This window comes from Salvelinus fontinalis, chromosome 21 (genome assembly GCF_029448725.1).
Source record: "Salvelinus fontinalis isolate EN_2023a chromosome 21, ASM2944872v1, whole genome shotgun sequence".
Taxonomy (NCBI): Eukaryota; Metazoa; Chordata; class Actinopteri; order Salmoniformes; family Salmonidae; genus Salvelinus; species Salvelinus fontinalis.
The window spans coordinates 24,998,857-25,138,770 of record NC_074685.1 but is presented as its reverse complement, the minus strand read 5'-3'; the positions used below and the strand labels follow the sequence as shown (position 1 = coordinate 25,138,770).

The 139,914-nt window shown below is 42.5% G+C and overlaps 3 protein-coding genes across 11 annotated transcripts; 1 reads left to right on the top strand and 2 right to left on the bottom strand.

The window, feature by feature from the left end:
- Positions 1-8,273: 8,273 nt before the first annotated feature.
- LOC129818478 (inactive phospholipid phosphatase 7-like) lies at positions 8,274-16,509 on the bottom strand. Its single transcript, XM_055874404.1, has 2 exons — positions 16,032-16,509; positions 8,274-11,933 (listed from the first exon to the last, which is right to left on the bottom strand). Exons 1-2 carry the CDS (start codon positions 16,507-16,509, stop codon positions 11,545-11,547), a joined length of 867 nt encoding a protein of 288 aa, XP_055730379.1. The 3' UTR covers positions 8,274-11,544.
- Positions 16,510-17,375: 866 nt separating this feature from the next.
- Positions 17,376-37,722, top strand: fam78ab (family with sequence similarity 78 member Ab). 4 transcript variants are annotated; one of them, XM_055874409.1, is made up of 3 exons: positions 17,376-18,082; positions 19,662-19,965; positions 33,422-37,722. In XM_055874409.1, the coding sequence occupies exons 2-3, from the start codon at positions 19,703-19,705 to the stop codon at positions 33,939-33,941; spliced, it is 783 nt and encodes a 260-aa protein (XP_055730384.1). In that variant the 5' UTR covers positions 17,376-18,082; positions 19,662-19,702; the 3' UTR covers positions 33,942-37,722. The 4 variants fall into 4 exon arrangements, with proteins under 4 accessions (XP_055730384.1, XP_055730383.1, XP_055730381.1 ...); XM_055874408.1 differs by having other exon boundaries at positions 17,376-18,259; XM_055874406.1 differs by having other exon boundaries at positions 17,376-18,264.
- Positions 37,723-51,825: 14,103 nt separating this feature from the next.
- Positions 51,826-130,385, bottom strand: nup214 (nucleoporin 214). Of its 6 annotated transcripts, none has more exons than XR_008753948.1 (37): positions 130,208-130,385; positions 125,534-125,729; positions 125,255-125,409; positions 124,864-125,062; positions 124,688-124,758; positions 120,709-120,772; positions 120,474-120,577; positions 120,163-120,269; positions 119,891-119,957; positions 119,501-119,627; positions 113,360-113,518; positions 112,698-113,181; positions 106,378-106,517; positions 104,606-104,694; positions 104,392-104,475; positions 99,311-99,460; positions 98,887-99,045; positions 98,607-98,710; positions 98,311-98,511; positions 98,025-98,110; positions 97,848-97,931; positions 97,460-97,741; positions 97,061-97,228; positions 96,282-96,390; positions 91,283-91,361; positions 90,363-90,435; positions 90,004-90,103; positions 89,823-89,872; positions 88,119-89,648; positions 79,993-80,060; positions 79,569-79,746; positions 68,352-68,519; positions 66,533-66,704; positions 59,666-59,820; positions 58,843-58,876; positions 52,105-56,069; positions 51,826-52,008 (listed from the first exon to the last, which is right to left on the bottom strand). XR_008753948.1 is itself a non-coding variant. In XM_055874402.1 (37 exons), exons 1-36 carry the CDS (start codon positions 130,247-130,249, stop codon positions 52,142-52,144), a joined length of 6,042 nt encoding a protein of 2,013 aa, XP_055730377.1. In that variant the 5' UTR covers positions 130,250-130,385; the 3' UTR covers positions 51,826-52,008; positions 52,105-52,141. The 6 variants fall into 6 exon arrangements, 4 of the variants coding, with proteins under 4 accessions (XP_055730377.1, XP_055730378.1, XP_055730375.1 ...); XM_055874402.1 differs by having other exon boundaries at positions 52,105-52,145; XR_008753949.1 differs by having other exon boundaries at positions 51,993-52,008; positions 52,105-52,145; positions 58,820-58,876.
- Positions 130,386-139,914: the final 9,529 nt, after the last annotated feature.

Sequence of the window (139,914 nt, the reverse complement as noted above, 5' to 3'; positions counted from 1 at the left end):
TATAGCAATTCTCATCTTCTTGCTCGTCATGAATGTTTTAGACACTGCACACTCTAGGCAAAATGTTCTCTTAAATGTGACTGAACAGAAGGATACACAAACACGAAACAAACACGCAACACTAGATTTCCTACCCGCATATAAGTCATGATTAATGAATGAGCTAATTTTAAAACTGTACTGTAGTAGGCCCTTAGAGTACCCCAGGAAGAGTAGCTGGTGCCTTAGCAACAGCTAATGGGGATCCATAAATACAAATACAGTTGAAGTCGGAAGTTTACATACACCTTAGCCAAATATATTTAAACTCAGTTTTTCACAATTCAATTTTTGTTTCATCAGACCAGAGAACATTTCTCCAAAAAGTATGATCTTGGTCCCCATGTGCAGTTGCAAACCTTTAGTCTGGCTTTTTTATGGCGGTTATGGAGCAGTGGCTTCTTCCTTGCTGAGCGGCCTTTCAAGATATGTCGATATAGGACTCGTTTTACTGTGGATATAGATACTTTTGTACCTGTTTCCTCCAGCATCTTCACAATGTCCTTTGCTGTTGTTCTGGGATTGATTTGCACTTTTTGTGCCAAAGTACGTTCATCTCAAGGAAAGAGAACATGTCTCCTTCCTGAGCGGTATGACGGCTGCGTGGTCCCATGGTGTTTATACTTGATTACTATTGTTTGTACAGATGAACGTGGTACCTTCAGGCGTTTGTAAATTGCTCCCAAGGATGAACCAGACTTGTGGAGGTCTACAATTTTTTTTCTGAGGTCTTGGCTGATTTCTTTTGATTTTCCCATGATGCCAAGCAGAGGCACTGAGTTTGAAGGTAGGCCTTGAAACACATCCGCAGGTACACCTCCAATTGACTCAAATGATGTCAATTAGCCTATCAGAAGCTTCTAAAGCCATGACATCATTTTCTGGAATTTTCCAAGCTGTTTAAAGGCACAGTCAACTTAGTGTATGTAAACTTCTCCCTGAACTACCCACTGAAATTGTGATACAGTGAATTCTAAGTGAAATAATCTGTCTGTAAACAATTGTTGGAAAAATCACAAAGTAGATGTCCTAACCGACTTGCCAAAACTATAGTTCGTTAACAAGAAATTTGTGGAGTGGTTGAAAAATGAGTTTTAATGACTCCAACCTAAGTGTATGTAAACTTCTGACTTCAACTGTATCTGTTTTTCTTCTCCCAAGGCAAGGGAATAACAGTCTGCACATACCTTGTAGTGTATGAATGTCTGCTATCTCCCGATTTTCAAGTCTCTCAGGAGACTTTTTAGCTCTCCCCTCCTCCCCTTTCCTCTCCTCCCCGCCCCACAAAACTATAATAACCTTGTTGCACACATGTTGTTACACATCATTAAATATATTGATGCACAAATTACAGGCTACAATTAGCAACATTATTTGAACATGAAATGTGTATCACATAATTGAAATATATAGGTCTATGTAAGCTTGATTACGAGTTGATTATTTGAATCAGCTGTGTAGTTGTGCTAGGGCAAAACACCAAAATGTCCACTCCTTGGGGTCCACAGGACCGTGTTTGGGAAACGATGCTATTGGTCCTTGGCCGAGTCAGCTGTTCAATCAAACAACTCAGGAAGAACCTGAAAGAAACGGTAGCTGGACAAGTGGGGAGTTGCAGTAGGGTCTAAAAGCAGTTGGTCAGTGGTAGAACAGGACAAGTGGGTTCATGGTTCTAGGTTGACTCAGAATGGACAGCTCTGTGGGAACAGTAGGAATATAATACAAATATGGAGTTATATGTCAACTGGGCAGCACACACCATTAGTTACACAGAAAGCCAAGCCAATAGCACATGGTTGCTGTTCCTGATGACTCGCTAACTTCTTCCCTGTGTATGAATAGATTGACAGGGTGTGTCAATGTGTGTGAATCAGTGAATGTATTGTTTGGGCACTTCAATATGCCATCATTATGTTGTTTTACATATTCATAAGCATGATCAAGTTGTCTCAGATTAACTTTTAATTAGTAATTTCATACTTCACATTTTCTTTTCATAACAATTATAAGATTATCTTGACCATCATCATAACAACTGTGCATTTTTACACAATTAAAAAATGTCAGACGTTTTACGTGCCCCCAGCTAAATGTGTTTTATTGTTCACTTATTTGCGTTGTTTGTAACTTATTTTTTAACTTATTTTTGTACATTACTTATTTTTGTACATAATGCCGCTACCGTCTCTTATGACCGAAAATAACTTATAGACATCAGGACTGCAATTACTCACCATGGACTAGCAGAATCCTCTTTTTCCTTTCACGACTGACAATCCCGACGCGAAGGATACGCTGATTCCTCAGGAACAGGCCCCAATCCCCGTGATATGAGTGAAGAGGAGGCGGAGAAAGAGGGGCCGAAGGTCCGGCTGCCTTCTGAGAATTCGCAGGCGATCGAATAAACCCCCACTTTTCTCCATTCTGCTAGCAAACATGCAATCTTTGGATAATAAAATCGACAAGTTACACGGAAGATTAAACTACCAACGGGACATTAAAAACTGCCACATCTTATGTTTCACAGACTCGACAACATCAACAGCTGGCTGGTTATACGATGTACCGGCAGGATAGAACTGCAGCGTCTGGTAAGACAAGGGGCGGTGGTCTATGTATTTTTGTAAACAACAGCTGGTGCACGACATCTAAGGAAGTTTCGAGCTATTGCTCGCCTGAGGTAGAGTTTCTCATGATAAATTGTAGACCACACTACCTACCGGGAGAGTTTCATTTGTATTCTTTCTAGCTGTTTACATACCACCACAGTCAGAGGCTAGCACTAAGACAGCATTTAATGAGCTGTATTCCGCCATAAACAAACAAGAAAACGCTCACCCAGAGGCGGCGCTCCTAGTAGCCGGGGACTTAAATGCAGGGAAACTTAAATCCGTTTTTACCAAACCTCTATCAGCATGTTAAATGTGCAACCAGAGTAAAAAGAACTCTGGACCACCTATACTCCACACACAGAGACACATACAAAGCTCTCCCTTGCCCTCCATTTGACAGACCTGACCATAATTATATCTTCCTGATTCCTGCTTACAAGAAAAATTAAAGCTGGAAGCACCAGTGACTAGATCAATAAAAAAGTAGTCAGATGAAACAGATGTTAAGCTACAGGACTGTTTTGTTAGCACAGACTGGAATATGTTCCGGGTTTCCTCCGATGGCATTGAGGAGTACACCACATCAGTCATTGGCTTCATCAATAAGTCCATCGATGATGTTGACCCCACAATGACCGTATGTACATACCCCAACCAGAAGCCATGGATTATAGGCAGCATCCGCACTGAGCTAAAGGCTAGAGCTGCCGCTTTCAAGGAGCGGGACTATAACCCGGGAAGCTTATAAGAAATCCCGCTATGCCCTCTGACGAACCATCAAACAGGCAAAGCGTACTACACCGGCTCTGACGCTCATCGATTGACGCAGGGCTTGCAAACCATTACAGACTACAAGGGGAAGCACAGCCAAGAGCTGCCCAGTGACACGAGCCTACCAGACAAGCTAAACTACTTCTATGCTCGCTTCAAGGCAAATAACACTGAAACATGAGTGAGAGCACCAGCTGTTCCGGAAGACTGTGTGATCGCGCTCTCCGCAGCCGATGTAAGACCTTTAAACTAGTCAACATTCTCAAGGCCGCAGGGCCAGATGGATTACCAGGACGTGTACTGCGAGCATGCGCATATCAACTGGCAAGTGTCTCCACTGGCATTGTCAACCTCTCCCTGTCCGAGTCTGTAATACCAACATGTTTTAAGCAGACCACCACAGTTCCTGTGCCCAAGAACACTAAGGTAACCTGCCTAAACTACTACCGACCCATAGCACTCACGTCTGTAGCCATGAAGTGCCTTGAAAGGCTGGTCATGGCTCACATCAACACCATCATTCCAGAAACCAGAGACCCCCTCCAATTTGCATACCGCCCCAACAGATCCACAGGTGATGCAATCTCCATTGCACTCCACACTGCCCTTTCCCACCTGGACAAAAGGAACACCTATGTGAGAATGCTATTCATTGACTGCAGCTCAGTGTTCAACACCATAGTGCCCTCAAAGCTCATCAATAAGCTAAGGACCCTGGGACTAAACACCTCCCTCTGCAACTGGATCCTGGACTTCCTGACGGGCCGCCCTCAGGTGGTAATGGTAGGTAGCAACACATCCGCCACGCTGATCCTCAACACAGGGGCCCCTCAGGGGTGCGTGCTCAGGTCCCTCCTGTACTCCCTGTTCACTCATGACTGCACGGTCAGGCACGACTCCAACACCATCATTAAATTTGCTGATGACACAACAGTGGTAGGCCTGATCACCAACAACGACGAAACAGCCTATAGGGAGGAGGTCAGAGACCTGGCCATGTGGTGCCAGGACAACAACCTCTCCCTCAACGTGATCAAGACAAAGGAGATGATTGTGTACTACAGGAAAAAGAGGACCGAGTGCGCCCCCATTCTCATCAACAGGGCTGCAGTGGAGCAGGTTGAGAGTCTACAACCCACACAAGTGGCTCAGGTAGTGCAGTTCATCCAGGATGGCACATCAATGCGAGCTGTGGCAAAAAGGTTTGCTGTGTCTGTCAGCGTAGTGTGCAGAGCATGGAGGCGCTACCAGGAGACAGGCCAGTACATCAGGAGACGTGGAGGAGGCCGTAGGAGGGCAACAACCCAGCAGCAGGACCGCTACCTCCGCCTTTGTGCAAGGAGGTGCACTGCCAGAGCCCTGCGAAATGACATCCAGCAGGCCACAAATGTGCATGTGTCAGCATATGGTCTCACAAGGGGTCTGAGGATCTCATCTCGGTACCTAATGGCAGTCAGGCTACCTCTGGCGAGCACATGGAGGGCTGTGCGGCCCCACAAAGAAATGCCACCCCACACCATGACTGACCCACCGCCAAACCGGTCATGCTGGAGGATGTTGCAGGCAGCAGAACGTTCTCCACGGTGTCTCCAGACTCTGTCACGTCTGTCACATGTGCTCATGTGCTCAGTGTGAACCTGCTTTCATCTGTGAAGAGCACAGGGCGCCAGTGGCGAATTTGCCAATCTTGGTGTTCTCTGGCAAATGCCAAACGTCCTGCACGGTGTTGGGATGTAAGCACAACCCCCACCTGTGGACGTCGGGCCCTCATACCACCCTCATGGAGTCTGTTTCTGACCGTTTGAGCAGACACATGCACATTTGTGGCCTGCTGGAGGTCATCCATCGCATTTTCAACTCTACTGAGGGTTTAACGGAAGCCTCTCCTACATAATCCAGGTAGAATAAGGAATTCTCCAGGGCAGCTGTCTAAGCCCCTTGATTTTTTCAGTTTTTACTAACGACATGCCACTGGCTTTTGAGTAAAGCCAGTGTGTTTATGTATGCAGATGACTCAACACAACACGTCAGCTAGTACAGAAGCTGAAATGACTAGAACACTTAACAAAGAGCTGCAGTTAGTTTCAGAGTTGGTGGCAAGGAATAAGTTAGCCCTATATATTTATGAACCTAGAAGCATTGTATTTGGGACAAATCATTCACTACAGAAGGATCCCCACTCTTTTACATGATGGTTTTTCATGGGGGCGGGAGAAATAACGAGGAGGCAACTTGATTTAACTCTGATCGCTTTTATTAAAGTTTTTACAGTGCGAACAGTGAAACAATGAAATAAATCATGCTGCAAGAGGTACTGGTTCCGGGCAAAAGGTGCCGGAACAAAATAAGTCAAATCTGAGAGGTGCTGGATCCTGTTCCAGCAGGATCCGGCTCAAATTAAACACTGACTGAAAGCATAAGCTACAGCTACAGTAGCCAGTACTGCAGTGCATGAAATGTGGTGAGTTGTTGACTCAAAGATAAAGAGAGATATTTCGTAGTATGTTTTTTTTCACTTTCACTTACTTAGCTAGCATTGAATGCACCTGGCTCAAACGGAAAGGGATGCTAATGCTAACTAGCTGGTTATGGCTATCCAACACTGGAACGCTTCCAAGTCAAGGTAAGCTTTTGGTTTTATCAATGTATTGCCACTGGGGCCTGCCGGTGTAACTGCTAAACTGCTTTCTGCTGACTGTACACTATACTGCATGATTGTAGCGGTTTTACTAACGCGTTACATGCTGACCACTCCACTCGCGTCGTGTGCATGAGCTTTGCAAAATAAATGTACGCATACATGTTATTCAACCATTGCACCCAGATTGCTCATGCGTGTCAACAAGCAAGTCCCGCCTCTCCCATTTCCTCATTAGTTTTTAGGAGCATATACCCATGTGAGTGATTGAAAGATTAACTAAGGTCCACACTCCAGTCCAGTTGGTGGTGGTAATGCACCTTAAAGTTGGTTTCCAACCGCCATTTTAAGTCCAAAGAAGAAGAAGAAGCCTGAAGGAGGAGAGATTAATTCAGGGCTAGAAATGAAGATAGTTGATTCAACCTGCTTGTCCTCATCGCGCCTGGTGTGGGTGGACAAATCAACATGCGTGACTTGGCGTATGCAGACGCAAGCACGCGAGTGGTCTGGTCAGCATGTTAGTTCAAGTAGCTATGTTGATTATGAAGTTAGCTAATATGGTGACAACAATATAGGCTGTGTGTAGCAGTTAACGGTCAGGATATGAAGGTTTGGTTTGTAAAGTTTTTTTTGCCTGGTCACAGACAGCTGATGTGTTGTGCACTGAAGTAGATAGATGCAAGAATAAATTGTATATACAACAAGCTGTTTGTATGTGGCTGCTATGAAAGGGAAGTGTGCTTGCGTGTGATCAGGGGTGTATTGTTATTGTTCAGAAATGTGGTGGGTACTCTCTTCGTTCGCTGGACTTGATCCTGCTAACTGTTCCAAATGTCCGAACTGAATTTGGTAAAAGGGCTTTTATGTACTCTGCGCCATCGTCTTGGAACGCCTAACAAAATACTTTTAAATTGGAAGAACTTGTCCGGATTGGTATTTTTTAATCACTGATGAATGATCTTGAGACTCATTCCCTGACCTGTCAATGTTTTTAATTTGCTGTTTTTGATTTTGTTATACTCTTGTGAATTCTATGGTTTTTACTAGATTACTTGTAGGTTTTCATGTTGTTTGTCTGTCATTTTTGTAATGACTTGGTGCTGCCTATCTTGGCAAGGACGCTCTTGAAAAACTGAGATTTTAAATCTCAATGAGCCCTTCCTGGTTAAATAAAGGTTTAATAATAAAAATTAATTGCGCTGATTCTGTTGAAAAACATTTATTTTACAGAAGCAAACGGAACAAAACTCTCGTTTGCAACTAAACACTAGATCAGCTAGATTCAGGCAAGAGTGTGCAAGGCGGTATTGAATGTGTCACTATCTGTCACATTGATTACTCAATTCTCTCGACCTGTTTACCTTCATTGTAAACTTTCATTCATAGGTTAGATTAACGCAACCTTATGATGATAAAGGGACAATTTGAGTATTATGTAGTAGCCTAAACCTATTGATGTTACATTAAGCTGGGTGAATGGAATATGAATGACAGTCATCCAATATGATGTAATAGAACAAGGTGACCGCGACTGACACACAATGACTATTGCAGCTGGAAACGGCTGTTTTTAATGGAACCTGATTTTAGATGGAACTCAACTCGTCTAAAGAAGGCCAGTTTTATTGCTTCTTTAATCAGGACAACAGTTTTCACCTGTGCTAACATAATTGCAAAAGGGTTTTCTAATGATCAATTAACCTTTTAAAATGATAAACTTGGATTAGCTAACACAACGTGCCATTGGAACACATGAGTGATGGTTGCTGATAATGGGTCTCTGTATGGCAATGTAGATATTTCATTAAAAACACCCATTTCCAGCTATAATAGTCATTCACAACATTAACAATGTCTAAACTGTATTTCTGATTAATATGTTATTTTAACAAACTTTTGAACGGTAGTGTATGTTTAGATTTAATTTTGATTACTGTTACAAATGCAATTTGGGTTGTTAATTGGATTCGTTCTGACATTTCTTGATTACTTGTGTTGTTTTGTGTGATTATTTGTGTACTTGTTTGACATTTTACTGCATGCATTGTTAGGAGGTAGTAACATAAGCATTTCACTTCACCCACTATAACATCTTCTAAACTGTGTACGCGACCAGTAAACTTTGATTTGATACACCACAATCAAAACATACATGTCACACACGTATGCGTACACTCATACACGCACACGGAGAAAAACAACACGAAAATAAGTCATGGCAAGTGGTGTATTTATGAGCATGCATAAACAACCTAGGAAATACTGAACAAGACATTCCACTTTTTCAGAGTCCACATCTTACACAGGCTATCAATCCATCTTCTTCATTTTGTAAATTAGACTGGATAAATTGACACACTGCATGAAAACATGACTTTTTTTTATCATCCTTGTGCAAAACAAATCATGCTGACTTGCACAAATGCAATATTGTATGTATACATACAGGTCCAAACCAATTAAATATATTTTTTTGTGGCAGCAAAAAGGCTACGGCTTAAATAGTTTGGTTTCCAAGTCCACAACAAAAACAAACAACCAAAAGAGATTATCAGCAGAAGACCAATAAATGAAATATGTGAATGAAGGCATACAGTAGGTAAACTCTGCAAAAAAAGAAACATCCCTTTTTCAGGATCCTGTCTTTCAAAGATAATTCGTAAAAATCCAAATAACTTCACAGATCTTCATTGTAAAGGGTTTAAACACTATTTCCCATGCTTGTTCAATGAACCATAAACAATTAATGAACATGCACCTGTGGAACGGTCATTAAGACACTAACAGCTTACAGACGGTAGCCAATTAAGGTCACAGTTTTGAAAACTTAGGACACTAAAGAGGCCTTTCTACTGACTCTGAAAAACACCAAAAGAAAGATGCCCAGGGTCCCTCCTCATCTGCGTGAATGTGCCTTGGGCATGCTGCAAGAAGGCATGAGGACTGCAGATGTGGCCAGGGCAATAAATTGCAATGTCCGTACTGTGAGACGCCTAAGACAGCGCTACAGGGAGACAGGACGGACAGCTGATCGTCCTCACAGTGGCAAACCACGTGACAACACCTGCACAGGATCAGTACATCCGAACATCACACATGCGGGACAGGTACAGGATGGCAACAACAACTGCCCGAGTTACACCAGGAACGCACAATCCCTCCATCAGTGCTCAGACTGTCCGCAATAGGCTGAGAGAGGGTGGACTGAGAGCTTGTAGGCCTGTTGTAAGGCAGGTCCTCACAAGACATCACCGGCAACAAAGTCGCCTATGGGCACAAACCCACCGTCGCTGGACCAAACAGGACTGTCAAAAAGTGCTCTTCACTGACGAGTCATGGTTTTGTCTCACCAGGGGTGATGGTCGGATTTGCGTTTATCGTCGAAGGAATGAGCGTTACACTGAGGCCTGTACTCTGGAGCGGGATCGATTTGGAGGTGGAGGGTCCATCGTGGTCTGGGGCGGTGTGTTACAGTATCATCGGACTGAGCTTGTTGTGATTGCTGGCAATTTCAACGCAGTGTGTTGCAGGGAAAACATCCTCCTCCCTCATGTGGTACCCTTCCTGCAGGCTCATCCTGACATGACCCTCCAGCATGACAATGCCACCAGCCATACTGCTCGTTCTGTGCGTGATTTCCTGCAAGACAGGAATGTCAGTGTTCTGCCATGGCCAGCAAAGAGCCCGGATCTCAATCCCATTGAGCATGTCTGGGACCTGTCGGATTGGAGGGTGAGGGCTAGGGCCATTCCCCCCAGAAATGTCCGGAAACTTCCAGGTGCCTTGGTGGAAGAGTGGGGTAACATCTCATAGCAAGAACGGGCAAATCTGGTGCAGTCCATGAGGAGATGCACTGCAGTACTTAATGCATCTGGTGACCACACCAGATATTGACTGTTACTTTTGATTTTGACCCCCCCCCCCCCCCCCCTTTGTTCAGGGACACATTATTCCATTTCTGTTAGTCACATGTCTGTGGAACTTGTTCAGTTTATGTCTCAGTCGTTGAATCTCGTTATGTTCATACAAATATTTACACATGTTAAGTTTGCTGAAAATAAACGCAGTTGACAGTGAGAGGACGTTTCTTTTTTTGCTGAGTTTATAAAGATATCAGGTATAATACATATTTTGTACACTTCAGTGAACATTCATGACTTTACTCAGACTGCATAGGTTTACTCAGTGACTTTAACCCTCCAAAATACATTACATTTGGCTCACAAAGGCACAAACATAAGAGATATTGCATGCATGCATGCAATGCACACACACATGCACAAACACACACAGACACACAGAGACACAGAGACACACACACAATCACCCGCACATACCCACGTCACACACACACCCATACACACACAAACACAGTGTCAATGGTAAGCCCAGGCCTGATGGAGATGACTTCTCACAGATGTTGTTCAGTCAGTGAGGCATGAAATCAGCATCATTACCAAACCGACAGTGTCTGTTTGGTTAATGCTTATTGCTGCAGGGAAGGCAAACAATATGGAATACAAATACACATCTATGATGAAACTGCTAGCCTCAAACTAATCAAAACCTAATTTTGAAACTTATTTGGATAAGATAAATATTTAACCCAGTAGAAAAATCCCTGATCTAGACAACAATGATGCTATTTATTTTACATAATAGCCCAATTCAATGACAGCAAAAATATACTAATTTGGAGTCCAGCCCTTCTCAACAATTGGTAGTTTTAACAATTGATAGTTTCCAGCAGGAACATACAAACATTATAATTGAAAGGAAGTCAAAGAGCTTTCTAACATCGCTTTTCTTAATCTGCAAATGGACCAATCATGTGTGGACACATTTCAAAACCTTTAGAAAACCATTTCATCACTTCAAAGTACTGGGCAATATTTTGATCAAGTACAATTAAAAACATTTCAAAAGACAAAAGGGGTAAAGGTTGACAGACAGGAGGAAAGAGGAACGGGGGAAAAGAGGAAAAGGATGCAGAAGAGAAAGAGGAAGGTGAGGAGTGGTGGAATAGGCAGAAAGAAAAGAAAGAAACTGACAGCAGTGAGAACCAATAACATTAGATATACGCCAGTGTGGGCTCTCAAGCATTATGATTAGTTCAGCGGAAGAGAAGAGGTGGTAGAGACATTATAGAAGTCTTTGTAAATATTAATAAATATCAACACTATCACATTTTCTTTCTTTGAGTCATCAATGATCAAAATGACTCCAAACGAGCACATTTACCTCCCTCAAATAACATTTACTGCAAATACTGTAAAGGAGGTCAACCAGATAGGACCTAATTGTGTGTATAGAAGTTATTGTCATCACAGATAAAGCTTATATGTAGGTCTAACGCAGCCTTAGACAGTAGGCCCTGATCAGGAAAAACTCTCGTCAGGAAAAACTCCTGGCCTTACTTATATGGCTTCATAAACCCAGGCTTTACAGCTTCAAACAGGCGTTGAGGGCCTTGATAGATAGCCCTCAATAGAAAGGGCTCCAGCTGAGGGTCCCTATAGAGATGAGGGTCTGACAGGCGCTGGACGACAGCCACACAGTCTCCACCAGGCTGAAGTGCAGCAGGCCAAGGGCGAACCCACACGCCATGTCGGTCAGGTGGTGCCTACCCAGCAACACCCGGGACATGCCCACCAGGAAGGCCCAGAGCACCAGCAGGATGCGGAGTGGAACAGCCAGGACCAGGTGGGAAAGCAGGAACTTGGACACCATGGCGGCGCGACTGGCGTGGGCCGCCGGGAAGGAGTACACGTCCATGGCACAGTAGTCCAGGAAGCCCGGAGTCATCTCCCAGGGTCCTTTGCGTTTGATCAGCTTCTGGACACCGGCCACAGTCATGATGTCAAGTAGGAGGGCTGAGGAGGGAGGATTAAAAAAACAATGCTGCATGAAAAAGCCCAATCAGATCAATTAACCATAGGGCAGTAAACCACAACACACAATATCAGTAGTCAAAAACCCATGGAGATCAATTACATTCTCAATCATGTAATATCTGTTACAGGGCTAAGCATCAGTGGTTAAGCAACGAGGCAGGCCAGGCAGTACCTCAGCAATGCCGCAGTGGATTTAACGAAGAGCAGAGAGTTTGTGGAACAGTAGCGCATCGCCTCACCCCCCCCTCCCCCCCCTCTCTTCCCTGTATGTGATCAGAATGTATGAGCCTCTATGCTACAGCATCCCAATGGCAACATTATCAGGCTAGCAGCCCAGTTACTCTATAAATAGGTCTGGAAGCTAGCACAGGACTGGGAGAGTTCTTAGCTTATAGTTAGTTCAGCTTTGGCTTAATTTATGTGCACTGTCTGTGTAGTAATTTGATCTGAGGCGACTGTCGCTGAGAGTATTTGCAAGTGAAATACTGAGATAGAAACATTCTCCTCAAACCCTTGTAATAAGACTGTAGTAAACTGGTAATAGATGTATAATAGACTTACTTAACCATGCTTGGGTGTGATATAGATACCTATGAATTATTTAAATATGTCTGACTTAATGCAGGTCTAAAGTTGATATTTTCAGTCATGTCTTCTGCAGACCTCTTTTTAGAAGGATCCAACCCTCTTCGTGCAGCCCAAAATATCCCCACAATCACCACCTTTCATTTTTGATTACCCAGCTACCACCCCACCCTGTGGAATCTGTCAGGACTCAGGATTACAACATTGATTACGCTGTCTGCTTCCTGTACACCCACACACACATAACCCCCTAGTTCTGGAGTAAAGTAAACTTTTAGCAATTAAAGAATTTACTGTGGTCACCGACATTAACATTACATAACATGGAATGGAAAGAAAGAACTGGGTTAAGGATGAAAAAGGAATGTGGGGAAAATTGAAAGAAGGCAAAGAGAAGAAAATGGACAGCATGGAAGTGAGTAGGTGGTACATTGGGGTCATTCTGGGACAGTGGGGACACACAGTGCTGAGTCGCTTGGAAAGAAAGCAATTGGTACCAACTATAGGACCCAGCTCTGCTCCCTGACACAGCCCACCGCAGCACTACTGAAGGTAAGGAAGGAGAGCCATGGATTTCACCAGTCTAGAACGTTATGTACTGTATGATGCCCTTCAAAGCAAAAAGATGTGTATCTTTTCTAAAATCGAGCACACAGCCATGTAATCTCCATAGACAAATATTGGCAGTAGAATGGCCCGTACTGAAGAGCTCAGTGACTTCCAACAAGTCAATTCATAAAATGTCTGCCCTGCTAGAGCTGCCCTGGTCAACTATAAGTGCTGTTATTGTGAAGTGGAAATGTCTAGGATCAACAACGGCTCAGCCGTGAAGTGGTAGGCCTCACACACAAGCTCACAGAACAGAACCGCTGAGTGCTGAAGCGCATAATGTGGAAAAATCATCTGTCCATGGTTTCAACACTCACTACCGAGTTCCAAACTGCCTCTGGAAGCAACGTCAGCACAATAACTGTTCGTTGGCAGCTTCATGAAATGGGTTTCCATGGCCAATCAGCCGCACACAAGCCTAAGAGCACCATGTGCAATGCCAAGCATCGGCTGGAGTGGTGTAAAGCTCGCCGCCATTGGACTCTGGAGTAGTGGAAACGAGTTCTCTGGAGTGATGGATCATGCTTCACCATCTGGCAGTCCGACGGACAAATCTGGGTTTGGCGAGTGCCAGGAGAACGCTACCTGCCCCAATGCATAGTGCCAACTGTAGAGTTCGGGCGGAGGAGGAATAATGGTCCTGGGCTGTTTTTCATGGTTCGGGCTAGGCCCCTTAGTTCCAGTGAAGGGAAATCTTAACGCTACAGCCAGTTTTGGGAAGGCTCTTTGCTTTTTCAGTATGACAATGCCCCCTTACACAAAGCGAGGTCCATACAGAAATGGTTTGTCAAGGTTGGTGTGGAAGAACTTGACTGGTCTGCACAGAGCCCTGACCTCAACCCAATCGGACCTTTGGGATGAATAGGCCTAATCGGCCAATATCAGTGCCCTACCTCACTAATGATCTTGTGGCTGAATGGAAGCAAGTCCCCACAGCAACGTTCCAACATTTAGTTTCAAGCCTTGCCAGAAGAGTGGAGGCTGTTATAGCAGCAAACTGGGGTCCAACTCCATATTAATGCCCATGATTTTGGAATGAGATGTTCAACGAGCAGGTGTCCACATAGTGTATCTGTCTATTTGACTGTGCCTGTCTATTCCTGGCAAAATTAAGTCAAAGAGAAGTGTTATTGAGAATTATACTGCCTTCACAGCTCGCCTTAATCAGGATGTTTGTTTAAACACAGTGGTTCCCTATCCCATCCTGGTTCACTATTAATGACCTGAACAATGCCCCAAACACAATATTCCAAAATGTCCCAAATTAAACAGATTATAGACTGAACACAATACAGCTTCAGTCCACAGATTTGCAGTGTTTTTCTGAGTAATCCCGCCTAAACCAGGCATCCGGCACAGGAGTAAAAATAAAATCCCTCAGGGGGGACATGGTGAATTCACAGGTATGAACCAGCCAACATGGTGGGCCTACGATAGCAAAGGGGTGTGTAGTAGTACACATAGCTGAATGAGAATAATACACACACCTGTGGCAATCTGTTGGATGTGTGTGGGCCTATAGTACTTTTGAAGTATCACACGCATGTACACACACACACACATGCACACACATACACACAATCACAATTTGTCACAGTGGCCCCAATTTGTTCTGAGAAATGCATAATTCACTCAAATCAATCTTGGGGATAGTCTGCTGCTCTCCTTCACAGAAGTGTGTAAAAATAACCACCTAAAATGAGTTCACCATCTAGGAGGATTCCATTACCGCTAGTTAGAGAAATCAGGGTCGTACTTTAGGTTGGCTATGTCACATTCGTTTGACTAAAGCAACTGTAGGGAAATAACCTATTGATCCTAAATCAAGGAAGTAAGTATCATAAAGTATTTATTACTTTCATAAGGTAATTTGGAAAATGATTCTACTGTAGCTTCTGTAGCAGCTGCCATAGTGGGGATAAGAAGTTCAAAGCAGTGTGTAGGCCTGTATCTTCATATAGGCCTATGCTTGACACTAATGATACTGACTTCACTGAGTCTTTCGATGTAGGCCTCTGGCTTGTTAAAATGTCTACTTATAGTTCTTCAGTCCAAAGTCAAATCATGATGTGTGGAGCCTTAAGCCTTGCACCTGTTCCCCAGGCCTGGTTCTGTGCTGGGTGATGGAGAGAGTAGAGACCATGGAGGGCTAGGATTTCATAATGACCTGCTTCTGATACTCTACCATGGAATGCTCTAAAATCACATTCTGGTGAACAATGACATCCTTTGGTGAGATGTTGTTAACAATGATGCTTTAAATATATTCTATATTGACATGGATTATATACGCCTAATACAGGGCCTGGGTCCAGGGATAAGGAAGTAGAGGGAGATGTGATCATATCAGTAGGCTACACCAGGGCTTCCCAACTTTTTCCCCAGGCCCCCCTTTTTCACATTTGAAAAATGTCACACCCCCTTAGGAAAATGTGGTTGTTTTGAAGCTCAATTCCTGCAATTCTACATAGTTTAAAAAGACGCATTACATATTTTAGGTAGGCTATATAATTATAATCATAATAATATTAATAATTATCATTATTATAATTTTCCAAATGGTATTGCGCTACCAAATATAGTTTATTATGATCATTTATATGAAAACCCAATTGAATTATACATATTGTCTTTTACAGAAAGTAATTCATTCAATTGATAGTGACAGAGTCACATATTGTATAAGATTACTTTCTAAGCAAATGAGGGGGGGCGAGCCCCTTAGGTTGGGGACCCCAGGGCTACACCTATTAAAAATGCACTGATAGACACACTATAATAACCAAGCCATTAAAGAAGAGCTGAGTCATACATATAGCTTACAATTCAATAACATAATTATTACACAATGTGTTGTGGGTACAGAGTGAGGAGTGCATTTACCAAGTAATAGATTGACCAAGACCTCTTGTCCGGCCAGCGTATTACTCCTTGTCAGACACACGATAGTGCCAAAGATCCACGTGATGCCGTGCCCTGTAAGCGCGAGCAGGGTGATCATGGAACGAACGCTGCCCCAAGACGACGACGTGTAGGCGCAGACCCCCAGGCGCTTGGACAGACAAATGTCAATGGCGAGGAGGGAGCTCATCGCTATCCCTTTGAAGGAAGGGTTCAGTTGGATACAGTCCTCATCGGGCAGTTTCGCGGGCTCTTTCCGATCCTTGTTGGCACTGTCGGTAGGTTCCTGCGGGTCGCACGGTTGGCTTGCTTGGTGTTTGGGTTGGGCCGGTCGCCTTGCGGTGCCACGGGTCTCAGAGTTAACGCACCGGAGAGGCTGATTCAGGGACATGAACTCGGGTCTGCTCAGGACGTTGTTCCGATCCCGCGTCCTGGACCTAGAACTCGGAATTGCAGGCATTTTGGATTGGTCTCACTTTACAAGGTTTCAGAAGGACAATTTCTCGTTTTACGCACGAAGGCTAAATGTCCAAAGCTAAGCCCTGTCGCCCTGTCCTTCCCCTCCTGTGGCCTTATCAGATATATTTAGCCGGTTGGAATGCGCGCTGCCCATGCTGCTGTGTTTAGCCTGCAACGGGATCCATGCAGGCTTGAAGAAGCTTGACTGGCATCTGCCTGGGCCAATCGAACGAGACACAATCTACAGCGAAAACAGAATGTCATCATCAGCTTTTAACATGTCATGAACTAAAATATACAATAATGAGCAACTAACATGGAATGGCATGGAGGTTTTGTCTTGATCCTGAACGGCAGGTGTGGTGGTGCAGTAGGCCTATCACAAACAGAAACTGAAGACACTGGTTTTATGCATAAATAGATGGGCCATACTGTGCGTCTGTTATGCTCAAGGAGAAAGACAAATGGTATCATCTTACCAGGCCGAAGTATAGGAAGGAGCTATCGTTCAGATCCCTTTCGCGCGCTGCACAACACTGGCACTTGGATTGGAATTTAGAGAATGCGGAAAGAATTCTAGCTAGACAGTGTCGAGTTAATTAAAGGCAATCAACAAATCCATAGTCATCTCGGCGAGCCAGGTAAAATAAATTCAATATTTAGAAAAAAATGAGAGCTCTTAGGGCCGTGTCAGTCGTGGACATGACGTAGCCTACGCAACCGTGCTCATCACGGACACCCTCTTCGGGATGGGAGTTCTCCAAGGTTCTTAAATTGACAGCAACGGAGACACTCAGCACAAACCCATGGCACGTCTTCGTCAATTTGGCAAGGACCAAAAATAGAAGAAAATAAACCGCAAATCAAGAAGCAATAACAAACATTAAATTATGAAAATTGACTTGATCAATTTCTTAAAAGGTTTCTTCTCAGGAGGACTGAGGAGCATACATAAGTGGGACTATTATCAGGCGAAAAGCATGGGAACCAATTTAATTCAAAGTAGGCCTAAATGTATATTATTTTATTTTTATTAAATATTCACCACTGTATCTTTTATAATTAGACATGCAGCCAAATTGATGTGAGCTATAGCCTATAACATCGTCCAAAACAGTCAATTAAATTAGGGCTATTCGCTTAACTTTGACATATAGAATTGGCCTATTATAGCCTATAATTATGTTCTATTTAATAAACGTAGCAATAAGCCATCACTACATTTCCCAGAATGCTTGCAGTGGCGAGGGGAAGTGTCGTCTCAAAGGTACTTAAATAAAGGAGCTGAAGCTCAAGCCGCTAGAATAGACCAATGCGGGAGGGCGAACCTGCTGTGGCCGCGATGGGACCAGCGCACAGAAATGACAGTCTGTCTTGGAATTGGGACTAAATTATACTCAAAGGACAGGGATCGAGGAAGGAGCCTGGTTGGGTTATCGGAGACATTCCATGTATTAAAATAGTTTTTTATTAGTTGATCTACAAGAAGATATGGATCCAAACGGAGAGGGGAAAGTTAACCTGGTTGCCTTTGAATATTTCCGGTGTTCATTGTAACCCACGATTAAATACATGTAAGTTGAAATGATACCACTACCGGACCTTGAAATTGAATGCAACGATAAAAGAGAAGGGAACCAACTGGGAAGATAACGGAATTACCACTCGAACCATGCGCGCACGCATCTAGGGCAGTCCTAAAACCTGTCTTGAGGGGACAATTCACAAAGACGGGCTTGCATTGGACAAAAGTGTGGTAAACCTCTATTTATAAAAATAAAATATATTTGGTTTATGCTACAACAGGCTTTTTGCAACGGGACTACATTTATATTTACATTTGAGTTATTTAGCAGACGCTCTTATCCAGAGCGACATGCAATGAGTGCATTCATCTATAGATGGCTAGGTGGGACAACCACATATCACAGTCATAGTCAGTACATTTCTCCTCAATAAAGTAGCTATCAGTAAAGTCAGAGTTAGTAAGGGGGAGGGGAAAGCCCAGTGCGAGTGTTAGTTCAGGAAAGTCATATTTTCTAATTGTTTTATTTTAGGCTAAACGTCACTACCAATTTCATTTTGCATACCATGTCTACAATTTGCGGCGTTGTAAGGACCGCAATATTTATGATAGATTTATTCTTATCCCTCATATAGTCCCCGTGCATAGAGTTATTGTGGGATTGCACGCGGGCTGTGTATCTATTGTAGCGTGAACCTTAAGCAACATATTCTAGAGGGGTTATTTAATATTGTAAAGGAATACTTTTGATACATATGATTAAATTAATGTGCACGTGCTCCTCATGTAGTCCATTTTTATGTGGCATTGTGGCAAAGGGGCCTATTATAGCCTACTTGTGGTATTAAATGTCAACAGTTTATTGTTACATAATTAAGACGTTGTTCAACACAAGCCATTGCTGGCTGCAGTCCTCCTATCCACACCAAAGCTACTTTTTTTGGAATGAAAACCTTTCACCAGTGACAGAATGCTTAATTGAGGCAAAAGTTGATTTTACGCATGTTCAGAATGAAAATTGACATGAATAGGCTAAAAAATGAGTGGCGCTGAGCTCAGCCAATATGACGTCGAAATGCTATGTTAGCAGTTTTTGTAAATTATGCTTAGGTCACAATTATCAATAAAGTCTGCTTAATTAGACCACAAGGCACATGTGAGCAGTGGCTGTTGCACATATCCAACGGTCGCAAATTGCCAGTAATCGTGGTCGATCTCGCGCTGCTTGTGGAGGTGAGAGAGAGCACACAGCACACATCTGGAGGCACTTCTATTGATGGAGGAAGCTTCAAGACACGGAAAATAAAGTTGCATCGGCTCTGTTTTGGTGATGTGATCTGATGGCCAATGAAAAGCAGAAAGCATGCTGATGTGATTTTAATCACAACTCCTCCATTATTGAGTAAATTATTACATTTTCCATCATAGTGTTGGAATACAGAACTGGTTGCAAAATGCATGGCTTTTATGAACATGTCAGCAAAGAGGTAGCCTAGTCATTCTCAACGGAGAACACTGGCCATTTGACAGTGCCACCCTTTTTCGTTTTTTTTTTGTCTTTTTTGACTATTGAAAATGTGGATGCAATTGTGAATTTCTTGCTGTTTCCATGCGTCTTTCTCCTCCAGACCTCGGGACGTTGTTGTGGATTGTATTGCTATTTAATGCAATGGGCTGTATCCAGAGTATCAGGTGTAAGCCCAAGAGTTTCCGTGAAAGTATCATCGTTCTCGAGGTGAACTCCTCCATTGACTCCACGCCAACCAGCATCGACGAGTCATCCAGTGTGGTTCTGCGCTATCGGACACCGCACTTCCGAGCCTCTGCTCGGGTACTAGTGCCGCCCGTGGCCGGTAAAGAGACGTGGACCGTTGGCTGGATTCAAGCATGCAACCACATGGAGTTCTACAACAAATATGGAACCAAAGGGATGTGAGTATCAACCTAAACCCAACCCACATTACAATTAAATTATTATCACATTTGATTAGACAAAGGCCGAATAAAAATAACTCAGAATTAAAATGGCAGACAATACCTGTCACCCGCAATCTACTTCATTATTTTTGTTCACCTCTCAATGTCGCTAGGGCATTCGGAAAGTATTCAGACCCCTTTACTTTCCCCACATGTTTTTACATTACAGCCTTATTCTAAAATGGATTGAATAAAATGTTCCCTCATCTATCTTAACACAATATAAAATAAAGACAGAAATACCTTATTTACATACGTATTCAGACCATTTGTTATGATACTCGAAATTCAGCTTAGGTGCATCCTGTTTACATTGATCATCTTTCAGATGTTTCTATCACTTGATTGGAGTCCACCTGTGGTAAATTCAATTTATTGGAAATTATTTAGAAAGGCACACACCTGTCTATATAAGGTCCCACAGTTGACAGTGCATGTCACAGCAAAAACCAAGCCATGAGGTCGAAGGAATTGTCCGTAGAGCTCCTAGACAGGATTGTGTCAAGGCACAGATCTGGGCAAGGGTACCAAAAATGTCTGCAGCATTGAAGGTCCCCAGGAACACAGTGGCCTCCATCATTCTTAAATGGAAGAAGTTTGGAACCACCCAAGACTCTTCCTAGAGCTGGCCGCCCGGCCAAACTGAACATTCAGAGGAGAAGGGCCTTGGTCAGGGAGGTGACCAAGAACCTGCTGGTCACTCTGACAGAGCTACAGAGTTCCTCTGTGGCAATGGGAGAACCTTCCAGAAGGACAACCATCTCTGCAGCACTCCACCAATCAGGCCTTTATGGTAGAGTGGCCAGACGGTAGCCACTCTTTAGTAAAAGGCACATGACAGCCCGCTTGGAGTTTGCCAAAAGGCACTTAAAGACTCTCAGACCATGAGAAACAAGATTCTCTGGTCTGATGAAACCAAGATTGAACTCTTTGGCCTGAATACCAAGCGTCACATCTGGAGGAAACCTGGCACTATCCCGGGTGAAGCATGGTGGGGGCAGCATCATGCTGTGGGGATGTTTTTCAGCGCCAGGGACTGGGAGACTAGTCAGGATTGAGGGAAAGATGAACGGAGCAGAGTACAGAGAAATCCTTGATGAAAAACTTCTCCAGAGCACATAGGACCTCAGACTGGGCCCAAGGTTCACCTTCCAACAGGACAACGACCTGAAGCACAAAGCCAAGACAACACAGGAGTGGTTTTGGGACAAGTCTCTGAATGTCCTTGAGTGGCCCAGCCAGAGCCCGGACTTGAACCCCATTGAACATCCCTGGAGAGACCTGAAAATAGCTGTGCAGCGACACTCCCCATCCAACCTGACAGAGTTTGAGAGGATCTGCAGGGAAGAATGGGAGAAACTCCCCAAATCCAGGTGTGCCAAGATTTTAGCGTCATACCTAAGAATACTTGAGGCTGTAAACACTGTCAAAGGTGCTTCAACAAAGTACTGAGTAAATGGTCTGAATACTTATGTAAATGTGATATTTATTTAATTTGCTTTGTCATTATGGGGTATTGTGTGTAGATTGATGAGGGAAAAAAACGATTTAATCCATTTTAGATTAAGGCTGTAATGTAACAACATGTGGGAAAAATAAAGGGGTCTGAATACTTTCCGAATGCACTGTATTTTCAGATAGATTGGAGGTGTTAATTCTAGAACGTCAACAGTCTACTTTAGGCTTCCTCGTAGATGGATCACTGAACCATGCGTCATGATGAGTTAGTGATAATTAGAACGAAGATGTACATTTTTATTCATACTGCAAATCCATCCTCTATTGCAGAATCAAATCAATTATTATACTGAACAAAAATATAAATGCAACATGTAAAGTGTTGGTCCCATGTTTCATGAGCTGAAATAAAAGATCTCAGAAATTTCCACATGCACAAAAAGCTTATTTCTCAGAAGTTTTGTTTACAAATGTCTTTACATTCCTGTTAGTCAGCATTTCTCCTTTGCCAAGATAATCCATCCACCTGACAGGTGTGGCATATCAAGAAGCTGATTAAACAGCATGGTAACAGAGGTGTACCTTGTGCTGGTGACAATAAAAGGCCACTCTAAAATCTGCAGTTTCCCCTTATGTTTCAGCATAGTAATGCACGGCCCCATGTCACAAAGATCTGTACACAATTCCTGGAAGCTGAACATGTCCCAGTTCTTCCAGGGCCTGCATACTCACCAGCATGTCACCCATTGAGCATGTTTGGGATGCTCTGGAGCAACGTGTACGACAGCGTGTTCCAGTTCCCGCCAATATCCATCTACTTCACACAGCCATCGAAGAGGAGTGGGACAACATTCCACAGGCCACAATCACCAACCTGATCAATTATATGCAAAGGAGATGTGCCGCACTGCATGAGGCAAATGGTGGTCACACCGGATACTGACAGGTTTTCTGATCCACGCCCCTACTTTTTTTTTAAAGGTATCTGTGACCAACAGATGCATATCTGTATTCCCAGTCATGTAAAATCCTTAGATTAGGGCCTAATGAATTGATTTCAATTGACCGATTTCTTTATATGAACAGTAACTCAGTAAAACCTTTGAAATTGTTGCATGTTGGGTTTATATTTTTGTTCAGTATAATTTTGATTTACATTTGGTTGAGTTGTCAACTAATGTGAATTCAAAGTGAAATCAACAAAAAAGGTCACCATATCATTGGATTTAGGTTCAAAGTTGGTTAAAAATAATACATAATTCTTATGTTGAATACCTTTTGCAAATGTGATCAGTTAACCACATTGATTCCAAGTTATTACATACATTTTTGGGGTTGAAATTACGTTGAAACACCGTTGACTCAACCAGTTTTTTCCCAATGAGAAGGCTTTCACAAACACTGTTTGTAAAATGTATCAACTCAAGCCGAGTTTCATTGTGAGGTAGGCTACTGGAGTCAACAAAAACTGTATGGTATGAGAAATCAAATTATTCTCAAAATATTAGGAAATTATTTAAAGGCCAGACAATTCATTAAAATACCCCTTTCGTTCGGCTCGGTAACTGTTTACAGATGTCTGTGACTTATACAATGTTACACAAATTCAGTTTGTCCCACATCCTGTGGAGGCGACCACAAGTTGAAGTATACCCAGAATGCTGAGGGTTTATCTTCACCCATTACAGCATGGGATGTTTGGGTCTGCATGTCACAGATTACACACACCGTCCCAATACTGCGATCTCCTCCCCTACATTGCCTTCTCCCCTTGCCCTAGTCTGGCTATGTGTGTTTGTCTGTGCATGTTTGTCTCTCTGTGTGTGTGTGTTAATCTCTCACTCTGGGCCTAAAGAGACACTGAATGGGAAAAACAATATTAATGCTATGTGAGATTAGAGAGACATGTCCCTCTGCTCTGCAAACAAAACCTAATTTGAAGAGAGACTAGAGAGAGAAAAAGAGAAAGAGAGAGCGAGAGAGAGAGATGAAACAGGCATTAACAACCTCTTTCTTTCTCAGAGCAGCTATGACCTCAAAGCGACATATTTCTGCTGATTTGAGGTATAAAGAATGCCCTGGTAGTCAGAAATACAGTAGCATTTCCCCCTTATGCTTTTCTGTGTAGTATAGAGCCTATTCTCTGAACAAGAGAACCATGATTTCCCTGTAATACTTGTCGTTAGTCTTGACAAAATGCCTTCATACATTTAAGCTCATTTCCATTATCATTCAGTGTGGCCCTTTTGACTGCAATCTCAGAGAAAGACAAAATGTACTTAGTAGCTTCTTAATAACCCAGAGTGCCATCCATGTTTGAGGAGATAGTTAAGATGCAGGACATAAGCTCTCCCTCTATTGAGACTCCTGTTCTGAGTTCTGTCAATTACTGCGGTAAACTTCCAGGATGCTCTGGTCTAATTGGACAGAGTGACACAGGATAATACTGTGGATGATTTCTCTGTCAGTTCAGGTGCGTGCCCAGGTTTCTGAATTTGCCAGACACCCAGTCTTACAGCTGCTGAATAGAGCAGCAGTAGTCTATTATTCACTTTTAGTGGTATAGGAGTGTTAGGTGTATAAACACAGTGATGTAATGCAACACGCACACACGCACACAAACACACGCACGCACGCGCAAGCATACAAGCACATACAGTGCCTTCAGAATGTATTCACACCACTTGACTTTTTCCACATTTTGTTGTGGTACAGCCTGAATTTAACTAGGCAAGTCAGTTAAGAACAAATTCCTATTTTCAATGACAGCCTAGGAACAGTGGGTTAACTGCCTTGTTCAGGGCAGAATGACAGATTTTTACCTTGTCAGCTCGGGGATTCAATCTTGCAACCTTCCGGTTACTAGATTCAACACTCTAACCACTAGGCTACCTGCTGCCCCCGGAAGCCTGTACAGAATAAAACATATTCCAAAACATGCATCCTGTTTGCAATAAGGCACTGAAGTAAAAATGTAAAAAATGTGCCAATTTTTTTAACTTCATGTCCTGAATACAAAGTTTTAAGTTTGGGTCAAATCCAACACATCACTGAGTACCACTCTTCATATTTTCAAGCATGGTGGTGGCTGCATCATGTTATGTGTATGCTTGTCATTGGCAAGGACTAAGGAGTTTTTTAGGATAAAAATAAATGGAATAGAGATAAGCACAGGCAAAATCCTAGAGGAAAACCTAGTTCAGTCTGCTTTCCAACAGACACTGGGAGACAAATTCACCTTTCAGCAGGACAATAACCTAAAACACAAGTCCAAATATACACTGGAGTTGCTCACCAAGGCGACATTGAATGTTCCTGAGTGGCCTACTTACAGTTTTGACTTAAATCTGCTTGATAATCTATGGCAAGACTTGAAAATGGCTGTCTAGCAATGATGAACAACCAACTTGCCAGAGTTTGAATAAAAATGTAATAATAATGTGCAAATATTGTACAATACAGGTGCAAAGCTCTTAGAGACTTACCCAGAAAGACTCACAGCTGTAATCGCTGGCAAAGGTGATTCTAACATGTATTGATTGACTCAGGGATCTGAATACTTATGTAAATGAGATATTTCTGTATTTCATTTTCAATACATTTGCAAACATGTCTAAAAACATGTTTTTACTTTGTCATTATGGGGTATTGTGTGTAGATGGTTGAGAAAACAATTACGTTTAATCCATTTTTAATTGAGGCTGTAACACAACAAAATGTGGAGTAAGTTAAGGGTTATGAATACTTTCTGAAGGCACTGTAGGTGGGCACCAGAGGAGGCTTGATAATTGCTGGAATGAAATTAATGGAACAGAGTCAAACATGTTGTTTCCATATGTTTGATGTGTTTGATACCGTTCCATTTATTTTATTCCAACCATTACAATGAGCCCGTCCTCCTATAGCTCCTTCCACCAGCCTCCACTGGTGGGCAGGCATGCTGTATACATGCACACACACAGACCCCACACACTCTGGTAAGACTCAAGGGGGCTGTCCCAAGCAGTTTTTCCAGACTGTGCACACTGCACACTCGCATCGACACAGAGACACAGGCTCAGACACATCACATCCACAACATCCAACAGACATACTCACACACCCACATTGTTTGAAGCCAAGTCAAGAAGCCAAGACACTTATCACACCCATTTATGAGTACACACACGCAGACACGCATACAAAGGCTCAAAGATGCTATGATTGATTACCCTGAATTAGTCAGCTCGCCACCCATGTGTCTGAGTATCCCGTCTAAATAATCTCTCCCTTCCCTGTTTGGTAAAAGGAAATTGCAATAAAACCTCTGTAACGGTAGTCCTCCTCCTCTTCATCCGAAGAGGAGGAGTAGTAGTGATGGAACCAAGGCGCAGCGTTGTGAAATGACATGATTTAATTAAGACACGACAAAACAACGAAGACAGAAAACGAACTATACTTGAATTAACTAACAAAATAACAAAACGAATGTGTAGACAGACCTGAACTATACGAACTTACATAAAACACGAAGAACGCACGAACAGGGAAAATAGACTACACAAAAAGAACAATGTACAAACAAACCGAACAGTCCCGTATGGTGCGACAAACACTGACACAGGAGACAACCACCCACAACGAACACTGTGAAACAACCTACCTAAATATGACTCTCAATTAGAGGAAAACGCCAAACACCTGCCTCTAATTAAGAGCCATACCAGGCAACCCTTAAACCAACATAGAAACATAAAACATAGAATGCCCACCCAAACTCACGTCCTGACCAACTAGCACATAAAACAAACTAACAGAAATAGGTCAGGAACGTGACAACCTCCTTTATACTAGCACAATTTAGATATACCGTTGAAGTCGGAAGTTTACATACACTTTAGCCAAATACATTTAAACTCAGTTTATAAGCAAAGAGAACTTTAAGAGATAAAGGTCAGTCAATCCGGAATATTTCAAGAACTTTTAAAGTTTCTTCAAGTGCAGTCGCAAAAACCATCAAGCTCTTTGATGAAACTGGCTCATGAGGATCGCCACAGGAAAGGAAGGCCCAGAGTTAAAAAAGTATGTCTCCAAAAAGTATGATCTTTGTCCCTATGTGCAGTTTTGGAACAATGGCTTCTTCCTTGCTGAGCGGCCTTTCAGGCTATGTTGATATAGGACTCGTTTTACTGTGGATATAGATACTTTTGTACCTGTTTCCTCCAGCATCTTCACAAGGTCCTTTGCTGTTGTTCTGGGGTTGATTTGCACTTTTTGCACCAAAGTACGTTCATCTCTAGGAGACAGAACACGTCTCCTTCCTGAGCAGTATGACGGCTGCGTGGTCCCATGGTGTTTATACTTGCGTACTATTGTTTGTACAGATGAACGTGGTACCTTCAGGCGTTTGGAAATTACTCCCAAGGATGAACCAGACTTGTAGAGGTCTACAAATTTTTTCTGAGGTCTTGGCTGATTTCTTTTGATTTTCCCATGATGTCAAGCAAAGAGGCACTGAGTTTGAAGGTAGGCCTTGAAATACATCCACAGGTACACCTCCAATTGACTCAAATTATGTCAATTAGCCTATCAGAATCTTCTAAAGCCATGACATAATTTTCAGGAATTTTCAAGCTGTTTAAAGGCACAGTCATCTTAGTGTATGTAAACTTCTGACCCTCTGGAATTGTGATACAGTGAATTATAAGTGAAATAATTTGTCTGTAAACAATTGTTGGAAAAAGGACTTGTGTCATTCACAAAGTAGATGTTCTAACCGACTTGCCAAAGCTATAGTTTGTTAACAAGAAATTTGTGGAGTGGTTGAAAAACAAGTTTTAATGACTCCAACCTAAGTGTATGTAAACTTCTGTGTCACTTTATAAGAGGGTACAGCAAATTGTTGGTGTCTCTGCTTGTCATGTATCTAGTCCGTCACTCAACAAAAAATGAAGCCACGCTCGCCACTACAGTTGATTGGCCGTTTAGTCCGTTGGGTCCTTTCTACAGATGTAAGATCTTAATTTTCCTTCTGTAGCCAGTTTGCTACAGCAGGAAAATAATCCTGCAGCAACAGGAAATATTAATTATGTGGATTATAATTAATGGACATTTTGTAGTGCAAAATAATTAATGGACCATTTTTTTCACAAGGGCAAATCAGGTCTGACATTTCTACGTGGAAATTACAAACTTTAAAAGCCTTTTTAAAAGTCAAATACACTACAAGTTTGCATTTCCTGGAAAATTCTCAGCAACACTAGAGTGATCAAATTAAGATCCTACATCTGAAGGATCTATTTCAATAGAGCACCTCCCATGGTTTTGAACGAGAGTACTATACTGAAAATAGTATAGTATTGTAATGAAATTGCCATCAATAAAGAGTAGGTAGATCCTGTAGTATCATTAGACCTCCAATAGGGGGAGAGAGAAAAAGAGCATGATGAACACAAGGCAAATGTTCTTGCTCTTGGGCATGTTCTGTTCTCAAGAAACCATGTGTTATCAAGATAAAAATACGAGGAGAGTGCTTTGTTGCCATTGTCCGCAGTCGTTGGCCCTTCACAGTGGAATTGATGTAACAGTTTGGCTCCTGTCTGAGATATACAGTATTTATAGATGGAAAGATTGTTCAACTTGTTTTGGAGACAGATTGATAGAGGATATAGTGATTTGTAGCGACAAGAATGGACATGGATGAAACATAATCCTTGTTATGTACAGACACACACACAAAGAAAAACAATATTGGCCACTCACACCCACTCCCATAGACACACACACACACACTAAAATGTATATTCTATTCTACTGAGCAATTAACTTTATGTTCGTATTCTTATCTTTTATTAGTTCTTATTGATGTTGCATTGTCGAGAAGGAACCTGCAAGTAAGCATTTAGTTCATCTGTCGGCCCCAACTCAGGCCCTGTGTGTAGTTAACCGACCATCTCTGCCCATTCATCGCCATTTTACCTGTTGTTGTTGTCTTAGTTGATTAGCTGCTGTTGTCTTACCCGTTGTTGCCTTAGCTAGCTCTCCCAATCAACACCTGTGATTTTTTTATGCCTCGCTTTATGCCTCTTTCAAATGTCAATATGCCTTGTACACTGTTGTTTAGGATAGTTATTATTGTCTTAGTTTACTGCGGAGCCCCTAGTCCCACTCAACATGCCTCAGATACCTCCTTTGTCCCACCTCCCACACATGTGGTGACCTCACCCAGCATAACTAGCCCGTCCAGAGATGCAACTTCTCTTATCATCACTCGGTGCCTGGGTTTACCTCCACTGTACCCGCACCCCACCTCTGTCTGTACATTATGCCCTGAATCTATTCTACCACGCCCATAAATCTGCTCCTTTTATTCTCTATCCCCAACGCACTAGACGACCAGTTTTGATAGCCTTTAGCCGTACCCTCATCCTACTCCTCCTCTGTTCCTCGGGTGATGTGGAGGTTAACCCAGGCCCTGCGTGTCCCCAGGCACTCTAATTTTTTGACTTCTGTAACCGAAAAAGCCTTGGTTTCATGCATGTTAACATCAGAAGCCTCCTCCCTAAGTTTGTTTTTCTCACTGTTTTAGCACACTCCGCCAACCCTGATGTCCTTGCCGTGTCCGAATCCTGGCTTAGGAAGGCCACCAAAAATTCAGATATTTCCATACCCAACTACAACATTTTCCGTCAAGATAGAACTGCCAAAGGGGGATGAGTTGCAATCTACTCCAGAGATAGCCTGCAAAGTTCTGTCATACTTTCCAGGTCTATGCCCAAACAGTTCGAGTTTCTAATTTTAAAAATGAATCTCTCCAGAAATAAGTCTCTCACTGTTGCCGCCTGTTATTATAGACCCACTCAGCTCCCAGCTGTGCCCTGGACACCATATGTGAATTGATTGCCCCCATCTATCTTCAGAGTTCGTTCTGTTAGGTGACCTAAACTGGGATATGCTTAACACCCCGGCAGTCCTACAATCTAAGCTAGATGCCCTCAATGTCACACAAATTATCAAGGAACCCACCAGGTACAACCCTAAATCCGTTAACATGGGCAGCCTCATAGATATTATCCTGACCAACTTGCCATCTAAACACACCTCTGCTGTTTTCAATCAGGATTTCAGCGATCACTGCCTCATTGCCTGCATCCGCTATGGGTCCACGGTCAAACGACCACCCCTCATCAATGTCAAACGCTCCCTAAAACACTTCTGCGAGCAGGCCTTTCTAATCAACCTGGCCCAGGTATCCTGGTTGGATATTGACCTCATCCCGTCAGTCGAGGATGCCTGGTCGTTCTTTAAAAGTAATTTCCTCACCATCTTAAATACGCATGCCTCTTTCAAAAAATGTAGAACGAAGAACAGATATAGCCCTTGGTTCACTCCAGACCTGACTGCCCTCGACCAGCACAAAAACATCCTGTGGCGGACTGCACTAGCATCGAATAGTCCCCGCGATATGCAACTTTTCAGGGAAGTCAGGAACCAATACACGCAGTCAGTCAGGAAAGCAAAGGCTAGCTTTTTTAAACAGAAATGTGCATCCTGTAGCTCTAACTCCAAAAAGTTTTGGGACACTGTAAAGTCCATGGAAAATAAAAGCACCTCTTCCCAGCTGCCCACTGCACTGAGGCTAGGTAACACTGTCACCACCGATAAATCCACGATAATCGAGAATTTCAATAAGCATTTCTCTACGGCTGGCCATGCTTTCCTCCTGGCTACCCCAACCCCGGCCAACAGCTCCGCACCCCCCGCAGCTACTTGCCCAAGCCTCCCCAGCTTCTCCTTCACCCAAATCCAGATAACAGATGTTCTGAAAGAGCTGCAAAACCTGGACCCGTACAAATCAGCTGGGCTAGACAATCTGGACCCTCTCTTTCTAAAATTATCCGCAGCCATTGTTGCAACCCCTATTACCAGTCTGTTCAACCTCTCTTTCGTATTGTCCGAGCTGCCTCGTTCATCCCCCTCTTCAAAGGGGGTGACACTCTAGATCCGAACTGTTATAGACCTATATCCGTCCTGCCCTGCCTTTCTAAAGTCTTTGAAAGCCAAGTTAATAAACAGATCACTGACCATTTCGAATCCCACCGTACCTTCTCCGCTGTGCAATCCGGTTTCCGAGCTGGTCACGGGTGCACCTCAGCCACGCTCGAGGTACTAAACGATATCATAACCACCATCGATAAAAGACAGTACTGTGAAGCCGTATTCATTGACCTGGCCAAGTCTTTCGACTGTCAATCACCGTATTCTTATCGGCAGACTCAACAGCCTTGGTTTCTCAAATGACTGCCTCGCCTGGTTCACCAACTACTTCTCAGACAGAGTTCAGTGTGTCAAATCGGAGGGCCTGTTGTCAAGACCTCTGGCAGTCTCTATGGGGGTACCACAGGGTTCAATTCTCGGGCCGACTCTTTTCTCTGTATATATCAACGATGTCGCTCTTGCTGCGGGTGATTCCCTGATCCACCTCTATGCAGACGACACCATTCTGTATACATCTGGCCCTTCTTTGGACACTGTGTTAAATAACCTCCAAACGAGCTTCAATGCCATACAACTCTCCTTCCGTGGCCTCCAACTGCTCTTTAAACGCTAGTAAAACCAAATGCATGCTTTTCAACCGTTCGCTGCCCACACCCGCCATCCCGACTATCACTACTCTGGACGATTCTGACTTAAAATATGTGGACAACTACAAATACCTAGGTGTCTAGCTAGATTGTAAACTCTCCTTCCAGACTCATATTAAACATCTCCAATCCAAAATTAAATCTAGAATCGGCTTCCTATTTCGCAACAAAGCCTCCTTCACTCACGCCGCCAAACATACCCTCGTAAAACTGACTATCCTACCGATCCTCGACTTCGGCGATGTCATTTACAAAATAGCTTCCAATACTCTACTCAGCAAACTGGATGCAGTCTATCACAGTGCCATCCGTTTTGCCACCAAAGCCCCTTATACCACCCACCACTGTGACCTGTATGCTCTAGTCAGCTGGCCCTCGCTACATATTCGTCGCCAGACCCACTGGCTCCAGGACATCTATACATTTACATTTAAGTCATTTAGCAGACGCTCTTATCCAGAGCGACTTACAAATTGTAAAGTTCATACATATTCATCCTGGTCTCCCCGTGGGAATTGAACCCTGGTCCCCCCGTGGGAAATGAACCCACAACCCTGGCTTTGCAAGCGCCATGCTCTACCAACTGAGCCACACGGGACCATAAGTCTATGCTAGGTAAAGCTCCGCCTTATCTCAGCTTACTGGTCACGATAACAACACCCACCCGTAGCACGCGCTCCAACAGGTATATCTCACTGGTCATCCCCAAAGCCAACACCTCCTTTGGCCGCCTTTCCTTCCAGTTCTCTGCTGCCAATGACTGGAATGAATTGCAAAAACGCTGAAGCTGGAGACTTATATTTCCCTCACTAACTTTAAACATCAGCTTTCTGAGCAGCTAACCGATCGCTGCAGCTGTACATAGCCCATCTGTAAATAGCCCACCCAATCTACCTACCTCATCCCCATATTGTTTTTATTTACTTTTCTGCCCTTTTGCACACCAGTATTTCTACTTGCACATCATCATCTGCTCATCTATCACTCCAGTGTTAATTTGCCAAACTGTAATTACTTCGATTCTATGGCCTATTTATTGCCTTACCTCCTCACGCCATTTGCACACACTGTATATAGAATTTCTTTTTTTTCTATTGTGTTATTGACTGTATGCTTGTTTACTCCATGTGTAACTCTGTGTTGTTGTTTGTGTCGCACTGCTTTGCTTTATCTTGGCCAGGTCGCAGTTATAAATGAGAACATGTTCTCAACTAGCCTACCTGGTTAAATAAAGGGTAAATAAATAAAAAATAGTTTAAAAAACAGTGTATACCATGTGTATACTATACACAACTAATAAAACTTTCAACTGAAACACACACACTTTAACCTCCCCCTCCAACACACAAACTGGGGCTTACCTTTTACTATTATTATTATTCTAGAGATCATCATCTAGCTCCTTTGTGAATAAATGGCCATGCAGGCCTGTCATATGTCTGGTGATCACTGTTATCTGTAGCAGTTCTGCTGACTCCTTTACTTCTTCCTGCCGAGGGGGAATCGATAGGCGAACGGTCCGGAGTGTTTTTCTGTCACCCACTACGTCTCAATACTCCAAAGTGGCCTCCTTTCATAGTTTCCTTCGCTTAATTCACTCAGATCTGAAATAATAGTGGATGAGGTAAAGCAATCCTGATAGGCTTTGGACATATTGATTTCACCTATCCTGTGTTGACAGATCAGTGGTCAGTGCAGAGGTGGTAAAGGAAATGAGAAAAGAAAGCCACGTAAGACTATTGAGATGCACCTATAGTGACTTACTACACAGGTTAGACAGACGGGAGGCTCTTAACAATGGGAACCTGTGGTGTGCTGTGATTGTGCTGCCCTGACCTGAATCGCAATAGCTACTGAGCTGATGTTTGTAGAGCAAACCCACACAGTGAGTCTGTTTGAGCATCTCATGGACATAGATAGTCTCCTCCACTCTTCTTATGCTCCAGCCTTTATTTAACAGTGGGTAGGAGCCTATTACGATTGATATCTCTCTCAAACGATTCTAGGCAGGAAAGCAGTAGCAACATGCAGAGAGATTCTCACTTGTAAAACAAGTCTCACCCTTTTGTTTCCACTTCCACGTTAAAGGATTTGTTCACCCAAAATCAACAATTTCTTCCTGTTTTCAAACCATAAAAGTGGTCTAAAATTGTGTTGGGTTGACAGTTCACATCACCTGTTGTGTAGATTTAGCTATATATTTGGATACTTATTCCCATATGAATGGGAGTGATTGGCATCATCTTTGATTTTGGCGTGAACTATCCCTTTAAGCTTCACTCTGTTTTCCCTTCCGGGTTAAATCTCACTGCCTGCTTTTCCACGTCCAGGTCGAGCTGGGAACTCCCTGACCTACGGGATGGCAAGATCCAGGCCATCAGCGACTCGGACGGCGTCAACTACCCGTGGTATGGCAACACCACGGAGACGTGCACCATCGTGGGTCCCACCAAGAAGGCCACCAAGTTCACGGTCAGCATGAATGACAACTTCTACCCCAGCGTTACATGGGGTGTGCCTGTGAGCGATAGCAACCTGCCGCAGCTCAGCAGCATCCGCCGCGACCAGAGCTTCACCACCTGGCTGGTGGCCATCAATCAGTCCGAGACCCTGGTGCTGCAGACCATCCGCTGGAGGATGCAGCTCCACGTGGAGGTGGACCCGGACAAGCCTCTGGGCCAGAGGGCCACGCTGCGTGAGCCTGTGGCCCAGGAGCAGCCCCACGTCCTGGGCAAGAACGAGCCCATCCCCCCCAATGCCATGGTCAAGCCCAACGCCAATGACGCTCAAGTGCTCATGTGGCGGCCAAAGACCGGGGACCCCATCGTGGTCATCCCGCCCAAATATTGAAAGAACTTGGGGGGTTAAACACTCCTCCTCTTCTCCCACTCCTCTACCTACTCTCACTTTTCATTTTCTCTCTCTTTACCTACTTTTCCTTTTTCTCCTTTTCTCCTTGCCTCAAGCTCCTTGCCTCTATTTGCCTCTCTGTTTCTCTCCTCTCCTCTTTTTTTTGTAAGAACTGAGCAAAAGAGGGAGAGAGGGAGAGAGAGAGAGTGAAACAAGGACAAGAGCAGTTTGGAGAAAGAGGACGTCCCCTATAAGTGGGAGCTGGAGCTGACTTTAAAAACTGGAGTGAACAAACTGCAACCATTCTACCTTCAAACGGGGTCGGGTTTCACTGTGCTAGATAAAGTCATTGCAAAAAAAATCTAAAATAAGAAACTTTGCTTTTTGGGATTGGGGTTTGGGGTTGGGAGGGATGGGGAGTGTGTGTGGGTTGAAAAAAAGATAGTATTTATGTTCATATTTATGTACATGGTACATACATGTATACATGCACAAAGTTTGCGTATACCAGTTGAGTTTTTATTTATGGGCTGGGAGAGAGCATTTTGTGTGAATAAGCGCTATTTTGTGCTCCACATGAGTGATATGTGAATACGAACCGTATCGGGGTGACATATGTAGTTTTAGTACTTTTTTAAACATGAGAGTCATTCAATCCATGCTGCCTTAAGTTTAAATCGCTTTCCACTGCAAATGTTTAGCCTTAAACCAAGTGCAATGCAGTATTCCTTCACCTGTCCTCTCTCTTCTTCCATCCAGACTGTTGGTGCTGGTGTGTGTGGGTTTAGGAATGGAACAGTGGGTTATGGACAATGGGTTATCAGGAACCAAATTGGGTCCTAAAACTGCTGGAACCCTTTTTCTACCACAGAACGAAAGAGAAAAGACATTCAAACAAACCCTTTCAAATAGTCAGTTAGGTCGTCATCTTATCATGCATGGCTGTGGAAAAGGTTTTCTGACAACATTCAATTCCATTGAGACTGATATTCAGCTGACTTTTAGAGTTGTCAACAACATCCCTTTACAGAAAGAAAACAGTATTTCATCATGTTATCTTTCATTTGCTTTATTACCACTCCCTCCATCTCAGAGCCCTGTTGCTGTACTCCTCCCTCCCTCTGCCTTTCTTCTCTCCTCTCTACAGATGTCGGAGGGGACAACCCTGCTAGCACCTAATCAATACTGTTATTACAGCAAGCAGCAGCCAGGGGAAATGACTTTCATAACAGGGGCAATAAAAAATCGGTCCTCCATGCGATGCTATGGGAGATAAATCATCTCGGCTTTAGGGTGCCTGTGTGTGAATCCACATGGTGCAGAGGTGGTTGCAGCGCACCGCCCTCCATCTCTGCTCTCTCTTTCTGTAGTCCCCCCTTGCTCTCCTCGCACTCTCTCTCTCTTCTGATGTTCATCCCCATTCATCCTCTCTCACCCTGTCCCTACTTTTTCCTCTCTGATCCATCTTTCTCTCTCTGCTCCCCTTGATTGGTCTCTATTTCCTCCATCCAACCCTCCACCCACCCTCCACCCTTCACCCTGTCCTCTGTCCTCTTTGCAGCAGTAGGCATGCAAGGCTCAGCCTGGCATATAGATTACCCACTTCTGGGGTTGCCACTACCAGTTGTTGCCCGCTGCAGAAATGTGGTGCTTTTTTTTCTCCTCTCACAGAGCCCCGGCTAGCTAAATACCTCCATAAACGTGACGATGCCCAGTCACTCGTTAATCTATGGGCAGGGCAGCTTTACCCAGAGCTGAAATCTCTCATGGAGGAGAGAGGGAGGGGGTGGGGGTTTAGAGGGATAGCTGGGGGATAGAATTTGGCATCAGGCTTTTTATCTCCTTATAATATCAACGACAACAAGAACAACAGCATCAGCAGTATGAGCTAAAAAAAGGAACAGGGACTGATGTTTGAAGTGGTTAAGAAAACTGCATTTCTGCTTCTGTCACTGAAGGTATTGTTTTTTCATTAAGTTTATGCTAGTTATGATGTTGTGGTATTTTATTAATGCAAAGCTTCCTTGGTAGAGGAATAACATTTCCATCAAATGCCACCAACAACTGGGCAACATTGTTTGCTCGTTATTTCAACCTACCTTATCAACGTTATCACACTGCATCAACCTGGCTACCTGATTGAATTTGCCAAAAGTCATTGACATACACAGATTCTGTCTTGATATAACCAAATAGTGTCGACAGGTTTTTGTGGTTTGGTTTATTTCAAATTAAACTCAAATCTATTGACATCTCAACCAAATATCAACCGTAATTTGAAGTTTATCTGACATCTTTACCTGGTGAGAAAAGACAGAGCAGCCGGTCAGTAGCAGCTGAATAGAATGAAGAAAAACCAGGGCTCAGAAACCAGAGAGACTGATAGCCTGCTCTGGACTCAATCATCTGGGCCAGGAAGGAGGAGTGGTCTGGTGGGGAGAAGTGCTGTCATTAATAGATTGTCTGTGAAATACTGAGCACCCTTCAGATGCATTGTGCTGTGCCAAGGCTGGCTATAGTAATATATGAGGGCCTCTTGGGGCTAGAGGACAAAGGTCAGTGTTAGAAGGGGTGGGGGGTCGGGATTGAGGTGGAAGGGGTAATGGTGGTAGTCAGGGGTATGGGTGATAGAGTGACAAGGAGGTGGGGTGATGTCACAATCTGCACACTGCTGAGTGGTTTATTGGAAAGCCCAGCAGGGATTGCTTGTCACCATGTATAAAACACCTTGACACATCAGTAGCTGGCTAGCTGTCCTTAGTCACGGCATGACCTAAATACTCTCATTGATCTGGCGCAGCTGTAGCTGTTGTTGAACTATGGCTCCGTCTGTTCACTCACACAGGGCACATCCTTGTCATAAGACAGCAGGGGCGGTCTCTCTTTGCATGCTATCTGATCATCACAGCATCACACTGGGACCGAGTGTTAACAGCATTTATCAGCAGAGCACGTGGCCCCCAGCAACACAAACACACACTAGAGAGAGGGAGGTAACGGGAAGGCGATTGCCGTTGTGTCTTCACTCTGACAGTGTTGTTATGTGCTACTGAGGAGTCTATCATGTACAACTACTTCCTCAAAACACATTTCTAACCGAGTTCTGTTTTTAGAAATGGACAAATTGACATTTACGTAAACATTCATGAGATTACGATTCCATCATTGAACAAGTGAAATTCATGGACTTCATGTCTCCTTCTGGGGTTGTGCCACTGAGTAGCCTTCCATTTCTAAACCCACAGCTCTTAGTTCTGAGGGCGCCCACCTTTTCTATAGATCTTTATGTAAAAGAGTAATGTAAACTACAGGACACCAACGCGTCATAGACCAGCAGAAAAGGTTTCTCTTTTAGTTACAAATAACAAGCCCAAGCTCACTCTCAGGATCACCCATTGTTGTTTCCTATCCTTTACTAGTTTACCCCATATAAACAAAAGAGTTGTCCGTCTATCTTGCCATTCGCTCCCTGCAACTCTGACTAGGTTTTCAGTAGAGTAGCCTTATGGCTAACTGTAGCAGACTATACACAACTGGCTACAATGTATTTCAAATGTTGGGTGTTTTTGATTTGTCTTCTGAAAAATCATCTAATATATTTTGCAGCACTGAAACAAAAATACAGTAATTTCTTTTTGTATTTGTCATTGACACTGATACTTGATACTTGAACATAGAACAGTACTGGCAAATATTTAAAACTGTGAAAATGCACAATGTTAAAAAAAAAAGAAAATGGAAAAAGTATTTTTCATGAATAAATAAGAATGTGCGAATGTTATATGTTCCCTGTCACTTTTCTCCTAGCATGTGGATAGATCTGGCTTTCACCTCAGCAGTGTGATGGGGAAATATGCATCCTGTAACATATGGGGATTCTTTCTACAGAAGCGCCTTGTCAAGATGCTTCACAAACACCACCAACACCTTAGCTTTTATCACCTGTGATACCATGTCTGAATAATCACACTTTTAACACTGAGACTTTCTCCCTTCTTTATGAGGAAAAAGAGTTGGTGACACTTTATTTGAAGGTCTGCTTATAAACTGCTTATTAACCATAATCAATAGTTAATAATAACCATTAGTAAACTTTGGAATACATAATCTATGAACAAAAGTAAATACAGTAAATAAACCATTTATTGCAATCATATACAAATCACGAACAACAATCAATATACATGTATTTATGTGGTTAACAAATCATATTTACAGGCAGTTTATAAGCAGTTTATCGTCAAATAAAGTCATACTGAAAAAAAGGATGTGGTGCATTTCCTATCACATTTTTTACACTAAGGCTGACATGTTTTGGAGCTTACGTGCATTAATTGAAATCCCTATTGAAGACCATAGGCGTTCATCCTTTCCCTCTGCTCTGGCCCTGCTAAGATAGACTTCCAAGGTTTTTGATCAGAAAGCCAGAGTCATAATGAGAAATTCTACCACTGTAAGTATTGGACTAATTCAACCTCAATCTAGTGTTACACTTGTTTAAGGAAGTTGTTCTCGTTTGTGCCCCGTGACTCAAGCCTAGGAAAAGTAGAGACTCAAACAAGTCCATGACGTCATTTGTTACTGTATACGTTAGCTTTACTCACAACACTGGAGTACAATGTTTCAAATGGTGCAGATAGAAATGCAATGTATAGAGCTGACAATTCCCTATTCTACAAGGTGGAGAGTCATTTCTGTTCTACGCAATACATTTCTATCTGTGTAACGTTGCGCCACCCTGAATAAGTGGGTGAATCAGTCTATTCAAAGTCACAAGGACCATGTCACGTGTCTGCTGGTTTCTGTCTCCTCTTACTGCTGAACTGCTGATGCAGAGCAAAACCAGGTGAGTAGACACCTACATAACTTCAGTCAATCCATGGCTTTCATTCATTTACCTATAGTGTCAAGGGAAAGAACACTGCATGCACCCCCTAGGGACAGGAGTTGGACACCTTGCTGTGCACAGCACACACATTGCTGAACATTACTTATATTGATCGTATCAGTTTTGATTATGTAAGTCGTGTACAAACCAGAGAGGGGTGGAAAGAGAGTGAAAGTATAGGGGAGGATTAGAGAGAGAGATGGTCGAAGAGAAAGAGAGATGGTCAAATAGAGAGAGAATGTCAAAGAGAGAAAGAAAGAGAAAGAAAGAAAGAAAGATGGTCAAAGAGAGAAAGAAAGAGATGGTCAAAGAGAGAGATGGTCAAAGAGAGAATGATACTATGATACTCTATGTTATGTTTCGTATGGTACGTATTAATTTGTGGATCTCCATAACCCATTTTGTATAATATGTTACGAATTACAATTCATATTATATTATTATATTAATTTGCTAAATGTACTATATGTAACAAATTTGCTAAATATATGACATGTTACGAATTCTAGCTAGGTGACTAGGTGTCTAATATTAGCTAGCTGTCTAACGTTAGCTAGACCAGGGGTTAGGGTTAGGGTTAAGTTTAGGAGTTACAGTACCAGTCAAAAGTTTGGACACACCTACTCATTCAAGGTATTTTCTATATTTTTTCATTGTTCCTACATTGTAGAATAATAGTGAAGATATCAACACTATGAAATAACACATATGTAATCATGTCAAAACCCAAAAAGTTACAAATCAAAACATATTTTATATTTGAGACTTCAAAGTAGCCACCCTTTGCCTTGATGACAGCTTTGCACACTCTGAGCATTCTCTCAACCTGCTTCATGAGGTAGTCACCTGGAATGCATTTCAATTAACAAGTGTGCCTTGTTAAAAGTTAATTTCTTTCCTTCTAAATGAGTTTGAGCCAATCAGTTGTGTTGTGACAAGGTAGTGGTGGTATACAGAAGGTTAAAGACCAAGTCCATATTGTGGCAAAAACAGCTCAAATAAGCAAAGAGAACTTTAAGACATAAAGGTCAGTCAATCCGGAATATTTCAAGAACTTTTAAAGTTTCTTCAAGTGCAGTCACAAAAACCATCAAGCTCTTTGATGAAACTGGCTCTTATGAGGATCGCCACAGGACAGGAAGGCCCAGAGTTACCTCTGCTGCAGAGGATAAATTCATTAGAGTAAACTGCACCTCAGATTGCAGCCCCAAAAATGATTCACAGAGTTCCAATCAAATCTCTTACTATTGGAATTCTCTGTATGAGTAGCTACAATTTTCCCATATACAGTTGAAGTCGGAAGTTTACATACACCTTAGCCAAATACGTTTAAACTCAGTTTTTCACAATTCCTAACATTTAATCCTAGTAAAAATTCCCTGTTTTAGGTTAGTTAGGATCACCACTTTATTTTAAGAATGTGAAATGTCAGAATAATAGTAGAGAGAATGATTTATTTCAGCTTTTATTTCATCACATTCCCAGTGGGTCAGAAGTTTACATACACTCAATTAGCATTTGGTAGCATTGCCTTTAAATTGTTTAACTTGGGTCAAACGTATCGGGTAGCCTTCCACAAGCTTCCCACAATAAGTTGGGTGAATTTTGGCCCATTCCTCCTGACAGAGCTGGTGTAACTGAGTCAGGTTTGTAGGCCTCCTTGCTTGCACACGCTTTTTCAGTTCTGCCCACACATTTTCTATAGGATTGAGGTCAGGGCTTTGTGATGGCCACTCCAATAACTTGACTTTGTTGTCCTTAAGCCATTTTGGCACAACTTTGGAAGTATGCTTGGGGTCATTGTCCATTTGGAAGACCCGTTTGCGACCAAGCTTTAACTTCCTGACTGATGTCTTGAGATGCTGCTTCAATATATCCACATAATTTTCCTGCGTCATGATGCCATCTATTTTGTGAAGTGCACCAGTCCCTCCTGCAGCAAAGCACCCCCACAAAATGATGCTGCCACCCCCGTGCTTCATGGTTGGGATGGTGTTCTTCAGCTTGCAAGCATCTCCCTTTTTCCTTCGAACATAATGATGGTCATTATGGCCAAACAGTTCTATTTTGTTTCATCAGACCAGAGGACATTTCTCCAAAAAGTATGATCTTTGTCCCTATGTGCAGTTTTGGAGCAATGGCTTCTTCCTTGCTGAGCGGCCTTTCAGGCTATGTCGATATAGGACTCGTTTTACTGTGGATATAGATACTTTGTACCTGTTTCCTCCAGCATCTTCACAAGGTCCTTTGCTGTTGTTCTGGGATTGATTTGCACTTTTTGCACCAAAGTACGTTCATCTCTAGGAGACAGAACGTGTCTCCTTCCTGAGCAGTATGACGGCTGCGTGGTCCCATGGTGTTTATACTTGCGTACTATTGTTTGTACAGATGAACGTGGTACCTTCATGTGTTTGGAAATTACTCCCAAGGATGAACCAGACTTGTAGAGGTCTACAAATCTTTTCTGAGGTCTTGGCTGATTTCTTTTGATTTTCCCATGATGTCAAGCAAAGAGGCACTGAGTTTGAAGGTAGGCCTTGAAATACATCCACAGGTACACCGCCAATTGACTCGAATTATGTCAATTAGCCTATCAGAAGCTTCTAAAGCCATGACATAATATTCTGGAATTCTCCAAGCTGTTTTAAGGCACAGTCAACTTAGTGTTTTTTGTGATACAGTGAATTCTAAGTGAAATAATACTTTTTGGGGAAAAATTACTTGTGTCATTGCCAAAACTATAGTTTGTTAACAAGAAATTTGTGGAGTGTTTGAAAATCACATTTAATGACTCCAACCTAAGTGTATGTAAACTTCCGACTTCAACTGTAGGAAGGTAATTGACCTCTCCTACAACACATAAAAGAGAGTCTCTAAATTGGTCAAAAGAGATAATAATTTGGTGGGTGCTAATACTTGTCCTGTTTTTGGATATATATCATTTTTTTTGCATATCCCAACTCCCCCTGAGAGTGGGGTCACGGCCAGGGTCCGCCATTATCAATTGCGACCCTGGAGCAATTCGAGTTAAGTGCCTTACTCAACTGACAATTTTGAACCTTGTCAGCTCTGGGATTCGAACTAATAACCTTTCAGTTACTGGTCCAACGGTCTAACCCCTAGGCTACATGCCACATGTAGGAGGTCGTGGGGCAGACTGTTTTGGACTGGGGAAAAATCAAGCTTCTCAATTGTAAATATTTGAAGGAATGTCTCTATGGTAAGTCAAATTTGACTTTTGAAATGTAAGTTCTTCAAATGAGCCCCTTTTCATTGTATAATTCCATTACTCAAAATAATTGTCCTGGGTAATTTGGGAACTCAGTCTGAGGAAGAGAAATCTCAAAGACTTCACCCATATTTTTATTGACAGTGCTGATTTTGTGAAGAGACTTCAAGACCAATTCTTCAGTTAGAATTACCTAGAATGAGATCAGCAAGCAACATAAAACAGCTTACTTGATTGATTTCGACTTTCCTCGTGTGTGTATTCGTGTGTGTGTGCATGTGTGAGAGAGTATCTCTGGCAGGCCTCCTTCAAGGAGCAATCAGCAGTCCAGAATGATTGAAATATGACATCAAGCAGACCAGCCTTGGGGCTTATGGTATTAGAGGGAGAGGTGACATTTAGATTGGATCCCAGGGCTGTTCCTCTGCGACATCTCGACAAATTATATGAAAGGGCAGGCAAATAGAATCACAGCCACTGCACTGTCAGCAAGTTTTCCCAAAAGTATGACTTCTGAATATTCAATGTTATATCGTTTTGCTGAAGCCATGTGTTCATGAATTATGAATTACATTTGTATGGAATAGCTCCTTTCACCAGCTTCATAACTTACTTATATGTTGTACATGTTTTTGACATGTGGATATTTTCTACCCTCCTTCAATATAACTATGCAGCATGAGTGATATAAAGGCATGTATGGTATAGTGTGTGAACATCAATGGGTTCAATCTGGGAGGGATGATCAGTCATTTCATCCAATGGCAGCTCTTTTCTCTCTTCATCAACTACCTTCTTTTAGCCATCAGTAGTAATTGATTGACAGCCCAGGTTGTGAGAATTCCAGCCTTTCATCTCTGGGTGATGAAGTAAATAACTGAAGTAGTAATGATGGATGTTCTTTGACTGATGCCGAGTCTATGTGACTGACTGACTGGCTGGTGCTTTTGATGCAGGGTTGGGACCAGGGGTGGGACCAGGGGTGTGTGTGGTTTGTCCGCTGCTGTGAGCAGAATATCAACTCCTCCACTGGCCCCGTTGGTCTCTTTCCTAAGGGAATAGACAATCTTTGTCTAATAATGAACATAAAGCAAAACAAAATAAATGTACAAACAACTTGTTCCCACCATTTAACAAAAAAAAAACAAGTATATAAATGGGTAGACAATATTGATTCTCAAAGGTTACAGTATCACAGTAAAGTGGAAGGCAGACAGACACAAGGCAAGATAAATAGCTGTTGCCCCCCACCTCTGTGTGTTGTCTGAAAGTCTAACTCCCTTTGGACTTGTAACACTGGGCCCTCAGCTTTCTGTCTGTCACAGTGCTGCCAGCGTGGTGTGGGGAATGAGAAGTGGCACGGAACATGGACTTCTATGTGTGTCAATCAAAGCCCACCGTGTGTCACCCATGGAGAGAGAGGAGCGTTGGGATGGAACGGTCCGCTCCGTGGGTCACCAATCAGACGGCTGATACTGGCTTAGGCCATTCCACTGGGAGTGGGGTGAGGATGCACGTCACATGATAGACGAGTAGAGACTGACAGAGAGGAATAGATAGCCAGACAGACAAACAGGGGAGATACAACAGGGAGATATGACAGGGACTCTTCAACCTCAGCCTGTCCTCGAGAGCGCACAGTGTTCTACAGGAGCACCATCGAGAGCATACTGTCGTGCTGCATCACAGCCTGGTACAGCAACTCCACTGCCGCGGACCGCAAGGCTCTACAGAGGGTGGTACATTGGGTGCACACTGCCTGTCTTACAGGACACCTACAACACCAGTTGTCGCAGGAAGGCTAAGAAGAGCATCAGGGACCTCAGCCACCCAAGCCACTGCCTGTTCTCCCTGCTTCCATCACTCAGGCGCAGTATAGCAGTATCATGGCTAAAACTAACAGACTGGCCAATAGCGTCTACCCCAGACCATCAGTCTGCTGAATAACCACCACTAGTCAGCTACCTGTCCTCCTCCTGCCCCTCCAGAAAAGTATGTGGACACCTTACTGTCGAACATCTCATTCCAAAACCATGGGCATTAATATTGACTTGGTCCCCCCTTTGCTGCTACAAAAGCCTCCACTCTTCTGGGAAGGCTTTCCACTAGATGTTGGAACATTGCTGCGGGGACTTGCTTCCATTCAGCCACAAGAACATTAGTGAGGTCGGACACTGATGATGGGCGATTAGGCCTGACTCGCAGTTGGTGTTCCAATTCATCCCAAAGGTGTTCGATGGGGTGAGGTCAGGGCTCTGTGCAGGCCAGTCAAATTCTTCCATGCCGATCTCGGAAAAAAAACATATGTGCAGACCTCGCTTTGTGCACAGGGGCATTGTCATGCTGAAACAGGAAAGGGCCTTCCCCAAACTGATACCATAAAATTGGAAGCACAGAATAGTCAAGAATGTCTTTGTATGCTGTAGTGTTAATATTTCCCTTCACTGGAACTAAGGGGCCTAGCCCGAACCATGAAAACAGCCCCAGACCATTATTCCTCCTCCAACAAACTTTACAGTTGGCACTATGCAGTCGGGCACATAGCGTTCTCCTGGCATCCGTCAAACCCAGATTTGTCCGTCGGACTGCCAGATGGTGAAGCGTGATTCATCACTCCAGAAAATGCGTTTCCACTGCTCCAGAGTCCAATGGCGGTGAGCTTTACACCACTCCAGCCGACGCTTGGCATTGCACATGGCGATCTTAGGCTTGTGTGCGGCTGATTGGCCATGGAAACCCATTTCATGAAGCTCCCAACGAACAGTTATTGTGCTGACGTTGCTTCCAGAGTCAGTTTGGAACTCGGTAGTGAGGACAGATGATTTTTACGCGCTATACTCTTCAGCGGTCCCGTTCTGTGAGATTGTGTGGCCAACCACTTCGCGGCTGAGCCGTTGTTGCTCCTAGACGTTTCCCCTTCATAATAACATCACTTACAGTTGACCGGGGTAGCTGTAGCAGGGCAGGAATTTGACAAACTGTCTTGCTGGAAAGGTGGCCTAATTTTTTTTTTTTTTTTTTTTTTTACCTTTATTTAACTAGGCAAGTCAGTTAAGAACAAAATCTTATTGACAGTGACGGCTTACCCTGGCCAAGCCTAACCAGGACGACGCTGGGCCAATTGTGCGCCGCCCTATGGGACTCCCAATCACGGCCGGTTGTGACACAGCCTGGAATCTGTGACACAGCCTGGAAGGGTCTGTAATGACGCCTCTAGCACTGAGATGCAGTACCTTAGACCACTGCGTCACTTGAGAGCCCAATGACGGTGCCACATTCAAAGTCACTGAGCCCTTCTACTACCAATGTTTGTCTATGGAGATTGCAAGGCTGTGCGTTCGATTTTGGCCACTCTACAACAAAGGCCTGATTGGTGGAGTGCTGCAGAAATGGTTGTCCTTCTGGAAGGTTCTCCAATCTCCATAGAGAAACTCTGCAGCTCTGTCAGAGTGACCATCAGGTTCTTGGTCATCTCCCTGACCAAGGCACCCCCCCCCCCCCCCCCCGCCCCCCCCCCCCCGGCCAGCTCTAGGAAGAGTCACCCAGCTATTTAAGAATGATGTAGGCCACTGTGTTCTTGGGGACCTTCAATGCCCCAGATCTGTACCTCGACACAATCCTGTCTCGGAGCTCTAAGGACAATTCCTTCGACCTCATGGCTTGGTTTTTGCTCTGACATGCACTGTCAACTGTGGGACTTTATATAGACAGGTATGTGCATTTCCTAATCATGTCCATTCAATTTAATTTCCCACAGGTGGACTCCAATCAAGTTGAAGAAGCATCTCAAGAATGATCAATGGAAACAGGATGCACCTGAGCTCAATTTCGAGTCTCATAGCAAAGGGCCTAAATACTTATGTAAATAAGGTAATTATTTTTAATTTTAGTTTCTATTGCGGTATTGTGTATGCGGTATTGTGTGGAGATTAATGTAGAAAAACATTTATTCAATCAACTTTAGAATAAGGCTGTAAAGTAACAAAATGTGGAAAAAGTCAAGGGGTCTGAATACTTTCCAAATGCACTATATATGTTAAGATTTAACAATATTTACATATAAATTCATCCCCTTAAGAATGTCATAGCATATTTTTTGTTTGAATTTGTAGTGCATCTTAGTACTGAATGTGTCTTTTCTTTGAGGGGATCTAGATTTGTCCCCAACTGCAGATTGCCCTGTCTGGATAGTTCAGTAAAATGCCCTCCTCAACCCCGTATACCAGAGGTACTCAACTACTATTTGAGAAGGTCCAGTCACACATATTTCCTAGATCGCAGAGGTCCGGATGATTATTATAATTTACCTGCGTAGTAACAAACCCCCAACTCGCGCCCCATGCAACCCCAAACTGTTGAAACTGTTCCCAACCCGCTTGTTGGCAGAGAGAAAATACTGCCATTTTAAAGCTCAATCCCTGCAATTCTAACCATTTTGCCATGGAGCGGAGAGAACAGTTTGATGTTTTAAAGCAAATTTCCTACAATTCTATAAATTTTTCCATGTCTTGTGTGTATTATGATATCTGAGTAACTCAACAAAATCAAATGGGGGCCCCCTCGGGGTCGAGGGCTCTGGGCATGTAATCTGGCCTTGAAAACTACAAGCAATATTTAGAAAGCTGGTACGTCTAATTTACCAATTTAGCTAATATGGCCAGTAGTTGATCAACTGGCCATTTCTAAAAATAGCTCTCTAAGGTCTGTCAGTGAATGACATATCATGCGGAAAACTGCTGATGCACTACCAAATTTAGAAATTGAACCTTGTGCATTTTACTATTACGTCTCTCAAAAGCGGTAAGTTAAAAGTCTGTACTGACCTTGTTCTGGGGCCAGATCCGGACCGCGGTCCGCCAGTTGAGTATGGCTGCCGTATACTCTATCTGGCCCTGCCAGCATTCCTCGCTTTCACATTCACAGCTATATTTATAAGGGTCAGCGCTTTATATACTGTAAACTGTGTGTAGCATGTGTGTGTCCTTGATGTCACAGCCTCATACACACACGCACATACAAACACACACACTCACCATATACTCTCTATTACACCAGGCTGCACACCTGTCCTTCTCTGTAATACTAAGTAATCACATTGCGACTTCCCTGTACTGTAGCTTTGGCACCAGCCACAAACTATTAATACCAGCCTGTGCTAATATTACGCTAGCAATAGCAGTGTGCTAGTACCCTGATCCCTGGAACAATGCTGTGTGTAGCAAGACACTGAGCCATGGATCTCTATGGTTCAGCCTCTCTGGCCCTATGGGGCTTATAGCTCCATCTCACTGCATCTCTACTGACCCCCTAATGTTTTCACTGCTTCCCTGTTAGGACCTTCTCCCCTGATTTCTTAGTTTGGATGGGCGACAAGCCAGCTCAAGGAGTCTTGTTGGTTCCAAACTTCCATTTAAGAATGATGGAGGCCACTGTGTTCTTGGGGACTTTTAATGCTGTAGAAATGTTTTGGTACCCTTGCCCAGATCTGTGCCTCGACACAATCCTGTCTCAAAGCTCTACGGACAATTCCTTTGACCTCATGGCTTGGTTCTTGCTCTGACATGCAGTGTCAACTGTGGGTCCTTATATAGACATGTGTGTGTATTTCCAAATCATGTCTTGTCAATTGAATTTACCACAGGTGGACTCCAATCAAGTTATAAACATCTCAAGGATGATCAACAAAAACAGAATGCACCTGAGCTCAATTTCAAGTCTCATAGCAAAGGGTGTGAATACTTATGTAAATAAGGTATTTCTGTTTTTTATACATTTGTAACAATTTGTAAATACCAGTTTTTTCTCTCGCTTTGTCATTATGGGGTATTCTGTGTAGACGTATTAAATAAATAATTTCTTTCATCAATTTAAGAATAAGGCTGTTATGTAACAAAATGTGGAAAAAGTCATACTTTCCGAATGCACTGTATATACAGTACCAATCAAACGTTTGGACACACCTACTCGTTCAAGGGTTTTTATTTAGAATATTTTCTACATTGTAGAATAAAAGTGGACATGAAAATTATGAAATAACACACATGTAATCATGTAGTAAAAAGTGTTAAACAAATCAAAATATATTTAATATTTGAGATTTTTCAAAGTAGCCACCCTTTGCATTGATGACAGCTTTGCACACTCTTGGCATTCTCTCAACCAGTTCATGACGTAGTCACCTGGAATGCATTTAAATGAACAGGTATGCTTTGTTAAAAGTTCATTTGTGGAATTTCTTTCCTTCTTAATGCGATTGAGCAAATCATTTGTGGTGTGAGGTAGGGGAGGTATACAGAAGATAGCCTTATTTGATAAAAGACCAAGTCCATAACATGGCAAGAACAGCTCAAATAAGCAAAGAGAAACGACAGTCCATCATTACTTTAAGACATGAAGGTCAGTCAATCCGGAAAATTTCAAGAACTTTTAAAATTTCCTAAAGTGCAGTCGCAAAAACCATCAAGGACTATGATGAAACTGGCTCTCATGAGGACAACCACAGAAATGGAAGTACCAGAGTTACCTCTGCTGCAGAGGATAAGTTCATTTGAGTTACCAGCCTCAGAAATTGGAGCCCAAATAAATGCTTCACAGTTCAACATCCTGTTCAGAGGAGACTGCGTAAATCTGCCCTTCATAGTAGAATTGCTGAAAAGAAACCACTACTAAAGGACACCAATAAGAATAAGAGATTTGCTTGGGACAAGAAACAGGAGCAATGGACATTAGACCGGTGGAAATGTGTCCATTGGTCTGGAGTTCAAATTGGAGATTTTTGGTTCCAACCGCCGTGTCTTTGTGAGACGCGGTGTGGATGAAGGAATGATCTCTGCATGTGTATTTCTTCAAGTGCAGTCGCAAAATCAATTAAGCATCTCAACATCATGAATCAGGCCTTCATGTTCGAATTTCTGCAAAGAAACCACTACTAAAAGGACACCAATAAGAAAAGACTTGCTTGGGCCAAGAAACCAGAGCAATGGACATTAGACCAGTGGAATTCTGTCCTTTGTGAAATCTGTCTTTGTGAGACGCAGAGTAGGTGAACGGATGTGTGGTTCCTACCGTGAAGCATGGCGGAGGTGGTGTGATGGTGCTTTGCTGGTGACACTGTGATTTATTTAGAATTCAAGGCACACTTAACCAGCATGGCTACCACAGCATTCTGCAGCGATATGCCAACCCATCTGGTTTGCACTTAGTGGGACTATCATTTGTTTTTTATCAGGACAATGACCAAAAACACATCTCCAGGCTGTTTAAGGGCTATTTGACCAAGGAGAGTGATGGAGTGCTGCATCCTCTACAATCACCCAACCTCAACCAAATTGAGATGGTTTGGGATGAGTTGGACCGCTGAGTGACGGAAAAGCATATGTGGGAACTCTTTCAAGTCTGTTGGAAAAGCATTCCTCATGAAGCTGGTTGAGAGAATGCCAAGAGTGTACAAAGCTGTCATCAAGGCAAAGTGTGACTACTTTGAAGAATCTAAAACATTTTATGATTCGTTTTAACACTTTTTTGGTAACTACATGATTCCATGTGTGTTATTTCATAGTTTTGATATCTTCCCTATTATTTTACAATGTAGAAAATAGCAATATAGAAAAACCATTCAATAAGTAGGTGTGTCCAAACTTTTGACTGGTAATATAGGTAACTGACAAAATAAAGGAAACACCAACATAAAGTTTCTTAATAAGGAGTTGGGCTACCCCGAGCCGCCAGAACGGCTTCAATGCACTTTGGCATAGATTCTACAAGTGTCTGGAACTCTACTGGAAGGGTGTTTTGTTGATGGTGGTGGAAAACGCTGTCTCAGGCACCTCTCCAGAAGTGTTCAATTAAACCCCCTACGCTCCTTTGAGACCCCACTTTCAAAGTCACTGAGATCTCTTCTAGCTACGGTAGCCAAAATAAATGCCAACATTTGTATGTATGGAACTAAGCATGATGGGATGCTAATTGCTTAATTTACTCAGGAATCATACCTGAGTGGAAGCATCTGCTTTCAATAGACTTTTTCAGTGCATTCAAAAAGTATTCAGACCACTTCACTTTTCCACATTGTTACATTACAGCCTTATTCTAAAATTGATTAAACATTTTCCTCAATCTACACACAATACCCCATTATGACAAAGCGAAAACCGGTTTGTAGAAATAAAAAAACAGAAATAACTTAGTTACATAAGTGTTCAGACCCTTTGCTATGAGACTCGAAATTGAGCTCAGGTACATCCTGTTTCCATTGATCATCCTTGAGATGTTTCTACAATTTGATTGGAGTCCACCTGTGGTAAATTCAATTGATGGGACATGATTTGGAAAGGTACACACTAGTCTATATAAGGTCCCACAGTTGATAGTGTATGTTAGAGCATAAACCAAGGTTGAAGGAATTGTCCTCAGAGCTCCGAGACAGGATTGTGTCGAGGCACAGATTTGGGAAAGGATACCAAAAAATGTCTGCAGCATTGAAGGTCCCATGAACACATTGGCCTCCATCATTCTTAAATGGAAAAAGTTTGGAACCACCAATACTCTTTCTAGAGCTAAGGGCCTTGATCAGGTAGGTGACCAAGAACCCGATGGTCACTCTGACAGAGCTCCAGAGTTCCTCTGTGGAGATTCCTCTGCAGCACTCCACCAATCAGGTCTTTATCGTAGTGGCCAGATAGAAGCCACTCCTTTGTAAAAAGCACGACAGCCCGCTTGGAGTTTGCCGAATGGCACCTAATTGACTCTCAGAACATAATAAACAAGATTCTCTGGTCTGATAAATCTAAGATTGAACTTTTCGGCCTGAATAAGCGTCACTTCTGGTGGAAACCTGGCACCATCCCTACGGTGAAGCACGGTGGTGGCAGCATCATGCTGTAGGGATGTTTTTCAGTGGCAGAAAAGTCAGGATTGAGGGAAAGATGAACAGAGCAAAGTACAGAGATCCTTGACGAAAACCTGCTCAAGAGCGCTCAGGGCAAGATTGGCAAAAATAAATATCCAAATGTGGATCCCAAGTGTTTGAGATGCCACCATAGTCCAGCGACTGAGGGACACATGTTTTGGTCATGCCAATCTTTGAGTGGCTTCTGGGACCCCATTTTTGAGGCACTCACATATGTGTAATACAACTGTTAGCCCCAACCCATTCACTGCCATTTTTGGGGTTCTTCCCCTAGACCCGAATGCTACAATGCATCAGGCGAATGCGACAGCATTTTTCGCCGCCTTGTCCTCATTCACTGGAAGTCTGCAAAGCCACCCTCCTTCATGCAGTGGGTTAAGGCGGTGATGTCATCTCTGCCTCTGGAGAAGGTTAGGTACACTGTGCTTGGGTGCCGACAAAAGTTAAACTTAACCTGGTCCCCATTAATACAATACGTGGAGAGCCTGTCTTTTACTTAGTGTAACTTGCATATTTTGGTAAGCAGTCATGTCTGTTATAGTGGCCATTTGTGCTGATACTAATTTTTATTTTTACTGTTTCTGTCCTCATATTTGAGTGTGAATGAAATATAATCACAACTCTGCTATTGATGGATAAACTCCTACTCTGGTGTCATGGAAAGGTCAATAATGTGCTACCTTATCTGGAATTGGCCATACAGACCATACAGGCCATACAGGCCGTACAGGCCATACAGACGAAGTAGGGACAACTATCTATCACACACGCTAAACAATATACGCACACAGTCCAATATATTTCAGCATCATCCCTTGCAATATGATGAAGGTACAGTAAAACATGACAGCTACAAAGATCAAATTAGAGTTTTATTAAGCTCTTTTACTGTGATTAAACAAACAATACATTTTTAAAACAGACACTGTGGACAAAACTTTCATATCAAACATTTTTGTAGGCAAATAAAAAACAGCCCCCCCCCCCCCCCAAAAAATGACAAAAAGGGTATATTCTTTATTGTTGTCCAGGCCATCTTGGTCTGTGAAAGCACAGAAACATCAGTGTTAGACATGGCATGGCCGCACTGGCATCCATTATCAACTGTAGCAGGTTTGTTCTCAACTTGAAAACACACCATTTAGTTTCCTCCTGGATTAGGGGACCCCACTTGATCATCTGAAAGAAACAACTTTTTAGGGTATTCATGTTTAAACACAATGTCCTACTTGATAGGTTAATGTCCAAACAATGAACGTGGGGGACACCATTAACTGTAAAACCAAACGAAAAGGGGGAGTTAGATCATTGGCTGAAATAAGAGGAAATTCACTCATCACTAAGCTAATACTTTATGATCACATGGGATTCAATCACAGGCTGAATTCACAGTAAGCCGTCTAAAACCAGGGCATATATAAACACACACTGTACTGTATTATCAGAGGGGAGAAAGAAGATGTTTTCATAGTAGCGAGAGAGTTTCCACTCTGTGCATAAATAACTAGTCCCAGCTAACAGAGCTAAGGCTGAGAGCCTCTTAAACAAGATTACTGCAGCCTTCAGTGGACACTAATGTTGAATCATTTCATTTACGATGTCCGCCACACTCCTCTCTCGACTGAGGTAAAATCGATACATCCATAGAGAAACAAACAGTACAGACTGAGATATGGAAAATTATTTCTCTGTCCTCAGGGAGTGGATTATGTATCTGTCAGATAACTGGTTGGCTGCTGTGATGTTCGTGTCGGACAGCATTGGCTGATTTCACTGGCACACTCTCGCACAGACGCCGATCAAATATGAAATGTTCGCATGTAATTACTGTAAAAACCCGAGAGGGCAGAGACTGATGCCTGCACTTACCGTCCAATCAGACAAGGCCATACAGACGAAGTAGGGACAACTATCTATCACACACACTAAACAATATACGCACACACACACACACACACACACACACACACACACACACACACAGAGTAGTACTTCAAAACCTCTGACCACGTGAAGGGAACTTTGACCAGGAACATTGGCTACATGCACTTGACATGTTGTTGGGATAGATAGCACTGGGCAGCTGGGAGATTGGAGGTTAACCAGGTCAAACAGCCTCCATGGTCAGAATTACTCTACTGTATGGTAAACACACCCATCATCTAACTGCACCTCTAATGCCAATGTATATTAGGCAATAGGAAAACAATGACAGAAGTTTATAGTGCAAATTTGCAAACCTCTCAATGATCTTTCATATGAAGCCTCTGATGTGCTCCTGTTTGCTTGCATCTCATTGCACAATACATAAGCTGCCAGCCACAGCGACACTATGGTGATTACACTCTCCAAATCAGCCTCTAAAATGTCTGTTTACCTCTCTCCCGGTCTAATCTAGGTGGTGGGTCGTTTTTATCCATGTCACCCCACCACTCTACCTCCACCTGGCACCCATACCTCTGTCACCCCCCAAAAAATAGTTTTTTGTTTGTTTTGAAGACAATCAAATCCAATTCTCCAGGGATGAACGGGCTGTAAAGCAAGTAAGTCCTTTCAGGGCTTATAGCTCTAAATACTATATAGAAGGTCTTTGGGTAAATTAACATAGGTTGACCACCCACACATCACTTCAGCATCTAACACTCAGCAGGTTGACTGCATTACAGTCTCAGACGGCTTGTAGACGAGCCAGTGAGTTGAAAAGGCCGGACCGATAAAGCAGCGAGAACAATGCCAATCATCCCTCCGTAAAAAGAGAGGTAGAGAGAAACAGAATGGTTCTTTTTATCTGGATTCCTCAAACAGCTGCCATCCCCACGAGTGTCTGTGTGACTGGCCTGCTCCCTCTGTCAGAGCGATGCACTGATGGCGAGAAAAGAGAGAGAAGACAGTGCTGCACTCTGGGAGTTGTCATTGTTGAGCACAACATGACACGGGAGTATGAATCAGTGCTGCACAGCTACAACACCAAGTAGACGGTCTTTGACGTGTTCAAATAAGTCAATTGCGGGAAGGAGAGAGGGTACTGTGCTGAAAACCTCTTCAGCTTAACCTCTTCAGCTACAAATCACAACAGTGCAGAGTTTTAGCTCCATGACAGCCTGCGTCGCAAAATCTATAATGCATTGCCAAGTGAGTCATCAAAACGTATCAGATATTCCACATATGTATACCTATGATTTACATTTCACACACGCACTGTGCCTCCCTGGACCGGGAAAACATACATCAGTATGAAGGACAAGCGGTAGAAAAACATCCAGAAGCCCAATACAAATGTAACTCCCTCTCTCTAGTCTTGCCCACCTCTAATACCACTGTTATCCATCTCTAATATTAGCTGCCCTGAACACAGTGTGTGTGACCAATCATATCATAGCGGGCTGGCGAGGAGAATTCCACTGTTACAGTGGGAAGCTAGGACTCTTGGTCACATGTTGTGAACCCAACATTCCCCAACCACTTCAGTGTCTGATTGGCAGGGCCAGCGGGCCTGCAACATTTCCATCCATCGCCAGGCACACCAGAAGGGACAGGGCGACAGTGACATTCTCCATGGCGGTGACCATTGATGGCAATCTGATGACAGCCACATGCCAAAGACCAGATGCCACTACACAAGACCAGCACCCCTCTATTCAATATACCCTCATTCCTGCAAATACCCTCATTCCTGTCTATTAATTAATAAGGGCCAATGAATTCCTTGATGAAGGAGAGGGCTACAAAACCATACGCAGGCTGCTCCACGTCAAGGATGGTATGCTAATTAGCAGCTAGCAAAGCCCCCATCACTGTCTAAACATAGCCCAGAGCTTCCTTACCGTTCTCCATGCTGCGTTAAAATGATTACATTTATTACATTAACCGGTCTGCTAATGCCATAGACAAAACCCTTCAGCACATCTTTTCTCTGGACTAATGACTCAAATACTCTTAATCAAAGGTTGACTCATTAAATACATCAACATTTAGTCCAGAGGTCTAATTGTTGGGCCTTTTAAACAGTAGGCTAATGGTAAATGAAATCTGTTTAATAAGCACACAGCCAGACACAAAGGCAAGAGGAAAATAGCCAGAGACTGTCATCATTAAAATAACACAGGCGATCAATTAGTGCTCATCATCAGTAGGATGGCAAAAAAAGAAAGAGACTACATTAGATACAGATTTTAGAATTGCCAAGTTTATTTCCCATTTTCCATGTATAAAATATACACATTTATAGGAATAGGGGGTTCCAGCAGTATGGATTATAAAAAGCAGCATACATGTTTTCCTAATATTTCAGTTCATTGTATGCAATCAAGAGATGATACTTTTATCAACGACCTGTCCAAGTCTTGCCTAGAGTCAGTTACTGATTACAGTATTGAAAAAAAAACTTTCTTTACCTAGAAAATACTTGAGTTTTGAGAAACAGAGGACATGATTCTTATCATAATTGCTAAAGGTTGGAAAATGTGATATCTTAAAACTTCAAATGAAAGCTTATAACTGTTCCCTGTTTCAAAGTAAGTGCAAACAACAAGGCTACATTAGTATTTTATAGAGCAAAACAAAGTTCAGATGGATGAACATAAATCTACACTAGAGTTACAGTCCACAGTGGATAACAGATATATACAAACAGTATTCTATGTCATATGAATACAGGTGTTATTCTAAGAAAGTTCATGACACTTTTATTATTGAATTATGACCATTATGAATTATGCCCTTAGAGATGTTGCCTAGTGGATGATAAAACTTAATAAATAATTACTGTCCTGATTTTAAAAAGTTGATACACAAAATGCCAATTAATTAATCCAACTACACATTACACATTTTAGTTGGCCACTGATGTACTTCACGTAAGCTTATTGCGATGGTCTGTAAGGTCAGTTCCATACTATACAACTAGTTTTGGACTGTCATCTCAACCACCCCGCTTCCACCCTTCTCCATTTAAGAGACATCTACTCAGAGAGCTTGATTGCAGAGAGCAGTGTTGACTGGCCACACACAGCATGTGTGCACTTGCCAATTGGGGGGGGGGGGGGGGGGGTCTACAAAAACTAGCTTCTCCAACCCGAACTGGCTCCAAACATTTGAGAAGATCTGGAGGAGGAAAATGAAGACAAACCAAAAAAACAAAACATATACGGTATATAAAAAGAGGTTGCTGAAAATGTGAGTCTGGTTTGGAAGCTAGCTACCTTTGTGATGGTTTGGACTTTCCCCTTAGCCCCTGCCTGATCAATATGAGGGGTACTAGTGCTTTCTGACAGTACTGTGAGGGATGTATGTAAGTATTCTATACCAAGGTTATTATAGTTTTGAGATTTTCTATTTAAGTGATAATGCCCTCAAAGCGGGTGTTTGGTGGATTTATTAGCACGAGTGTTGTTAGGCTCTAAACACCAGGTTCGAGGGCATTATCACTTTTATACAACGGTTACCAACATATTCAAATAATGATTGACATATTTTCATTAAAAACGTTAGTCCCGACACAAATTGTTCAGAGGAGCTAGCCAACAACACAGCTAACACAATCACTTCAAATATTGAAGCTGTAACGACTGCAAAAATAAATGATGCCAGCTGATTCATGATTTCGAGTGACTGAGAAACGCTGCCTGCCTGTCTTGTCCCGACCTCCGACCCCTACACGTTCATTACTATGGGACAGCTGGAGATCGTATTTGAATATTGAAACAATGTTGCAAATGTCAGAGACACAAACAGCAAGGTTTACACAAATAGAATAGAGGGGGTTTAGAGAGGGGTGTAGAACTGAGAAGAGAGGGAGTTTAGAACTGAGGGAAGTGGAGAGAAGAAAAATATGGTATGGGACTAGGAGAAGAGAGAAAGAGAGGGAAGAGAGGAAAGAAGAAAGCAGGAATGATGAGATGGACTTCAGACATGAGATCTGTCCAGATAAAGTCAACACTGTTAAGCAGATACATGAAGAGTGGTATCAGTTTCTATGGGACGGAAGAGAGAATGAAATGTACTTAATTTAAGAAGTACATATAGCTGTAGTTGTTATGCACTATATGTTCTGTCTACATGAAAATGCTTTGCCGCTCATAAAAATCTATTCAGAATGATATTTAAGAACATACTAAATAATATGCACCAAAGTCAAGTGACTCGAAAGGTCATGTTTACTTGTGTTGAAGTGTATTAATATAAACCTTGTTTCTTTAAACATATATTCTATTTTGAACAAATTAAACTATACTGAACAAAATATAAACGCAACATATAAAGTGTTGGTCCCATGAGCTGAACTAAAAGATCCCAGACATTTTCCATATGCACAAAAAGCTTATTTTGTGCACAAATGTGTTTACATCCCTTATAGTGAGCATTTCTCTTTTTCCAAGATAACCCATCCACCTGACAGGTGTGGCATATCAAGAAGCTGATTAAACATCATGATCATTACACAGGTGTACCTTGTGCTGGGGACAATAAAAGGCCACTAAAATGTGCAGTTGTCACCATAGATGTCTCAAGGGAGCGTGCAATTAGCATGGAGACTACAGGAATGTCCACCAGAGCTGTTGCCAGAGAATTAAATGTTAATTTCTCTACCATAAGCCGCCTCCAACATCATTTTAGAGAATTAGGCAGTACGTCCAACTGGTCTCACAACCGCAAACCACGTATAACCACACCAGCCCAGAACCTCCACATCCGGCTTCTTCAACTGCGGGATCATCTGAGACCAGCCACCCGGACAGCTGATGAAACTAAGGAGTATTTCTGTCTGTAATAAAGCTCTTTTGTGAGGGTAAAACTCATTCTGATTGGCTGCGCCCCTGTCCAGTCATGTGAAATCCATAGATTAGGGCCTAATGAATTTATTTTAATTGACTGATTTCCTTATTGTACTGAAATCATTGAAATTGTTGCATGTTGCGTTTATTTTTTTGTTCAGTATAAAACATACACAGATATCCCTTCTCAGAGCATGTTGGCACAGCATTTTGCTTTCATAAATAATAATAAATGGGTATGATGAGAGGAAGAGGATGAAAGGGACAAAGAGGAGAGTGAGTGAGGAGAGTGGAGAAGGAAGAAGAGGAAGATGGGGGGAGATGGAGGGAGCAAAATGGTGAGGAATAAGGAGGGGAGAGAAAGGAATAGAAGACGACGAGAACAGGAAGAAGAGCAGGAGGGGGAGAGGAAGAAGAGCAGGAGGGGGAGAGGGTGAAGCAGAACAGGGAGAAAGAGGGGCTTATCTAACAAAGCCCGGGCTGCGTCGCCACACTCTCCTGAGCATTTCAGATCGCATTCCACTAAAATGCACCTTGGGGGATACACAGCGGCTATGTGACACAGCAGCACAGGGAGAGGAGGAAGGGGAGGAGGAAAAGGAGAAAAATAAAGGAGGGTAGCGGGAGAGATGGAGGAGGTAGAGTGTAGAGAGAGTGGTAGATGAGGTAGGGGGAAAAGGAGAGCAATTAGGGGGTAGTGGGGGTGAGTGTCTGGGGTAAGGGTACAGAGATCAGTGGTTTGAGAGAGGAGAAGGGCGAAGGTTGAATAAGGTACAGGAGGGAGAAGAGAAAGAAGTGAGGAAGACTAGAGGGGGAGAAAAGAGTGGAGGGGGGATGGTGGGGAAGGATGGATGATATAGTAGGAAAGCCAGCTGTGACTTCATGCTGCCCTTCAGATTCTCAGAAGTGTTCTGTGGTCACACACTTTTCCTCCACACACTACTGCCAGAGACACACATGCGAGTGTGTGTGTAGGGAGGGTTCAAACACTTAGACAAATGTATACACTCAAGCAAAGATAGACACAGACACACTCTTATGTGAACACAACAAATGAGCGCACACTACCGAAACACGTACCCCCAACGATGAGTGATACTTACTGATTGGACCCAAAGCCACCAGCAGACCCAAAGCCTGCAAGAAAACCAACAAACACAATTAACCATGTACATGAAGATGTATCAGTGGAAACAATTTAAAACACGTCTGTAAAATGTAGACAATCAGAGAGAAAACTACTACTATTACCACTGTATTACCTCTGGTACAGAGCCAGTCAACAACATAAGACACAACATAAACCACAATAATATGACTTGTTCATGACCTAACGATCGAGTAAGATGGTAAGTGGTCTTCCCACCCTCCTCTTCCCGTGTTGAGAAAACTGGGCCATATACAAACATTATTCTGACAGAAAGTAGCTTGCGTGGCAGCATGCGGCCATAGCAGGTATTTGGGTTAATAGGAAGCCACTGGTGGGATTCCACCATCCCCACGGCTATCCTAGCATTAGCCTAGCACTGCATCTTGTGGCCCTGTTGTACTGCACAGCGGTACATAGCAGTGCAGATAGCATTAGCCACTAGGCTAACTGACTGCTATTTATCCAGCCACTAATGAGTTGAGCTAACCAGTGGCTCTGCTTCAGGGGAATATGGGAAGAGACTCATTGGCAGGACTTCAAACGAAGACTTGAGCTCTTGTTTATTTGTTCCTTGTTAGCGTGGCTGGGAGAGTGGGGAGGAGACTGCAGGGGCAGATAAGACTAAGCCGGGTGTTGGAGTAATTTCATATGCTTTGTACAGTTTTAGTCACTAGAAGAGGGAGGAACATGTCAATGAAGACTTGGGGTGCATCCTCTAGAGTGGCATCCTCTGCACTGATCTGAAAGAACTGAATGGGTGAGATAGTAGTACACACCTCCTCCTCCCTGCTGTCCGAACGCAGAGAAGCCGCTGGGCTGAGGAGCTCCGAACCCTGACCCCTGCTGCTGCTGGGCCAGGTTACCAAAGGATGGCGCACTCTGGTTGGCCAGTGCACCAAACGACGGTGTGCTTTGTTGAGTGGAGGCAAAGCTGTGAGGGGAGAGAGAAACAAATGACTAAAAATAGATTCAGATTTAATACATCAAACAATAACCCAATAAAAATTCAGGAAGATGTGTTGCTTAGAATAACCATTGGTACAATTGATTTATTACATTATTGACAGACAAACTGGGAAATATGCTGGTCAGTTTACATCCACCCTATATACTACATCAGTCCTGAACCCCCTGACGCCATACAGAGGGAGGTCGAATTACTATGACCTGCGCTCCTCTCCTCCAGGTTACACACTGTCTAGTATAGTCACTGTAGCACACTGCCCCAGTCCCTCTACTCTGCTCACATTACCATTCTAACCCAGAGGACAGGTTTCTAAAATATGCAGAGAAACAGCCTTGCCTGGAAAAATATCAGAGCCCATTACATCAAAGCATATTGCAATAATACTTTATTTGAATTACAATGGAATAAGTCGCTGCCGCTCCCACGGCGCTTCCCTTACTGATCTGGGATCTGTATGTGGAGGCTGGGACACTGTCAGGGAGCGGAGTGTGTTTTAATATTTTATTCAGTTTAAATGTGTAGTAGAACAGTCTAAATGTTAGCTAGATGTCTTCTGTGGCTCAGTTGGTAGAGCATGGCTCTTGCAACGGCAGGATAGCTGGTTTGATTCCCGGGACCACCCATATGCAGAATGTATGCGCGCATGACTAAGTCGCTTTGGATAAAAGCGTCTGATAAATGGCATATCTTATATTATTATATATTTCATTCTGACATGGAGGCTTCAGTTGCCCTGAGTGAGATACAAGAGCAGCACCAGTTACACAGCTGTACCTTCAGGATTAGTTTTCGAGAGTCATCAAACATCACCAGAGACGAGGGACGGAAGAAGGGGAATGGACGTAGAATATAGCATGTGTGTGTGGCCGTTCAGAGAGGAGAGAGAAAGAAAGAGGGGAAGATAACAGAAACAAAGGCAAAAAGATTGTGACATTAAAGAAGAGAGTGAGACAGAGTAATGACAAGAGAGGGGTAGAGAATAGTCCAGGCCACCACCAGCTCAGCTGCTCTGCTGGTTCTAATCTGGGAAGCAGACCCCTGGACCGAAATATAGGCTGACCTCTGACCTTAATACAGGAGCCAATCACTTGCCGGCCGGCCTGTCGGCCTTCTTTACCCGGTCTTGGGTCAATCCAGGACCAGACCCATCTTTAAGTACTAGGCTTGGGCGATATACTGTTTATACCGTATACAAGGTTATTTACAAACACCCCCGGTATGATTTCCAATACCTTGCGTGGGCTTCGTGCAACGCCACTGCTTATTACTATAGATTGATTATAAATCTAAGAGGTGTCAGTCAAATAAATGATATCCAGCTCAGGGTTCCAGCTAAGCATTAGGGTTAGGGTTCCAGCTAAGCATTAAGCTCAGGGTTCCAGCTAAGCATTAGGTTTGCTAACTTGCCTACTGCCTAGATGTCAAAATCAAGCTTCTTGGTTACAGCAGGGACTTTTAATACCCTCCTGGATCAAGATCCCTTTCGCCTAAATTGTTTTGTGCGTCCCCACAAAAAATATATTTTTGTAAATAGCACCCCTTGTGTGTACTTCCGGTAATACCTTACACCCCGGTAGGGTACAGAAACTGTATGAAAATCTGGATATCGCCCAAGCCCACTCTGTACGGCCCCACTGCTAAATTGAGGAACCACTTCTAAAGATAGGGAGGGTGACATTTACTGGCTGTAGGGAGTCCTGAGGCGTTTTATCTTTGAACTATCTTTTAATAAATCTCTGCAGAGGTTTGGAAAACAACTAAACTAGGACCAGCATTCGTAAACAACTTCAATATTTATCTTTGTGAACAGGACGACGGGTGATGACAGGCGAAATAAAGAGCGGTAAAAATATTACCTCACGAGTTGACATTATGAAAAGAACAAGACTGAAAAAAACTGACTGAACTGAGGAAAGGAATGACTGAAAACACTAAGCCTGCTGCCATTTGACAGTCCCATGGGATTAAACCCTGACAAGACAGAACAGGAGAAAAATAAGAAAAACTGAGAAATGACTTCAGGGCAAGGCTAACTCGTCTTCCTGAAACCAACAGGACCTAAGTTCTCAACTTGCCTACCTGTTTAAATAAAGGTGAAATAAAAATAAAATAAAGCAGAGGGTGTAAAGTGTGTGTGTGTGCGTGTGAGTGAGAGTAGGGGGTGGTAGAGGATTGAGTGGTGGGGATTTAGGCAGTAATCACCTCCTGACAACTTGTGCCCAATACACGACCCCCAGGGGGGAAAGAGGGAGAGGATAGATAGAAGAGAGAAGGAAGGAACCAGCCCATCTTAAAATCGTCTGTCAGTATGGGTGGAATAATCTCTCTCTGCATGGCTCCGTGGTTTGGGTCTTGGCAGAGGTGCACAGCGCCCCAGCAGGCCTGCACGTGGGGTGGGGGAATAGGGAGCTGAGCGGTAGGGGATGGAGGAATAATCCCATTTTCTCCCATAATCTTACAATGAGGGTTGCAGTTAAACTCGGAATAGAGGTTGACTCAGCAGGGGGTCTGGGTGGTTAGAGCTGACTGAATCCCATCCCCTGATGAATTGTGTTTAAAACATACCAGCAATGCTAAATTATTCTGGACTTTTCTAAATGAAATTTCAAACTCATTGAAGGCAGACGAAGCACACAATGTGTGCCAGTAACCATATTCTCAAGTCATACCGTATAGAAAAACAGGACATTTCAGTAAAATTTTATAAATGCTGACAGATAATTTGTTAATTCGACATGGTGGGAACTTTTTGTGTCGAAAAAATGTATTATGCGCGAAATGGTAGTGGAAATGCCTTAATGCGAAAATATTGATATAATAACCATCATATTGAAGTAAACTTGGAGTCACCCGATGACATGGTGTGTAGTCCTCCCACTACAAATCTGGAAACCATGCAGACAAAATAAGTTTTGATGAACGTTACAGAGTGGTGAAAGTGCAAATTGATGAGCTTCATGCTCCTCTCCAATAGGCAGACTCAGGATCTTATTCTGGTGACATGATGATCGATGCTTGAATGCAATTAAATTATCCATAATAAATGTCACCATGTAGACTACCCGCACTGCATCTGCGAGCTGTTGGGTAAAGCGCACATACCAAGACCAGAGGAGGCACATTTGCTATTTAACGCAACAGCTGTGACAAAACTATCGGTTGAAAATGAAATGGAAACACATTGAACTTTAGATTCTTACTCAGTACAGTGCCTTCAGAAAGTATTCATACCCTTTGACTTTTTCCAAATGCTATTGTGTTACAGCCTGAATTAAAAAAATTGCTAAATTGAGATTTTGTGTCAATGGCCTACAAACAATACCCCATGTCAAAATGTAATTATTTTGAGACATTTTTACAAATTAATTATAAATAGAAATCTGAAATGTCTTGAGTCAATAAGTATTCAACCCCATTTTTATGGTAAGACTTTGCTTAACAAGTCACATAATACATTGCATGGACTCACTTTATGTGCAAGACAATGTTTATAAAACTGGTTGTTTGGATCTTGGATGCTGATTGGATGAGCAGCATTCCAAGCTGTGCTGCTGCCTGCTAACAGTACCATCTAAAACATTATCACTGCGCCGTCATAAGAATATCATGTTAATGTTGCCGTCTAAATCATCTCAACTCGCACATAATTTCCCCTCGCTTCAAGCCTAGCATTTAGTTTGGTACAGCAGGGGTTAATATAAGCCTAGCTGTCTGTCTATCCGACCTGGAAACAATGTTTCACTTTCTAATTTTGATCTCTGTAGTACCGTACATACACTGAGTGTATAAAACATTCGGAACACCTGCTCTTTGCATGGCATAGACTGACCAAGTGAATCCAGGTGAACGCTATGATCCCTTATTGATGTCACCTGTTAAATTCACTTCAATCAGTGTAGATGAAGGGGAGGAGACAGGTTAAAGAAGGATTGTTAAGCCATGACACAATTGGGATATGGATTGTGTAAATGTGCCTTTCAGAGGGTGAATGGGCAAGACAAAAGATTTGTGCCTTTGAATGGAGTACGGTAATAGGTGCCAGGAGTACACGTATGTGTGTCAAGAACTACAACACTGCTGGGAACTTCACGCTCAACAGTTTCCCGAAGGTGTTCCTAATGTTTTGTACACCCCGTGTAGCGTGAACAGTGCCCAGATGAGAACTTTTTCCTGAGCCAGTCGAAATCACGCATCAACGTCATTATCATGGACATATCCAAGTAAATGTTGATGTAAAAAAAGATAAATGAAACCAAAATGCAGCTAGTGTACTGTCATTCCAAGTTTAATGTTTGATGTGACTGAGTTAGCTGAAGTTGGCTAGCTAGCTAGCAAGCAAGCGAAAAGAACGTTATCCAGACTGCATAGCAATCATTTTGCTTAGAACGGATGACAAGGCCTTTTTGCATAGCAACTATGCAAAAATAATTAACTGGGTGTCACGCCCTGACCGTAGAGCCTTTTTATTCTCTATTTTGGTTAGGTCGGGGTGTGACTAGGGTGGGTAATCTAGGTTGTTTATTTCTATGTTGGCCTGGTATGGTTCCCAATCAGAGGCAGCTGTTTATCGTTGTCATATTTAGGCAGCCATTTCCCCACTGTGTTTTGTGGGATCTTGTTTATGTGTCGTTGCCTGTGAGCACTTCAGTTTCTTCACGTTTTGGTCGTTCTTTATTGTTTTTGTGCGTTTCATTCATTAAACACGTGGAACCCATATTACGCTGCGCTTTGCTCCGTATGTTATTACGACGATCGTGACACTGGGTCGTGTCCGTAGCAACATGACCAAAATAACTAACAACCAGATTTCGTCCAAAACTACTATACAGCTTCTGGTCAAAGAATGAAATTGTATGAATTGACTTATCAAAATAATATTTTAATACGTTGGTAACAGTTTTATAAAAGCAATAAGTAAATGGGTTTCTTATCGCGTTGAACAACGCCATATACCTGTGACTATATTCATGCTACATCACTGCCTTTTGTGCCTTATTTCTTAACTAACATGACTTTAGAATGACAACCTCATCTCTGTACCTCACACATTGCAATTATCTGTAAGGTCCCTCAGTCAAGCAGTGAATTCCCAAGACAGAATCAACCACAAAGACCAGGGAGGTTTTCCAATGCCTCGCAAAGGGCACCTATTGGTAGATAAAAAAAAAAGAGAAGCAAACATGGAATACCCCTTTGAGCATAGTGAAGTTATTACACTTTGGATGGTGTATCAATGGATCAACATTGTAGAAACTCTACAATACTAACATAAATGACAGTGAAAAGGAAGCCTGTACAGAGTAAAAAATATCAGAAAACATGCATCCTGTTTGCAATAAGTCACTAAAGTAAAACTGAAAAAAACAAAAAAAATGTTTACTTCATATTCTGAATACAATGCGTTATGTTTGGGTAAATCCAACACATCACGGAGTACCACTTCATATTTTCAATCATGGTGGTGGCTGCATCATGTTATGGGTATGCTTTTCATCGGCAAGGATTAGGACGTATTTTGTGGATAAAAATAAATGAAATAGAGCTAAGCACAAGCAAAACCCTATCGGAAAACCAACAGACACTGGGAGATTAATTAATCTTTCAGCAGGACAATAACCTAAAACACAAGGCCAAATATAGACTGGAGTTGCTTACCAAGACGACATTGAATGTTAATGAGTGGCCTAGTTACAGTTTTGACTTAAATCTGCTTGAATATCTATGGCAAGACTTGAAAATGGCTATCTAGCAATGATCAAGAACTCATTTAACAGAGATTAAAGAATAATGTGCAAATATTGTACAATCCAGTTGTGCAAAGATCTTAGAGACATACCCAGAAAGACTCACAGCTGTATTCTCTGCCAAAGGTGATTCTAACATGTATTTTCGACTCTGGGGGTTGAATACTTACATACTCAAGACAGTGTTTTATTTTTCACACAACCCCCCCCCCACACTTTGAGATTAGTATTTTGTGTAGATTGTTGACAAAAAAGACAATTCAAACCATTTTAATACCACCTTGTAAAACAATTTTGAAAAAGTCAAGTGGGGTATATACTTTCTGAAGGCACTGTACATAACTTAAGCAAAAAAGTACCTTGTGTGCACTACATCATCACGCACTGACTTTTATCCACAATAAGTCAGTTTGGTGGAAACACCACTGGTAGGAAAATACACATATATTCTTTATGCTAATGTTTTAATATTCACATGAAAATCTGTCACCAACTGGATGGAAACCTGGCTAGTGTAGCTGAGCAGGGCTTAGGTTATTATGCCCACGTTGAGAAATGAGGTCGGGGGTTAGCATGTTATTGCTTATTTACCATGGAATGTTGGTGACACGCTCCATGTGTGAATATGAAAACACTGTCTGGGATGAGTCACCGTGCTGTCAGCTGGAACGTGAGGTGTTGCATAACTAGCCCCTCAGGTGGCTAAAACCCTTGCCCATAATGCTTTTCTTTTATTAGTCAACCTTTTTAATATACGTGACAACATCACATACACAGCAATAAATGCATAAAAACATTTAAAGACATTTTGAAGCCTCTATGGTCAGTATTATCAAGAATATTCAGCTCTTCTACACTGTAATTTCAGAACAATTCGAAAAAGTCTTCACTCTTCATATCCAATACATGTCTAACAGGGGTGTCTCTCTTACCCGAATCCTCCCACGTTGGCGGCTGCCGTTCCCTCTCCAAACACCTTGCTGGCTGAGGAGCCCATGGGACTGCTAAAAGAGGGTGCCGAGCCAAACGCTGCTGCCCCCCCAAAAGCCGGGGAGCCCCCAAAAGCAGGGGGGCTACCGAACGCAGGGGCACTCCCAAAACCACCTGTAGGGGTGCAGAGAGGGGGGTGTGTGAGGAAGGGTCAGGTGGTTGACTTTGCATTTGAAAATAATACATGTGAGAGGGATGGTTACATGAATACACTTGACATGTGTATGAGCAATATTGTTGTATTGGTTGAGACGGGGGACGGAAGAATGTCTCAGGGGACACTAACCATACATAATAGCAAAGGCTTCAAAAATAGAGGCACCGTTTATTACCTTATTCCTACATTTTGAGCCATGTGTAAGTCACATCTGATGATGTGATGCCTTAAAACTAAAATCACCCCAACATGATTAATAATGTTGTGTTGTATTATCATCTGCTCTACAACACTCCATATCTGTTCAGGGACAATTGCTCTCACACACACATAGCATAAGGGCTAGGAGGGCTTGACGGGAATTGATTGCCAACCACACTCTCTCTGTGGCTGAGAGAGGAGGAGTTAAAGAGAGGGGAGCACTGAAATTACAGCCTGGCTACGAGACGAGCACGGCCCAGTGAATAATTGATTGAGCTAATGTAATAGGATTACATTCCTTGGAGCGGCACCGAAAACCCCCAGGTCCGTATTCACAAAGCCTCTCAGAGTAGGAGTGCTGATCTAGGATCAGTTATGAATTAGAGGGGGGACCTGATCCTAGAACAGCACTCCTACTCTGAGAGGCTTTGTGAATATGGGCCCAAGAGTTTAGGGGTAGATGCCTATGATAAAGCTAGGAGAGGTGATGTCCTTTGGCAGTGCCAGATAGCTAGCTGAGTAAAATGCCAAGACAAAACTGCAGTCGTAATAACTTTTGGGGAACGCTATGACTTTCTATTTGCTAAGACATGCTATAATTTTAGCTAGCTTGAGGAAATATTAGAACTGTGTTGACAAAATGTATGCTATGACTGCTCTGGCCAAATAGACACCAAGACTGTTCACTAGCTATGAAAGACGCAGCATTGCGGAATGTAGCCTGACCGTGTTCCACTAGTGCTGTACTGGCAGAAAGAGATAAGGTGACTCTCACTGTAGCTCAGATGATAAAGGAGGACAGAGTGAGTCTCTCCTTGGGGAGCTAGAGCTGGGGGCAGCTGAGGTTGCAGGGAGTGGAGCCACCCCCACCGCATTGCTGGGGAGGAAGTGATGCGTGTGTGGAGTGTTCATCCATCAGCACCTGCCCCACTCTCTGACCCTCAAACAACACTGAGCCACCCACCGCACCAACAGACAGAGGAAGACAGGACGACATCAGAGAAGGAGCCAAGAATGTAAAGGGCCGTTACTATCACAGTCAAAAAGACCAGAGGGGCTAGTGATGTGTTCAAAGAGGGTAGGTATTGCAGAATAAAGTACAACTACCCTATTGTACCACCTTGTATTGTGTACGTTAGGCCGGCAGGTGTGATATTACCCTGTAATAACACCTTGAAATAATTTCACAATTGAAAGATGCTTGCTTGAAAAAGTTAATCGACATACAAAATATATCACTTTGAAGAGTAAGACAGGCTATTGAGACCCAAAGTTTAATAACAGATGGGTTATTTGTGACATCGTTGGACATCACTTTTGAAAATAACCATGGACACAAAAGTCTGTAGTTGACAGAGCTGTGTGACTATTGTTACTTATATTGGGTTGATGGTGTAGCCTACCTGTCTGTTTGGCAGGGGTGGAGAAGGAGCCGAACCCCTGAGCGGCCACGCTCCCGCCTCCCGTGCTAAAGGTCCCACTGGCCGTCTGCTCCCCCCCTCCGAATGTTGATGCTGGAGAGCCAAAGCCAAAGGTTTTGGCCCCGCTGTTCCCAAACAGGGTGGGTCCTCCTGTAGGACAGACAGAGGTTAAAAGTGGAGTTACAGCAGTGGATTTATAGCAGTATAGGATGTAGACTGAAATTGGTGCCGTGCAAATGTTTTGTGCCGGTCCTGTTCATATTTATAGTGCATTCGGAAAGTATTCAGACCCCTTGACTTTGTCTACATTTTGTTACGTTACAGCCTTATTCGAAAATGTATAAAATATTTGTTTTCCTCAGTAATCCAGACACAAAACCCCATAATGACAAAGCGAAAACAGTTTAAAAAATGTAGAAAATATATTACAAATAAAATACAGAAATACCTTATGTAAGTATTCAGACCCTTTGCTATGAGACTCGAAATTGAGCTCAGGTGCATCATGTTTCCGTTGATCATCCTTGAGATGTTTCTACAACTTCATTGGAGTCTACCTGTGGTAAATTCAATTGATTGGACATGATTTGGAAATATCTCACAGTTGACCGTGCATGTCAGAGCAAAAACCAAGCCATGAGGTCAAAGGAATTGTCCGTAGAGCTCCAAGACAGGATTGTGTCGAGGCACAGATCTGGGAAAGGGTACCAAAAGATTTCTGCAGAACACAGTGGCCCGACCAAACTGAGCAATCAGGGGAGAAGGGCCTTGGTCAGGGAAGGGACCAAGAGTCGATGGTCACTCTGACAGAGCTCCAGAGTTCCTCTGTGGAGATGGGAGAAACTTCCAGAAGGACAACCATCTCTGCATTACTCCACCAATCAGGCCTTTATGGTAGAGTGGCCAGGCAGAAGCCATTCCTCAGTAAAAAGGTACATGACAGCCCTCTTGGAGTTTGCCAAAAAGGACCTAAAGGATTCAAACCACGAGAAACAATATTCTCTGATCTGATGAAACCAAGTTTCAACTCTGGCCTGAATGCAAAGCATCACGTCAAAAAAACTTGGCACCATCCCTACAGTGAAGCATGGTGGTGGCAGCATCATGCTGTGAGGATTTTATTCAGTGGCAGGGACTGGGAGACTAGTGAAGAAGGGAAAAAAGATGTAGGGAAAGATGAACGGAGCAAAGTACAGAGATACACTTGAGCAAGACATACTCCAGAACACTCGGTACCTCAGACTGGGGCGAAGGTTCACATTCCAACAGGATAACAACCCAAAGTACACAGCCAAGACAACACATGAATGGCTTCGGGACATGTCTTTGAATGTCCTTGAGGGGTCCAGCCAGAGCCCGGACTTGAACCTCTGAAAATAGCTGCGCTCATCCAACCTGACAGAGCTTGAGAGGATCTGCAGAGAAGAATGGGAGAAACTCCACAAATACAAGTGTGCCAAGCTTGTAGTGTCATACCCAAGAAGACTCTAGGCTGTAACCGTTGCCAAAAGTGCTTCAGCAAAGTACTGAGTAAAGGGTTTGAATATTTATGTAAATGTGATATTTCATTAATAAAAAAATTACTTGCAGAAATGTCTAAAAAACAGTTTTTGCTTCGTCATGGGGTAGTGTGTGTAGATTGATGAGGGGAAAAAATCAATTGAATCAATTTTAGAATAAGGCTGAAACATTTTTAAAAAAGTGTGAAAAGTCTGAATACTTCCCAAATGATCTTCAGGTATAGGAACTCTGCAATTGTTGATCTAATATTCTATAACAAATGCAGGAACTCAGAGAGGTCTGGAACTCTTTGTTAATGGTCTAACTAATTTACCGCATGGCGATGTTACCATGGAAAGTCGAAACTACCGCACATGCAAACCTGCTGATTATAAGGTCCTGTGTAGATTGTATTTTCAAATTATCAAATGTTTTCACACTGTAACAGTTCGCTTTATCCTATGTTGTACAATACGATATAAAACAAAGAACAAACTGAATTTTGACGCAACTGGGCCTTTAAAATCGTCGTAAAAGGATCCCAAAAGATTTCCAGACAGGGCGCCACTGAGCTAAGCTTCTCACCTAAGTAATGGTATGGGAAACCCGAAACAAGTTCTCGAACTGGCTATTGGTCCCCTCCAAGAGGATGAGAGCGAGGACAAGAGAGATGTAGCAAACCTGAACAATCCTCTATTGCATGGGTAGGGCACCTAAATACAGCAATTTTTATCGGAACGAATGGTCGGGGGCCTCTTATTTTATTGTATGCTGCAAATTGACCACAACTAATCAACTCAAAATATTTGTCGCAATACACCAGGTAGACATTACAGTGAAATGCTTACTTTACAAGCCCATAACCAACAATGCAGTTTAATATTATAAAAAAAGAAAGAAAGTAACAAATAATTAAAAACCAGCAGTAAAATAACAACAGCAAGGCTATATACAGGGGGCACCGGTAGAGAATTAATGTTAATTAATTAGTGACTATGCATAGATGATAACAGAGAGTAGCAGCAGCGTAAAGGGGGGGGGGGGGGGGGGGGGGTAATGCAAATAGTCTGGGAATCCATTTGATTAGATGTTCAGGAGTCTTATGGCTTGGGGGTAGAAGCCTCTTGGATCTAGATTTGGTGCTCCGGTACCGCTATTAGAGAGCACAGTCTATGACTAGTGTGGCTGGAGCCTGACAATTTTTCTTCCTCTGACACCGCTTAGTGTAAAGAACATGGATGGCAGGAAGCTTGGCCCCAGTGATGTACTAGGCCGTAGGCACTACCCTCCGTAGCGCCTTGCGGTCAGATGCCGAGCAGTTGCCATACTAGGCAATGATGCAACCAGTCAGGACACTCTCGATGGTGCAGCTGTAGACCCTTTTGAGGACCTGAGGACCCATGCCAAAGCTTTTCAGTCTCCTGAGGGAGAATAGGTTTTGTCGTGCCCTCTTCACGACTGTCTTGGCCAGGTCACTGGGCCTATAGGCTGTCTTGTTGTTGTCGGTGATCAGGCCTACCACTGTCATGTCATCGGCAAACTTAATGGTGGTGTTGGAGTCATGCAGTCAGGGGACTGAGCACACACCTCTGAGGGGCCCCCGTGTTGAGGATCAGCGTGGCAGATGTGTTGTTACCTACCCTTACTACCTGGGGGCAGCCCGGCAGGAAGTCCAGGATCCTGTTGCAGAGGGAGGTGTTATGTCCCAGGGTCCTTAGCTTAGTGATGAGCTTTGAAGGCTCTATGGTGTTGAACGCTGAGCTGTAGTCAATGAATAGCATTCTCACAGAGGTGTTCCTTTTGTCCAGGTGGGAAAGGGTAGTGTGGAGTGCAATAGTCAGGGATGCAAACTGCCGAGGGCCCAAAAAGGTGACACTTGTTTTGGGGGGCACTGCAACGTGCAAAAAATCCCTGCTAGGGGGAAATGCAGGTTAACTAATTCAAATCAAAGTTTGTCACGTGCTCTGAATACAACAGGTGTAGACCTTACAGTGAAATGCTTACTTACAGGTCCTAACCAACAGCGCAATTTGTGAGTAAAAAAATAGGTATTAGGTGAACAATAGATAATAGATAAAAAAACAGTAAAAAGACAGTGACAAATAACAGTAGCGAGGCTATATACAGTAACGAGGCTATATACAGGCACCGGTTAGTCGGGCTAATTGAGGTAGTATATACATGTAGGTATGGTAAATGTGACTATGCATATATGATAGAGAGAGAGTAGCAGTAGCGTAAAAGAGGGGTTGGCGGGTGGTGCGACACAATGCAGATAGTCCGGGAAGCCAATATGTGAATTAAACAACAAAGAATATGATCTACATGATCAGTCTTTGTGTGTAAAATAAAAAGTGCTTCATGTGAACCAAACTCACAGCTAAAAAAATTAAAGACAGCAATCTAATGTTATTTGTTGCCTAGACTTTACTGCAAATGACACTCAAGTCTTGAGAAAAAAAACAATACACTAATATTGCAGTTAGACATGACAGCCTTTATAATAGAATGCTTGTGACCACACACATAAATATTGCACGTGGGAAAAAAAATCTTAAAGTAGAAATAGAATGAAACAAACAGGCATTCTATTTTTGCTCTATTATAGTGGCCACTCTAGTAGACATCGATCAAGTGCACAAGGCTACATGTGTGCAAAAATAACATTCACAGAGTAAAAATAAGTATAATCCCCCCTCACACACACACCTTACTGTCAAATTCAACACAACAAAAACAATATATTTGGGCTACACAGCACATTATTACATAGTACACTTTCTGCCTGTGGACATCTGTTCTACAATGTGCCAGCAAAAGTTAGAAAGATGGAAAGTGTGTGATGTTCCTTTCACCTCTATAGTGGCATCCAGCTTAAGTCAGGCCCAGCTCCAGCTACACTTGATCCCTGAACCCACTTTGTTAACTTCTTGAGAATACAGGGGGTGCTGTTTTCGCATTAGCATAATTTTCTCTACAGATTAAACTGCCTCTTATTCAATTATTGCTCTTACTATATGCATATAATTAATACCATTGGATAGAAAACAATCTATAGTTTCTAAAACCGTTTCAATTTTGGTTCTGAGTGAAACAGAAGTCATTTGACAGCACTTTCCCTGACCAAGAAGAAGAATGCAAGATGTGTATGCTCGCTTCAACGCTCTGCCTATATATGGTCACGCCACCTATGACCCGAAACACACTTCATTCGTCTTCCTCTGGGTGTCAAGAGGACGTCAGAGGAGATTTTTTTTGTTTATCTTGTACTGACGTGAAATAAGACCTATTTCTTTGGCGTGACCGACAACTTCCGGTTCTCTGAATCGCGCGATTTGGAGGTGCGATTGTCTACTGTTTTGCTGCCGTTACGGATGAAAACTATCTCCGTCTCGAAGTTTGTTTGATACATGTGACCATATCATCGTAATGTATTTTTTTTAAAAATATAGTTTAATCAGATTATTTGAATTTTTTCGGGAGTTTTGCCGTGTTCCGTTCTGTGACTTTTTTTACTTTGAACAGATCCGTGCCAGTCGACCAGTACATATGCTAAATGAAGAGGGAAAGTTGCCATTATGAATGGATTGAACGACTCATCAGGACTAAGGACACCTTGATCAACATTCTGATGAAAGCTCAGCAATAGTAAGACCCAATTTACGATGTTATTTCATATATCTGTCGTGCATGTGAACTGGTCGTGGGCGCCCAGCTGGTTCTGGCTGGCGTGGCTATGCTAATTTAGCGCTACATTTTGTTTTCGCTATAAAACATTTAATAAATCAGAAATATTGTTTGGATTCACCAGATGTTGGGCTTTCAATATCTGTACGCTGTGTATTTTTTCTGAAATGTTTTAAGATAAGTAATTAGTTATATGACGTTGGTCTCTGTAATTGTTCTGGCTGCGTCGGCACTATTTCAGATTGCAGCTGCAATGTAGAACTGTGAGTTATACCTGAAAAATGCACAGTTTTCAAAAAAAAACTATGCTATACCATAAATATGTCAGACTGTCATCTTATGAAGTTGTTTCTTGGTTAGTGGCTATATATATTTTTATTTAGTCGAATTAGTGATAGCTACTGACGCAGGAAAAAACTGTTGGAGTAAAAAATTGTGTCTTTTGCTAACGTGTTTAGCTAATAGATTTACATATTGTGTCTTCCCTGTAAAACATTTTAAAAATCTGAAATGGTGGCTTTATTCACAAGATCTGTATCTTTCATTAGGTGTCTTGGACTTGTGATTTAATGATATTTAGATGCTACTATTTAATTGTGACGCTATGCTAGCGATGCTAATCAGTGTGGGGGGGGGGGGGGGGGGGGGGGGTGCTCCCGGATCCGAGGTAGAGGCTCGTTAGAGGTTAACAAGCAACGCCTTATTTTCACCTAATTCTCTCATTCTAAAAATTAACCACATACTATAGAGGGAAACATTAGTTAACAGATAGTGGTTAGTTCGTTAGCTAGTTAACATTTCACACAGATTGCCAGGGTCCAGTAAGCAACTAACGCGTTATAACTTGAGGAACAGCAAGGATTCGTATACCAGTTAATACTACAGCGAATTGGTTAGGTTACTAATGTTAGCTCATCTGATGTTGTAACGTTAGCTAGCGTTTGCTGTCTGACTTTATTAGCAAGTTAATTTTCACACACCATAAACTAAATTATTTGATCAGATAAGTCTGCTAATGATGCTCAACATTTCTCTGGCTAGCTTACGGAGAATTCGATCCAGCTAGCAAGATACTGAACAATACTAATACTTGTTCCACCACACTTTCTCCCTCACCTCAAACTTTCCAAATGCCAGTGGTTTTACGGTTACAGCTCATGAAGTACACTTCATCCCCTTCTCACCCCCGTCTCCGTGGTCAGGCTTCTCACCTAACGTTACCTCTTCATTATCGTTTAGGGAACGCGCTACTGTAAATGGCAAGTTGACCTTCTAGAGCGCGCACTGATGCTGTAACTAGTAAATTGGTTGTCTCTTCTTTCTTCAGTCGCGTGCTGCGCTGCATTATATTGATATGTAAACGACTGTCTGAGCCTTGGATACAGCCAGTATTGCTCCAAACGCACATCAGTCGTTCGCTTAGAGCCAGTAGTGTGATCCAAACCGGATCTACACGAATCACGTAGGTCACCTATTTTGGATTCAAAACTGCAAATTTCGCTAAAGGTGACAAGTTCGCAACCCTGAATAACAGCTTATCATGAGATACTCTACTTCAGGCGAGCAAAACCTTGAGACTTCCTTAGTTATCGTGCACCAGCTGTTGTTTACAAATATACATAGACCCGCACCCCTTGTCTTAGCAGAGACTGCTGTTCTATCCTGCCGATACAATGTAAAAACCGCCAGGTGTATGTTATTCATGTCGTCGTTCAACTACGACTCGGTGAAACAAACATAAGATAGTTTTTAATGTCTCGTTGGTAGTTTAATCCTGCTCGTAGGTCATCGATTTTATTTTCCAATGATTTCACGTTGGCCAATAGAAGGGATGGCAGGGAGGGTTTACTTGCTTGACCTCCACCCCATTTTTCTCAGTCTTCTCTTCACGCAAATGACGGAGATTTGGGCCTGTTCCCTCCCGTCGGACTCGTAAAAGGAAAAAGCTTCTACCAGTTCTTGGTGAGTAATTGCTGTTCTGATGTCCAGAAGTGATTTTTGGTAGCAGCAACATTATGTACAAAATAAGTAAACAAATAAGTTATAAAGTGGCTCAGTGACTCATGTTTGCATCTCAATGTGAAAAAAACTGTTTGCATGTTCTTCACAAAGAGGGCAACAGATGCTACTGAGCCAGATGTCAATGTGTCAGGGGAGAAGCTCCAGGTGGTATCTGATTTCAAGTACCTTGGCATCATACTTGATTCCAACCTCTCTTTTAAAAAGCATGTGAAAAAGGTAATTCAAATAACCAAATTCAACCTAGCTAATTTCTGATTTATACGAAATTGTTTGACTACAGAGGTAGCAAAACTGTACTTCAAATCTATAATACTCCCCCATTTAACATACTGCTTGACTAGTTGGGCCCAAGCTTGCTGTACAACATTAAAACCTATTCAGTCTGTCTACAAAGTCCAATAGCCATCATCACTGTTACATCCTCAGAATGCATGAGCTCCTGAGTTGGGAAAATCTTGTGCAATACACCGACGCATGTCTTGTATTCAAGATCCTAAATGGCTTGGCTCCCCCTCCACTCAGTATTTTTGTTAAACAGAAAACCCAAACATATGGCAGCAGATCCACAAGATCTGCCATGAGAGGTGACTGTATAGTTCCCTTAAGGTAAAGCACCTTTAGTAAATCCGCTTTCTCCGTGAGAGCTTCCCATGTCTGGAATACACTGCCATCAGGCACACATAACTGCACCACATATCACACATTCACAAAATGCATGAAGACATGGCTAAAGGTCAATCAGATTTGTGAACATAATCCCTAGCTGTGCATTGCCGCTTTCCATGTTGTCTGTTGTCTGTAGCTTGTGAGGTGTGGAAACACTTTGTTGCTTTTATGAATTTTGTCTTGCAGCTTTTTGTTCTATGTTGCTCTGTCTGTATGCTTCTTGCAGCTTTTTGTTCTATGTTGCTCTGTCTGTATGCTATGTCTTGCTTGTCCTATGTTGCTCTGCGTGTGCTCACTGCTCAATGATTGTCTATATTGTAATTGTTTTTAATAACCTGCCCAGGGACTGCGGTTGAAAATTAGCCGGCTGGCTAAAACCGGCACTTTTACTGAAACGTTGATTAATGTGCACTGTCCCTGTAAAAAATAAATAAATAAACAATGCAAAAAACAAAACAAAATAACAGCTGGTTAGGAGCACGTAAAATGTCAGCCACCCTCTCTGGCACCATTCTACTAAGCCCCAAAATAGATTGTATTTGAAAATAATCATTTCATACCTTGATTACATTCAGACATGATCAAGTGTCTTTTTGTGTGTGAATACTTGGGAACAGACTTCCTAAATGAAACACATTTTAGCTGAATTTTACTTTAAAAAACTAAAACTAAAATAACAATCAAATAAAAAAAACTGTGGGGCCCAAAAAAATGAACATTCGTGAGCCGGTTTAGGCCCACAGGCCTCCTATTGCAAATCCCTGCTCTATAGTCTACTGAGCTTGAAGAGGACGGCATTTTACAGAATTTCCAGCCACGAGTCCTCACTCACTGATCACAATTTCAAAATTCAATCATGCAAGGAAAATCTAAACTTCTATCCCTCCACGTTCATTAGATATTCATCTCCAGAACGATGTGGTGGAATATCGTTTCGGGGGTGTCATGACAGCAACACACTTTACAGTTAACCCAGGTCTCCCTCAGTCTTTTTATCTTTACAGCGTGTTTCACTTTTAATTGGCTGGGAACGTCAGTCTCTTCATCTGACCTGGCTTTTATACATCTCTCCAGTGGTATAAAAAAAGAGAGGAAAGATTAAATGGGTCTTGAAACTTTCATTTCCTTCAATTCTAAAGACTTTGCCATTGGGCAGAGAATAATTAGCAGGTTTATAACAAACTTCATGCAATTCTACTACTTTTTCCCATAGGGTGGAAAGAAATGTTTGCAGTTCTTAATTTGATATCTGAGTGAGAGTAACTAACAAACTCAATGGGTCGGTAATTAGACCGATTTTACCTTGACAGCTTTGCACACCCTTGGCATTCTCACAACAAGCTTCATGAGGTAGTCACCTGGAATGCATTTCAATTAACAGCTGTGCCTTGTTAAAAGTTCATTTGTGGAATTTCTTTCCTTCTTAATGCATTTGAGCCAATCAGTTGTGTTCTGACAAGGTAGGGGTAGTATACAGAAGATATCCCTATTTGGTAAAAGACCAAGTCCATATTATGGCAAGAACAGCTCAAATAAGCAAAGAGAAACGACATTCCAGTCTCTCTTTTTTATACCACTGGAGACGTATAAGGATTCTATCGTTAAATCCTCTCTGGGCTTTTAGCAAGGTGCTAGTGAGAGTCCGCTGGTGACAGACTGGAAATGGCCTTTCGCGTTCATAGAGGAGGCTATTTTCTAAGTGCCATTTTCATACTTTGCCAAGGCTGAGTGTTTTTGCACAATGCATTGACCATATGGTAATACTGCTCATGGCAAGTACTTCACTACATTTAAGGTGTAAATGACACAGAACACTGCAATCTCATTGGAGATTCTGCACAGGTGGATCATTTCCAAACATCTCATCCACTTTCAGCAATTTAGCACTTTCACGCTCCAACAATTTACAAGATAGTAACTTGAAGGCAACCAATGTGAGAGAAAAGAAAAGAAACACCTTTCATATCAAAATGGATTCTCAAAGAGTTGGGTGATTACATGGACAAGTTACATGACTGACTGACTATGATGCCAATCAATAACTGGGTGCAGGAGAAGACATCTTTGTGCATTAAGTAGCTTGATCAGCAAGCTCAGATAAAGGGTTTCACTTTTCATCACTAACAGGCAGAAGGAAGAAATGGATATGTGACTGCCACAGCAGCTTAATGGTACTAGGTGTGTGTGGAAGACATTGGGACGGACACTTGATGTATTACACAGCATGGCACAATGCCTACTGTACGTTTAGAGCTACTCAAGGAAAATACTAATTTGCAGTGCTCTTCCCAAAGGTGAGTGTCAAAGAACTAATGGAATGTAGGAATTTGACTAAAAGCTAAAATGGTCTAAATGCATGTCATGCAGCGCACTGAGAAAATAAACATGGGTGAAGACATGGTTGAAACAATGTGGGTTGGGATATATGTTCAGGGAAAATGTCCAAGAAGGCAACACATGAGAAATGTCATTCTCTGGCTTTCACAAGAATCAAAGCTTTGGGCATGCAAGGGATATACTATCCTATCAAATAGTCCCCTTGAAATGGGTCATACATATTCAGATAGCCATAATCAGAATTCTGCCCCATTTCAATTTGGAACAAAAGAGGGCATAGTAGAATAGTATGGGGGCGGCTCAAATGCATATCAAGGTGGATATTTCTACTCATCTAGCCTACATGTATAGTACCACTGTGATATATAGCTTGAAGGAAAAATACTCATGTTTTCATTGACACTGTTTAACGGAAATTAATCACGTACCACCACAAGGTCGGGAAAATATGAACGTATTTGCATGAATCTACAGAACAAACATGGATGATTAGATGCTGTTTGTGTACATTAGAATAAGAAAACATGCAGACAGTTTTACATAGCAAATAGGCTTCTATGCCAGTCAGTCTGTTGAGCAGTAACATGACCAGGAGCTATAGAGGATGGTGCAGACTCGTGTTGTGTCACAGATAGGACAACACATACGCTGTCACTGCCTCCGGCATCAACAGGTTAAATCACTGCTCTATGCGAGACTGTGTTCATAAACAAAATTGATTATATTGGCTACTTCCCTACATTTCACATGAAAATATTTACCTTGATAATATTTGTGCTCTTATCAAAACTCTGGTGATTCTCATTGTATTGCTTGCTGGTATGAAACGAAGCGGCAATAAAAGTGAGTATATCAGTCGACTTTATCATCCTGTCAATCAAAGGGTCTCTTGCTAATGATAACTGTCCTAAAATTGCACAGGAAGTTTAATTATAAGATTAGTCATCCTTTCTGCTACAACTTCTCCACTCCTATGGGTCTTCTCACCTGTCTGGTTGGGCTGACTGAAGCCCCCGGTGGCGGCGGTCGTGCCGAAGGGGTTCTTGTTGGCGGCGTCCTCACTGGGTTTTCCCCCCAGGCCACTGAAGAAGCCTCCCCCTGCCTGCTGGGAGCCTGCTACCGTGGCAGAGCTAGACCCAAACAGACCCCCACCACTGGATGGTTGCTGCAGGGGAGAAGGGAGGGCGGCACAGTCACAACAAGGTCATAATGATCATAATTGGTTATACAGTAGTTAGTGCATGGGCCTTTCGGCTGAGTTCTTACCCAAATGCAATAATACATATACCGTGTATGTGAGTGGTGTGGTCGCATTTGAAGAGGGATATTTGGGGGTCTTCTAATGAAGTGTTACATATCGAATGGTAGGAAGGTTTTATATTTTGCACACATAGTAAAATGTGAATGTTACCTGTCCAAAGACACTCCCACCACTGGGCTGTTGACCAAACACTGAGGTAGTGGAGGAGCTTCCGAAAGCTGGGCGCGAAGACAGAAAATAATAATTAGATATACACTGAGTGAACAAAACATTAGGAACACCTTCCTAATATTGTGTTTCAGCCTCTTTTGCCCTCAGAACAGCCTCAATTAGTCGGGGAATGGGATCTCCAAGGTGTTGAAATAGTTCCACAGAGATGCTGGCCCATGTTGACGCAAATGCTTCCCACAGTTGTGTCAAGTTTGCTGGATGTCCTTTGGGTGTTGGACTATTCTTGATAAACACAGGAAACTGTTGATTGTGAAAAACCCAGAAGCTTTGCAGTTCTTGACACACTCAAACTGGTGTGCCTGGCACCTAGTACCATACGCCGGTCAAAGACATTTAAATATTTTGTCTTGCCCATTCACCCTCAATGGCACACATACACAATCCATGTCTCAAGGTTTAAAAATCCTTCTTTAACCGGTCTCCTTCTCTTCATCTACACTGATTTGAAGTGGATTTAACATGTGACATCAATGAGGGATCATAGCTTTCACCTGATCAGTCCGTCATGGAAAGTGTTCCTAATGTCTTGTACTGTGTATTTTGCAAGCTATGCACTTCTCCAATAAATCCATGCACAACATCACAAATTACGCTTGGGATGTGCAGTCTTAAGGTTAGCGATGATGACAGTGGTAGGAAGTAAGAAATGTGGGTGTGTGTACACTGCTAGTGCAGTCATTTTATGGCTGGTCTCGTTCCAATAGCATTAGACTAAGGCGACAGAGAACCCTTTTCCTCACAGGTTATTGATGACTGAGGGGGGTAGACAATGGAGCAGAAAGAGACAAATTCCCACCCTCTCCACTAGGGTTGCACATTTTGGGGAATATTCAGAGGTGGAAACTTTCCGTAGGAATTAACGGAAATATATGCAAATTATTTATTAATACCATTTAAATATACCATTTGCATTGGATATATCTACCATGTCATATGGAGACAGAAATATAAACCTTTTACCTTTTACCAAATGATTAAATCCTTCCAATAGAAATAAAAATAACAATTTAGTTACGAATTGAACTTTAATTAAATGAGTCGACTCTCCACATTGGATGATTTCACTGAACAACAAAAGGGAATATTGAATGATCCCCAATGATCCATCACATCTCCCAAAAACATTTAACATACATCTGTAAAATTATAGTCTAGAAACTAAAGCTTTGGTTGTCTTCCTCTCAGGCTTTCATGTCTTCTCTCTGGACCTCATCAATGTCCACCTTTTGAACATCAGACTCTGAAGCCTCATCTTCACTGTCACTTTCCAAACTTGTTGAGGATGGCTCGTTGTTAGGCTCAAAACGCCCGGATGGCCAGGTCAGCCTATTGCGTGCTTTGTTGTGTGTGTTCCCAAACAAGGACCAGTTGCGCTCTGAGGCGGCTGATGTTGGTGGGATTTGGAGGATGGAGGCAACAGGGGAAAGAGCCTCCGATGCAAAGTCCCTTCCATCAGGTGGCTGATGAGATATGTTGGCACGACTGCCATATTGCATCTCCATCCCAAAGCCCTTGCTTGGAAATGTACTTCGCCAGACTGCCAAGAACCTTGCCCTCATCCAGGCCACGGAGGCGAGACATGGTAGTGATGACACTATAGGCCTTGTTGATCTCTGCACCAGACAGGATGCTCTTGCCAGCATACTTGGGGTCCAACATGCACGTTGGGCCTCAAGCAGAAGTCTTCAAGACTTTTGATGTATTTCAAAACTGCAGTTTCCTCTTCTTGGAGCAACAGTGAAGTGGGCAGGGCAGTACAGATTTATTCTCTTACATCTGCAAGCAGAATCTGATCATCAGACAGGATGGCAGTGTCTCCCTCAATCCGTGCAATGGCTACTGCTATAGGTTTCAGGCTGCTTACCACTCTCTCCCAAAATACATCATCCAGGAGGATCCTCTTGATGGAGCTGTCCATATCGGCAGACTGTGATATGGCCATTTCTTGGAGAGACTCCTTCCCCTCCAGGAGACTGTCATACATGACAACACCACCCCAACGGGTATTGCTGGGCAGCTTCAATGTGGTGCTCTTATTCTTCTCACTATACCAGATTGCTGGTATAACTTGATGAACCTTCACATACCTAACCATTTCCTTGGATCTCTTGTAGAGTGTATCCATTGTTCTCAGTTCCATGATGTCCTTGTGGAGCAGATTCAATGCATGAGCAGCACAGCCAATGGGTGTGATGTGAGGGTAGGAATCCTCCACTGAAGACCAAGCAGCCTTCATGTTCGCAGCATTGTCTTAACAGTGCAAATACCTTCTGTGGTCCAAAGTCATTGATGACTGCCTTCACCTCATCTGCAATATAGAGACCGGTGTGTCTGTTGTCCTTTGTGCCTGTGGTCTTGTAGAATATTGGTTGAGGGGTGGCGATTATGTTGTTAATTATTCCTTGCCCACGAACATTCAACCACCCATCACAGTTGATTGCAATACAGTCTGCTTTCTCTATGGTTTTCTTGACCTTCACTTTAACTCTGTTGAGCTCAGCATCCAGCAAATGAGTAGATAAAGCATGTCTGGTTGGAGGGGTGTATGCTGGGCGAAGAACATTCAGAAATCTCTTCCAATACACATTGCCTGTGAGCATCCGAGGTGAACCAGTTGCATACACAGCTCGAGCAAGACATTCATCAGCATTTCTCTGACTACGTTCATCCATTGAGTCAAAAAAACTTCTGATTCCAGGAGGACCATGATCTGTTGCTATCGATAAGGTGTCTGATTAATCATTTTCACCTTGAATAGAAGTAGAGGGACTTTTGTCAGAGGTTGCTTGTTGTGAGCGCTGAGGGAACTTTATGCACTTGGCCAGATGATTCTGCATCTTTGTTGCATTCTTCACATATGATTTGGCACAGTATTTGCAAATGTACACAGCATTTCCTTCTATATTAGCTGCAGTGAAATGTCTCCACACATCAGATAGTGCTTATGGCATTTTCCTGTAAAGACTAGAAAAAAATAGTTTAAAAAATCAAATACAATTTCATGTACAGATAAATAGTTAAGCAGTTAAATGAAACAACTCCTTAGTAAGATAAATATTTTAAAATGAAACATGTATGGAAACAGGTGAATTAACTATCCTCAGTTAGCAGGCTCAAGCAAGCTAAAACCCACATGGTAGCAAAAACTAACTAGCAGAAATTGTTAACAAGTTAGAAATGATTTAAACACACTTTGTTGCAGGCAACTATTTACTAGTTAACAAAAAATCATGCATGCCATTAAAATATATTCACCCCACCCGGTATTGTAATCAAACCTTACCAGAAAGCATGTAGTCCTTGGCTCAGACAGTGTAGTAGTGTGGGCTCAAAAGCATCTCATTAGTGTGCAAGATCTTGAGAATATATGTGATGGAAGAATGCACTGTGCATGCAGAGGGTTGCAATTCCATTGAATTCGGGATAGTTTAACCAAAATATGCCACAAGACCTAGAATTGCCTTATGTGTATCCCACAAAAAAGGTTCACTGTTATAAGCTAACTTTGATGAATTTAAGTAAAAATTCCAGAAACTTACCGGAAAGTTTGCAACCCTACTCTCTACGTATATTTCTGACAATGCCCCTGGGTGCACTGGAAATGTATGACTGGAAATGACAACACCACCCCAACGGGTATTGCTGGGCAGCTTCAATGTGGTGCTCTTATTCTTCTCACTATACCAGATTGCTGGTATAACTTGATGAACCTTCACATACCTAACCATTTCCTTGGCTCTCTTGTAGAGTGTATCCATTGTTCTCAGTTCCATGATGTCCTTGTGGAGCAGATTCAATGCATGAGCATTTCCACTGGAAATGTGGCTCAGTTGGTAGAGTATGGTGCTTGCAACGCCAGGGTTGTGGGTTCAATTCCCACGGGGGGACCAGGGTACAATTCCCACGGGGGGACCAGGATGAATATGTATGAACTTTCCAATTTGTAAGTCGCTCTGGATAAGAGCGTCTGCTAAATGACTTAAATGTAATGTAAATGTATGAAGTGTGATCAGCCTTCTGACAAACTCTAGATGGATGGAACTTTTGTGTGTGCGGCAAAGCGTGTGCTGTGTGTGAGAAAGCCAGCCACACTACCCAGCGGATCCCAGGATATCTCCCAACTCCCCATATCCCTGGGCCTCTATTCATTCCCTGTTTAAAATTGGCATCTTTTAGAAAGCTGGCTGTACGACTGTCCATAAAATCCCTCACGCCCAGAGTCAATTCCCCCATAATAATCCATCGGAAAATGTTGTCTTTTCAGCGTATGGGGACAGCCCTACAAATGAATGCTGTGACTGCCTTTAGCCTGGGCCCAGGAACTTGGCAATGGAACTCACCCATCTCTGAAATTACAAAACTAATTCAAGACACCCACCTACAACATTGCGTGTGGCTCGAATTAGTCCATCGGTGGTGTTTTTTGTTAAACAGGCAGAGGCGTTAAATAAATGCGACTCTGTATACATATTTTCTAAAAAATAACACTCATTGTCAATGGGGCATTAATAGTTTATGAATGAGCGTTCATAGGCACAGTTTGAAAACGTGCTCCAAAATAAAAACGTAACAGTCCGTTGGCAAGTTCACATACTGTATCTACACTGACAATATGGTGACTGAAATAACTCACCAGCCATGAAGGGGACAGACATAATACATGGGAATGAAGAACGCACATCCAGACTCAATAGGAATTCTATGGCCATTTACAGTGTGACATGTTGCTTTACTGGCGTGGCTAGTTGGCTATTGTATATCGAATACAGCCTGCTGTCACCTCAGGCCCACACAAAGACATATAGAAACAGACAGACTATGACCCTGGCTATTAACACTCCCTTAGATATCCCTCAGCGTCTCTCTACATAATGAATTCATAAAAATCACCCCTTGGGAAACACTGCAAAGTATCTCTGATTTCCTCAAAATGGAGCATTCTTATTGGACAAGTTCAGGTGGGTAAGCCTACTCCTCTGTAGTAGATTCCACAGTCTGGTCTTTGGCTATGTCTTACTCAATCAAGCTCTGTTAAGTGTGACAAGGACCAGGCCTGCTCTGATGCAGGGTAATGTAATTCATGTTGAACATTCAATAGGCTCTGCAGTGCAGACAAATGACCGTCTGACCCAGGGCTGCTCTCCTCACTGCATCGATTGCCTTGCTTAAACAGTAAAAACTGACAAAGGCACTGACAGTGGTGCACACACATGTGAACCAGTGAGCACACACACCTTAGTTCAATTAACCCCCAACACAACCTCCTCCTTCACAGATAAATAGGAACATATTTTCTCTTCACCTCATGACTTTCAGACCGTGTGACCCTGATTCCTCCAAACAATATCAACACAATGCATGCGTCAGGCACAACTTCCTCTAGGTAGATCTGATTATGTCCAGTTAGCCGGAACAATTATGGGGGATTAAATGTTAAGAGCTTTGTATAGATAAAAGGAAAAAGTAATCACATTATGGAATGTAAGCCTCTCTCTACTATTTGCGATGTAGGCCTATGGCCAGACAGATACAATGAGGTAAAACAGAATTAACCTATCTGGTTGGGAACACTTAGCCCTAGGACAGACACAGTGAACTTGGTCCTGTAACTGCGGAGTTGTACCACATAGAGATCAGCTGTCTCTCCCTGCAGCCAACCAGCCTGTTGGCACGGGGGAGAATTCAGAGAATCCCTGGGAATGGGGAAACTCCCTCAGCCCAACACCCCAATTTTCTCACCCACTGCCACTCCTTAGCCTACACCGCCGACAACATTCACAGTTCACACCCTCTCCTTTTACCCACCCAACAGTCTCCAACCCAAAGCCACCCCACATATTCCATCACTCCCCCCCCCCCCCATCTGACTGACTCCAGTAACCCAGAGAGGCCAGCCAGCTGCTGGTCTGTCTGGGACACACTAACCTAACCTTTGACAGCCCACTTCTGCTTAATTAAAAAGGTTCAGCATATAATCTCTTCAAAACACATTACAAGGGCTTGGTTCATTTCATCATCATTATGGCACTTGGTTGGTGATAGTGTATTTTTTTATTTTAAGGGATGGATCAGCTTAATAATGCAGAAAGACTGTTGCTTCCATCAATGTAATTGTCTGCATCATTTCCAATCAACCATATATATTTTTTGGGTAAATATATATATATATATCCATGTACATACACATATGCATACACCTATATAGATATACATACTTTCTTTAGAATATACCTTTATTATTCCCCGCAAACCCTACCACCCTTCACCCAATTTGAGTAAACTAATAAACACTAACACTTAGGCTTCTACCTTCAGTTTATACATCTTATTACACATTTTACAGACACAATCTATTTTACAATAGATATATTTTGTTTTTAGTCCTTCCTCTATTTCTGATGTCCATCCAGTTTCATTTCTATTTGTAACTGTGCTATTTCACAACATTTCTGAACCTATATACATTTTACAGACCCCGTATGTTTTACATTGGTTATCTTGTTATTACCGTAGTCCCACCCTTCAGCTCCAGTCAACCCCTCCCATCCATTTTGGATTTCTATTTGACATATATTTTTCAACTGTGCTGTGATGCTTCACAAAAGTACTGAACTTTCTATTCTCATAGCTTCTACAGATTGTAAATTAAAAACATATATTTTTGCTAAAATAATGATTTTATTATTGATTGACTATGGCTTTCAAATCACCCAGTATTGCCATCTGCAGCGTTAGTTCTAGGCAAAAGTTGCAATTCTTCAGCCATTCCTGGACCTGTGACCAAAAACGAGCTACGTATGGACAGTACCAAAATAAATGATCTAATGACTCTGCCTCCTCACAGCAAAATCTGCAGAGATGGGAAGATTGTATCCCCCATATATATAACATTATATTGGTTGCAAGAATATTGTATAGTAATTTAAATTGAAAAATTCGAAGTTATGAATCTGGCGTTGTTTTGCGCATCAATTCATAAACCATGTGCCATGGAATGTGTACATCGAAAATCACTGGTGGTAGTGTAATTTGCATGTAGCCTAATCAACATTATAATACTGGGGGTTACAGTGTCAAGGTAGAACAAACTTGCCCCTATATGTACAGATTGGGAATCAGCTAACCACCATCCCAACCCTAACCACATCTGTACCAGGTGAAACACAAAACTGAACCTAGACCTGTGTTTAGTGCCAACTTCCTCCAACATAGTAGTTTACAGAGTCCCTATTTTTATTTAGATTGGATTCCCTCTTCCTGGGGTCCAGCAAAATTGAGGCAGTTATATACAATAAAACACCATTAAATTTCTCAACACATTAAGTGTGTGCCACTACTATACTACCACATATCCACAACACAAAATCCATGTGTTACGTGTGTGTACAGTGCATATGTTATCATGTGTGTGTCTGTACCTATGACCCATGGACATACGGAGCAGGATGGCCTGCCAGTACAAGCAGATCCTAACAGGCCCAGATGGATGGACTGGATGAGGCTGTATCAGAGAGTAGAGGGCTCCTCTCCTAGCTGCATTATCCTAATGGTCGTGATAAACGCCTTTCCTAATGATTCTGTTCAGTCCCAGAAGGAAAACATTCATTTAAACACTTTGGCTGCAGCTCTGACTGTCAATGATGCCCCATTGTTTATTTCCCTACCTATGCTATGCTTGTATAGGTGAACATACCATTGCTAAAATTATAGTACTCCTAAATATGGAATTGAGAGTATTTGTCAAAATCAACTAGAATCTGGTAATCCAATCCTGAAGCATTCAAGGTATTGTCTGATCTCTAAACAAATTGTAAATCCAGTCTAGAAGAGATAGAATGGCAGCTTGAGATGCCATCTGTGTAAATACTAGACTGGCTTAAAACAACCTCATACAGTGTCATGGTGATGTCCAAGGGACGGGCCATGTTCCAATAAGACTCTGTCTGCCACTTAGAAAATCCACTACATTGTTGATGAATTCTAGGATGGAACCAGTATAAGTGCCTTTTCACACACACGTGCTACACACACACTAACACACTCACCTGCAGTCTGTCCAAAGCTGAAACCAGTGGAAGATGTAGTGGTGGTGTTGCTTCCAAACACAGAGCCTTGTCCAAACCCGGCACTCTGCTGCCCGAAGGCTGGGGTGGCGCTCGGCTGCCCAAACAGGCCTGTGCCCGTACTGCTGGCCGTACTGGCGCTGGGGGTGCCAAAGGAAAAGCCGCTTGCATTGCTGACACTGAGGGCTCCAAACAAACCACCTCCACTAGCAGCGGTACTGGCAACTGCAGCAGGGGAGGCCGCTGCAGGCTGTCCAAATCCGGGGTTGGCCCCAAATGCAGACTGGCCAAAACCGAAGCCACCGGCTACATTAGCAGCAGGCTGGCCAAACCCGCCTACTGTCTGTCCGAATACGGGTTTCCCGAAGCCAGCTGCTAAGCCTGTAGCAGGGGGAGCCCCGAAGCCGGTGGAACCAAAGCCGCCGGCAGCCGCTGAGGCTGGAGCGGGCTGCCCAAATACAGAGTTGGAGTTGGTAGGGGTAGTAGAGGCGGGGGCTGCAGTGTTGATGACCGGGATGAGACTGGTGACCGCTATAGTTGTGCTAACTGCGGTGATGGCCGGTGGCTGGGTGAAGATGGAGCCAGGTTTGTCCGAGCTGGGGGCCGGGTAGGCTAGTGGTGGGGCCTCCGGGGTGGGTGTGATTGCGGGTGGTGAGGCCTCAGGGGCAGGCGTGGACTCATGGACAGGATCTGGGGTGGTGCTTGGGGCTGGTGGGGTGATGGAGGCAGGGGGGAAAGAGGTGGTAGAGGTGGCGGGGGGAGCTGGGGGCGTTGGGGCTTCTTCAGGGATGGTAGGGGTGACTGAGGACTCTGGGGAGGTAGTAACCTCAGGCTCAGCGATAGGGGGGCTGACGGAGGGGCTGGGCTGTGAGGAAGCAGGCTCTAGGGGCGGAGTGGGGTCTGCCGGGGGGGTGGGGTTTTTGGGGTGCTCCTTCTCCAGGGTGGTTGAGGGGGAAGAGAGGGGTGCTGCTAGGAGGCTGCTGAAGGAGGTGGCTGCTGACGTGGAGAACACAGGCTTAGTGACAGATAGGGCGGCTGGTTCGGGAGGCTTAAATGCAGCCTTGGATAAGTCTGTCAGGGTAGAATCCGCTTCACCAAATGCAGCCTCGGCTAGCTTCCCTTGCTGGAGGGCCGACCCAAAACTAAACTGGGCTGCCCCCGCGCCTAACCCTAGCGCCCCTCCGTTGTCCGGCTGCCCAAAGCTAAATGCGGCCGCTGAGGGCTTCTCTTCGTCCCCCTGGCCCACACGTAGACCTGAGAAACTCCCCAGGGTCTCTCCTCCTACCACCTTGGGGGCCTGGGGCTCCACTCTGAGGGTGGGGGTGATGGAGGTGGGCCTCACAGGCTCGCCTGACATGCTGGGAAGAGGGGTGGGGGAGCCGTTGGCCACCAGGGTGGGGGAGGTGGATTTGGGGGTGAAGGAGAAGGGTTCCTCCCCGGCAGAAGAGCCAAACATCATCTTGCCTGTGCCGCCGCCAGCGCTACTGAAGGAGAATTTACTCACGTCCTTTACTGGGAAGAGAGAAATGAACAGCAGATTTACAAACTACGCCAGACAACTCTTTCGACTAATGGATTTAATAGATTACTTCATTGATATGGCATTCAACAAACTATAACACTGACTTAACTGTCTACTAAAACTGATGTGTGGCATATATGGCTGTGCATGAGCGAGAGAGTTACCTGGTGGAGCTCCTTGGGACGCAGAGGAGAAACTGAAGCCCCCGGCAGACCTGTACAAAAGCATCATATAGTATGAGAAAACAGTCAGCCATTGGTCTATTTCTTTTATTCAACTTCCCTGTTTTCTAATCAAGGTCTGATATGAAGTGTCCCTCTTTGACCCCTGACCCCAGAGACTCACCCTGCGATGAAGGAGAAGGCTTTGCTGCTCTGCTCCCCCAGTGACGGGGCTGAGCTGGAGGGGGGCAGGGAGACTAGGGCGTCAGCTTTAGGGGGTCCGCCTGGGAGAGGAGATGGCATTAAATTTAGCATGATAATTAGGTTCAGTACACCTTTTTATACTAAGAGCTAATCAAATATGTAACATACAGAATGTAATCAAATGGATGTAATGTATGAATGGTTCACTCAGATATTTTGTAGATTTCTAGTATATAAAAACCCTGGGAAAAATACATCAACTCTAGGTGGAAGGTGTTTCCCAGCATGTTTTGATGTGATGAGCATCTAAAACATCTCATCTTTACAGTGTGTACTTACCAAACACAAAACCCTGGGGGGAAGCTGAGCAGACACTCTCAGCGGACACCTTCAGTATGCCTTGAGTAGAATTCTGACAAGAAAAACAACAGAAGGACAGTTTAAACGTCTCTCTTTGCCAAGGCTTCAAAAATAACTACTAACAAAGAGGGTGAAAATAAGAAGGTAAAAAATAGCCCCCAAAAATGAAAAATCCATGTTATTTTAGCGAACCCCAAAATCTACTTTCATGTTTAACATAAATAAAAGCAAAATGTAATTTAGTTAATCTCACTACTCAGACTTTGGATACTCTTTATCACAAAACAGTGTTTTAGTGTTAACATATTCTGTGTTTTTTCTGTGAGTGTATCGGTGTGTAGGCAATGCGTCATGAGTGCTTGGGTCATCCCATAAACTTGAACCTTGTTCGGAATGGGGTGTGATGTTGTGTGAGAGTTCCCCTGTATGATTCAGTTCCCACCCAGTTGCCACTTGTATCAATCCACCGCTGGGACATGGGAGGAACCTGGGGCATTTCACAGCCCTGTGCACTCTAACCCATAACAACGCAGCCCAGCCAACTACACTGGAACTCCAGTAACTACACAGAGTTGCTGAGTTCTTAGAAATGGGGTGTAGGAGAGATATTCTGCCACTGATAGCACACAGATGAAACTCCTTGGTATTTATGAATAAACAATAACTTTCTATTGAACTTCCATTTGCCTCCGGTTGTAGCTGAATATCTCTTGCACATGTATTCAGTTGGTTCCGAATGCAAGTTGGTGACATTTTACCTTGACTCGACTTTCTTAGAGCAGGGAGAAATGAGGCCTCTGGCTAGTAATACCCAGACAGCTGGCTTAAAGGTATGGAGTGTGATGTAGTTCACAGGATTTGACAGCTGGGAGGATGCCACGCGGGCTGCTGATACTCACTCGTTTGGCCTGGTTGGTGTTGGCCACCGTCGCCAAAACCTGCTGAACAACCTGACCGACCGGGGCTGGGACTGAGGAGCTGAGGGAGGGAGAAAGAGGAAATAAAAAGAACTGTGCGCAACGACTTGGATTCAAAGCATACATCACATTTTAAATACAGCCTAATTTCTCATCTCCTCCACTTCATCAGGAATTGCTTTCCGAAAGTTAACGAATGCAAGTCAGTGATGAGGAGACATGCACATACTTACAACTGAGGTGTGATTGCCATTCACACTACAAGTGATTAATTGGGGTGTGTGAGTGTGTGCGTCAGCGCTTAACATCAGCCTATAATTTACTGCCCCATCTGCAAACACGCTGCATAACCCAAGGATAGTCTCATCCCAGACAAAAGCCAAGGCCATGTACGATATCTACAGTAGTGAATAGAATACAGAAGACATAGAACAATAGGCCTGCACTGCTTTACTAATTATTCTTCAACATCAACCACTGCCACGGACAGACTATAGACAACTGAACCAAAACCATACTGGCGTGGATGGACACAATACAGGCCCAGTGTTGTGTCTGAGGGACTGACTGGCTGGGGAACGCATCTCTAAAATAAGCCACCTATCAGACTGTCTGGCTGTGGTGGACTCGTTATTGTGAGCAAGGCTAATTTGGAAAATGGCCCCAGGGAGAATCCTGCCAAAATATTCAACCGCATCACAATAGAGGAGCGAGGCCTTGCTGAGAGTGAGAGAGGAGAGAGAGGACCATCAATTTCATCCTCTCAGAGACACAGGGGGAGATGGGGGGGGGGGGCAGAGGGTTAGAGAACAAGCGAGGGTGAGATAGGGAGGCAAAGACATTGGAAGAGGGCAGAGAAGGAAAGAGAGCATGGCAGACAGTGACCGATTGGGAGAGAGGCATGGGAGAACTAAAGATGAAGAGGGAGGGAGATAGAGGACATAGAGGGAGCTGTTTGTGAGAGAGGTGATAAAAGAGAGGGAGATTGGGGCAGTGAGTGCCATGGGGGATGGCGAGAGAGATGCACTCAGATTGCTAGCCTCTGCCGGCAGTGAATCAGATGCGATGGAGGCAGTGACCTGATAAAGCCGTCTAGCTGGAGTCTGTTTCTCTCGGCTCAGGCCCACATACACAAACCAGGGCTGATTGCTCTCGCCTCATGTGATGGACTCACCTCCAATAAGCTATGACTCCACATCAGAGAACTGCTGTACTAGGGACATCAACCTGACGAGGGACATAGTGGATCTTCTCTCTGGTAAAGTGACTGTGTGTTTGGTAAAGTGACTGTGTGTTTCCTATGAGGTAGGTAGTGGTGATGAGTATGTAGGTGTATAGATGCATAATATTTGGGTTAAGTGTGTGTTTAGTGGTTCTTTCAATGTGGGTGTCTGTCTGGTGGTTCTTGTTGTGTGTGTGTGTGGCTAGTTCTGGATGAGGGGGCACAGAGCAGGTGGCAGAGCTGGGGATGATTACTCCGCTCATCAGCAACTCTACTCACGGCCGTCTCAGTGCTGCATCAGTATGAGCACCGCATCACCACAGGGCCTTGGGCAGCCCGCATCGATCAATACGCACAGACACACACACACACACACACACACACAAAAGGAATGTGTGTGTTGAAGAAATGGCCTAAGCACTAAACAAAAGAAGAAACAGGCACACTGAACAGACCTGACAGATAAGAGGTGATCAAAAAGCTAATGGGAAGCGCTACAGATCCTAGATCTTCCACTACAGATGTAAGCCGCTAAGGCCAGTGAGTTAGCAGACAGAGGAGGATGTGTAGTGTAAAGTAACGGCTGAACCTGTGACAGGTTTAATCAAAAGTTGATGAGTTTGAACTGTGAGGTACCAATGCTGTCATCTTGAGCCCCTACTTACTCAAGCATGCCCAAGTCAGGCCAAGAATGGCCACTGAAATCACATTGACAACAGGGGCCCCCCCCAGGGAGAAAGAGGTAGTGCAGGCTCTCCCCATCAGCCAGTACTGTGCAGGAACCGGAGTAGCCTACATAACAGTAGTAGTAGTCAACAAGCACTGAAGCAAGCTATACATTTTAGAACTACTCAAACACAACAGAGCTCCACACACTGCAGGAATTGGAAAGGTGTAAGCAAAATGGTTTTCAAGTGGTTTTATTGGAACCCCCCATTTTGCTTATACCCATCTTTTTCTTTCAGATCTGCAAAGGCGGGGGCTAGGAGTTGTTTAGGAACAGGGCCAAGTTCTCTTTGCTACAACATTTCCATAGTTACAAACATGTCCGTTTGGTGAGCGGCGTCTGTGTGTTGACCACTCCCCCTGTGCAGTGTGGACCTATCGCCTTGGGTCAGCAACACACAGTCAATTATTCAGTGTCTCTCCATCAAAGTTGCATGGGCAAGTCTTACCCATGCATTAACTTAGAGAGATGGGAGAGAGCTCTGCTGTTGTCTGCTGTTTCCTAGGTACTAGAGGTCAAGCACAAACACACGTACGTACACTCGCACACACACACGCACTGTAACCTGGCACCAACAGACATTTAGAAGCACTGCCATGTATCAGCCTAGGTTTACAACTTGGCCGGCTTTATCACTGCCAGGCAGGCTAGGCCAGGCACCAGTGACCACCCACTCCAGTGCAATGTTCCTGCTGCTAACACACTATAACTCTATCACACAGCCACTGAAGCCTAGAGATGTAAAGACCACCCACGGATAAAATGAAATGAATTAATTGAAGTAAATCTTAATAGGAAGGATGCTACGGCTGGCTATATGCTTTGAGGTGTTCTGCTCTGTTTAAGTCATGTTGTGTGTGTGTGTGTGTGTGTGTGTGTGTGTGTGTGTGTGTGTGTGTGTGTGTGTGTGTGTGTGTGTGTGTGTGTGTGTGTGTGTAAAAGGGCATTAGATGACAGATGTGACACGAAAGAGAGAGACAGGGAAAGAATGGGAGAGCGGAGGACAGAAAAGACAGGAGTGAGAGAGAGAAGTTGTGAGAGAAAACCCTATACTGCTGCGGCTGTGTTTTCCCCCATACACCAAATCCCATTCTCCGCCCGGATGTTGGCAGTTGTCATCTGGCTGGCAGCAGCGCCTCTGATAATCTATACTGTCCCCCCAGTTCCACACCATGGCTGGGGCAGGACAACACTACTGCAGTGAAGACAGGACAGGCTGGGGATATGGGATTAGTAAATGGCTGTTCCTGCATATAACTCGTCTGAGAAGTAATCAGACCGGTTGCTATGGGTGACTATTAGCTATGGGTGATTTAATGTGATGCCATGGGGAAAAATAAGGTACCATGGTGAGACTAAGAAAGAAAGAGGATCTCCCTAGATAAGGATGATGGGTAAAGTGCATTTCACACTCAAATGTAAGAATAACAACTATTCAAAACTCTATTAAGCAAGGAAGGTCCTCTGAATAAACTGACATTTGATGCAGTCAAACAATTTAATTCCCAAATACCAGATATTATCTACAAAGAGCAGAACGTGTGCATTTATCTCTTATCTGCACTTAAGCATAAATTGAACTTTCCTTTCCACCCAAGAACATTTATTATAAAAACAGAAACTGCTGACGGTACCAATTAAAGGGCCCCTCTCCCTCCAGTCTGACTGTGACATTGGGGACGATGACATTCTCCCCCTGTCACTTCATGGGAACAGGAATACAGGGCTGTACCTGCTGCCAACATCTGTCCATCCTGGCGCCCCTTAGTCACTCTGGAATTGACATGACATGCACAGCTGTCATCAACAGCCCTTTTATCACCAATGGCAGTGACTATTTAGTGCTACATAGTTAAATAGTTAACTAAATAGCTACCTGGACTATCTGCATCGACTGTTTTTCCACTAACTCTTGACTCATCACATACGCTGCTGTTTCTGTTTATCTATCCTGTTGCCTAGTCACTTTATTCCTACCTACAGTAGGTACATATCTACTTCAATTACCTCGTACCCCTGCACATCCACTCAGTACTGGTACCTCGTGTATATAACCAAGTTATCGTTACTCATTGTGTATTTTTCCCCTTGTGTTATATCATTTGTAAAATAATTCTCTCTGCATCGTTGGGAACCACTCGTACAGTATGCAGCCCCACACACACAACCACACAAATAGCATAGGCTAGTACTGAAGTGGGCACTCGTCCCTCAGGACGTAAACTCACCCACACACACACTTTATAACATAGTCCATTGCCCATGTGTGTGCCCATCCCCCACACACATGGACCCTTCATGCCGCACCAGTCTAGTCCTGTCACTGTCTGTACAGCACACCCGCTCACACTGTTCTTTCTATTGCGCTTATTTGTGTGTGTAGCTGTGTCTTTCTGCATCAGCGAGTCATTGTAAATGTGCCTCGCCAAGCTAAAATAGCGATAACCCCTCTCTCCCTCCATCCACCATAGAGTAATGTGGCACTCAGCGGAACCTCATTTTAAAGCTTTCCCTATCAGAAGACCCTGCATGGTTCAAACTCAAATACAGTATATACTGTACACCTTACGCTTATTAGACTACAGAGACTTTGTATTTCCGTGACTTTTTTTATTTATTTTTTTTATTTTAAAAAGAGACAGTCATTGTGGCAGACCCTGAGGTGCTCAATGAGGGTCACAGCACTGTCAGCAGACCCTAACACTGCAGCACACACGTGTTTAAATTAGACAAACAAAAACAAACAAGAAAGCTGCTGTGTACAGTAGTTATGTGGACGGTTATTTTTACAGTAATGGTTAGATTGAAATCAGCCAACTATTGTAACGATATTAGATAGGACCCACTCAGCTCGTTCCTAATGAAATGTATTCACTGTCTACACATTTCTTATCTACATAATAGTTTGTTTAATTTAATGTCCTTTCTACTTTTTGGGAATTGTAATCAGAAAAGGTGCCAAGCATTCTTGAGCGTAGGCCCAAGGTGACGCCCTGATGAAGAGGGATAGTAATATTGATGATGATGATTACCTGATCACAGTGGAGACAGGCAGTGGCGATCCTCTGTCATTGAGCTCCTGCACGTTGACCACCTGGGGAACAGTCTTCAGGGTGGACTCTGTCAGAGAGCCACTTACTGCTGGTTGACCACAAAGAAACGTCAATGACAATTTGTCATTACAACTGACATTTGGACAACCAGACGCACATATTTTGTCACCTTTTCATTCAATCAATACGAATCATACCAGTCATGTTATTTTGGGCTACCAACAGACTGATGTACACTATATTCAGACGAGTAGTCTCAACTGATGAAAACTTTAAAAGTACTGTTTAATCAATACATTTAATTTATTTAAACTATTGTCAACCATTATTCTGCATAGTAAAGTCAAGAGGCTGTCAGTTCACCTCTGATCCTGAGGTCTTTGTCTCCCCCTGGTGTCTGAGTATGAACATAGCATTGAGTTTTACTGTTCAAAGTGAACCGACAGTGAGCAGAATAGAAGCTCTACCGGTCTCTTAATCTGAGTGTCTTCAAATTGTTTTAAATGTAGTGAGATTAACAATAAAAGTTTCTTCTTAGCTTGATCTTTTTTTAAACTAGAAAGTTATACTGTTAAGGTAACATAGCCTAACATGGTCACACAACACAGAAACAGATCCCCCCCATGTCCTTTGCAGAGCAGAAAAAAAAAAAAAGTCAATAGATTTCATACTATGTCTCAAGGCAACGTTGTATGTTGTTAGTGACAGAAAAACGGTCACAAACGCAATGTACTTCCCATTAACTGCAACCCGCCTACCTGGTTTCTGATTGGCCATTTGTCTGAGGAAAGCGGCTTTAGCAGCAGCCTGTTGGGCAGGAAGGGGGATGGGCGTGGCCTTCTCAGTAGGCGGGGCTCCGTGCTTCACCGTCTTAGTGGCTAGTGCCGTGCTGTCGGCACCTCCCATGTTGATCTTACTGGTTGGAACTAGAGAATAATTTGATGACTTACTGTACTACAGAATAGCTCTCTTAAAACCACATAGTACAGCACTTTGACATAAGGTTGGCTGTCCTCTCTGTGTCCTGAAGGTTGATACTAGAGGGTAAAACATACAATATAAATGACATTCTACTACACAACAGCAAAGTTGTATTACCTGTTGTTCTCCGACCAACCTGGTTAAATAAAAGTCAAATAAGCTCAATAGTTTCCTACCTGGGCTCATGATGGGGCTGAGGCCCAGGCCTTGGCGCACCTTGCTGAAGGGAGTGGACTGGATGGCCCCAAACCCCAGGGCTATGGAGGGGGTGCGTACCACCGTGGGGTGGCGGGGCATAGAGAGGGGGAGCATGGGGAGGGGGGCAGGCTCAGGCTCTTCCTCCGCAAAATAATGGGAGTAGTCTGGGTCCAGGGCCTGAGACAGGGAGGAGGTGGAGCTCACATCGTCCAGGTCCGCGTAGTATTTGGGAGAGAGGAAGGCCGAGCGGGACAGGTTGGCTGGGGGAAAGATAGAGGACAATCAGGAGGGGTAAACACCACACGTTACTTATACTTCACTGCTCAGCACTGGTCACTGTGTTCTGTGTGTTGGTGTTGGGAATACCTGGAGCGGTGGAGCGGACTGGTGGTGTCTGCCTCTTGGAGAGAAAGTTACGTAGCTGAGACTGCTTCATCGGAGACATTTTGGCTGCAGAAGTTGAAGGAGTCAAATTACATTTACATCACTCAAGCACAATAGTTAACACAGTGAGACACGTGTTGGAAAATGTAAGTATTTTGCCTGGCGATTTCGAGGTGGTCTTGGGAATGGTCTCCAGACTGGCTTTCAGGAGTGCATCCCTCAAACTCTCCAGCTCGTTGTCCAAACTAGTAAACACAGAGGTAATTCATAAGTGACCATTGATTTTTAAACCACTATGCATTAAAAAAAACACTACTTTGCAACACACATACCCCAGTGAAAAATTTGACATAAAAAATAAATACAAATACTTACTGCCTCTGACAGATCCTCATGCTACAATAAATCTTCCCACTGTATTTCAGGTATACACCCTTGTACATACCCCTGTTCAGTGGGGGTGGTAGCAGTAGGCTGGCAGGGCTGGCTGGGGGCAGGAGTGCTCCAGGCTGCAGTCTTGTTGTAGAGCCGCAGGGCGTGGAGGTCTTTGACCAGTGTGTCCAGCCTCTGCTTCTGCTGGTTGATGATGTCCAGGTTGTTGGCCAAGGCTGTGAATAGAGCCTCCCTCTCTGGGACAATCATGTGTCTGGGAGAGACAGAGGAGTACCACAGAGGAAACTGGCTAGAAAGAAAACATACAATGACAATTGACATAGGAAGTGAAAGAGAATTCTCACTCACTTCTGTTTCTTCTTCTTCTCCAGATGTTTCTCCCACTCCAGGTCCAACACGTCGTTAACATCCTCCACAGCAAACTTTACATACTGGTACAGCCTGCGAATCTCCTGGTCATGGGGAGAAAACCCCAAAATAAATGACCGTCCTACAAAAAGTCTTCAACACGGTGAATTATTTTCAATAGTGTTCTGCTTTTGCCATTTCTACCACATCCACCCTGAGGAATGATAGATGTTCGATATACACATCTAACCATCCATTCCTTATTTATCCAGAGGCTTACCTTGAGTTGGTCTTCACTGCGTGGGTCCAGTGGTTTCTTGTACAGCAGCTGCAGGTAGCCCCGGTGTCTGTTGAGCTCACTCTGGGCCTTTGCGTCCTCCGCCCCGGCAAAGCCCTCCAGCATGGTGGTCTTCAGAGTGCTGATGTCCCCGTGGAGAGACTGGGGAGAACAAGCACACATACACATGGTAAGAGCCTATGAGGTCTAGGTGGTTGTACTTAAGTTGAAATGGCTCATTTTGTTGTCATAGACCTGGCAACACCAGGGGGTGTGAGTTCATGGGCCACGTGAATGCAACTGATTACTTTGAATTTGACACAACTGGGTACAATGGCAACTACACAGAGCTTCATATTCTGACTCATGCAGGCCTTATCTCTGAAATAATCACATCAAATCAAATGAAATTAAATCCGTACTGTACCTCAGTGGTGTCTTTGATCTCCAGGGTGAAGACGTGGAGGTCCTCAGACTCCTTCCTCAGCTCCTTCATCTCCTCTGTGGTGCCCACTCTGAAGTCTGCCTTGTGGCTGCGTGCCTTCAGGTCATCCAACTCCTTCTGGAAGTGGGCGATCTGAGAGGAACACAACCAGCATGAAGCTTCCATGGTTCATCCATATGGGTCTTTCTATAAACTCGTGTACATGTGAGGATTTCCTACACTGGACAACTTCTTACAGCTGTTGATAATCTGCCATTTTATTTTTATGTCATTACATTAAGATATAAGGGGGGAGCCAGCTACATTCAATAAAAGGTACGTGTTGATTTAAAACCTGTTTAACCCTTTCTCATGGTTGGCGTCTTGACGGATGTGTCTAAAATCATGTGACATAAAACATTACTCTTCAGTCCTTGCAATTATGGCAGTGTAAGTTGTCGTTTATCATTATATTAAGCATTACTCAGTTAAATTAGACATCGAACGAGTGTCTTCTAAACGAGTCACCTTACCTTCATACTTAAAACCTAAATCAATACTGTCATGAACGTGGTTCTTCAATAGTTATGCACAATATTTGATGTTGAGCTATTTTCACACACATCTTATCCAGGAAGATATTTTCTTATTGATAGTCAAGTGACAAATAGCTGTTGTGATAGCGCATGCAATGCAACAGCCCAAGTGCTGGAAAAAAGGTGTTAATGAGGAATGTCCAGAATATTTTGCAGTCTCATTCTTTACACTGGTGAGGACAGTTGTGCCTGGATCCAAGTTGGATCTAATATCCCTAGTGAACTGATCTTGAACATCTGTTGTTGTCTGCTTTATTTACAGCCGGGTCTCAGACTTAACATCAAGGTAACGAGTTCATGTTTTCATGCGTTCTTGTGCCTTGGACTGGACGCCGAGTCTACTGTGCGCAATTGTGTAGAATAGACTATTGCACAACACAACGCTTAATTATTCTGGATATAATTACATTGCCTAGTGGGCTTCTTAACAAAATGATGGTAATGAAATAACATGATAAATACATTTTGGTTTCCATGTTACACCTGTCATTTTAGAAACAATACAAGGGTCTTGAAGTAGCCAACCTGAACTTGGAGCTCAGAAATTCAAGTACTGGAAACGGCCAAACTTGAAAATCAGAGATTTCCTCAGATAGGTGTTTGAAAAGTCCTTGTAATTACTGTAACCAATTTATAAGTTCTCCTGCTCCCTTATAATTATCCTTGCTTTCATTTTTGATCCGTTTTTGTGAGAGATATGACCACTTTCATTTGTTTCCCGCCGCTTCATATGAAGGGTGTTGTGCTGTTGCAGTAAAACCACAAGTGGTTATTTTGAAAACCACAACATCTAATGTTGGCTTCAACTTGGCTTTCCATACAAATCCTTCCATGAAAAAAGGAACCTGGTTTTTGGTCACTTTCTCATTATAAAGATTTATGCTACAGCAAGTCATGGCTTTATTATGTGTGCCTGCGTTGGCCACAGAGGCTACAGAAAAATCGTCATGCATCCAATTTACACTGAACAACAATATAAAACTCAACAAGTATAGTGTTGCTCCCATGTTTCATTAGATTAAATAAAATATCCCAGAAATCTTCCATACGCACAAAAGGTCTCTCTCAAATTTTGAATACAATATTGTTTACATTCCTGTTAGTGAGCATTTCTCCGTTGCCAAGATAATCCATCCACCTGACAGGTGTGGCATATCAAGAAGCTGATTAAACAGCATGATCCTTACACAGGTACACTTTGTGCTGGGGACAATAAAAAGGCCACTCTGAAAATGTGCAGTTTTGTCACAACACAACGTCTTAAGTTGAGGGAGCGTGCAATTGGCATGCTGACTGCAGGAATGTCCACCAGTGCTGTCGCCAGAGAATTTAATTTTCACTTCTCTATCATAAATCGCCTCCAACGTAATTTTAGGCAATTTGGCAGTACGTTCAACTGGCCTCACAACCTCAGACCACGTGTAACAACGCCAGACTAGGACCTCCACAATCGGCTTCTTCACCTGCGGGATTGGCTGAGACCAGCCACCCAGACTGATGATACTGTGGGTTTGCATAACCAATAATTTTTGCACAAACTGTCAGAAACAGTGTAAGGGAAGCTCATCTCCGTCCTCACCAAGGTCTTGACCTGACTGCAGTTCAGCGTCGTAACCAACTTCAATGGGCAAATACTCACCTTTGATGACCACTGGCACACCGAAGAAGTGAGCTCTTCACGGATGAATCCCAGTTTCATGTGTACTGGGCAGATGGCGTCGTGTGGGCGAGCAGTTTGCTGATGTCAACATTGTGAATAGAGTGCCCCATGGTGGTGGTGCGGTTATGGTATGGGCAGGCATAAGCCACGGACAACGAACACAACTGCATTTTATCGATGGCAATTTGAATGCACAAAGATACTGTGACGAGATCCTGAGGCCCACTGTCGTGCCATTCATCCACCGCCATCACCTCATGTTTCAGCATGATAATGCACAGCCCCATGTGACAAAGATCTGTACACAATTCCTGGATGCTGAAAATGTCCCAGTTCTTTCATGACCTGCATACTCACCAGACACCAGTCACCCATTGAGCTCGTTTGGGATGCTCTGGATCGATGTGTATGACATTGTGTTCTAGTTCCTGCCAATATCAAGCAACTTAGTACAGCCATTGAAGAGGAGTTGGACAACATTACACAGGGCACAATCAACTGCCTAATAAAGTATATTTGAAGAAGAGGTGTCGTGCTGCATGAGGCAAATGGTGGTCACACCTGGTATTGACTGGTTTTCTGATCCATACCCATAGGTTACGGTTTCTGTGGCCAACAGATGGATATCTACAGTGCATTTCCTTAAGAGTATTCAGACCCCTTCCCCTTTTCCACATTTTGTTGCATTACAGCCTTATTCTAAAATGGATTAAATAAAACATGTCCTCAATCTACATACAATAGCCCATAATGAGAAGGCTAAAACAGGTTTTTAGAAATGTTTGCACATTTATGAAAAATAATAGAAACACCTTATATAAGTATTCAGACCCTTTGCTATGAGATGTGAAATTGATCTCAGGTGCATCCTGTTTCCATTGATCATCCTTGAGATGTTTCCACAACTTTATTGGAGTCCACTTGTGGTAAATTCAATTGACTGGACATGATTTGTAAAGACACACACGTCTATATAAGGACCCACAGTTGACAGTGCACGTCAGAGCAAAAACCAAGCCATGAGGTCAAAGGACTTGTACGTAGAGCTCCAAGACAGAATTGTACCTAGGCAAAAATCTGGGCATGGGTACCAAAACCTTTCTGCTGCATTGAAGATCCCCAAGAACAGTGGCCTCCCATCATTCTTATATGGAAGGAGTTTGGAACCACCAAGACTCTCCCTAGAGCTGGCCGCCCAGCCAAACTGAGCAATCGGGAGAGAAGGGTCTTGGTCAGGGAGGTGACCAAGAACCTCTGACAGAGCTCCAGAGTTCCTCTGTGGAGATGGGAGATCTGTCCAGAAGGACAACCATCTCTGAGCACTCCACCATTCAGGCCTTTATGGTAGAGTGGCCAAACAGAAGCCACTCCTCAGTAAAAGGCAAATGACAGCCTGCTTGGAGATGGCAAAAGGCACCAAAAGGACTCTCAGACCATAAGAAACAAGATTCTCTGGTCTGATGAAACCAAAATTGAACTCTTTGGCCTGAATGCCAAGCATTACGTCTGGCGGAAACCTGGCACCATCCATACTGTGAAGCATGTTGGTGACAGCATCATGCTCTGGGAAAGTTTTTCAGTGGCAGGGGCTAGGATACTAGTCAGGATCGAGGGAAAGACAAATGGAGCATAGTACAGAGAGATCCTTGATGAAAACCTGCTCCAGAGTGCTCAGGACCTCAGACAAGAGGTCAGGACAACGACCCTAAACAGCCAAGACAACGCAGTAGTGGCTTCGGGACAAGTCTCTGAATGTCCTTGAGTGGCCCAGCTAGAGCCTGGACTTGAACATGATTGAACATCTATGGAGAGACCTGAATATAACCGTGCAGCGACGCTCCTCATCCAACCTGACAGAGCTTGAGGGGATCTGCAGAAAACAATGAGAGAAACTCCCCAAATACAGGTGTGATGTAATTGCTGCCAATGGTGCTTCAACAAAGTACTGAGTAAAAGGGTCTGAATACTTATGTAAATGTCATATAAATGTGCTAATAGTTCAAAAAAACTGTTTTCTTTATGGGGTATTGTGTGTAGATTGATGAAAGAAAACAACCTATTAAATACATTTTATAATAAGGCTGTAATGTAACAAATGTGGAAAAAGTCAATGGTCTGAATACTTTCCAAATGCACTGTATATTCCCAGTCCATAGATTGAAATAAATAAATTAGGCCTATTGACTGATTTCCTTATATGAACTGTAACTCAGTAAAATCTTAGAAATTGTTGCATGTTGCGTTTACATATTTTTTTTCAGTGTATTTAGTTAAGTCAACATTATTTTCACAGATTTCGTAATGTAATAATAATTTGAATATCAACGCATTGGTAAGGCCTACCCTTTGCATACCTTTTCTTGGGGGGGGGGTTCTATATTAGGCCATACGTACAATTATATAAATTATACAATTGTATAACATTGAGGTCCTTGAAAATATTAATTAAGAGCTTGAAAAAAAAAAAAAATATTCGCTAAATGTCTGTATGAACCCTGCTTAAAGGATGTATAGTCCTAGGCCCATGTTGTAAAAGTGGAATTATGGGCCAATTTGCAAACATATTCCCAAGTACACAAGTGCAACTGCCTAATTTTTTTTTTTTTGTTGTTGTTTCAAAGCATTTTGAAATGTTTATACCAACGTCACACATTAGACCCATTATTTATAGCAAGACCCATATAGTGTAAATTGGTTGGAGCATGGTGCTGTGTTCGATTCCTTTGTGGGTTAACTCCACTGAATGTGTGTGGTTATGATAATAAATAGGATTCATAGTTATTATGTAGCAGTAGTTTGAGAGAAATACTACTGGATGAATCTGTTACCTCCTCCAGTATTCCAGCCATGACTGGGTCTGAGTCCTTCCTCTGCTGCAGCTGCCTTTCAGGGGCATTCACACTCAGCGCTGCCTAGAGGACAGCAAACAGACAGATGACTCTAGACACTGCATTTGTTTCTACTATTATGACCCGAACAACAAGAAATTGATTGTTGGTGTAATATCTTATTTATTTGAAAAGGCAGATTATGTTTTAGTACCTGTGGAGTGGGTGCACTTGTCTGGGTGGCAGGGGAAGATTTCTGTACAACCGTGGGGGGTGTACTGGTTTTGACTGGGCGGACTGTGCCTGAAACAGAAAGACAAAATGGATATCAACAATATCACAAACCAAAACAATAAAGATGCTAACGTTGAAAAAATAAGTATAGTGCCTTCAGAAATGATTCATACCCCTTGACTTTTTACCACATGCTGTTATGTTACAGCCTGAATTCAAAATAGATTAAAATAGATTTATTTAATCTCACCCACCACACACACACACACACAATACCCCATAATGTCAAAGTGAAAACATGTCACATTTTTGGGGTGCAAATGTACAGTTGAAGTCGGAAGTTTACATACACCTTAGCCAAATACATTTAAACTCAGGTTTTCACAATTCCTGACATTTAATGTACGTAAAAATTCCCTGTCTTAGGTCAGTTAGGATCACCACTTTATTTTAAGATTGTGAAATATCAGAATAATAGTAGAGAATGATTTCTTTCAGCTTTTATTTCTTTCATCACATTCCCAGTGGGTCAGAAGTTTACATACACTCAATTAGTATTTTGTAGCATTGCCTTCAAATTGCTTAACTTGGGTCAAACGTTTCGGGTAGCCTTCCACAAGCTTCCCACAATAAGTTGGGTGAATGTTGGTCCATTCCTCCTGACAGAGCTGGTGTAACTGAGTCAGGTTTGTAGGCCTTCTTGCTCGCACACGCTTTTTCAGTTCTGCCCACAAATTTGATGGGATTGAGGTCAGGGCTTTATGATGGCCACTCCAATACCTTGACTTTAGTAGCCTTAAGCCATTTTGCCACAACTTTGGAAGTATGCTTGGGGTCATTGTCCATTTGGAAGACCCATTTGCGACCAAGCTTTAACTTCCTGACTGATGTCTTGACATTTTGCTTCAATATATCCACATCATTTCTCTTCCTCATGATGCCATCTATTTTGTGAAGTGCACCAGTCCCTCCTGCAGCAAAGCACCCCCACAGCATGATGGTGTCACCCCCCGTGCTTCATGGCTGAGAGGGTGTTCTTCGGCTTGCAAGCCTCCCCCTTTTTCCTCCAAACATAACGATGGTCATTATGGCCAAACAGTTCTATTTTTGTTTCATCAGAACAGAGGACATTTCTCCAAAAAGTACGATCTTTGTCCCCATGTGCAGTTGCAAACTGTAGAGTCAGGCTTTTTTATGGCGATTTTGGAGCAGTGGCTTCTTCCTTGCTGAGCGGCCTTTCGTTATGTCGATATAGGACTCGTTTTACTGTGGATATACAGTGGGGAGAACAAGTATTTGAAACACTGCAGATTTTCCTACTTACAAAGCATGTTGAGGTCTGTAATTATTATCATAGGTAGTACACTTCAACTGTGAGAGACGGAATCTAAAACAAAAATCCAGAAAATGACATTGTATGATTTTTAAGTAATTAATTTGCATTTTATTGCATGACATAAGTATTTGATCACCTACCAACCAGTAATACTCATACAAACTATTGACTCAGGGGTGTGAATACGTATGTAAATTACATTTTCAATAAATTTGCTAACATTTCTAAAAACATGTTTTCACTTTGTCATTATGGGGTATTGTGTGTATATGGGTGAAAACATGTTTATATTTAATCAATTTTAAATTCAGGCTGTAACAAAATATGGAATAAGTCAAGGGGTATGAATATTTTCTGAAGGCACTGTACAGCTGTATGAATTATGCTGTATAAACAAAGCTTATTATTCTCCTTACCTGGCATGGCTGCAGACTTGGTGACTATGGGCAGAGGAGCGGAATGGCTGCTGGGCTCAGAGAAGGCAGCTTTGGGTGTGGAGTTGAAGGAGAAGGGCTGGGAGGCTGGAGCTGCAGCAGGGGTCTCTACTGCAAGGAATCTGAGAGACAGAAACATAAGCATATCTAGCTAAGCCAGCCAACAAATATCTAAGTCAGGGATGGGCAACTTTGATGGGGGTAGGGGCCATAAAACACAGAACTCATCATGAGGGGCCGGTAGTGGCTCGTGGGTCTGCGTACCCACATCCAGACGCTGCACTTGATGAATTTATGAAATTGCTTCTTCCAATTATTGATAAACATGCACCTGTTAAGAAACTGACTGATAGAAATGTTAAAGCTTCATGGGTTGATCAGGAATTTTAAAAATATGGTTGAAAGAGATGAGGCAAAAGGAGCGGATAATAAGTCTGGCTGCACATCTGCCTGGGTGACTTACTGCAAATTGAGAAAAGATGTGACTAAACTCAACAAAAAGAAGAAGAAACTGTATTATGAAGCCAAGATCAATGATATAAAGAATAATAAAAAAAACTTCAGCACTTTAAATGAAATGATGGGCAGAAAGACAAATTTAACTCCATCTTTCATCAAATCAGGCCCATACAAAAAAACATTTGATGTTGCCAATTAATTTAATTATTATTTCATTGGCAAAGTGGGCAAATGAACAGTGAGCCATCGTATTCACGGATAAAAAAAACAAGCATTACAAGTTTGAATTTTGTAAAGTTAGTGTGGGAGGTGGAAAAATTATTGTTATCGATCAATAATGACAAACCTCCTGGCGTTGACAACTTAGATGGAAAGCTACTGAGGATGGTAGCTGACTCTATATCCACTCCTATCTGTCATATCTTTAATCTGAGCCTAGAGGAAAGTCTTTGGCCTCAGGCCTGGAGGGAAGCCAAAGTAATTCCGCTACACAAGAGTGGTAAAGGGGCCTTTACTGGTTCTAACAGCAGACCTATAAGTTTGCTGCCAGCTCTTAGCAAACTCTTGGGAAAAATGGTGTTTGACCAAATACAATGCTATTTCTCTGTAAACAAATGAAGAAGAGATGTTCAGTATGCTTATAAAGAAGGGCACTCAACATGTACTGCACTGACACAAATGGCAGATGTTTTGTTGAAAGAAATTGATAAGATTGTGGGAGCTGTACTGTTAGATTTCAGTGCAGCCTTTGATATTGTTGACCATAACCTGTTGTTGAAAAAAACTTGTGTTTTATGGCTTTTCAACCTCTGCCATATCCTGGATTCAGAGCCATCTACAAAATATAACTCAAAGGGTTTTCTTTAATAGAAGCTTCTCTAATGTAAACATGTAAAGTGTGGTGTACTGCAGGGCAGCTCTCCAGGCCCTACTATTTTCACCAATGACCTGCCACTGGCATTAAAACAACATGTGTGTCCATGTACGCTGATGGGCGCGGCTCTGTTGCGACCTGCAGTGTGTGTGACGTGTGACGTTTGGTGTGGCGTTATCTTATGTTTTTAATTTGTACACTTAGTGGCGTTATTTTAGGTTTTTAATTTGTACACTTAGTTTACAAACATTCTGCCAACCATGGATTTCCAGTGGTGGGGTGTTGGACTGATCTTGTGGATCGTGTACATACCCGCTACGAACGGACTAAATAATGAAAACGCTGCTGGCAGCGGAATCCAATACAGCAAGGAGTTTTTACTACAATGCAACTCAAATACGAACGCGATGGATATCCCAATGGCCCATCTAACACCTGATTGTCTGCGAGTGGATTACAAACCCAAATGCAAACGTGGAAAACGCGGGGGAATCAGACAACGACTTAAAAAAATTAAGAACAAACTTCCCTTACCCACCACCTTGCTGATTAATGCCCAGTCACTGAGGGGGAAAGCGGATGAGTTGTCAGCGAATCTGCGCTTCCAACACAAATATCGGGAGGCCTGTTTGCTGGCATTTACTGAGACTTGGCTGGATGACAGAGTCCCGGACAGAGAAGTGGAGCCGGCCGGCTTCACCCTGGTCAGAGCGGACCGCGATCTGACAGTCACAGGGAAACTTTACGGCGGGGGCGTCTGCCTGCTTGTCAGGGACCAGTGGTGTAAATCGATCCTGGTAAGAGAGCGACTCTGTACCCCCGACATTGAACTGCTTTCTGTGTCACTGCGACCTTACTATCTGCCCCGTGAGTTCCCCCAATTGTTTGTTACCGTTGTGTACATTCAACCAAAAGCTAATATAACAAAGGCATCAGAGATTATTTAAAATCTGTCACAGAAACTGGAATCCATCTCCCCCGACGCACCCAAATTTATTTTAGGGGATTTTAACAACTGTACCTTGCGCAAAGTCTTGCGCACATACCATCAGTATGTGAAATGTCACACTAGGAAAAATAGGACTCTTGATTTGTGCTATGGGACAATACCAAAGGCGTTCTCTGCCACCACCAGACCTCCTCTGGGGACATCAGACCACAATGTGGTCTACCTCAGGCCAACTTACTGTCGCCTCCTGGAGAGGGAGAAACCCATAGTTAAAACTGTCCAGATCTGGAATGATAACAGTATCACTTGACTCCAGTGGTGTTTTGACTGTACACTGTGGGAGGTATTTGAGGACAGCAGCTCTGATCTGGATGAACTCACAGAGGTTATTTCAGACTATGTAAACTTCTGTGTTGAGTCAGTTGTGCCTACTAAGACCTGTAAAATGTTCCCTAACAACAAGCCTTGGGTATCAAAACATCTAAAATCACTATTTGATAGGAAGAAGGCAGTTTATGCTGGGGGTGATAGACAGGCTTTAAGAGATGTACAACGTGAGATAAAAAGACAGATACTGGTGGACAAGGAGGCATACAAGCAAAGGGTGGAGAGGACTCTCTCCTCAGGAAACGCAAGGGTGGCCTGGCAAGGGATTAAATCCATGGCTAGCGCCCCCCATATAGGCAGGGGAAAAACCAGCGCTGACCTTGGGGGATATGAGGGCCAGAACATGGCTAACGAACTGAATGTTTTCTTCTCAAGATTTGAATCAGACAACTTTGTGTCGGAGGTAAAACAAATGGAAGCATCATTACAAATGTTTGAGAGAGTTGTTGTTCAACAGTCTGATGTTCTAAAGTTGTTCAGGGGATGTAACCCATACAAAAGCCCAGGCCCAGACAAAATAAGTGGGCATGTGTTAAAGCACTGTGCTGAACAACTGGCTGGTGTTTTTACAGACATTTTCCAATCCTCACTCAACCAGCAACACGTTCCAGTATTGTGGAAAAAATCAATAATTATACCAATTCCTAAAGTATCGAATCCCTCTGTGCTGAATGACTATCGCCCTGTCGCTTTGACATCCTTAGTTATGAAATGCCTTGAGAAAATTGTGAAAAGTCATATTCTCAGTGTCACCCAGAAGCTCCTCGACCCATTTCAGTTTGCCTATCAGACCAGCAGAGGAGTTGATGATGCCATTCTTACCCTCCTTAACATGGTCTATAGACATCTAGAAGGTGCCAAATCCCATGTCAGGGTTCTGTTTGTTGACTTTTCTTCTGCCTTCAACACAATCCAGCCCTACATTCTGGCACAGAGACTCATTCGGGACTTTTCCTTAGATGGGGGGCTGGTTTTGTGGCTGTTGGACTTCCTGAGCCAACGCTCACAGCGAGTCAAAATAGGTCCCCATGCGTCGGATATACGCAATACCAACACAGGCTCTCCTCAGGGATGTGTTTTGTCCCCACTTCTGTACATCTTGTACACTAATAGTTGTACTAGTTCCCATACTGACAGACACCTCGTTAAGTTCGCTGATGACACTGCCTTGATCAGCCTGTTGCATGATGACGAGGAACATCATGGCCCGGTCCTAGATGACTTTGTAGAGTGGTGTGAGGAATCACACTTGGTCCTCAATACTAACAAGACCAAAGATATGTGCATAGACTTCAGGAAGCGTACAACACCTACCTCTGCAACATCTATCAGAGGCCAGAATATAGAAATTGTAGAGGAATATAAATATCTGGGTGTCTTTTTGGACAGTAAGCTTCAGTGGAGTAAATGTACAGACCAGATCTACAAAAAGAGCCAACAGAGACTGTACTTTCTAAAAAAGTTGGGTTCTTTTAATATAGACTGTACTATATTGCCTCTGTTTTACAAATCCTTTATTGAGAGTATTTTAACTTTTTGTATTGTTTGTTGGTTTGGCAATGCCACTGTCAGTCAGAGAAACATGCTGAGAAGGATTATTACCACAGCAAGTAAGGTACTTGGAGTCAAACAGACAGGCCTGGATGAGATCTTTAAGGTCAGGGCCCTCCGTAAGGCTCACAAAATCATTTTAGACCCAAGTCACCCCCTGTACCTGGACTTTGAATTACTCCCCTCTGGGCGCAGATATTGGGCACCCCTCAGCAGGAAAAATAGAACGAGACAATCATTTGTGCCAGGTGTGATATCCCTCTTAAATAGCTCGGGCAAATGTTCCCATTGACCCCGTAAGAAGGCCAGCAGGCTAGTCTTTTCTTCTTCTTTTTTTAAATTTTAGATTTTTTTTATTTTTAAATGTTTTAAATGTTTTATTTCTTACTATTATTTATTTTTTATTGGTGCGTGACTGTTATTGAAAGTTGTATTGTCAATCTTGTTTTGTATTTAACGCCACTTTAAATGTGTACATGACACTGCAACAAAATTTCCCCATGGGGACAATAAAGTAAGTAAGTAAGTAAATTCAACCATATACAAATCAGCAATCACAGCTAATGAAGTAATTGAAACCCTGCAGTCTGTTTTGGAATGGGTGGCCAGTAATGAACTGGTCTTGAACATCTCTAAAACTAAGAGCATTGTATTTGGTACAAATCATTCCCTAAGTTCTAGACCTCAGCTGAATCTGGTAATGAACGGTTTGGCTGTTGAACAAGTTGAGACTAAATTACTTGCCATTAAGATTGTAAACTGTCATGATCAAAACATATAGATTCAATGGTTGTAAAACTGGGGAGAGGTATGTCCGTAATAAAAATAGATGCTCTGCTTTTTTGACACCATACTCCAAAAAGCAAGTTCTGCAGACTATAATTTAGTTTTTTCTTGATTATTGTCCAGTCATGTGGTCAAATGCTGCAAGGAAAGGCGGAGTTAAGCTCCAGCTGGCCCAGAACAGAGCGGCACATCTTGCTCTTCATTGTAACCAGAGGGCTGATATAAATACTATGCATGCCAGTCTCTCTTGGCTAAGAGTTGAGAGACTGACTGCATCACTTCTTTTAATAAGAAACATTAAATGTGTTGCAAATCCCAAATTGTTTGCATAGTCTACTTACAAACAGCTCTGACACACACACTTAACCCACCAGACATGCCACCAGGGGTCTTTTCACAGTCCCCAAATCAGAACAAATTCAAGAAAGCGTACATATTATAGAGAGCAATTATTGCATGGAACTCCATTCCATCTTATACTGCCCAAATAAACAGCAAACCTTGTTTCAAAAACAGATAAAGCAACACCTCACAACGCCTCTCCCCTATTTGACCTAGATAGTTTGTGTGTATGTATCGATATGTAGGCTGTGTAAAGTGCCTTTACACTTTTTTTTAATGTAGTTCTGTCCTTGAGCTGTTCTTGTGTATTAATGTTTTGTATTATGTCATGCTTCATGTTTTTAGTGGACCACAGGAAGAGTAACTGCTCCTTTTGCAACAGCTAATGAAGATCCTAATAAAATACCAAATATAGCCCACCCACCACCTAACGAGCAAAACATTTGACACTCATGACATCAAAGAGGGAAAAAAGTATATTTGAAAGATTTTTTGCGATGGGGCGGAGAGAAGATTTAGCAATTTGATAACTAATTTCATGCAATTCTACACATTTCGCCATAGGGTGGAGGCAAATGTTTGCAGTTTTTAATATGATAACTGATGATCAATGGGCCCCACCCCAGTCGGTAATTAATCCATGCTTACTACAGGTTTAGATAGCGGGCCGCTAGACTAACTTAACAATAAAATAAAAAACAACAAAATGTTTGTTTTTTTGCTGACATGGGCTAATTAAGTTACTGCTGATGCACAAACAAATTTCAAAACTGCACCTTGTGTATTCTATTACTCGAACTCTCAACAGTAAGTTGAGACCCTAACGGAGTCGTTTTTAATTGAGTTGAAATTGGTCTGCAGGCCTACAAAAAGGGGGGCCGTCAGTTGCCCATACCTGATCTAAATGAAATGTAAACAGTCAAAGTTATTCAGGTACTTATATCAACCTCTCACCTGTCATTGAGGTTCATCTTCACAGCGGGAGGGGTTGGCTCGGGGGTGCCTCGGAGCACCATGATGGGGGAGGCGGTGGCCAGGCGCTGGGGGGTGGGCTTTGGAGTGGGGGCCGGAACTGGAGCCATTTCCACCACTGGAAGTTTGGGGGCACTGACGGAGAAGGCCGAAGCTGCGGCTGGGGTCTCTGTCAGGGGCTTGGAGGAGAAGGAGAAGCTACCAGAGGTGCCCAAGGCTGGGCTCGCGCTGAAGGCCGTAGAGCCCCCCAGAAAGAAGGCGGGGGGAGCAGTGGAAGAGGGGGTCATGGAGAACGAGAAGCCGGATGAGGAGGCTGGAGCTGCGGTGAACAGTGAAACAGAGGCAGGGGAGGAGGTAGGGGGAGGAGGGTTTGGTGTGGTGGCCAAGGGGAGGCGGAGCGTAGGGAACGCCGCCGGGGCTGATGGGAGAGAGGAGGTTGGGCAAGGGGGCGGGGGAGCTGCAGATCCTGCAATGCAGAGAGGAGAGCTGCTTTTAGTGGATCCTATCACAACACTATTATAAATACTTTACAGTATGATAGTAGTATAGGTATTGGAAGTTTCATAAGACAAATGTATTCAGTAAGATAGAAAAAAAAAATACACGATTTGTAAATATGAAAAAGCTGAAGAGGTCCTCCAGACCTGCAGGGGGCAGTCTCTCTCCGTCCAGGGCCAGGCAGGTGGGGGCAGCGACCAGCTGCTTGACCCCAGGGTTGAAGTTGAGCAGTGAAAAGGGGCACAGCACTCCGTCTGTAGACAGCAGCAACAGAGTGGGCGCCGGGGGCAAAGTCTTCTCATCGGCTGTAGTGATATAGCGGGGAAAAGAGACATCAAGTACAGTATAACTAACTAAGTATAACTATTGGTAGCCAGAGAGAAACACACAGGCATACACACACTTTAACTGAAACAAAAAGGCAAACACCCAGCCAGACAGACACACACTAAAGCTCATGGAAGATGCACGCCCACACAAAAGTACACAGGACATTAACAAAAGCCGAGACAAGTACAAGGACAGAGCATGAATTGCTATATTGCTGTGAGACGTGAGAGACCCTGAGTTCTTAGTAAGAAACAAAGCCCCGAGCACTTGGAGAAAAACCAGCACTAAAGCCAGTGTGATGAGACAAATAATGAGTCTGCTTGCCTGAGACTGCTCTCTAGAGAGAGAACAACCGTTTGGAAAGCTCAAGGTAAACCTCATCAGCATTCTCAGACATGCTTGTCTGGTTCCGTTGTTTGTTGAAGTTCTCTCATTCGTCCGAGTCATTGTAATGAACGTGGGCCTCCCCCCTCTCTTTCTATCCAATACAGCCTAGGTCTCTCGAGACATCGAGGGAATACAATCATTTAAAAATGCTACTCAAATTAGGTTTGGTTTGCTGGAGTCTTAAGCGGGGAGCCCAGACAGCAACATCAGTGGTGATCAGTGTAGATACCAGTAGATACCGAGACAGTAGCTTATCACTATTCATCTGACAGCTGCCAAAAAGAACGTGTCAACCAGAGTCGCAAACCAAATGCTACTGACTGACACTGAGGAGCGGAACATTGCAGTGTATTAAAAAATAAAATAATTCACAGACGAGAGTAGTGTTTTCTTTCGACCAATCGATTGGTAGAAATTTTAAAATGTGTATTTTTCCATATATACACAAACCCCATGTGCTTTAATAAAATCAACTATAAAATGCATTCGGAAAGCATTCAGAAAGCACTTTTTCCAAATTTTGTTACATTTACAGCCTTATTCTAAAATTGGTTAAAAAATAATAATTCTCATTAATCTACACACAATACCCCATAATGACAAAGCGTAAACGGGTTTAGAAATGTTTACAAATTTATAAAAAATAAAAACAGAAATACATTATTTACATAAGTATTCAGACCCTTTGCTATGAGACTCAAAATTGAGAACAGGTGTTTCCATTGATCATCCTTGAGATGTTTCTACAAATTGATTGGAGTCCACCTGTGGTAAATTCAATTGACTGGACATGATTTGGAAAGGCACACACCTGTCTATATAAGGTCCCCCAGTTGACAGTGCACGACAGAGCAAAAACCAAGCCATGAGGTCGAGGGAATTGTCCGTAGAGCGCCGAGACAGGTTTGTGTCGAGGTACAGATCTGGGGAAGGGTACCAAAAAATGTCTCCAATATTGAAGGTCCCCAAGAACACAGTGGGCTCCATCATTCTTAAAATGAAAGACTCTTCCTAGAGCTGGCCACCTGGCCAAACTGAACAATCGGGGGAGAAGGGCCTTGGTCAGGGAAGTGACCAAGAACCTGATGGTCACTGACAAAGCTCCAAAGTTCCTCTGTGGGGATGGGAGAACTGTCCAGAAGGACAACCATCCCTGCAGCATTGCACCAATCAGGCCTTTATGGTAGAGTGGCCAGACGGAAGCCACTCCTCAGTAAAAGGCACATGACAGCCTGCTTGAAGCTTGCCAAAAGGCACCTAAAGGACTCTGACCACGAGAAACAAGATTCTCTTGAACTCTGACCTGAATGCCAAGCGTCACATCTGGGAGAAACCTGGCACCATCCCTACAGTGAAGCATGGTGGTGACAGCATCATGCTGTGGGGATGGTTTTCAATGGCAGGGACTTGGAGACTAGTCAGGATCGAGGGAAAGATCAATGGAGCAAAGTACAGAGAGATCCTTGATGAAAACCTTCTCCAGACCGCCCAGGACCTTAGACTGGGACGAAGGTTCCCTTCCAACAGGACAACGACCCTAATCACACAGACAAGACAACGCAGGAGTAACTTCGGGACAAGTCTCTGAATGCCAGAGCCCAGACTTGAACCTGATCAAACATCTCTGGAGACCTGAAAATAGCTGTGCAGCGACACTCCCCATTCAAACTGACAGAGCTTGAGAGGATCTGCAGAGAAGAATGGGAGAAACTCATCAAATACAGGTGTGCTAAGCTTGTAGCGTCATACCCAAGAAGACTCGAGGCTGTGATCACTGCCAAAGGTGCTTCAACAAAGTACTGAGTAAAGGGTCTGAATACTTATGTAAATATGATATCTGTTTTTCACTTTTAATACATTTGCAAACATTTCTAAAAACCTGCTTTTGCTTCATCATTTCGGGGTATTATGTGTAGATTGATGAGGGAAATACAACAATTGAATCCATTTTAGAAGAAGGCTGTACACATTTCACATTTTCACACAAATTTGAAAAAAGTCAGGTGGTCTGAATATTTTCTGAATGCACTGTACATTATGAGCTCTACAAACGTGTCCACTACTACAATCAGAACGGTAAACTACTGTAGTAGTATTAGTAATAATAATAATAATACACTGAGTATACCAAACATCAGGAATTCATTCCTAATATTGAGTTGCAGCCCCCCTTTTGCCCTCAGAACAGCCTCAGTTCATCGAGGTATGGAATATACAAGGTGTCGAAAGCGTTCCACAGGGATGCTGGCCCATGTTGACTCCAATGCTTCCCACAGTTGTGTCAAGTTGACTGGATGTCCCTTGGGTGGTGGAGCATTGTGGATACACACAGGTAACTGTTGAGCATGAAAAACCCAGCTGTGGTACAGTTCTTGACACAAACCGGTACGCCTGGCACCTACTATCATACCCCGTTCAAAAGGCACTTAAATATTTTGTCTTCCCCACTCACCATCTGAATGGCACATATACACAATCCATGTCTCAATTGTCTTAAGGCTTTAAAATCCTTCCTTAGCCTGTCTATTCCCCTTCATCTACATTGATTGAAGAGGATTGAACAGGTTACATCAATAAGGGATCATAACTTTCACCAGGATTCACCTGGTCAGTTTGTCATGGAAAGAGCAGGTGTCCTTAATGTTATGTATATTCCGTATATATTGAATGCATGAAGAGAAATTACCATAACCAAACAAACATTGGAGATTAGAAATGATGGGAATTAACGGTAAATGTAGGCTACTACTAGTGATATATGTAATGGGGAAGTGATAGACACTAACCATCACAAGAGTACTCCACTATAACTTGTCCTGCCATGGGTGTAGGGCTGTCCCAGACTAAAATAAAGCTCTTGGTCTGTCTAGAAGGCCAGCATCCTGGAGTCGCCTCTTCACTGTTGACGTTGAGACTGGTGTTTTGCGGGTACTAGTTAATGAAGCTGCCAGTTGAGGACTTGTGAGGCGTCTGTTTCTCAAACTAGACACTAATTTTTTGCTTTTCTTTCAAAAACAAGGACATTTCTAAGTGACCCCAAACTTTTGAACGGTAGTGTATATGGATGACATACGAACGGTAGTGTATATGGATGACATACGAACGGTAGTGTATATGGATGACATACGAACGGTAGTGTATATGGATGACATACGAACGGTAGTGTATATGGATGACATACGAACGGTAGTGTATATGGATGACATACGAACGGTAGTGTATATGGATGACATACGAACGGTAGTGTATATGGATGACATACGAACGGTAGTGTATATGGATGATATACGAACGGTAGTGTATATGGATGACGATGATATACGAACGGTAGTGTATATGGATGACGATGATATACGAACGGTAGTGTATATGGATGACGATGATATACGAACGGTAGTGTATATGGATGACGATGATATACGAACGGTAGTGTATATGGATGACGATGATATACGAACGGTAGTGTATATGGATGACGATGATATACGAACGGTAGTGTATATGGATGACGATATACGAACGGTAGTGTATATGGATGACGATATATGAACGGTAGTGTATATGGATGACGATATATGAACGGTAGTGTATATGGATGACGATATATGAACGGTAGTGTATATGGATGACATATGAACGGTAGTGTATATGGATGACATATGAACGGTAGTGTATATGGATGACATATGAACGGTAGTGTATATGGATGACATATGAGCGGTAGTGTATATGGATGACGATGATATATGAGCGGTAGTGTATATGGATGACGATGATATATGAACGGTAGTGTATATGGATGACGATGATATATGAACGGTAGTGTATATGGATGACGATGATATATGAACGGTAGTGTATATGGATGACGATGATATATGAACGGTAGTGTATATGGATGACGATGATATATGAACGGTAGTGTATATGGATGACGATGATATATGAACGGTAGTGTATATGGATGACGATGATATATGAACGGTAGTGTATATGGATGACGATGATATATGAACGGTAGTGTATATGGATGACGATGATATATGAACGGTAGTGTATATGGATGACGATGATATATGAACGGTAGTGAATATGGATGACGATGATATATGAACGGTAGTGTATATGGATGACGATGATATATGAACGGTAGTGTATATGGATGACGATGATATATGAACGGTAGTGTATATGGATGACGATGATATATGAACGGTAGTGTATATGGATGACGATGATATATGAACGGTATTGTATATGGATGACGATGATATATGAACGGTATTGTATATGGATGACGATGATATGAACGGTAGTGTATATGGATGACGATGATATATGAACGGTAGTGTATATGGATGACGATGATATATGAACGGTAGTGTATATGGATGACGATGATATATGAACGGTAGTGTATATGGATGACGATGATATATGAACGGTAGTGTATATGGATGACGATGATATATGAACGGTAGTGTATATGGATGACGATGATATATGAACGGTAGTGTATATGGATGACGATGATATATAAACGGTAGTGTATATGGATGACGATGATATATGAACGGTAGTGTATATGGATGACGATGATATATGAACGGTAGTGAATATGGATGATGATATATGAACGGTAGTGAATATGGATGATGATATATGAACGGTAGTGAATATGGATGATGATATATGAACGGTAGTGTATATGGATGATGATATATGAACGGTAGTGTATATGGATGATGATATATGAACGGTAGTGTATATGGATGATGATATATGAACGGTAGTGTATATGGATGATGATGATATAAATCCAGGCACATTTAACGGTTAGGCGATTGATTATAGACCTAATTAATTTGCCGTTTCCTCTCTCCTCACTTTTCTTAAACAATTAAGACAAGGGCTGTTTTCTCATCTCCTAACTCTGTTGCCTCCGCTGCATTGTTTTCAACACCAATATGCTGGTTAAATGTGCTATTATGCACATTGCAACATGGTCTAGTAAAAGGTGCCAATTCAAGAGCACCGATGTGTTTCAGCACCGCAGACAGCGACCACTATCCAACGCGGGAGAAAGCACATCTGTTTTAAAATAATATTATTTGTATTTGTGTTGAACCATTGTTCTTACATATTATAACAATATACAATTTCAGTAGCACATGTCTTAGACTGATGGACTGGGCCATCCCCACGGCTTCCACAATGGATCAGTCCACTCAGACAGGTGTCTTGCATTTTTTTTGTGCGACTGCTCGAGTAAAGAAATCTTGGTCGACCATCAGCCTATCGACCAAACAATCGACCAGTCGACGAAATGGGGTCAGCCCTTCATTGTTGACAAACATATCAGCTGATTCCAAATGGTTCACCAGCTTCCTTTGCTTGACCCTTCCTGCCTACCCCACACTCTTAGATCTGACTGAAATGGTAACAATATGGCAAAGTCCTTTCATTCAGCAAGGGGAGAATTACAAATCCATCAAGGAGAAAGTGACCAGTTTGGAATGGGGTCAGAAGAATGTGGAAAGCTGGAAGGGGAGAGAGCAGCAACCACTCACTGATGTGGATCTCCTGCTGGCTGGTGTAGTCAATGGCCAGCCCCAGGGGCAGCGTGTCGTCGTTATTCTGAGAGACAGGCAGCTCTCCCCTGCTGGCGTCCTCCAGCAGCCACAGCTCCCAGTTGGTCTGAACAACACAAAAGCCCATTGCACAGAGAGGTTACATGACAAAATAGACACTCAGGGGCTCAATTGATCAATATCAGTTGGGCTTTGATTAGGGCTTTACTACTCCATAATAATTTATCAGAAGATGCTGAGGTGATGTCTTGTCCAATGGATGAGACTAAGTTCTGCACAAAGATATCTGAAATCTACATCGACCTTGAACTGCTTTATTTTCTAAGGCCCAGAGTGAGAATCAAGCCAATGCTGATTGACAAATATCACCTTATCTTCTTGCTTGGCGATGACACTGACTTCAATGGAGGCTGCTGATGCGGCAAGAACAACATCCCTGAAAGAAGAAAAAATAACAATGAGCATAAGTGATTCACCAACCTCACAGCTGTTCCTCGAACATTGAAGTTGAGAGCCAGAGGGAAATGGAACAGAGCTTATACCAACTGAGTTTGCATACAAAAGCCACTTTCTACAAACAAGAAAAAAATATATATATCTGCAGACTGGCAGGGCAGAATACAGAGTGAGGAGTGTCTCACCAGTCCTCTATGTGGCTGAGGAAGTAGTGGTGCTGTCTCTCTGTGCAGGTGCCGTACACCGGGTCGTTGAAGTTCAGGTACCTCTCCTCCCTCTTCTCTGTCTTTGTCTGACATATCAACATGTTAATTGTCAAAATGGCTTCAGTAATAATGAAAAAGGCAAACCCATAAACTATCATTTAGGAGAGAAAACATTTCAGTCACTGGGTGAAATGACCCTATTAGTATTAGAACAATGAACAATTAACACTGCAAAATGATCTCATCATCATCATCATTCAGATGCATGACAGACCATTGGTACTACTCACAGGGAGGGAGATCACCACCAGTTCAGGAGGTGTTTCCGGACAGCCGTCGGCTGCTGCATATGCCACAGCAAACACAAACGTACTCAGCCACTGCACATCCAGCACTGAGAGAAAAAGGACAACACAAAGAAAACATATAATTGAGATTAAGGTTATCAGGCAGGAAAATAAAGGCACTGAAATGTTCAATTTCAGGATTATTGCTTCAGGCCAGCCTGATCTGTGTCTAGTTTACCTTTGACAGGGTTGTCAGAGCTGTAGAAGCTTGGGCAGGGGATCACTTTCTTCTCCTGAAGCCCCTGTTCAGGAGAGCAGAGTTAGACCAGGGCCTAATCATTATAAATCACCGGAACGGCGCAAATGGAATGGCATCAAACACCTGGAAACCATGCGTTTGATGTATTTAATACCATTCCACTAATTCAGCTCCAGTTATTGCCCTGAGCCTGTCCTCCCCAATTAAGGTGCCACCAACCTCCTGTGGGCAAAATACATCAAACACACCAGACTTCACAGGAATAATAAGTGTGTCTAACGTTGTTGATTTTATTTGGATCTCTTTTAGTCCCCATTTGGACTAATCTTCCAAGAGTCCTTAAACATGAAAATACAATTTATAATACGAACACATTTCCACATATAACACACTATTACAAACATACATAATATACTAACATAATGACCCAATCTAAAATAATATTGATTCTTCATCTACTATAGTCCCACAACATTGTATTATATAGAAATCGTTTTAAAATAATGTTGACATTTATATATTGAAAGGTTTCTGGTTTGCTCAGTTAATTTATTCCATTTCTTTATTGCTCTAAATCGAAATGTTCTTTTGCCTATTTCTCTTTTCTGTCTGGACAACACATAGATAGTGGACAATCAATTCCTAGTATTTACGGAACGTCTGTCTCTTACCAACTGAATACCGTTGTGAATAGAACTTGGCCGTTTTAAATTATGTATATTATGAAATAAAATAAGCATGTTCCTTTCAATTATCTTATCGATTGATGACCAACCAAGAACACTGCGCATGACTGCAACAGAAGAACCATATCTCCACCTTTAAACAAACCTTGCTGCTTTGTTCTGTGCATTCTGCAGCCTCCTAACTTCACTTGAAATACATTTCCCCAGACCACAGAACAGTAGTTCACCTGACTCTCAATTAATGCTTGTGTTATTTGCTGAAGAATTTTTCCTGGTAAATATTTAGCTATCCTTCTGATTATGCATGCTGTTTTAATGCTTTTCTTTTTTTACATAGATTAGTTAGAGACGACCATGATAAGCAGCTGTCTAGCTGCACTCCCAATAGTTTGGTTTCTGCCACTTCTTCAATTTGTACTCCTTCCATACTTAATTGTATCCCATGCTGTTTTGGCCTTTTCCTAGTGGAACAGACCAACATAACTTTGGTTGTCTTGGTGTTTAAAACAAGTTTGTTTTGGCAAACCCACTCCCTAAAATTCTCAAATCTCCTTGTAAAGCTTGCTGTACCTGTTGAACCGATTGTCTTGCTGCATAAATTGTAGTATCATCTGAAAATATAGTAGCTTGAGTTTCAGCTAAGGCATAGGGAAGGTCATTGGTATATATTAAATAGAGAAGTGGCCCAAGGCAGCTGCCCTGCGGTATTCCACAGTTTAACACATGAGGGGAAGAAAATGAACCATTGATATAGGTGGACTGTTTCCTGTCAGTTAGATATGACTGTACCCAATTCAAATCTACCTCCTTAAAACCATAATGCATTAATTTTGTAAAAATTATTTCATGATACACTAAATCAAATGCTGCACTGAAATCTAAAAATAGTACACCCACAAACTTGCCATTATCCATAGCATTGAGCCACTGGCCAGTAATGTCAACCAATGCAGTGGTAGTGGAATGGTTTTTGCGAAAAGCATGCTGATTGGCTGTAATCAGATCATTCTTTTCCATATACTCCCATATTTGTCAACTCACAATACCCTCCAATATCTTACTGAGTGTAGGGAGTAGACTATTTGGTCGACTATTGGCAGGAGTAATGGGTTCTTTGCAGTCTTTCGGAATAGGACACAGCTTCGCATGCTTCCATACATTTGCAAACATCCCCTTTTCCAGTGAACAATTAAATATGTATCTCAGTGGAACTGCAATCTGGGGAGCAGCACAGCGAAACAAAAAATTGTCCATAAGACCAAAAAGACCCAAAAATTGTCCATAACCTGTAGATTTAACATCAGGTAATGACTTCAATAGGTTTAACACCTCCTCCACTGACACTGTTTGCAGACTAAAAGAATAGATCTTGTTGCTCATAATATGATCATCAATCCATTGGACAATAGCTTGTTTGGAAGAATGTATGTTTACATTGTTGCTCAGTAAATTAATTTTCTTTGTAAAAAAATAATTTAAAAAAAATCAGCAAAATGATTGGCAATTGTCGTAGCTGAATCAGAATTAGTTAGGTAACATAGAAAAATAAGATGTTTTATTTACTTTCATAATATGCTTATGTGACTTGTCATTAGAAATGTCTCTTTTTGGACTATACTGTCGGCAGTTGCATTTTTCTTTCTTCTCTAGGGAAAAGTCACTTTGGGCCCAGAGAGGGGAGATGTCAGGCTTGTCTTTTACATGTCTGGTAATATGCAGAATATCCAAAAGGGAGAAGTCAGGTTTGAACATTGTCTTCATATTTGAATGTGTCTGTAACTATTCCTAAACCATGTGAAGGGCTCCACCTTGCCTGTACTCCAGTCACTCCCTCCTTTTCCCATTGGGGGGAGGAGTATGGCAGTGTCTGGAACCATTGTATTACCCCTCTGATGTTGAACTTATCTTTCATAGTATTTGACCTAGAGGCTCACTCCCCTCAGGGTGCTTGTCCAGGGGTGGGTTGTATTTGAGATGGAAGTATCTAGAATTGACAATTGATATATGCCATTGGATGACGTAATGTTTTGGTACTATGAAGTACCAAGAACGAGAAGTAGAACCTCGTCTAAGAGACTAAACTGAACGATAATTTATAGCTAATGCTATCTGGCTATGGGCTATACTCATCTCTCAAGTAAAATGCCCTTTGAGAAGTCCCTGAGATCTGTGGTTCGTCATGGGAGTTGAGAGGGGTGTATCTTGGCTATAAAAGATACTAAGTATTCTTTTGTAAGGACTCAGGACTCATTTATAGACACTGAATTGATCTGAGAGTCAAAGGGCTATGGTGAAGCTCATATAATTAAAGATGGACTTTAAAATATAACTCTGACTTGTGTGTGGTTTGTAAACTCTCCTCATTTATTAATAGAGGAAATTATCACGACACAATATCAACTGGTTTTGTTATTATTCTCCCGTCAACCTCCACACTAGATGGGCACGATGAGATGTACCAAGTAAGCCCTTAACTGTGTTCCATACCTGTTTAGAATCATTTTTACAATCAATAAAAGCATTGTTGTAAAATATTTTCTCTCTTTCGATTCAACATAACTGCATAATTATGTAATGTTCTAAAATTCTGTTCATCAATTTCTAATTTTGACTTGGCTGCTAAGACTTTTGCCATATTTCTTTGAGAAAAAGCCTCACCCAGTTCATCATCAATCCATGGAGATGGACGAGCACCAACTGTACTCTTTCTTATAGGGGCATGATGGTCCATTACCTCAGTGAGCAAATCAATAAAACATTCTGTAGCGTGATTTAAATCATGCTCGGAATAAATCAGCTCCCAGAGTACAGCAGCCAAATCATTTAGAAATAGCTCATGATTAAATGTTTTAAAATTTCTCTTAATCACAATCCTAGGCGGTTCCTTTGGAACCTTGGTGTTAATGGTTATGGTCACAATATTATGGTCTGTCCAGCCCACTGGAATTGATCTTGCTTTTAAGCATTGCAATGGTATATTACAGAAAATCAAATCAATGTATGTGTCTGAACGATGACCCAACTTAATTGACGATCTAGTAGTATCATTAACCATTTGTTTCAAACCACAGTTCTTGGCATATCTCATCAATTTTGTTCTATTCAAATTATTGTGATTCTTCCAATTTATATTAAAATCACCCAAGATAAATACATCTCTGTTGCTATCTGTGGCCTGGTCAAACCCAGTACATAAGTTATCCAGATAGGACACCTTAGAGCTATGAGGTCTTGTTAATGTATTATACTGAGAGTTGTTGGTACAGACTTACTGGAGTATACTGACTGACTGTTGCATTCATTTTTCCTGCTGCTACTTGCTTTCCTTTGGGACTCCAGCATACTGTATTAAGGGAGAAGATGACAGAAAGCGAAAACAAATTGTATAAAATTCCAATTACATGAAAAATGTATTCCTCAAAGTGATTACACACTATGTCACACTTACCACAGGTGATGCCCGTTGTGGCGGGTAGCTGGGCCTGCACTGTGACGTTGCCTGTGACGTCCAGCACCATCATGCTGCCGTCAGACAGACAGGTGGCCAGCATGGACACCTGCACCGGGTTCCATTTGAGGTCCTGCACAATAATGCCCAGGCCGGCTCTCGGTTGCAGAGTCGCAAATGGCAACTTCTGCGGTCGGGCCTGGAGAGAGGGGGCAGCCATGGAAGTGAGGGGATTAGGTGTGTGGGAAAAATATGGAACTGAAGAAGTTGGGGTGACTAGTCTTGGTGTGCTTTCAATTGATATCAAAGCATGGACTCTGAACTCTGTTTCACCATGACAAAACCGTACCACTCCATTAGCAGTGGGGGGGTTATTATGAGAGTTAATCACCTTGTTGATGAAGGTGCGGACGTCGTAGAAGGCCAGTGACAGGCCTGATGCTTCTGACATGCCACTGACTGACAGGGTGAGCTCATCACTGCTGAGTCCCAGGTTGTGCACAGGCAACTCCACATGAACATCAGCTAAGGCTGCTATCCCCTCAACTGAGAAAGAGGAGTAATATTGAGAGAAAAAGGTAAAGTCAAGTTACATTGGCCAAGGCACGCCATAACTGTCATTGCTTAGGAAAACTATGAGACAGACTGACCAATGTACAGAAAATCTTACCTATTTCATTGGAGTTTCCATCAACTTTGTCTGAAGCTAGGATGTCCCCCGTGAGGTACACCTTGATCTTTCTGTCTAGTCCGACAAAAGTCAGTCCAAATTTGTTGGAGATGGCGAGCAGACTTGATCTATCCTTCGGCAGGTCATCAGGTGAATCAAAGACACGGGTTTTCTTCATTTGCCGGAACTGAAAATCCTGCATAAAATAGAATACTTCATGACTGTGATGGCACTGAATTTAGTCTCATGTAGGCTACTCGTTTAACCCCGGTGTAATCTTAACATTCTGTATACTCCCCTTGTCCTAAGGGTAAAAAAAATGACCCGCCTTCACTAAACCCCTCAAATAAAGCATTTTAACTGAATGTTAAACCCCAAATCTATTTTGCATGAAGAAACAATTCAAACTTTGTGAATATCTGGGTTTTCCCACTTCACAATGCAGAAAGACTGCATTTAAATCAGTGGACACCACTCGATTTTATTACAATACACCTGTCATAATTGTTTTCTTTACTAAAGTAGAGGATTATTATTATTGCTAAAGGTACTAAATAGGTGTAAACCTACATTTTTAAGCAAGAGATAGCACTAGTATGGCCTAAGAAAGTAGCAGAAATGTGCAGAAAGTAGTTTTGAATGCATTTTATTGAAGGGAAACAATAACAGTCTTGAACTTTTTTGGCAAAATAGTAATATATTCTTATATACTGTACAATGACGAATTCAACTACAAAATACCAGTCTTCTCCCATTTTTTAACCATTTTCCCCAGCCACAAAGTGCATAAACAACAACAATAAATAAGATAGCTACAAAACAGAAACGTGAATAAATCAATAAACTAATTAGCACATGTAGGACAGTATGCAAGTGTGTGTGCATGGACTTTGCATATGTATTTCTCACATGTGCAGCACATAGTATTTGTTTTACAGTCCTTCTTTGGGGGGCAGAATTGGCATCTCCTCCTCTTGCCTGCCCCAGCCTCAGGTAGATCAGGACAAGATTCGGCCCCCTGAAGAGCTTTCACAAGCGCTGCAGAGGCTGCTGTGCGGAGGAGGTGCTCCCTTCTTTGAATGTGTGGGGTTACAAGCGCCTTTCCCATCTGCTCCAGGAACACCCTCCTTTTGTTACGCTTATCAGGCATTCAGGTAGGGTTGATCTTGCTCCATATCACGAAGGCATTGTATGAGGACACATCAATGATGTTATGGAAGATGACCAGGGGCCAGCGGGCAGTTATCCTGCTGCAGCTGTAAGTTCAATCACCTTGTCCATGCCTCCTTTGTTGTGGTTGTAGTCCAGGATTATGGCTGGCTTCCTGTCCTCACAATCACTGATCTCAGCCATTTTGTGCAGTGTGCTCAGAAGGACCACATTCTTGTTCCTCTTTGGGAGGTAAGAAATTAGAGTGGCGGTGGGGTGAAGGCAAACTTAGATGAGATGGCCTCTCTCCCTCTTGTTGCGAGGAGTGTAGGGGGAAGCTCAGGCTGATCTTTCGAACTGTGCCAACCATGGTGATCTTCCTCTTCAGGAGCTGCTGGCTGAGTTCATAAGAGTTGAAGAAATTGTCACACGTGACATTGTGCCCCCTCAGTCCATCGGTCACATCAGGCACAACCCGCATCCCCTGGTTCTTCTCCAGGCCTCCACTGGTCGGCTTCTATGTGTAGACTTGCATCTTCCAAGCGTAGATGGATTGTGCGTCACAGGCCACCCATATCTTGATGCGATACTTTGCTTGCTTGCTGGGCATATACTGCGGGAAAGGACAGTGACCCTTTGACAAGAGATTACTATCAGTAATTAGTATCAGTGTCACAGAAAACAATCACATAAATCAATGATATTACAGCTATACATAATAAAATTAAATGTGAAAATCACTTACATTACAGATATGAAAATAAAAATGTACCTCTGAATGGAACCAGTTGCTCATCCACTGTTACTTCAGGCCCAAGGTTGTAGAGGTATGGCAGGCGCTCCACCCACTTTTCCCAGACCTCTCTTTTGGCCGCCAGTTTGTCTCTCACACGTCTTTCAGGTCTTGACTCACGGTTATCAAATCGCAGCACTCTTGAGAAAGTGTTAAAGACTTTCAGTGGCACAAAAGAAAAATTTGCCCTTCCACTCTCTGCATTCCAGAGACTACATGTAGCCTTGCCTTGGGACATAAACACACCCGCTAAGACTAGCAGCCTTATGTAGGCATGCAGGTCAATCTCATCCATCCTTTTCCAGTTGTCTCCATATTTACGGAAACCCTCCAAATTTGTAATCTCCAGGATAATTTTTTTCGATGGCTTGTGTTGTGAACATGTAGAGGTGAAGTCCTGGGCATGGGCAACTGCATGTCTTGTGGGCCCTGGGGTCATCCTTATGACATTTTGTGCTGCCATCCTGCCCTGGTTGTCATATGGTGACAAGGACCATGTTATTTTGCTTTTCATTGACAGAAACGTCTCTCTTTCAGCTTGGGGGATTTCTTCATCGGAAGATGATGCATCGTGCTCTGGGTTGTATTCTTCCCCATCTTCTTCTTCAGATACCACCTGCTCATCTAAATCATTGTTCTCTTGTTCCTCCTGGACATCTGAAAAAAATTAGATCTACGACTTGTTGGGCACTGAATTGTGCACTCCTTGCTTCAGCAAAGAGACAACTGGGGGGACTGTCATCAGAAGCACCTTTATAGCCTCTGACTGCATTCCCCATTAGTAAACAATGCTTTCCCCATTAGTAAACAATGCTTAAGTAAAAATACTTTCAAGTACTACTTAATTTTTGTTGTTGGTATCTGTACTTACCTTCACTACATTCCAAAGAAAATACTGTACCTTTAACTCCATACATTTTTAATGACACCTAAAAGTACTCGTTACATTTTGAATGTTTAGCAGGACAGGAAAATGGTCCAATTCACACACTTGTCAAGAGAACATCCCTGGTCATCTACTGCCTCTGATCTGGAGGATTCACTAAACACAAATGCTTCGTTTGTAAATTATGTCTGAGTGCTGAAGTGTGCCCCTGGCTATCCGTAAATAAACAAATGGTGCCGGCCTCCCAGGTGGCGCAGTGGTCTAAGACACTGCATCGCAGTGCTAGCTGTGCCACCAGAGAATCTAGGTTCGAGCCCAGGCTCTGTCACAGCCGGCCGCAACCGGGAGGCCCATGGGGCGACGCACAATTGGCCCAGCGTTGCCCGGGTTAGGGAGGGTTTGGCCGGCAGGGATATCCTTGTCTCATCGCGCACTAGCGACTCCTGTGGCTCTTGACCTTCGGCTCTCCCGAGTCAGTACGGGAGTTGCAGCGATGAGACAAGACTGTATCTACTACCAATTGGATACCACGAAATTGGGGAGAAAAAAGGGGGGTAAAAAAAAGAGAGACAATGGTGCCATCGGGTTTGCTTAATAAGGAATTTGAAATTATTAAAACTTTTACTTCTGATACTTAAGTACATTTGATCAATTACATTTACTTTTGATACTTAAGTATATTTAAAACCAAATACTTTAAAACTTTTACTCAAGTACTATTTTAATGGGTGACTTTCACTTGAGTAATTTTCTTTCTTTGCTTTTACTCAAGTATGACAATTGGGTACTTTTTCCACCACTGCAATTTAGTGCAGGAAATGAAGAAATGAAGAAGTGCTGAAATTTGTTTTGGTTGAATTGAACAGTATAAAACAATCAGGATGGAGCAAGACTCATTGAAATCACTTAGAATGTATATGTTGCCACCCTAGGATCACTCACTACTCATAAAGCAAATGTAGAACTTGTATTATTCAAAAACTTAAAATACCGTCATACCATCCATTTTTTTTATTTTTTTATTTTTTTTTATAAATACGGTGATATAATATTTTGGCCATATCGCCCAGCCCTACCCTGGTGGTGTACAGCTTTCATGGAAATATGAACAAAGGCGATGTTTCACTTTTTCTAATGTTGGGGTCACTCTAGGAAAAGTTGAAAAAATATAATTTTGTTTTTTTCTTCTTTCTGTTAAACATAGGTCATTTTTTACCCTTAAGACAACACAAGGGTTAAGATCTGTAAAGCCCATTTTGACTATGTTAACAACAAGATATTGTTGACAGGACGAGGTGGATTTGGAAATAAATGACGTTGGGAAAGCTAGCAACTGAATGAATGCCTCCTAGAATAAATGCTACAATAGCAAAAACAAGATTCATTTAGGTAGAGCACAATAGCATTCATAAATGGATGCATCTAGCTAGCTAGCTTGTAGGTAGCTAATTATTTGACATAGCTAGTTACTGTTGAAGAAAGTCAGTGTTAGACACTCAAATGTATACAGCTAGCTAGCTATACACTGTTGTTAATCCATACATCGTTTAGTTGGTTGATGTTCATGACTTTGTTGTTAGCTAGTTGAGTCTGGCTTAGCTAGCCATCTTTGACTAAAATATAGGATAGCTACTAGCTAGTAACATCATGGGAATTGGGCAGTAAGAAACAGACAATAACGTACTTCAGTTGGATGGTTATCCCCAGATCGCAATCTCGCGAACTAACTAGCATAAACACTAGCTGGTTGACAGACAAACTACCTGCTGCGCAAATAAGATTGCCAGAAAGCTAATGCTACAAGCTTGTAAACTTGCTAGCTACGTAGCTACAATAGTTTGCCTACCTTCATTTCCCTTTCGGGAGGAGAGTCAGGGTCTTCACTCATTTTGAAATTAACAGCAGATATAATTATTTTAGCTACAACAGAACTTTACGAAATATACACGGGCTGGTTCTAGCCTTTCCTTTCCACATGAAACGAAATCATACCGCGCTCGAATTTTGCGAAATACAAGAAGGAAGTGACGCACAAAATTCATCTGCAAGGCAGAATAATCCATCCCAGAGCGATTGGCTTGCTTGTTCAATTCAGACGAGAGAAATCGACCTAAGACTCACGTGACGTGACGTCAATGATTTCAAATTTGGAAGTGGAAATCAATGATCCAACATGAAATTATCTCAAAAGGCCTTGGCAGTGGATTCTGAATACAATGGCTGTAGAATCAAGGAGAATTGGAGTATTATCCAAAAGAATAGAAAACGAAGCAAAGTAGTGTACAGTGATGAGAATGATCCTTCGTATCGAGTACGGTTTCATAATGAGGAGCAGCTGAGCAGAGTACCAATCTTACAGAAACCATTTGAGTTATTCAAACTGGTGGAGAGAGTGCTGGGTAAAGTGAAGGCTGTGAGGATCACGAGAGGTGGGCTTGTTTAGATTTTTTGTCCTTCTGCGGATCAGAAGGAACGTGCATTGTGTCTTAACGGATTTGACAAGTTTGACGTGTCGCGTGTGTCAGGCTACCCCTCAAGGGGGTTATATCTGACGTCTCGTGGGAAGTTAATTTTGAAGAGATGAAAAATGTTCCTGGAGTGATTGAAGCATGTCGGATGAATTGTGTGGTGAATGGTGAAAAAATGAGGTATCTATCTGTTCTTTTGTTTTTTGATATGGAGTCTCTCCCGAGTGGCGCAGCGGTCTAAGGCATTGCATCTCAGTGCTAGAGGCGTCACTACAGACCCTGGTTTGAGTCCAGGCTGTATCACAACCGGCCGTGATTGGGAGTCCCATAGGGCGCCGCACAATTGGCCCAGCGTCGTCTGGGTTAGGGTTTGGCTGGGTTAGACTGTCATTGTAAATAAGAATTTGTTTTTAACTGACTTGCCTAGTTAAATATAGGCTATAAAAAAATACTCAAGTACAGTTAGGGTATATTAACTACAGAGTCAGAGCATTTATCCCAAGACAAATGCAGTGTGATCATTGTAAAGCTTTTGGATGTCCAAGTTGTGGAAAATATCATATTATGTGTTATAAAAGTGATGAATATGTGACATGTTGCAATTGTGGTGTGAACCATGAAGCCACTTCTTTCAAATGCCCCACAAGGGTGAAAGAGAATGAGGTGGCCAAAGTCAGGGTTGTACAGAGCATTTCATATGCAGCAGCTGGGTTGGATTGGGAGTTTGAATGGTGCACCATAAGAGTCCATGGTGGTGGATAGGCCTATACTGCAGGCTGCAGGGATTGCCTTTCACCAGCAGGATCCTGACATTTGAAAGGTTAAGAAGGTGGACTTTGTGGCCTTTATAGCTATGGTAATTAATGGCACTGCCAAGGGGGAGAGAGGGTTCAGGAAGATAGAAATCATAGTGGATGCGGCGGAGCGGTTCCTGGGGCTGAAAGATTTCTCAGCATAGGAGTTACATGGAATATTGGAATAAGCCATACCACCCTCTCGGGTCCTAGAGCCTGAGAAGGGAGATATGGAGAATTAAAAGAAGGAAGAAGTGGGAGTTTTGGTAATGTTGGTGGCGGCAATACACCTTTTTGGGTTGTAGTCCGCTATAAAACTCATAGAAGAAGAAGAAGAAATTATCTCAAGCGAAGATGGCATCGCTGTGAGAGGGACTGTTTTCTCGCTTGTCCAACCAACTTTGGGGGTTAGGTTATTAACAGTCTAATATTGGCTATCAATGTAGCAAGAAACTAACTATAACTTGTTTTAGCTACAAAAGACAATCTAACGGCACTCAAAATTAATGATGTATTATGCAAGGATCCCATTACAATATCAACATTGGTCAATTCCTTTTATGAAGGTTTTACAACTCACAATTTCAGGAAGATGGTTGTGAAAGCTACATTTGCCATATTCAGATTTATGTCCTTGAAATTGAGGATGATTTACACTCAGGTCGCAATTCACCTGTGTCAAGCGAAGAAACCCAAGAATATATTTAATAATTGGCTACAAAGGGATATTTCTATACTTGGGAGAGTGCTTCTGTCCAAGGCAGAGGGACTGTCTCACTTTGTATACCCCTCATGATCTTTATTTGTAAATAATCTGGAAAAATAAGTCTCAAACTAAAAACGTCAGTCCTCTCAAATAAAAGATCTGAAGGAGGTCTGGAAGTGTTGGATTTTGTTCACATAAATAACACTTTCAAGATCAATTGGTTGAAAATATGTTTGAATCAATTTGTTAGTTCATTCCAAACAATGTTTAATAAATTGGGAGGTCTTCAATTTTTACTGAAAAGTAATTACATTCCTGAAAGATTACCCGCTAAATTGGCTAGGTTTCACCAACAAGCTTTAATGTCCTGGAAAATGTGTTTCCGGCATATTGACTTTGTTCTTGATGTTTTTCAACAACAGGGGTAATATTCTTGCATATAAACAATTTATAACACTGAATGGGTTTCCAATACCTTTCAGAGAGTTTATTTCTGTGATCAAAGCCATTCCCAGTGGTCTAACTACACGAATGAAAACTCATCTTAGCTTTGGTGATGATCACAGAGCTTACCCAGAACTCAGTTTGGAAGGCGTGGGCGTACTTGAGAAATCTTGTAGCAAATACATGAGACACATTTTCCATTCACAGAATCAATTTACGCCTAGAGGAAAACATTTCTGGAACATGCTTATTCCTGACATTTTCTGGAAAAAAGCTTTCTTGATGCAACAAATTTAAGGAAGTGCACTTTAAGATTCTACATAAGATGTAACCTTGTAATTCTTTGTCCAAATTTGTTGATATTGATGATATCTGCGTTTTCTGTGAAAATCTGACTCACGTGTTCTATGAATGTAAATCTGTGATAGATTTTTGGAAAAACCTTGCAGAATACTTATTTACCTTTCTGAACACTACCCATGTTTTTTATTGTTGTAGCCAAATACTTTATACATAAACAATGATTCCAGAATTCTATACCAAATATTTTTTATTGAATTTAACAATTTTGTAAAGACTTACCCAGAGTGAATAACAAAAATAATAACATATTCCTGAATAATTATAATGAGATTTTTTCTGGGTGAATACAATTGCACTGGAATTATCATATTTGAAAAATGTAATATATATTTATATATATGTATGTATTTAGTATATTGTTTGATGCAGGGATGTAAGTTGTTGATAATTTTGTATAATGAATAAAAAATAATCTGTGGTCCAAACCAGACAGGAGCTTCTGATGGAGCAAACCAACCTTGAGTCTGTAAAAGCAAGAAAAACAATCCACAAATAGTGGTAGAATGATGGTTTACAGATAAAATACTGTTAGTGTCACACCCTGATCTGTTTCACCTGTCCTTGTGATTTGTCTCCATTCCCTCCAGGTGTCCCCTTGTTTTCTCTGTGTTTCCTGTCTCTCTGTGCCAGTTCATCTTGTATGTCCAAGTCAACCAGCATGTTTTTCCCTTGCTCCTTCCTTTTCTATTCTCTTTTTTAGTCCTCCCGGTTTTGACCCTTGCCTGTTTCTGGACTGAAAGGTGAATTCATCTCCCAGTGTCTGATGGAAAGCAGACTGAATCAAGTTTTCCTCTAGTGTTCTACCTGTGCTTAGCTCTATTCCGTTACTTTTTTATCCTTAAACTCCCCTAGTCCTTAATGATTACAAGCATACTCATAACATGATGCAGCCACCACTATGCTTGAAAATATGGAGATATGTTTGTGGAAAATCCAATAAAACATAACACTTTGTATTCAGGACAAAAAATGAATTGCTTTGCCAAGTCTTTTGTAATATTACTTTAGTGCCTTGTTGCAAACACTATGCATGTTTTGGAATATTTGTATTCTGTACAAGCTTCCTTATTTTCACTCTATCAATTAAGTTAGTATTATGGAGTAATTACAATGTTGTTGATTTACCCTCCGTTTTCTCCTATCACAGCCATTAAACTCTAACTGTTTTAACATCACCATTGGCCTCATGGTATAATCACTGAGCGGTTTCCTTCCTCTGGCAACCCTCCCCTAACCCGGACGATGCTGGGCCAATGTGCGCTGCCCTATGGGACTCCCGATCACGGCCGGTTGTGACAGCCTGGGAATCAACCAGTCTGTAGTGATGCTTCTAGCACTGGCAATGCAGTGCCTTAAACCGCTGCGCCACTCGGGAGGCCAGGATTTCTGTATCTTTGTATTGACTGACTCTATTGATACACCATCAAAAGTGTCATTAAAAACATCACTATGCTCAAAGGGTTATTCGATGTCTGCTTTTATTTTTTTTATCCATCTACCAATAGTTGCATTTCTTTGTGAGGCATTGGAAAAACTCTTTGGTCTTTGTAATTGAACCTGTTTGAAATTCACTGCTCGACTAAGGGACCTTACAGATAATTGTATGTGTGTGGAACAGAGATGAGGTAGTCATCTCGTGCTTTTACTCCTGAACTTATTTAGGCTTTCCATAATAAAGTTGTTAAATACTTATTGACTCAAGACATTCCAGATTTAAATTTTTAATTAATTTGTAAAAAATAAAAAATAAACTATTCCACTTTGACATTGTGGGGTATTGTGTGTGTGGGCCGGTAACCAACAAATCTCAATTGAATCCATTTTAAATTCAGGCTGTAACACAACAAAATGTGGAGAAAGTCAAGGGTTGTGAATACTTTCTGAAGGCTCTGTATAGCCATGTTATTTTTACTTGTTATTTTTATTTGCTATTCACTTTGTAATAAATTCCTATATGTATCTTTAACTCTGCATTGTTTACACCTAAGTAAACATTTCACTGTTAGTCTACACCTGTTGTCTACAAAGCATGTGTAACAGTATAACTTTAAACCGTCCCCTCGCCCCGACACGGGTGCGAACCAGGGACCCTCTGCACACATCAACAACTGACACCCACGAAGCGTTGTTACCCATCGCTCCACAAAAGCCGCGGCCCTTGCAGAGCAAGGGGCAACACTACTTCTAGGTTTCAGAGCAAGTGACGTAACTGATTGAAACGCTATTAGCGCGTACCCGCTAACTAGCTAGCCATTTCACATCCGTTACACATGTGACAATAAAAAAAATGTTTTTTGATTTATTCCACGTTGTTTCAACATTGAATCAACAAGTGTATGCCCAGTGGGGAATTTTGCTGTTTTAGAGCAAATTTCTTGTAATTTTACCAATATTACCATGGGGCAATCTTATCTTATTTTTTGGTTTGGGTGATCGAACCTATCATGTCCCCCATTGGCCTTGGCTTTGTCCCAATAGCTTTTTATTTTCCATACTGTTGTGTGACTAAAAGTGATACACCTGAGCAGGGGTATTCCAATCTTACCCTATGATCGAGGTGGGGAGTACTGCTGGTTCTGTTCTACCTGATAATGAATTGCACCTTCCTGGTGTCCCAGGTCTAAATCAGACCTTGATTAGAGGGAAGGAATACGAATAATAAAAGAAGCAGTGAAACCGCTTCGAGGTCTAGATTATAATTTGAGGGACCTAGAGTAACTACTAATCATTTTGAGAAACCTTTTCTATTTGTTTCCAGAGTTTTCTGAACACTGTATTGGACTACCATGCCAATTGCTCTATTCATGTTGATATCAGTTCAACAAGGACTGGTACATGTTGAAGTGGCCAGTTTAAAGAATACTAATAATGACAAACAGGGAATATAAAACAAGAAGACTGGAATATATGTTGAAGTAAGGAGTTTTATTAGAAGGCAGACTTCAAAGTATTGCATTTGAAAGAAATCAATTTACTCGTGAACTACACAATGTCAACCTCAACTAAAACTGGCGGTGGAAGGAAAAAACATATTTGGAATGGAGATTTGTTTATTCTTTATGCAACATCAAAAGTAGCATATTGTGTTTCTCTTGTATATATTATTGATGCTTGAGTCAGAAGGCGCATATACATTTTAATCACTATCTTTTCAAATATAAAGCAGTCACAGAGTTCCACCCCCATTAAAACCCCTCCCATTCTCCTGTCCCATTTTGACAGGTTCCAGCTTAATGGAACTCAATCTCTCAGACATCGACAAATGTCAAAAGTCACTTCCCACTGGGGATAAGCATCAATTTAATGTCTATTCCACAATGGTTCAACCTAATTTCATTGAAATTATGTGGAAACAACGTTGATTCAACCAGTGTATGCCCTGTGGGTTGTCATAAAGGCCTAGATTTGTCAAGTAAGCGAAGTTACCCCAAAGTGCTGCTCTAGGATAAACTTAAACCATCCTCATCCTGACCATGACATTTAGGAGTAAAAAACACAGCAGGTCCTGGATCAATCAGGTTCTCAGTCAAATCTACAGTAGCTGAGAGAGGTGCACCGAGAACATGCAGTTGCCTAGGCAACCCTGAGGGCCAGAGTTGCCACAGGTCTCCGTTCTGGAGTAGGTAGCTCACATGGACCAATAGCAAAGCTGGAAGCAACAAGGCAGGAATTAGCAGGAGCCCAGTTATTGACGACACATCTCCCATAGTGCAGGTGGGTCTTCCCTGTTCTGATTGTCAGCGCTCTGAGCACATGGCTTTAAAGGTTGCTCCCAGAGACTTAAGACTGTCCTCCAACCTTCACTCTTACATTTTGAAAGATTTTTTTATTTTATTATTTCTAAAGTGCTGGCATTATGTTCAAAGACAAACAAACAAACTTAGTGCAGTTATTTTCCGAGTCTGTCTATAGGTTCACATGCACATCCATTACAGTAGTCAGTCTTACGATACCTCAAGCCTTACTGTAGTTATTACAATTTCTGTAAGCTGGGTGGGTTTATGCAAATGGTCAATAGGGGGTTTTGTATCGGTAGACAAAATGCACTCAAATATGGTCTTCTTCTTTGTCCTAGGCTCAGAGCTGACCATAGCAAAGAGCCTGATATACCTTTGAAATGAATTGCATGGTGTGTCTGGATCATAGACTTCAGTTACGTAGGACTAATTTAATGGCCGTCTCAATGTTTCAGCATGCATTATATTACAGTCATTGAACAAAGACCTGTTGTTATTTCGTCACTGATCCCAAGAAGAAACACACAGGGATTTCCTGATGGATTTCGTCATATCGGCAATCCATACGAAAGGACCTGTAGTTAGTGTAGAACCTCTCCTTCCATGACCACCACACTAGAGGAATGAGCACTGTATAAGTGGGTTCTGTAGGAATTGGGTAACCAAATGGCACGCAAAGCAGTTGGTACGGGGAACACTTAACAGCTCAGTGTAGGCTATTGTGTGCAGACCTTCCACAGCGCGTTGTCAAATTGGTGGACCTCAGCACCCACTCGCTACAATCCCACAATCGTTCCTGCTCATTGTGTTCATACAGTTTTGTTGGACAAGTTGGACTAAAATGCAGTTTCAGATTAGGCCTCTATTTGAAGAAATAGCAAAGTGCTACACTAAGTAAACATTGTAAACTAGAACATTATATTATGCTACATACATATGGGACAGCATTCTTTTCAGCCACCACAAACAGAGCTCATTCTCTTTAGGTTAGCCACAACATTCTCTGAGTTTCACTCAGTTTTCTAGCGCAGCATCATTTCATTTCTAACTTCAACACCACAAAAGTGGGGTTAAGTTGTTTTTTTGTTGTGTGGCTTGGAAAGATTTAGGTACAACAGATGCAGTAAGGCAGGCAGGAAGTGAATCAGATATAAACAGGTTGAAGCATTAAACAAAGACAATGTATAAAAACAAGGGTTCCTATGGGTAAAGTTTGTACTACTGTAGCCTACTCCATGGCTCATTTGAAGCCTTTCCAGTCTGGTCATTCATGGTGATAACTGTTGAGTGTGTGATATATATTTCAGATTGATCAAGTCTACATGTTATTCAGGTGGTTTTGAAATAACAAAGTGACACCAATAACTAAATATTCTGCTACTCAGGCAGTATAAATCACTACTGACAAGAAGTGGAGTAAACTTAGTCGTTATTTGATCAAGTAGCATGAAACTAACAAAGGTTTAGAATCTACTGTGTATGTGATAATATGCCACTATTCTAGCCTGTCATAATCGCTAGACCTATAGAAGCATGCCCATGCAAAACGTCACAGTATAGTGTTTCTCGTGTTAACACATATTGTGCTGCAATTCAAGAAGGCAAATGGATTGGAGCTAAAGTCCAGAATATGGAGCGATTTCAGTGTCAACAGAAATGTTGTGTTAATTCCATACTTTTGTATTTGTATTAGGATATTTACATTTAATATTTTTGAATTTGTAATGCACAAATTGAATCATTGAATTCATAAATTGAACTTGTATTTCAAGATTTGAAACTGAATTGAATGAATATTGCGTTCCGTTTTAAATTCTATTTCAATTGAATTGAATATTAAAATTCAATATTTATTCATTCAGTTTCAATATGGTAGATATTGCATTAATTGTATGTGAATCAATTTGACAAAGTAGCATTTCAAGTTTCATACATTCAAATGAGCCGGTTCCTGAAAGCTAAGACAGTTTGGAACATGGACGTGCCTTCTGTTCACCTCTATAATGATCACAGGCTGCGCAGGACACCTAAGAAGGGAGTGTCACAAAAAACACAATCTGGCCCCCATAAGAATATAGTAGAATAGCCCCGGTCATAGCCCTTCTAAGGATAGCCTTCCACTCTCTATTTAATATTGCTCTTGTGAGTGAAAGGGTTCGAACCAGATCTCCTGCATGTCACAAGACTGTGTTAGCCCATTTAACTAAAGCCTAGAAATTTGAATACATGTTGATTTGATTATAGGTATAAATTCAAGAAGTTCATGTAAAGGACGACTCGCTGCTTGCTTAAAGGAAAACTCCACCCAAAATATTTAGTTAATTTTTTTTGTCCACTGTTGATACAATCTCAAAATGTTTTGCATGTCAGCAGTCAGGTTTACAAGATATAGGATTTTCAAAAAGCAAAGTGTCACTTGCCATATGTCTTTTGCGTCATATGATGCATTTTGCATCATCATGATGATGTGGCAAGTGACACTTTACTTCTTGAAAGTCCAATGTCAAGTTGTCTAGGTGTTATAATTATTTTCAGCTCTGCCCAAACTTGAAAACGGCTTGCTCAACCCGTGAAGGATGCAAAGGGACAACTCAATTCCTTTCCAGTGTTTTATTATGGTTTTGATGCCATTTGTTGAATATGTTGAAATAGTTGATTTGTTGAATAGAGTAGTTGAATCACAGAGGAATAGGGAATAGGAATAGCACTAGCAATAGGAATAGCACTAGCACTAGGAATAGCACTAGGAATAGGAATAGCACTAGGAATAGGAATAGCAATAGCAATAGGAATAGCACTTCTAGCAATTACTTCTGCAGTCAGAAAATATCCACAACAAAAGTCAAAATTCCTACCAGAGTTAAACATGTAAATTGCTAAGCACTGGATGCAACATAATAAATAATTCCAAACATTACATACCAGTTGCGTCTTTAGGGTTGAACAATGAGCTGTGTATGTGTTGAGGACCAAACATTTTATACCCATGCTTATCTGACAGGTGCGCATGTAAAAGTAGTCCCTCCAGAAATCCTGGCTCA

Bases quoted from the DNA above. Each gene is read 5' to 3' on its own strand.
- nup214 (XM_055874400.1), bottom strand. From the start codon at position 130,249: ATGAGTGAAGACCCTGACTCTCCTCCCGAAAGGGAAATGAAG. The intron at 106,518-112,697 runs GTGAGAGGTTGA...TCTGTCTCTCAG, and splicing joins AAGATGAACCTCAATGACAG to ATTCCTTGCAGTAGAGACCC. The intron at 97,229-97,459 runs GTAGGAAACTAT...ATTATTCTCTAG, and splicing joins CAGCCCCATCATGAGCCCAG to TTCCAACCAGTAAGATCAAC.
- LOC129818478 (XM_055874404.1), bottom strand. From the start codon at position 16,509: ATGCCTGCAATTCCGAGTTCTAGGTCCAGGACGCGGGATCGGAACAAC. The intron at 11,934-16,031 runs GTAAATGCACTC...CTCCCTCCTCAG, and splicing joins CTTGGTCAATCTATTACTTG to CCCTCCTACTTGACATCATG.
- fam78ab (XM_055874405.1), top strand. From the start codon at position 19,643: ATGCGTCTTTCTCCTCCAGACCTCGGGACGTTGTTGTGGATTGTATTG. The intron at 19,966-33,421 runs GTGAGTATCAAC...TTCCACGTCCAG, and splicing joins AAATATGGAACCAAAGGGAT to GTCGAGCTGGGAACTCCCTG.